A 144,179-nucleotide genomic window follows, 5' to 3' on the forward strand; every position below is an offset into this window, starting at 1 on the left:
ATGTATGCGGGAAAAGTGGGCTGATAAAACTCAAATATGTGAAAATATTGCTAAATGACTTGTCCACACACACACACAGGACTTCTTGGTGCAAGCTATGGAGTAATAATGTATTACTCAGCTTCCCAAGGAGGGTCCCATGGTTCTCTATCTCACAATGTCCCTCAAACCAATGTTTTTGCTCTCAGATCACTGAACAAAATGGTTTAGGGATGACAAATGTAAGAACGAGGGATGCATTGATAGTTTTTTTAGAATGAGATGTGTTACAAGCTAGGTATGATTTTAAAATGCAATAAACTAAATGATAAGATGACAAGATTAGTATAAATACTATCCTAACATGATATATTAGTCTATGATTGAGCTAAATGATAAAGAAATTATTCTAAGCATGCATTTTTAGACTAATTTCTATTCTAAAGAGAGGCTAAATGATGAGCATAAAATGATATGAGAAAGCTTGAAAGAATTTGAGCATAAGTGTAATGCTTCAAATTTGAAAGATGGTTGTTGAGAATGGAGGAATAAGAGCTCTATTTATAGCATAAATAGGGCAATGGATGGTCAAGATTGAAAGGTTTAATCAAGGGCCAGGTTTGAAAGTTGGGGATACATGTGCACAATTGGCACCAATGAAATGGTGACAAGTGTCAACATAGGGTTGGGTTAAGAGAAGATGTTGGAGGCATTAAAGGCCTGAGAAGACCTCATGGTTATCTAAAGGCTAAGGGTCAAGTCTAAGTTAGGCTTACCCACTGGATTAAGAGTTAATCTAAGGATAAACCTTTGTGCAAATGATTAAGAGATAATCATGGTCAAAGCATTAATGGCCTGATGAGACCCTTGGGTTGGATAGAGGTTGAGTCAAAACAAATGTTTTAACCATGTGGGAGGGTTTGAATTAACCATTAATGGTTATTGGAGACTTTGGGGATTAAGTGGTTGAAGGTTGGAAGCCTTCAATGGTTTTCAAAAACTTTAAGGGTTTTGGTGGTTGAAGGTTGAAAACCTTTAATGGTTATCAAAGGCTTTAAGGGTTTTGAGAAGTGACTTCCCTTTTGCTTAGGAATGTGACAAAGTTTAGAGAAGGGGTTAGGTTGATTAGAAGATTCTAGAAGGGATTAGAAAGGGGTTTGGGATTTTGCAAGTGGATGGAGGGATAATAGGATTTTAATTGAAATAAAGAATTTCATTCAATTTGGTTGTAATTTGGAGAAATTAAATAAATTAGATTTATTCAATTTTAGGATAACTATTTAATTAAATTTGAATTTAATTAAAAGTGGATAGGGGGATTTAATTGAATAGAATGATTTATTCATTAAATGGTATAGTGAATTTAATTTAAATAAATTGAATAATTTATTTAATTAAATAGAAGAATGTGGATAATTTAATTAAATTGGATTTAATCAAATAGAGAAATGAACATAAAATATTCATTTAGGAATATGGTCATTTTTATACGTCTACAATGATTACTGATGAAGTTGAATATTTCTCAAAGCACTCACTCTACTGTGAATTTCTAGAGATGAGGGTTTCTCTGCGATTTCTGGAGAATTGGGCTCAAAGGACTTGGGCGTCGAAAGGGGAAATGGATATTATATTGTTGGCAAACAATTACTTCATGGTTACATTCAATTGCATGGAGGATCACAATAGGGTCTTTGAGGGAGGCTCGTATTTTCATAACCAGGTGGAGTTGTTCATCAAATCATGGCATACATGATTTAACCCTTCAGAGGAGCTTCTGAACCTTGGGGAGAAAGGTAATGACTTTTGCTCGCATCTATGTTGAAATTGATCTTAGTAAACCTTTATTAGATGCTATAGATATGTGTGCGGGCTCTTATTCTTGGGTTCGACAACTTGATTATAAGACTTTACCCTTCCGGTGTCACCTTTGTCATGAGTATGGTCATTTGTAGCGCAAGTGCCCTAGGTCTAAACCGACAATGCATCAACCTCAATAGTTCTCCCGTAACCTTGATGGGGTTAATAAAGGAAAAGCCTCCTTGTCTAGTGAGGCTATTAGTACAGATGGTTTCGTCCCAGCTAAGACAAGGAACAAGAACCTGGTGGAATGTTGTCTAGAGGATGTGCTGCGAATGCTAGCTTCATTGCTTGGGAAGCCTGTTGGATCCTTAATGCAAACCTTGGGGAGAAAGGTAATGACTTTTGCTTGCATCTATGTTGAAATTGATCTTAGCAAACCTTTATCAGATGCTATAGATATGTGTGCGGGCTCTTATTCTTGGGTTCAATAACTTGATTATAAGACTTTACCCTTCCGGTGTCGCCTTTGTCATGAGTATGGTCATTTGCAGCGCAAGTGCCCTAGGTCTAAACTGACAATGCATCAGCCTCAATAGTTCTCCCGTAACCTTGATGGGGTTAATAAAGGAAAAGCCTTCTTGTCTAGTGAGGCTATTAGTACAGATGGTTTCGTCCCAGCTAAGACAAGGAACAAGAACCCGGGCCAAAAGAGGTCTTTGCAGGAGAGACAGGAGGAGGATACTTTTAACAGATTTGAAGCTTTGGATGATCTTGTCTAGCACGAGGTGAATCCAGGATTGCTTCTTTGGGATCAAAGTGTGGTGGGATTGGTTCCTGATAGTGTGAACTTGGTTACTTCCCAGGCCCAACATGAGGTTGGGAGTCAACTTATGGATACAGACCGACAACTAGTGGCTCAGGAGAGACCCATCTCTAGTAATGAAGAGAAGATGGTTGTTGGGGAAGTTTCTCTTATATCACAGAATTTGGGCTTTGCTGGGGTCAAAAGTAATAGGATCTCTTCGCATCTTGGCCTTCTTCAGAAGGACATAAAAAAAGGACCCACGAAGAAAATATCAAAGGCTAGTAGAAAGAAGGACTTAGATAAGATCAAATTGATGGGGGAGAATTTGGTTGAGTCGAGGGCAGTAAAGACTCTGGATTCTCATTTTTCTAATCCCCCAAAATGATTGTTCTATCATGGAATGTTAGGGGCTTGAGCAGTGGCCCTAGACAAAATTTTGTTCGAGAGTTGATAAGGAGTCATTCTCTTGATGTTATTTTCCTGCAAGAAACTAAATTATTTGTAGATAGTATGTTTGGTCTAGTGCCAAAGTTATGGGGGAGAGGCGAATGTCAGTGTATTGGGGCATATGGCTCCTCTGGAGGTGTGGCTTGCCTTTGGAACCCCCTGAGGATTCAGCCTATATGGTGGGTTTCTTCCAAACCATCCTTATCCCAGATTGCTTATAATCTTGAGACTAGGGAGTACGTCTTGCTTATTAATATTTATGCTCCCATTGATCTTCATGGTTTGCCTTTGGAACCCCTTGAGGATTCGGCCTATATAGCGCATTTCTTCCAAATCATCCTTATTTGGGATTGTTTCTAATCTTGAGACTGGGGATTACATCTTGCTTACTAATATTTATGCCCCCACCGATCTTCATGGTAAGAAGAAGTTGTGGTCTCATATTACCTTTGTGCATAGGTTAGGTCCTTTCCATGTTCGTGGATTATAGCAGGTGATTTCAATGCTATCTTAGAGCTGTGTGAGAAGAAGAGTGGTGTTAAGAGATTGGAGCCTTCTTCCATCCTTCTTTGGGATAGTATATCAAATTTGAATCTTGTTGACATCAAGCCCAATAATGGTTTCTTCACTTGGAACAACCAGAGGATAGGGGAGGATTGGATTGCAGAGAGACTGGATCACTTCCTGGTTCTAGTTTTTGGGTTGGTGGGGGGTGGTCCACATGCTCTGAGATCCTAGATTGGAGAGGATTGGACCATTGACCCATTAAATTAGTGTATTCTTCTGCTCGAGTGGCTCGTGCTCCTTCATTCAAATTCCATCTTATGTGGCTACACGACTCTTCTTTCCAGGAACTTGTTGCAGAGTGGTGGAGAAGAGGGAGGCCAGCCTATGGCACTGCTATGTACACTTTTGCTAAACAACTACAATTTGTTAAGTTTCAACTTAAACGGTGGAATCGTCAGAGCTTTGGTAATATTTTTCATGCTAAGGTTGTTGCTTAACTTGAGTTAGATGACATTACGAGAGAGATAAGAGAGCATGGATTTTCATACGCCTTGCTCGGGAAGGAAGACATGGCAGTTAAGGATCTAGAGGAGTGGGAGCTTAGGGAGGATACTGGAAACAAAGAGCTTGGATTGATTGGCTTCAAGAAGGAGATAAGAATACTACAATTCTTCTTCAATTCGGTGAAAGCAAGAAGACAAGGTAATGCCATCCCTAATTTGGTTAATGATAGAGGTGAGTAGTGTTTGTCCTTGTAGGAGATTTCTAGGGAGTCTATGCAATACTTTCAATCCTTATTCAGGGAGGACTCTTAGGGGGAGTCTAAAGAGGAAGCTCAGGTTATGGTGTGTATTCCTTCTCTAGTTACTCGGGAGATGAATGAGCATCTTATGGGACATTTTTTGTTGGATGAACTTGAGAGGATTGTTTTTCATATGAAGAAGGGGAAGGCTCCAGGATCGTATGGGTTTTCAATTGAATTCTATCAAGAATTTTGGGATATTATCAAATTGGATTTATTAGAGGTGTTCCAAGAGTCCTAGAGGAATAAATAGATGCTTCGGGCATTGAATGTGACTTTCATTACTCTCATCCTCAAGTGTGATGGGGTTGATCAGTTAATTTGATTCTGCCCTATATCTCTCTGTAATGTGATTTACAAGATAATCTCTAAGTTGACAGTGGAAAGGCTGAAGAAATGGCTTGGGGGTCTCATTTCTGAGGAGCAGAGTGGTTTTGTTGAGGGTCATCAAATCTTGGATGGAGTGGTCATTGCTACTGATACCATTCACTCTATGGCTACTTCTAAAGAAAAAACTATGTTTATCAAGCTGGAGATGGCAAAAGCTTATGATAGGGTCTGATGGTCCTTCCTTCAGAAGATCCTTAGGGCCTTTGGTTTTGCTGCTAAATGGATCCATTGGGTGACGAGTTGTGTTTCATCTACCTCATTCTTTGTGCTAATCAATGGAGATCATACTAAGTTGTTTGGTGCTTCCAGGGGTCTTCGACATGGGGACCCTCTTTCCTTGTACTTATTTATCCTTCTAGCTGAGGGTTTGGGCAGATCGATTAAGTATAATGTGGGGATGGGTATTATTCATGGTTGGAGCTGGGGTAATGACATTCCTCCTCAGTCTCACTTGCAATTTGTGGATGATATGACTCTAATGGGAGTGGCTAGGATTAGTGAAGCCATAAATTTGTGTAAAGTCTTAGATGTCTATCTTGCTGCTTCTGGCCAGTTGATCAATGAAGATAAATCTTCCATCTTCTTCTTCAACACGTCGGGGCCTATTTAGTTGAGGATTGCTCACATCTTGAGATCACAGGTTGGCTCTCTTCCTTTGACTTATCTGGGTATTCCTATCTCTATTGGCAATCTTCTCAATGAATCTTGGTAGTGTATTCTGGACAAAGGTTGAACATTGGATGCACAAATGGTTATCCTTTGCTAGATGGGTTCAATTGATCAAGTCGGTGGTTCATGCTCTCCCGATTTATAGGGGTATACTTCAAGTGGCACCAATGTGGTTTGTGAAGGAATTAGATTCCTTGGCAAGGCAATTTTATGGGCAGGCAACTTGTCCTCCTCTAATTGGTGTCTTGTCAAGTGGGACTTAGTGTGTAGCCCAAAACAGTTGGGTGGGCTTGGCTTAAGGCAATCTTCATTATTTGGGGTGGCTTTGGTGACTAAATTATACTGAAGGTGGTGCGTGGAACAAGTTTGATGCTGGGCTAGGATTTTGTCTTACAAGTATATGCAGAGAATTACGAAGGAGGAAATCCCAAGATATCTGCTTGTGGGAAAAGGTTCCATGATTTGGAGCGCACTTAAGAAAGTGGATGCACTAATAAAGGAAGGTTTATTTTGGATCTGTAAGAGGGGGGAAGAGGTGCTTTTTTGGTTAGATTCTTGGGATGGATACCCTTCCATTATTAATCAGTTTCTTAATTTAATGAATCTTTGCCAAAGGTTCCTTGAGGTAGGGTGGTCTAAAGTCAATGACTTTAAAATGGGTTATGGGTGTGGGCAATTGGAGATGGTGCAGTGGAAGGTGCCTGATGAATGGCCAACTATTGGTTTGGAGGAAGATTGCGTTGATCTTTATAGCATTTTGGCTAGTAGACACTGTAGCCCTCTCAAGGATAGGAATAGATTTGCGTGGTCCCCAAATCCTAAGGGTGTTTTTACTGTTGCTAGTGGATACCAGGAGCTGTTGACCCATAGATTGGAGGGGAGGGATGTTCACTGGTGAAAATATGTATGAAATAAATTCTCTTGGCCGAAGTGCAATTGTTTTGCTTGAAATTTAGCTTTAAATAGATGTCTTACCTAGGACAATATTCGCAAGCGGGGGTTTCATGGTCCCTCCATCTGTGTTTTGTGTGGTAATGGGGAGGAGGATTCTTCACACTTGTTCTTCAGATGCCCCTTTTCGATGCAGATATGGCATTACTGGTGGGGGGCTTGGAAACACCCTTGTATTCATGCAAATTCTTTGGTGGATTTTTGGAGCAGTATGGGTAAGCCTCCTACTTTGTCCTCTTTTCTCTAGACTATGTGGCACATAGGTCCCATTTTCATACTTTGGCAGATTTGGTTAGAGAGGAACTAGAGGATTTTTCAGGAAGTCCAACTGATAGTTCAACAAGTGTTATACAGAATAATATGAATGATCCAGGAGACGATGGAAGCTAAATGTGAGGTGAATCTTCCTCTGGAAAGAGGAGAGGCTGAAATTGTGAGTAGGATGGGGTTGCAGGAGTTGTCTACTATTTCTGCTTATGTCAGGAGAGGCAAACGCGCTATGAAGAAGGTTCAAAGGGTGGGAAGATGGTTGCCACCCCAGGATGATTTCTTAAAGATCAAGACTGATGGCTCCTCTCGAGGTAATCCAGGTCTTGCTGAGATTGGCGGTGTAGGTAGGGACCATTTGGGGGAAGTGATTTTCTTCTTTTTCAGTGCACAAAGGACAACAGGCTAATAATTGTATGTAGGGATTAGCAATTCTCTACGCTCTTGAGTGAGCTTATGCGTTGGGGTGGCGTAATGCTATATGCGAATTAGACTCGCATATTATTGTTAGTTTGCTAATTGAGCAGAAGGTGGTTGGGACTAATTGGTAGCTGGAAGGGATTGTTCACCAGATTTTGCAGGTCTGTGCCATGATGGATAAGGTGTCTTTCATCCACATTCCTCATGAATGGAATAGAGTGGCTAATTGTTTGGCTAAGTGGGCTTCAGAACATGGTGATGAATGGAAAGTTGAGGGTTGGGGGCATCTCTCCCAAGATTACTGTCAGGATTTGCATAGGATCCTTGCTGAGGATATGGATAGTTATGAAGTTGGATGACGAATTTATTTGCTTATGATTCTTCCCTGGATCCCGGGGACTCTAGGCTTCTTATGTAGTGCTCGTGTCTTATTATTAATAAAGTTTTTACCCCTTTATTAAAAAATAAAATAAAATTAGGGAAATGAAAGAATGAATTACATTTTTCATATGCTTGTCATAGATAAGGATACTTAATTTTTTTATTTGAATCAAATTCTACTATTATTTGAGTTTTAAATAAACATTTTTGAAGTACTTCTAAGTTTAAGTCTTAGGTCCGACATAATGATAAATAAGGATGCAAGTACACGAGAATAAAAAAATTGCTTGATTTATCTATTTCTCCAAGTATCAAATATTTTTTATAGAAATAAGTGAAGTTTAAGTCTACATTATTTTGGACCAACACCTCCCTATTAGTTGAACAAAAAAAGTTATAAACGAGGGTACTTAAAATCACAAAGGCTACAAATTTTGGTCTACAAGATCAAATGAATAGAATGCCAAATAAAAGTGCTAGAGCTGCAACTAATCCATTGATATTCAAAGCATCCATAAAAGTTAAACTTGACAATAAGGTACCTCATATATATGAAAGTGTTGATGAAATGTAGGCACCATAATGTTTGGAACTAGCAGTCAACTGTGATGAAAGTGGTATAGGCCAAGACATTGCATTAATGCCTATTACATGTGTCACATCACCATAACTAATATTTCATCATAATTACATTGACATATGTAATTATAATGACAACGCGAGATGAAATGTCATGTTGTGAGCATGTTAACAAAAAATATTGAAGACTTGACATACATTTTTTAAAAATAAAACTTAAAATAACTCTTAATAAATACATGCAAATGCGAGGTTCTTGTTGGTGGTCTGGTGCTTGCTAGTGGTTTGAAGATCTAATTAGTGGAGGGATATTTTATAAGAAATAAAGAGAAATAAAAAAAACTTTAATATTGCATGAAAATAGCTATAGTAAGATAGAGTTCATACAATTGAATGTCTAAAACGCTTTCTTTTATCGTTATAATTTTTTTTATAAATATTTCTCAAACCTAAAAAGTAGAGATGTCAATAAATTGAAGTGAACAAAATATTTGAAAAGTTTTTCATAGACTAAAGTATTGAAAATGTTCATTGATAAATTGAAATGGACAAAATTATTGAAAATATTCATTGACAAATTGAAATGGACAAAATAATTTAAAAGTGTTTCCTTATAGATAAAAGCAACTTTTAAATTAATTTATTTTGCCACCTCATAATATTATGACATCCATAATGATTCAAAACATTAATAAAGTTAAAAAAATTAACAATTTAATTTTTAATGCATTACACATTAAAAAATTAAATAACAATTTATTTTACAATCATTATTTCTAAAATCAACCAATACAAAATATATAAATAGCATTTTCAAAATGATTAAATAAAAATAATAATTAAAGATTATAAAATCCCTCAACATTTTTTTTTTAATTTTATATAATGATTGATAAATCAATAAAAAAATTACATCCATTTTCCTGCCCTGCAAGAACCAATAATAATTCTTAAAATAAATAAATATCTCCGAATGGTAACATTATGTCTTAGGCATGCATTTTGTATGCAGAACAGCCGCTGCCCAAGCTCACTTCCTCTCATAAAAGGCGCTTACTTGAATTTTAGTGTATTTTAAATTTGTTCCACTCAATATGCTTCCCTATGATATAACCGTTTCAAATTCTTTAATTCTTAAACCATTGCCGTTCCCTGTTCTTACCCATTCTGGTTTTGATGTCCGCAGTCATCATATAAGGACACACAATCAATAAAACCATAGGGAGTAGAAAGCATGTCGACAATGTCAGGTGCTCCAGCCATAAAAACATTTACATTGTCCAAAGAAAGCGAGCTGAGGATTGAAGTGAGTTTGGATGCACCCCTGCGCCTACAGCTTACCTCTGGCACAGCTGAAATATTCGGCACTGAGCTTCCCCCTCAGTATTGGGTCACTTTTCCTCCTACCCACAAATTTGCGGTATGAATCTTTAGTACCCATTTTATTTCCTTTCATTTTGAATATGTTTGTAGGCTTGGAAAGTACCATTTTTGTCTAGGGTTTCGAAACTATGTTTTGACTTGGCGAATTCATGTTTCATTTATTTCTTACTACTGGAACAGACGTACTTTCTCTAGCAAATTAGCAATACCGGACGATATTTGAATAAAGGAGAAATAGTTTGAGGAATTTAGCACAGAAGGAGTGGGGTTTGAGTTGTAGGGTTTATGGGCATTTGAAACTGTCGCGAAGTGGTTTAGGGTTTGAGGAAGTGGAAAAATGTTTTCAAAATGAGATTTATGTTTTCTTGCTACATTTTGGTTGAGAGGGTGGGTTGCCTTTAGCGCCACGGGGACTAATATTCCAAAGAGATAAAAACATTTATATTCTTCTCTTAGTAAATATTGGTTGAGCTTGTGGGCTGTTTTTAATGCCATGTGAAGTAAGCTTGAAACACATCCATAAGATTTGTAAACACAGGCCAAACTCAAACCTAGTGTAGTCCACAATCATTACGCCTTAGCTTTGCTGCTGGAGTTATGGTACACTTTACTGCAGCCGGAGGAATCGAACTTGGATGGACACTTTTACGAGTGTTCATGACACAACTAGCCCTTTGTTCCTTTCATAAATTTAATGATTTTGTGTGTGAAAAATTGTTTTATATCTTTTCATTGACCATAAGCCAACTATGGCACTATGGTCGTTGTTGGGACTTGACAAGCTGATTTTTTACTTGAGCTTGAACTTAGCACTTAGTCTCGACAAATTGAAAAGCCATGAAATATAGAGATTTTATAAGGATTTAGAGCTCTTACAATACACCCTTCAATGTATCAACTTTAAAGATAATATAAACTTATCAATTAGAAGCTAGTTTGATCAAATGAGTACAAAGGTAGATTTGAGTTGAAGATCAACATTTTTAAACATAAAATATTCTCAAGTGTTCAAGGTGTACAAAAGTCATGGATTATGATATCATGGGCATCTGAAACAAAAATCACAACATGGAGTAATGAAATATGGTAAGAGAGGAGCTTGTATCAGTTGAACCAACTTGACTGACTCTATTTGTGCTTATATCTTTGACAGGCTTATAATTTTTACTATAACCATAAGATCATTACTTAGGATAGGGATCGAGTCAATAAACCCAAAGTGTAAGTGTAAATTAATTACTTGGGATCGAATTGGGGAAAGGTCAAAAGAATTAAAAAACTTTGCTTTTCTATTTGGCTGTCCCAAAATGATGTATATTTTTTGCTTTTAAAAACTAGAATGGGGGACTAGGGGTGGCAGGGGTCTAGTGGTAGCATCTCTATTAGGGTTGAATGGGTGTCCTTAGCACGTTCCTTGTTATGATATAACTTAGGGTTGGGGGAGGGAGTGTCATGTCCCCTTGATTTCTGTTGTAGCAAGAATAAAATTTATTTCTAAAAACACTATTTCTTAATTAGTATTATTTTCTTTGATATGTAAGAGTAAATTGTATTAATCAAATGTAAAATATTACATGTTGATAAGAGTTGAGGCTTCAACTAGAAGCATTCCTGCCCATGCCCCACAACCCTAGGCATTGCCTAAAAAGCTAGGGCAGAGCCAAAACAGCAAAAACCTATCCTCCCCCTTATAGAGATATGCAAAGAAACCAGAGGGAGGAAATTCATCCACAAAGAACGAAATCATGCAGACAAAAGGAGGAAAGAATAGTTAACTGTCGCGCCCAAGTGCAGGAAGCACAATCATACCTAGCATTTGGATGAGAGAGCTAACCAAAACACCAAAGCCATCATGCATCTAAAAAAAGGGGGAGCTCAACTATGAATCGACCCATTTGGACTAACCTAATTGTGAAATTTTGCCAAGATCAAGAGCTCAATGAAATGTACAAAATAGAGACACAATATAGGACAAGAATAAACTGTATTCTTATCAATAGAAAATGATCCATAGTTCAATAGTTACAATGAATATGAGCCTGCTTATATAGGAAAGGCTATATGGATATGTGAGCACACAAACATGACATGTGGCTCAATAAGAAACAAGGGTAGGTAGGAAATAGGTGTGGGTAGGTAAAAGAAACAATATAATAGTCCACATTAGGTGGATCACCCACTGAATGTGGAGTGTAACAACAAGATCAACACCATAAAAGGTGGAAATTCTCCTACACACACTATCCCAATGTGGCACAAACACCCAAGTGTCTCATCCCAAACTACTATGAAATGCATTTCCTAAGTAAACTTAATTATAGTGTAATAATATCCAAGATGAATAATTATTTACACCAACACTAATGAAGTCGATGAATTCTTCTATCCAATTTTTGTTTTGGATTGGCTCCATATGGTATTGCTTCTTTAGAAAAGAACAACCCCACCTTGCCTTAAATCTATGCCACACCAAGTCATCACCAGCTAGGTCCATGAGGAAAAGCAGATGCTCCACCACCGCATTCGGCTCCAAGACCTTGTAGATGTCTTCAAGACGAGGAATCCCGACCCTTGGCATAATGCAAACCAAAACATCTTTGACTCCACGTAGGTACTCTACCCTGATCAACAATCCCGCTATTGTTAAGATCTTAGCCTTTGGTAGATTAATATCCAACAAACCAGCAATGAAACCACATTAGAATAAACTTTGTATCTCTTTGAGGAATATTAGAACTCCCACCTGAGGATTAACCTCACTGCTTGAGTCTCCAAGCCACCTGCAACATTGCAATTGAGTTGATTCTAGCATTCAAGATGTAGCCAATGAAGGTCATTTGTCTCTTGGATCGTAGCAGATGTATGGGAGTCTCCATGTGTAGGTAGACACAAGAACAAGATGAGTTGTCAATGTTTGCCCGCAACATGGCTTAAATAAATGTTGACGTCCCCATCTTGAATGCTTGGAGATAAAAATCTTGAGTATAATTAATGCTCCCGTATGAAGGCTCCAAGACATAATATGAAGATCTTGAGATCAAAGGCAACATAAGCTGGCATAATAAAAACATGTGTCTTTAAGCCCTCTTGACAAGGTTTGGACACAATTGGCCATAAAAAATGAAAACCAAACATCGGCGTAATCCCCGCTAAGCTCTAAACCAAAACCTAGAACCGACCGAAGGGGAAAGCATCAAATGTAACCTATTTTGCACCATTTATTTAATCTCCACTACATCTGCATCCAGATTGGCAAGGTGATCGGCCTGAGTATTGCCTTCATGGTAAATGTGGTCGGTTGTGAAAGAACCAAACCTTTGCATAATGGCGAAAGCTTCCTCCAAATGTGCTTGTAGAATGCAACTTAGAGTAGAACCCTTCCTAAGAGCATTGATAACAATAGCAGAGTCACCTTCGATCTCCACCATCCCTAACTTCAACTCCACACATCTTCGCAATCCTAAGGTTAGAGCCCAAAATTCTACTATGTTGTTTTTTCCTTCCAAAAGAGGGCAAGAAAGTCTACTCAACACGGAGCCATCACTATCCCTTATAATGCACCCTGCTCTAGAGTGACCGGGGTTTCCTTTAGAAGCCCCTTCGAAATTTAGTTTAACCCACCCACAATGTGGAGCCTTCCATCTTGCCTCAGCTCTCCTTTTTCGCATGTCAAGACCTCCCTTGCCTATCACTAGAGGATTTTTGAGACCAAGCCAATTTCTTTTCATCATAGCATCCCAGCCCCCAAATCTGGCCTTCAAATTAGGGAATATCTCCACCCGATTGATGATAGTCTCTACAATCACTGCTTTGATTTTGTTCAAAAGAAAATTAACCTTCATCTCCTTTGCCCAAAAAATGTGCCTATTCCGTTCTTTCCAAAGCTACCATATTAAGATAGATGGGTAAATCACCTAGAAGCACCTGAATACAATATTTATGTTTATGATGGGCCAAGAATCAAAGAGGGAAGAAATGCCTTTGGGCAATGCACTACGCCACCCAAGCCTAGCGCTCAACCATGATCAACACTGTTGAGCATAGGGACATTCCAAGAATAAGTGGTTTACTGTTTCTTCACTCTTCCTACATAACTCACATCTGGAAGGACCTTCAAAACCTATCTTCTTAAATCTATTAGCTGTTAGGGTTTTGTTTTGTAAGACAGCCCAAGTGAAGGTTCCAGCTTTTGGCAGACATAGCTTATGCCAACACAATCCGATCGGAATCTTTGCTTCCTCATTCTGTTGGTTCCTCTCAAGAAGAGAATACCCATCTTTGGCTGTATAGAGACCAGAGGCAGATCCATTCCACATAATTGTATCAAGCCCATCTCTCAATATGACTCTCCTCTCCTTAATAATATTTTCCTGACTCCCCACGTCCCTAGCTAGCATCCCAAAGTTAGAAAAATCTTCTATTTCCAAGTTTGCACCCCGTCTTTTTCTTCCATAGTGAAATAATGGCAAACAAGAGAGCCCCAATGCTGTTTTAGAAAGTCCTTAAAGGTGTCAATCTTCACAACATTATCTATAATAGGGAGCCTGGACCATGAATCTTCCCAAAACAATGCAGATTGCCCATTGTGGATATCCCAATTGAGATAATCCGAAACGATTGGCTTACGTTCTTGCATAAAGTTCCAAACCTTTGAGCCTTTCAGAGCACCATATGTATCAAGAATATTTAAATCTTCATTAGGTCCTATAGATATTTATGTTGAAGGATCCTTGCCCACTTACTGTTTGGTTCTTTCAACATTCACCAAATGATCCTATAGATATTTATGTTGAAGGATCCTTGCCCACTTACTGTTTGGTTCTTTCAACATTCACCAAATGAGCTTCTTTCCCAAAGCCTTGTTTTGTAACTTTTGCTATTTGATTTCGACACCCCCATTTTCCTTAGACTTAAAAACTTTGTCCCAAGTGATTGTCATCGATTTATGATTTCCAACGCTCCCTTGCCAGAAAAACTTCCTATAGGACTGATTCAGCTTATGACATGCCCCAGCTGAATGAGATACATGATAGCAGGTAGATTGGTATAGCAACAAGCATAGCCTTCACCATTAATATGTGTCCTACTCACGGCATCCAACTTGCTTTCCATGATGTAGCTTTGTCTGAAATTTTATCACAAAGAGTGTCCCAATGTTTATTTGTCCTTATGCCTTTGTCCAAGGGAAAGATATGTGCATGGGAGAGTGTCTTTCCTAAATCCCAATACTCGAATGATCTCCTATTCTTTCGTTGGAGCAGTAGCAAAGAATAGATTTCTGATTTATTTATTCCCACCTCCTGGCCAAGGCAGCTGAATATTGATTGAGGATATTCTTCAAGACTAGCTTCTTGTCTCCTAGCGGCCCTTGAAAGTAAGGTGTCATCAGAATATTGCTGATGAGAGATCGAAGGAAGACCACTTGTAACCTTTACCTCTTCAATGCTGCCCCTTTCCCTAGCTTTGTTTTGAGTTCTCCCAAGGGCCTCTGCCATGATGACGAACAGGAAGGGTGATAAAGGATCCCCTTGTCTTATACTCCTAGATCCACTGAAAAAGCCTTCTGGAGTGCCATTGACCAGCATTGAGAATTTGGGGCATGTTATTCATTCAAAAATCCAATCAAGCCAAGGCTTTGGAAAGCCAAAGGTCTCCATCACCTTGAGTGAGAACCTCCAGTCCACCTTGTCATAGGCCTTTTTGATATCTAGTTTTATCAGCATTGCTTATCTTTTTGTTGCGTGGATTGTATGTATCGCATCTTGTGTTATTATGACTCCATCCATGATAGACCTTCCCAAAACGAAGCCCGTTTGTTCCTTTGAGATAATGTCTAGCAAAATATTCTTAAGCCTATTTGCAACTACCTTTGTGACAATGTGTTGCATAAGGAAATAGGTCTATTATCGTCTAACGAAATAGCATTATCTTTTTTAGGAATGATTACTAAGAAAATATTGCTAAGTTCTTTCAGAGCCTTATCAGAACAAATCCAGTTTGAGATAATGTCTTGCAAAATCTTCTTAAGCCTATTTGCAACTGCCTTTGCGACAATGTGCTGCATAACGAAATAGGTCTATAATCGTTTATGAAATAGCATAATCTTTTTTAGGAATGATTACTAAGAAAGTATTGCTAAGTTCTTTCAGAGCCTTACGTAAAGCCCTCGGGTCTTCCAAAGCTTCGAAGATATCCTTGCCAACTATGTACCAAGAAAGAGGCTGGGAAGCCATCCAGCCCAAGGGCCTTGTCGGGATGAAGTTGGAACAATGCTGTTCTGATTTCTTCAAGGTGAAATTTTCTGTCAACAATTTATTTTGTTCTTCTGTGATCAAAGAGGGGATGTTTCTTAACATTCTGTTCTGAGCCAAAGTATTTGAACCATTCCAATCGTTAAGCAGCTCTTGATAGTATTTTACCATCCGTTGCTTGATTTCCTTGATGTCTTCTGTAATATGCCCGTCCCTTCTGGAGATTCTCAAGATCCTATTCATATTCCAACTAGCCTTGGTGCTGTTATGAAAAACTTTGCATTTTTGTCCCCATCCTTGATCCAAGTCTCCCTGGATTTTTGTCTCCAGAAGGTCTCCTCTCTTGCCAACGGGTCTCATATTTAGCCATCAATCGCTTTTCCTCAAGAAATTTCTGCTCAGCCATAACTTCGTTGTTTAATTGCTCCAAATCCTTCTCCACCTCTATCATTTTTTTGAAGATGTTCTTGAAATGTCATTGGTTCCATTCCTTTAATTGCTGCTTAACAAATTTGAGTTTAGTAACAATCTGAAACATTTTTGAAGCCTCAATCGTGCAACCCTTGCAACCCTTCCACCAGTGATCTATCAAGTCAAGGAAGTTGGGATGACCTGTCCACATATTTTTAAATTTAAAGGGACTTCTGGAAGGCTTCTTATCTCCCATGATACATAACTGAATTGGATAGTGATCAGAACCCAACCAAGGAAGAATAACACTCTCCAAGCAAAAAGGAAAAGCACCTAAATCCGCTTTCCACAAAAATCTGTCTAACTTTTTTGTTATATTGCTAAAGCCAAGATGTCTATTTGTCCAAGTGTAAACTCCATTTAAAAAGGGGATGTCTATCAAAGTATTCCTTTCAACCTAATCCCCAAAGTCAACCTGGGACTGCAGCTTTCTTTGAACCCCGCCTTTCTTATCCGAATTATGAAGTATTGCATTGAGGTTGCCTCCAATCACATGGAACTCTTCACGCCATGTTTGCAACAGCTGATCTATTTCCATTCATGTCTCTCTCTTTTGTGGATGTTGGAGGTCGGGCCATAGACATTAATCAACATAAACTGAAGATTCGAGGATAAACTTCTAATTTTGCAGCACATCCAATTTCTCCCTTCAGCACTCTTCTCAGAGACGATTGATCGGGGCCTCCATAGAGTGACCAGTCCACTTGATGCCCTGTCAGAGCAAACCACTTCTCCCTCCCTTCTTCTGATTTTTTTCTTCAAACTGTCCCACTTTACCCTACCTAATATTGTTTTCTGAAGCATCACCAAATCTACATCTACTTTCTCCAATAGGCGTTTCACTAATTGTTGTTTGTTAGGGGCGTTTAAGCCCCTAATGTTCCACAATAGTAGCTTCATGGCTCCTTGGGAAGGGGACCTCCCTTTCCTGATGATTGTAGTAGTTTAGTAATTTTAACCTGGCACTCAGCATCACCTTCTTCTTTGCGTTTCTCTTGAAGATTTTTCCTTCCTTGCTTCTTTTTGTCCCCACGATCAGGAAAACTTTTCTTTGCCTTCTTCTGATTAATTCCCAGCTTCTTTTTCACTTGATTCTGCTGGGTAGTCTTCTCTTCGTCCTCTTGGGGTGGTTGAGTCGAAAGATCAACTTCCTCCTCCTGCTTTTTTTCTACATGAAAGTCTAGCTCCAAATTGGTCCCTTTTTCTCTGAGTCGACTTAAATCAGGAGCACCAGAAAGATCTGCCTTCAAAGCCAACTCCTCCCTGACCACATCTGGAAGTTCTTTGTCCAGGGCCCCCTTACCCAACATCCTATCTTCTTTGTCACAATCTTTAAATTCATCCCACCAATCTCCTTCAGCCGAAACTCTCTTCACCCACCCCTGATCTTCCTTAAAGAACTCCCTCTCCTTTAAACAGAGCAGATCAAAGGGTAGTTTAGTGGTGGGATTTGCAATGTTATTTTTGAAGATTGCCCCAAAGTCCGTTCCCTTGCTTGCTGCCTTCCCTCCCTCTATTTCACCCTTCTCCTGAATTCCAACCTCTTGAAGATTGCTAAGGGTATCATCCACTTTTGGATCCATCCCATTATCTATTGCTTCTTCCTTGAAGGCCTTCTTTGGTGAGATAGGATTCTCTGTTCTTGGTTCATACACCATCAACTGTCTGCAGTCTTGAGGATCCTTGCTACTGCAGGCATTGACCTCAAGACTGACAATTCTTTGTTACCTTTGCGCAATTGTTAGATCTGCCAGATTCTTTAACCACCTTCTGGATCCGTGGTCTCGTTTCAGAACTGGATCTAACCTCATCACCTTTCCCAATTTTGCCCCAATGACTTTCAAGACATCCAAATCCCAATATTCAACTGGTAGATTGTATAGCCTTAGCCAAAATGGCACTTCATCCATTTTAAACTTGAAGGGATTAAATCATTAAAATTCAGAGACCAAGCTTTGATAGAGAAAGCATGATCGCCCATGAACAGAGGTTCTCCTTTCAGGATCTCATCTCTCAAAGCCTTTGAATCACATATTACAAGAAGATAACCTTTTGCCATAGATCTGATCTGGATCCTATCTTGCAATCTCTCAATCCACCAATTCCAAATCTTATTTGAATTTGCCTCTGGTCTGCTCTATTTGGCAAACAGGGCTCTGCCTCCCAAAACAATTCTGTTATTTTCCAAGAGGTTGAGCGGGAAGATCATCGTCTTCCTTTTCAGCATCTTCAATGGAGGAGGATTATGAAACTGACTCCTCTTTGTCTGGTCTTTATACCGGTTCCTCCAATGCCTGTTGTCATTTTTGTTTTGCCGCCAATCTCCTTCAATTCGTCCACCATCCCTGGTTGGGAAGCCCTCGTGATCAGGGTTTGCTTGTTCGCACTGGTCCCTCCTTTGGCCTAAGGTAATTCGGTTGGCTCCAGTAAGGAAGGGGGGAATCCTATCATTGCCTTCCCTGTGACCTGTTTCTGTGTCGTGAACGCTTCTCCATTCCTGCCTTCGCCTGCCTCCTTTGCAATCACGATGAATTGCATCTCTGCGTTGATGCACCATCATTTCTTCTTAGTTAGTATTATTATTATAATATTAAATATTTTAATAAAGATATAAAATAAAGTGCTAAATCTAAATAATGAAAACTATCAATAATTTAATATTAATAATAATAAATGTTTGAGGATTATGGTGGGAATGACTTGCAGGGCTGTTTTGATTTTCTTTGGGCCGACCTGAGTTTTCTTTTGGAGTAGATTGGTATTAATTTGAAGGACTAGTGTTTGAAAGATTATGTTGGATTTTGCAATTATTTGCTTATGCAATGTTGGGGCCTCTGAGATGGAAACCTCAGAGATCCATAGGTAGGACGGTTCCCCCTACCATGTCTAAACTCCTTTTTTGTGTGTCTAGTGACACCAGCAAAGCAGGTCCGATCACCAGGTAGGCACGAAGGGCAAGCACAATCTCTATGCATCACCTAGAGGGATTGATTCATCTGAGTCGAAGGTCTGTTCATGCATATAATTGTCTGAAACAAAGATCTGAGCCATTTCCTGAGTCTTTGGTGAACATGGGTATCACTGGCGTTCCTCTGAGTATCATTCCTGCATTTCATTGTTCCTGTGTATCTATGCACATGATTTCTGCCAACTGTTACAAACATTATTTTGTGATTACTGTATCTTAAGTGTGGCCAACAAGAAGAGCTGTTATATCTAATTTGGATTGAAATGGAACAAATATCACACTGTTATTAAGTTTCCTTGCAATCCGAATATAAAATTCTGGCACATTTTTATTGTGAGATATTTGGGAAGTTTTTCTTGTGTGGGACATTTCAGTGGTATCAGAGCAGAAATCCTGCCAGCCTGTGAATCATCAGATTAAAGAGGAAGTGATCATGGCATCCCCTAAGAGATATCTTGGAATGGATCTTTATGGCCAAGGTGGAGAAGAGACTGCAATGGTATTTTTCCATAAATCTCAGGTTGCAGAAACTGCTGAAGGTATGAAAAATATTTACATCAGTTGGAAAAGTTGAATCCAACTCTCTCTCCTTTGCAAAATATGAAAAACTAATAAGAAAGATTTCACAAAAGAGATGGCAAAGCAAGATTGAGAAAGACCTGTCATAATAGATCAAATGATTTCTTGTTATGACATATACAACAATCTTATTGAAAAGATTGAAGATATGCAAGAGAAAATATAATTTTCTCTGTTTGCAAATTTGATGGGGAGAACAGAGGAATACGGTGCTCCATTGTAGGAGACCATGCCACAATTGACAACTCAAGAGGAGGAGGAAGAGCAGTCAAAACACAAACAAAACAGTGATGAAGTTATGGTGTAGCAAATTTGGTTTATTGAACACAAAGAAGCCAAGATAGAAACAAATATTCCAATCCATGAATCATCAACTGATCTGTCAAAAGGTGAGAAATTGCAGCAGGTAATTAATTTGCAGAGTTACCATGTTAAGGAGGATGTCTTAGTTGATTCTAATGCTGAGATGAGATTATGTTGGAGTGCATCTCCCTAAACCATCTGGCACTAAAGGAAGACAGTACTCTTATCATTTCACCTCAAGATATGAGACAAATAGCAGAGATCTATTTCAGTTTTACCTTCATAATTTTGGATCCATACCTCTTGCAACCTCTTGCAAAATCAAAAGAGGACTTAGCATATGCTTTTGGTGAAAATTTGTTAGCTCATTGCTTTATATTTACTAATACTGAAAATCTGGCAACTAGCTTACCAAACAGAGTTTAAGGGTGTCATGAATGGGAAGTTATAAGAACACCTGCTTCAGCTAAAGCAAGTAAAACTGATGAGAGAAAATTGTATATAATGGTGAATCTACAAGAGTGGCACCCAGGATTGAGAAGCATCATTGGCATGAAGTGGGCAGTGATTCAGTGGTCATCATTGCTGAGGACAAGCAAAACCTGATAGGGGAGGACTGTCATGTCCCCTTGGTTTCTGTTGTAGCAAGAATAAAATGTTTTTCTAAAAATAATATTTTCTTAATTAGTAATATTATTATAATATTAAATAATAATATCTTACAAGTTCTGTTTATAATAATATTTTAAACACTGTTTATAACTTTATGTTTATTCCGAAGTTTTGTAGATTTAATCTTTTTATTTATTTAATTATTACATGTACAACTGTTTTTATATGAGACCATTGATGACTTAATCTTTTGCAATTTTGTTTTTCATGTTTTCTGTGTCTTTAGAGTCGCCATTAACTTACCTTATGTCAGGTTGATTATGAAGTTCAATGAGTTTATAACTGTTTTCTGTTAATAATCTTATTAGTTAGTTCATGAGCTGGCAAATAAATTGCCTTTGCTCATTTTCCTCCATGAAAATGTTAAAACTAAAAAGTCAAACCAATGAGATCTTGGCAACTTGGAGAGACTATTGTAATACTAATTATAAATCTACAATTATTTTTTGATCTTCTTACCATTACATCTTTGGGAAAACATATATTATCTGTGTTTTGGTTTACAATGGGTTTAAGGTGTTTTATGGTTTCCACTGAAAATTTGAGCTCTAGATGCAGCACTGACAATGCATCACCTAGATTTGAAAATACAGTGCTACTACGAACAATGCATAGTCCATATTTAAAAATATGTTACTAAAAATGGATACTATAGATTTAAAAAGTACAGGCATCTATATCTAACACATTTTTTACATTCCAGATTTTTACATGGAATGGTGCCACTGTGGAAATAGATGGTACTGCAGAAGTGTCATATGTTGCAGATGAGGTACTCTAATGCTCAATTCTTTTCTTGTATGTGCAGTTGATTATAGGATGTAACTTTTGTTTATTTTAATATTTAGTTAAAGTGTAACACTTTTGCTATTTTATTTTGTTTATTTATTATTTGATGTATTTTTGATAAATGGATATTACACAGACACCTATGGTGAGCTATGTTAACGTGCATGCTGTGCTGGACCGTCGTAGAGCTCGGGCTAAAGAACAATTGATGTCTAGTTCTTCAGACTCACAGGTTGTAAGAATGACTTGCTGAAATTGGAAAACATTTGATATGCTATAAGCTTTGTTTACCGCTACAACTGGTAAATTAAATATAGAAAATAATAATGTACATGACAATGCATACCAGACACAATAGTAAAATATATCTTTATTCGCACATGCAATTATTATAGAGAAGAAGACCAAAGATGGTCGGCCAAGGATTACAACAGATCCGACAATACCGTACTACCTTCCTTGGCGGTACACAATATATTTAAAGAACCCGACGGTTGCTGAGAGGTACGCAACTGTCAACCAACCAATACATAACTACCAAGAGTGACAACCACTTAATACAATTAATTAATACAATGTCGGTGACCAAAATTATCAAACATAACCATATGCATTTTATGCCAACTACATTATCCCCCCCCAAAGAAAAAGTCGTCTTCCAGACGACAAGTTAACATCAAGTAATATCTGGAAAGACTAGTGAGACTAATGACAAGAGTGTAGGCAAGGACTTGTATTGGACAACCCCAACTTGTAGTGTACTTGCCAAATCAAATGGGGGTTTGGGGGCAACGCCCCCAATGGGGTCAAGGGGTAGCGCCCCTTGCAGGGGTTTGGGGGCAGCGCCCCCAGCGGAGTCAAGAGGCAACGCCCCTCGCAGGGTCCTGGGGCAACACCGAATTACAACCTTCAAACCCACACGGAACTCCATGGCGCACATGATTTTCATGAATGTTTAAGATGCTAGAAACATTGTTGATGAAACCAAAATATGGAGATTCCACTCCTACTAGTTGCTTTTTCTGTCCTCTCCGTACAACTTGATAGACATCACGTACAAAAGATTGTTGTTGGTGCCGTACAGGAAGGACTAGTTGTCGCTGATTGTGTTGTTCATGATGCAAGAGGAACCATATGGGCAAGGCATGAGATCTTCGTACGGTGGAAAACTGCCGTACGGGGATGACATTTGAACGTCGTACGATATGACCTGGTTGCGAGGTTCATACGCTTATTCCACAATTATGCTGTACAGCTGGACGTACGGTTCTGAGGTGCTGTACATGGCAAGGAGATGGCCGTATGGTGGTGATTCCCTCTTGGCGGTTTGCTGTCCGTACAACGGTGATTCCCTCCTCACGGTTTGATGTCCATACGATGATTCCCTCCTGGCAGTTTGATGTCCGTACGATGGTAATTTCCTCCTCGCAGTTTGATGTGATGTTGTCTTGGTCACTGATGTACATAATGTCTCGTATCCGTACAATGACGTCTTGATCTTTACTTGCCTTCGTGTCTCCTTTCGTATGGATTCCTTCGTACGGGTTGAGCCTTATTCCCTTCGTCCAACCCCAGACCCTGCCAATGTACGATTTGTCTGTGTGGCTTTTCTGAATTCCACCTCTGTACGAATTTGTGGTACGAAACTCTTTTGACCCCAAATCTTTACTCCTTGTTCAAGTAGTATTCCGTAGGGTGTACGGATCCTTCTAAGGTAAATGGTGTGCTTCCAAATTCCGTACGGATTTGTTGTACGGACGATGTGCTTTCAACTTGTACAACCTTTTCTCATACAACCCCCCTATAGCATACAGATGACGTGCTTCATTGTTCCTGCAACTTTTTTTCTCCTTCTCATATGGCCTAACCCCATACAATTCCTTCGAGCTTGTTGGACTTTGCACTTCCTCAATTTCACTAATCTGTAGCATGTTATAGTCGGGTTGGAAGACTTAATAATCCTCCATCTGCCAGTGAAATAATCCATTAAGAGAACTCGTCTCATCCTCAGAGTAATCTTCCAGTTCGAGCACCCCTTCATTGTTGGGTTTCATGCCTTTCCTCCCTCCGTCCATACCTAACTCTCCACCCTCAGACTTAGAGTCGGAGGGTACCGGTTCTTCACTCACCGCCTGGTTCCTCAAGTCAATGACGTGCTTCCTCCCGTCACTCTCGATTGAGAGTGTGTTTCGCTTCCAGTTATGATTCGCCTTGGTAGTAACCAACCATCCCCTCCCGAGGAGTGTAACCGGATGACTACAAAGTCCTAGAAAAATTGTTTTGGCCCAATCATTACTTTTTGTGCCATCAATGTTCCCAATGGCTGGATGGTGTGTTGGTCGACACCTACCAAGTGGAAGGTTGGCAGCCAAAGATTCGGCTTCCCCAGACATTTCCACGTGTCTTCTGGCAGTACGTTTACTCTCGAGCCTCCATCGACAATGGTGTTTGTCAACTTCTTCCCATTATTTCCATCTCGACGATTGCCGGCTTCCTCCCGATGCTCGCTGTTAGCAACTTTGGATCACTGGACTCATTCCCTTCGGGTGATGGCTTTCCCGTCAATTCCTCCTTGTGTGGCTTTCATTGTTTCTGGATGACTCTGTTGTCACTGACTGTGTTGGCAATTGTCATTCTCAATTGCGGCATAGTTTGAAGAAGGTCTGCCACCTTGATGGGTACGGTTGTTTGTAGCACCTGCCGAACTATGTTCTTCTCTGATTCCCGCAATGACATACTTACAGTTCCATTGGAAGTTACTCTTTCTTTCGCCAACACTTGTTCTACTTCGGCCTGTTCCTTTTTCGTACCAGAGTTTGGATACATCGCCTTCTTTGTTTGTGCTCTCGTGATTGCCAAAACTGCGTCCTCTTGTTCCTCCACGTCCAGCATATTAATACCCTTTTGATTTGGGCAGTTGGTGTCTTCATGGTCATGAGGTCCACACTATTTGCACAATAATTGTACGTTGTCGTTCTTGTTATGGCAGTCTCTCGCAAAGTGTTCCTATTAACTACATTGTTGGCACTGTATGATAGGATGTCCTCTGGGGTCGCACTGTATTTGGTTTCGCCCTCGTTGATTTTCATAACCGTTAGGCGATACATTTTGTGATTTCAATGGGTTGGACTCTCCCTATGTGAAGAGTACTTGTGTACTTCTCATCTCAAATTGTACGGGCACTCCTTGATTGAATGCCCCAGCACTTGGCAAATCTCACAAAACATATTTCTAGGACAATTACCTTTCGTGTGCCCCTCACTTTTGCACTCAGTACACCATAGTTCATTACCTTCTTTGTTGGTTCCTTTCTTAGCCTTCAATTCTTTCATCATTCTCAACATATCCCGTCGAAGGGCTCGTACGGTTTTGGATTCTTTGTCACTGCTACTTTCAGTGCTCTCATCATTGTCGGTCTTCCTCTTCTCTCGAGAGGAGGTTTTGTTTTCACTCTCAATGTCCATTGCCCGATTGTAAGCATCGGCGTATGAGGATAGAGGCACTACTTTCATCTTCTTGTGCAGTGAGGGTATCAATCCCTCCATGAATCACCTTTTCTTCAACCCGTTGGCTGGTTGGTTCTCCATCTTGTTCAACAGTTCTTTGAGCCTACGGTTGTAAGCACATACACTCTCATTTTTGCCTTGCTTGGTATTGTAGATCTCAGCCACAATTTCGTTGTCATCCCTTAGGAGTTTGAATTACTCCTGAAAGGCCTTCTTCAGATTATTCCATGTTGTTTTGTGCTGGGCGTCGAGGTTCGTGTACCAATCAATTGCAATCCCCCGAAGGGTGGCCGAAAACACCTTCAACCAGTAATCCTGGTTATCTTGGCCATTTGCCTCCCAAATGGTTATGCATGTTTTGCAATGCCGTACAGGGTCCTCCGACCCATCTCCCGTGAACTTCGGCAATTTCTGCTTCTCCTGGGTGTTCAACATTATTTTCACTTGGAAGGTATGTTTGTATTCGCCTTGTGTGCCGGACTTGGGTGGACTGTTTCGACCGCTACGTTCTGGTGCTTTCCCTGCACTCTCTGCCACGTAGGCGTCCTCTACACATCCACCTCCAACGTCCCCAACACTCCGAGTACTTCCAGGTGTGTCAGACCTGAGTGAACTGTTCCGACTGCTACGTTCCGATGCTTATCTTGCACTCTCAGACATGCGTGCGTCCTCTACACGTCCACCTCCAGTGTCCCAACACTCTGAGTACTTCCAGGCTTCGACTCGTCTCTGTGCTCCCTCTGGCCGAGGGTCTATGGATCACCTAATCACTTGGTCTTGACCACCCTGTGGCCTCTTCTCACTTTTAATGGGATCTACGGACATGAATCACTCAAGGCTGACCCGATTTCTTTTAAGGCAACGACGCCAAAATGTTTACCGCTACAACTGGTAAATTAAATATAGAAAATAATAATGTACATGACAATGCATACCAGACACGGCAGTAAAATATATCTTTATTTGCACATGCAATTATTACAGAGAAGAAGACCAGAGATGGTCGGCCAAGGATTACAACAGATCCGACAAAACTGTACTACCTTCCTTGGCGGTACACAATATATTTAAAGAACCTGACGGTTGCCGAGAGGTACACAACTGTCAACCAACCGACACATAACTAAAGAGAGTGACAACCACTTAATACAATTAATAAATACAATGTCGGTGAACAAAATTATCAAACATAACCATATGCATTTTATGCCAACTACAAGCTTATTAGTATGTAAATGTTTACTAGACCTAAAATGTGGAAAGTTAAATGTCAATTGTCTGCTCGATTTTCTTGATGCAATGCATTTGCATTGTCAATAACTAAGAAACAACAAAACCTTTTTTGAATATCCATATCACAAGAAATAGAGACGGGGCAGACGTAGGCAAATTCCTTCCAGCCACACTTGAAGGAAAGATGATAGTTATGCCTAAATATCTTCCAAACTTTTTACTTTCTAACACACATACAGGGAATATTTAAAATAGGCAATTAATCTCGCTGACAATCTGGACAATCACTTATTCTCTCTTTTGTTTGACTTTATTGTCTAGTTAGGGCATGTTGCATATATTCTGATCTTTTGTTGCAGAGATTTTTCATATTTCTCTTTTCCCAATAATTTAAAATTTAGAAACAAGAAAAATTTCTTTGAATATCCATATCACAAGAAAGTCACATAGCTAACAGAGGTAATTTCTTTTAGTAATACCTACAGGCAAGATTATTTTCATGCCAAAATATCGTCATATTGTTGTTTATCAAATTATTAATTTTTCTAAATTTTTTTCTCTCTTCATACGAATATGGGAAATAATCCAAGATGGGCAACTGAACTATCTTATGATTTTGACAATTGTGTGTACTCTATTTGTTTCTTTCAGTCTCAGTCCATAATTTTGATTTAGCAAAGCAAAAATCACATGGATGCAGCTAAATGGGCTCAGTTCTAAACAACAATGTGAATTGTATAAAATTTTCCATTTATTAGACACTTCCTCAGAACTATAAAATTCCACAATTTTTCTTAATTATAGCCTTGAGGTAACTCTTGAAAATTCATTTCTGTTAATTAAGTTAGATGCTAATACAGGGACCAAGAGTTATTGTTGTTGGGCCCACTGATTCTGGAAAAAGTTCTTTGTCAAAGATGTTACTTAGCTGGGCGGCAAGGTTGAGCTGGAAACCAACATTTGTGGATCTTGACATTGGGCAAGGATCAATATCCATTCCTGGAACCATTTCTGCGACTCCCATTGAAATGCCAATTGATCCAGTTGAAGGAATACCTCTAGAGATGCCTATTGTCTACTTTTATGGGCACAATCAACCAGGGTAAGACATCTTTATTGTTCAAAACTTCTAATTGCATGCCAATTTATGGTTATCATGAATGGTGCAGTCATATGTCAAAAATATAGCTTGCCCAATTTAACTGTTGTACATGGTCTAACAATTATCATTTCTAAATGTTGATTTTAGTTGATGTTCTAGTTTCTACTGGAATTGGTTGGATGAAATTAAAGATATGCTAAGATATGGCACCTTCAGCGTGAACCCAGGTTTATACAAATTACTGGTGAAGGAACTTGCTAGAACTTTGGATTTGCGGTTTGCTGCCAATGCAGATGCTAGAGCAGCAGGTATGGTGATCAATACAATGGGCTGGGTGGAAGGCCTTGGTTATGAGGTGTGCATCAGAAGCGTCACTATTGGATTTTGAAATACTTGATATTGAGTGCTATCTTTAATTATCAAAATGTATGAATGCTACTAACATCTGGGCTGTACCTTTTGCATTGATGGTTGGTAGTTGATTCTACATGCTATTGATACGCTCAGGGCAGATGTGGTGCTGGTTATTGGACAGGTAACATTAGTACCAGACAATATGATTACAAAAATTGTTTGTTGATATGGTAGTAAATGTTTCCTTTCAAAAATATCAGACTTTCATGCATTTTCAAGCCACATATTCATCAAAACTAACCGTATTAAAATCCATCTCTTGTTTAGATCCCAGCTGCTTTTCCATCATGGTGGTGAAAGAATAGTGAACTTAATGATTAATGTGCTGCAAATTCCATTTTTATAAGAAGGATTTTTATATCTGAGATTATGCATGATCTCTATGTTAAATTTATTGCACAAGACAGAAGCTTTGAAATGGAGAATTACTACTTCTATTCTGGACATATATTGCAGGGTCATAAAGTATTATAAAGAGTTTGCTTGTTTGTTTGTTTTATGCATGTCATTATTCTAAAGTGTTATACATAGATTGACATCGTGCTTTTGCAATAATGCCTTGCTATATATTTGTACATTTCTCGTTTAGCCCATTTGATTATTTTTGCACACCTGCATTGGATACTTTTTTGTAAATGGTTTGTGTTGAAGTGATATCCTTCTTTATCTATAGAAAGAACTTTCAGTTTAATATTAATTTGTTCAATCCAACATTAATTGGCAGCTGATCCAAACTTGTTATTGTAGAGGTTTCTAGATTAATGGGTGGCACTGTTCTTACTGAAATCAAGTATAGTTTTATTGCATTAATCTTAATAGATTTTTCTGTCCCTACTACCACATTTATTAGACACAGTTCTTACTGAAATCAATTATAGTTTTATTGCATTAATCTTTGTATACACTAAAAATCGGTCTAGATAAAGAATTAATTAAATACGAAAATATTTAATTAATATGGCTTTTATTCCTCTACTTTATAAATAAATTTGATAATTTGTTTATATGGTTCATTAATTCCTATTCATCCCACTTCAATCATTTTCTCCCATTTTCCCAATTAAATATGCAAATTAATTAATTTGTGTATTTAGATTCCCCCTTCCATTAAATTTGAATTTAAAATTTGAATTTGAGCACATGGCTCCTACTCCTAACCACCTAGCCTAACCACATGCTAAACTAACCCACCCAATCCAACTAAGGGTTTAACAAATCCTATCCCCTCCAACCTCTTATACTAACTATCTCTTGAGTGTCTACCCTCTCTTGGAGACATGTGGCACTTATGCCACGTCTCTCATCTCCATGCCACTTGCCTCCTTTGTTGGCATATGATTGGAGATTCTTTGCCACTTGTCTCCTCAGGAATGACAAGTGTCCATCTCCTCAACCTCTTTCCAACTTCTTCGATCTTGACCGTCGATTTCTCCAGACTGAATCTGCATCGTTGATTCTTGCCACCTCACCTTTGGTCTAAGTCACCAGGTTCGAATTTGAATTCGAGTTCGGCAACCATAAAATTCAGATGAAGTTCAACAAGGGTAAAAAATTCGCCATTAAATTCACCCTATATAATTTATTTTTTAAAATATAAGATAATATATTCATAAAATTATAATTTATAAATACTAAAGTCTAAAATAATATTATATTTAAACTGGTAAGTTTAAATATTAAATTTAGATATTTAAATATGTTTAATTATTATTAAATATTAATATTAAAGAATAAAAAATAAAAAAGTAAAGTAAAATAATATTAAGTTTAAATATATTAAATGTTAATAAAATAATTTTACTTTTTTTAATGAATGTAAATTATTAAAATATATAATATATGTTTTAAAAATATTTAAACTATAGGAAATCTTTAAAACAACTATATATATATATATGAAAACTTAAAAATCTTGCTTACAACAGGGAGTGATTGATTGCTTTCGCGATAAGATTTATGAGCTTAGGTGCATATGAAGTCGCGACGGGAGAGAGTGAATGGGAACGAATGAAAGTTAAGTCGATATCGAAGGGAATTGAGTTGTTTCTCTATTGTCATTCCTTGGGTTTCCATTCGATGCCACTGTTTCTCTGTTGTCGTGTCTTGAAGAAAACATGATGTGCCCTAGCCGCATGCAGGAGGAATTCTGTTCTAAAAAAACTTAATAAAAAATGATCCGTACGAATTTAGTGACGAATTTTAACGAACTTAATATATTTTTTAAGTGTTCGCCGAATTTCAAACTTCAACCATGAAATTTGGTGAACCTAGTGACTAAGCCTCTGGTCATGTAAATCTTTTAAATAACTCCTCTTTTGGCTATGAGAGGATCCTTTAGCATCTCAGAATTTTTAGCATTTTCTTAAGCATTTTCCAGTAATCATAGCTTTATTAAAATTGCATCATAGAATAGAATAGCATAATAGCATAGTTTCATTTTCATTACATGGTTTTCATGATAGCTTAATAATAATGTAGAATTAGCATAGATCTTGCATTAGCTTTTGCATCATAGCTAGCATAATCAACTCCCATCTCTTGAGTTGTCACTTTGCCGAAATCATGCATCTGAGAGCCATCCATTAAATCAGCGAAGTCCTCAAGACTAGGGAGCGATGAGACGACATTGGGGAGTATTTTAATTGCTTGTTTTCTTTGTTTTACTTAATAAAATGTTTCATTGAGTATGTGTGTTTTTATATACTTAATAATGGATTAGAACACAATATTTTGCACACAATCTTAATGGATTTTTCTGTCCCTTCTATCTTATTTATTAGATTATCTATACATGAACAATACAATCAGTGGCTCTTAGGCCTAAACAAACTCGTGGAAGGGTTGTTAATTCAGATCATTTCGAGGACAACAATAGGGCTCCATTAAGAACTTCACCTTGAGTGATAAGGCCTACATTCTTACCAAGTGAGTTGCAATCACAAGAAGAAGAAGAACCCAATGCAACAGCAAATGTTGTTTATGAATGTGTGGGAGCATATTCAAGAATTGATCTTGACCTTAGAAGGCATATTCTATTTAAAGAATATTATAATGCAAGGTCCAAAATACCTCAAGAGGAGAATGAAGGCAGCCCAACAAAGATTTATGTCAAAGAGTAAGTAAGATGACTCTTCCCACTTTCGATGGGTTGGGGAAGGTCATTGCTCGAGCATGGACTCGAAAACTAGATACATATATTTCTTTTTGTCCCATGATGGAAAATGAAGGCCGAAGCCATTGAATTTGCCATTTTTCACTTAGAGACGTGCGCATCATGGACTAATTACACAAGGGCATCATCTCATTGTAACATACGACAACTTTACACAAAGACTTACAAAAATGTTTGATAGGAAGAACTTGGAGATACATTTTAAGGAATTAACATGCCTAAGATGACAAGATTTTGAGGAAGAATATTTAAAGGATCGTCATTATGGTGCCGGATGTTACCGAAAGTAGACTTGAGTTTTTATTTATTGAAAGACTCCGAATCACTTAGAGTTGGTTCAAGCTTTTGAACCATTATCATTACAAGATGCTATTTGAGGGGCCTTAACTTTGAAAGACTCAACATTTAAAAACAAGACCTAGCACAAGGGGTCACACAAGCACCCTTCACCAAGGATAATTGGAAAGCACAAGCATTACCTCCTCAGTCCAACGAGGAAGAATTGTTGAAAGAGCTTTGAAAGAAGAATTTTATGTCTCCATTGTAGAGAACCATGGAAGACGGGTCATCAATGCTCCAAGAAGGGATAAGTCTGCCATGTAGAAGCAATAATGGATGATGAATATGAGGAGAGAGAATTTGAATCCAGAAGGAAGAACAGGAAATATGATGACGAATAGTTTGTCATGCCCCTATATTACAGTAATTTATATTTGAATATATTTATCCATTACTTGTGAGTTATTCTTCATTCAAATTAAAGATATGAATGAACCTTGTGATTAATATATAAGTATATTAGATTCATTAAATAATAATAAGTCTATTATTATATTTTTTTTTTATTTTTTTATTTTTTTTAATATTAGACTTATTAAATAATAATAAGTCTATTATTATATTACTAGAAACTTATAAATATTAATATTTTTATATATATATTAATTAATAGAAAATAGCAAGTTATATGTGTTAGTAACTAGCCCTAATTGCTGGCTGCAATGAAGCGATTCCCTTTTAATATATCCTACTTCCCAAAAGGTGCGATCTTATCCCCAGCAGTTAGTTTGAAAGGTCAAAAGGGGGCATTGTTTATGATTTAGATACCTCTCTTCACTCACAGTGGGGAGGGGGTATTTATATAACCAAACTGCCACTCCACAAAAGGCATCAATCTAGGGGAATGATAAATATATTTGATACTGATCACAAGAAAGAGTCAGGAAGAAATAAAATATATATTATTGTGGGTAAGCATCATATAACAGAAAATAGGTATGCTGTGACTTACTTATTTACAGATTATTAAATATGAATGCTGCTAGGAACAAGGGGACCAATAAACGGTCTAGTGTGTATGCTGTAGTGTAAATAACAGTTTATAATGATGTAATCAGAATTTCTATATCAGTTATGCTGTATATATATATATATATTCCTAACTATTCATAATCTGTTGAAGTTAATATTTTCATAGACTATTCCTTAATCACTCGCTATAACTCTTAAGAGGAGAGGTTGGTGTTGTATAGGGAGAATCGGAGTAAAGCCTCACAAGGTAGGTAAGTTCCAAGATGGGTAAGGACTTGTATTTCCCATGCCTTGAGGGAGAGTCCCGAGATGGGTATGAACATGCATTCCCAATGCCTTGAGGGAGCCTTCTTGTAGATGGTTTCCAAGTGCCCTATGATAGGAGAGAAGTAAGGAATCAGGCTTTAAGTAAATGGTTTCCAAGTGATTCCCCATCCTCCTTCGGGTTGATGTTAGGAGACAAGTAAGGAATCATGGCTTAAGTAGGTTAACTGTCAAATGTATTATTAAACATTAATTGTTTCTTAATTTAATCTGATTTAAATGCATAGTGATGTATGATAATCATTGGGAGTTGACAGCCTCCCAATTGGAGACATTACAGAGTTTGCAAATGGTACATTGGCCACACTTTCAAGGGCACCCAAGTATCACCCCTTTAGAATTCATAGTGGTTTGTGAGGACAAAAAGTGATCGTTGTAGTGGATAGTGGGGCTACACATAACTTCATTGATGAAGGTCTAGTAATGGGGATGATGTTAAAAGATGAAAATTTTGAAGGTTTTAAAGTAGTCATCGTGGATGGCTTCACTACGCCTTGTACACAACGAATTCAACAACTAAACATTACCTTGGGAAGACATGAAATAAGTGAAGATTTCTACATATGAAACATGGGTGATATGGATGTTGTTTTGTGCTTTCAATGGCTACATTCCTTGGGTAGATATTATCAAGATTTTCAAAAGATGGAACTATGTTTCCAACACAATGGCAAGGAAGTAATTCTACAAGGTCTATTGGATGGGTCTCCATGGGTGGAGTCATAAAAAGGATTTTAAGAGCTTCTAGACATGGGCAAGTAGTGTGGGTGGAACAATGTATGATCCTTGATAGATCTTCGTCTCGAGGAGGGAAGAATATACATGTTGATACTCAATCTATCTTAGACAAGCATAAGAGTTTTTTTGACAGTTTTCCACCTAGAATACCTCCTAAGAGTGGTTTTTACTCTTGAGCATACCATTGAACTAGAAGGGACAAAACCTTTCATTACCACACCATATCACCAACATGATGATGTATTTTTTATGACATCATGCAACATAGAATAAAATACTAAGTATTCTTTCCTCTCTTGAACAAAGACCTCTTGGATGCTAAACTATGTAATCAAACAAGACGACTCCAAAGTTTTGATAGTCAAGTCTTGACTTTATATGTGGATAGACTTAGTGTGTTGATGTGATTTTGTTGCAATCACTAGGGGCTTATGTTTATACTTGAATTGTTGAATGCTGCTGAAATGTGGAAATTTACTTGATTTGAAAAAAGGCAAAAGGGATTGAGGGTTTAGAGAAATCTAGTCTAGTCCTAAGATCAATAATAACAATGGATCATGCATGGATGAACACATTCCTTAAACCAAGCTTTGCTTCGCCATGTTGCCAACAACTACACAAAATCGATGCAATCTACCAAAGGAATTGAAAGGTTTTCATATCATGAATCATTTATCCAAATGCCCAGTACACTAGCACAACTTGAACAAACATATCCACAATTGGACTTAGCACATTTTAATTTTCAGGCTAACTATGCACTGCGATTGAAAATCATCCAACCATTAATAGTATGAATCAAGGAATTGTCAATATCCACACATTACTTCTATCACAATCAATGAACTTTATCTAACATGAGGATATAACAAGGAACCATGCAATATGTAGAAGAAACACCACTATTCACCATAAATTCAATGAAAAGTATGTTTATTTACATGTCTTGGCAACAATTTCTGCCTTCTCCTACTCTACTCTACTTCAAACTGCCTTCTACTATCTTCTTACTAACTATTAACCTTTACAAACGAGGTGAGCAAGCCTTTTATAAACTCCCTTTACAAATGAATGGTCTAGATCAAATCCAAATCAATGGTCAAGATTGAAAGATAGAAACCCTAATTAGGGTTTGATACACCCATTACATAACATTTAATGCTTGACCAATGTTTTAATTACAATAAGTAGGACACATGTCTTTCCTTGAATTTTTGACCAATAAGAATTGAGGCTAGGTAAGATAAACAATATTTGAGGAAGTGACAAGTATCACTTGCTCCACCTTTGAATGAATCCAGCTCATTGAACTTGGACATGTTGACCTTGATTAATGAATGGAGATGAGTTGTCGCCATCTCAGCAATTGGCATGCCTTGTAACTCATCACAAGTGTTTACTCGTTCATGATGTTGATTTTGATCTTGCAATGATGAATCTTCATTCTTCCCTTGCAATGTTGGTGAGTGTTGGAGTGTTTGTCATGTAGAGCAATCTGCTTCCTTGCTTAGCTTGATCTCTCCCATTGTGAAGTCCTTTCTCTTGCATTGTTCAATTCTACTTGTGTAAGGCAGCCCCTATGTAGTGCTGTATAATGCTTAGAAGCCCTAGCCCTAATAATGATCTGCACTGGGATTGATCTCTTGACTTTTATCCTTGATGTTGCAATTTTTTCCTTTATGCCTCCTAGTCTTGCTGAAGTGTTGTGGAGAGCTTTCTTTCTTTGTTGCAATGCTTCCTTGAAATGCTTGCAGCTTGCTCCTTATAGATCATCACAATTGTTTATGATTGTAATTCTTCTCGATCATTTCACTTTTCATCTTCTTGTTTGGGAATTCACCTCCATGTGATGCATTTGATGTAGACCTTGTGATGCTTATGCTTGATGTACTTGACCTTCTCCTTGCATTGTTGATTGATCTTCTTTGCCTTTGGAATGAACCTTTGGTGTCACAGCTGCTTCCTTGAATGTACAGATGAACTTGCATTGTTGAATCTCTCTCTTCATGGTGAAGTCCTCTTTCAATCACCCTCTTGCTTTTAGAGCAATTCCCATGTAGTAATCTATCCTTGCCACCACCTTATATGACTTGAGCCTCAACTTTAAGCTTCCCCATATGGCTGATTCCTCATGCCACCTCACATCAAGCCTGAAAGGAAACATAATTTGAATCAAGACACCAGAAAGGAAATAATAATTCACAAATTTTATACCTCCTAAAACCTTTTCGAATTTGGAAATGAGCTTGAAAATTCTGGAAATTATTTGAAAATCAGACAGTTCTGGAAATGATGTTCCTTTTCAGATCTGGAAATGTCTAATTTATGGCTTCAAATCTGCCCAAGACATGTTCTACTTTGTATTCCTCTCCCAACTGGTATCTTCTTGCAGTTCTGGTCTTCAAGGCCTTCTCCTTAATGAATACTTGATTGGATTTTGGAACTCCTTGCTGAGAATGATGATTAAAATATATCCTTGTTTGCCGTAGGTCAAAATCCGGCTTCTCCTTGATATTCCAGACTTGGTGATAGCTGATTGAAGGAAGAATTTCGCTGTTCAATGGATGAAGTTCGCTACTGTTGGAAGGAAATTTGCTGCTGATGAAGAATTTCTGTGGCAAGACAAAATTCGCCTTAGATGGAAGAAGTTCACTGTTCAAATGTGAAGAAAATTGCTGCTTAAAGAAGGAAGAAATCGCTTTGATGGTTGAGCAAATGAAACGCTCAAACTATCATATATAGGTGCTACACCCTAAATACATGACCCTTGGCATCTCAACTTCCAAGAAAGGCCAACCTTTCCATTTACTTGTTTGCAACTTTTTATTTCTTATCTAAAGGCTGACTTGTCTTGCCTCTTGAAATTCAAATTAAAGCATCTATAATCAATGCTGACACATTCTTAAGCGCCAAAACATTATCCTTTCACCTTGGGTCATGGATTTTAGCAACCCAAGGAAAAATACCTCTCCTTGATCGCGGATTCCAGAATGTGAAGAAAGATTTCAGATGAAAGTCGCGGATTTTAGCAAGGGAAGATTTCTTCCTTGGTTGGGGATCTCAGCAAGTAAAGGATAAATACCACCTTGATCATGGATTTTGGCAACTAAGGGAAAAATTCCTTCCTTGATCACTAATTTTGACAAGTGGGGAGATTTCTTCCTTGATCGCTGATTTTGGCAAGTGAGGGAAGATTCTTGTTCATTGTTCAATCTTGCCAACTTCAGCATTTTGTATTTACTTAACCTTCAATATGATGTTGATCTTTATTTAACAAGCAAGGATTGAGTTCGCTTGTCATCATTCATGAAGGCATTACTTCCATTAATCGCTGCCTTTAAAGTTCTTCAATCTTTGAGCCTCCACAAGTTGTTGATGTTAGCAAGTCAGGGACAAAATCATCACTTCATGACCTAGGTCGAGGATTTGAGCAGAAAAATGTATCCAAGGTTGTGGATTTGAGCAAGTGAAGGAAAAAAACACGACTTGCACTTTGAGTTGACCACTTCACTGCTTGCCTTAGTTGATCACTTCAACACTTTCACCAAGTGTAGAATGATTTACACATAGGGTTGACGTGGTGTTTTCTTTCCTTTCAACATCACCTAGACCTTGATCGATCTTCATGAAGCACTTCATCTTATTCATTTGATCATCACTTCTTGATCATATCTTGCCTCCATGCTTCATCTTGAGAAAGTCTACTTGCTTGCTTGATTGCTCAACACACTTGAGACTTGTACCCTAACCTGACCTGGAGGTCACATTGTGAGGCATCACTTAATGATCATCTTGACTTCTGTTCCTTAGCATTGAGAGCTACAATGACTTCAATCTAACCTAAAGAGAGACCCAAATGCTGCTAGATTGCCTGACTTAATCACATCCTGATGACAAAGGCATTGCATCCCCCCACAAGCAAACGATTAAAGACTAAAGAAACTACTGCCAAGCTAGACGACTAAGCTAAAACAGCTATGCTACCAAGCAAAAAGAGAGGGGGTCCCCATTTGCAATGGGGCGATGTGTGAAAACGTCACAACACACCCAAAGAGATATAAGGAAGTAATTGAGAAAACAATTAAGGAGCTATGTGAGATGGGTCTTATACGACCTAGCTACAACCCTTTCGCTTCTTTCGTGGTATTGGTGAGGAAGTAAGATGGCACTATGAGGATGTGTGGATTATAGGGCTCTCAATAAAATACTATCAAGATTCAATATACCACCCCTAGGGTTGATGAATTAAGACATGAACTTAATGGCGTAATATACTTCTCTTAGATAGACTTACACTCTAGGTATCATCAAATAAGAATGAGGAGAGAGGATGTTCCTAAAACGGCCTTTAGGTGTCATTTTGGGCTTTTTGAATTTTTAGTCTTACCATTTGGACTAACTAGTGCCCAGCCACATTTCAATCATGTATGAACCACATATTCAACAAACAATTAAGGGAATTTCGTTTAGTGTTCTTTGGCAATATATTGATTTATAGTAAAACTTGGGAAGATCACTTAAGGCATATTGGTGAAGTATCGGGGATACTTGAGCAACAATCACTATTTACTAAAGCATCAATTGTGAATTTGGGATGGATGAAATATCGTATTTGGGGCACAAGATCAACTCCCAAGGAGTTAGTGTGGATGCATAAAAGATCGAGGCAATAGTAGATTGGCCATGACCAAAGACTTTAACTCATTAAGGGGATTTTTAGGACTGCATTTATTATAGAAGATTTGTCAAAGGATTTACAAAGTTAATTGCTCCATTGACAGGTTTGACTAAAAAAGTTTTTTTTTCATGGAGTCAGGAGGCTTGAAAAGCTTTTGACAAACTCAAAGAAAGAATGAGTTTTTGTCTAGTGTTAGCCATTCCAGATTTCTCTCTTCCATTTGAGTTAGAATGTGATACTTCAGGGGAAGGTATTGGAGCTATACTAATGCAAAATAAACACCCAATAGCTTTTGAGAGTCGCAAGCTTAAGGAGGCAGAAAGGCATTGTTCTCTTTATGACAAAGAAATGTTGGCTATTATGCATGCTCTAGCCAAGTCTAGACAATAACTAGTTTGTGGAAGATCTATTGTGAAAACCAACCATAATAGTCCAAGATTCTTTTTGAACCAAAAGGACTTAAATGATAGGCAAGAAATGTGGATTAGCAAGTTGTAAGCCTATGACCTCAATTGAGTATATGAAGGGAAAGAATTGTTGGCAATATGTGTTGTTATTGATGTCAACTTGATGTTTGACGATATATGTTGTCATTGAGGAGATGAATGGAATATGTATTGTGGTCATTGATGTATCAGATGATGTGTGTTGGTCATATTTGAGAGAAGTTGTGTCACTTTAGAATGTCCAGAGACATAGAAGACAATCTAGAGGTTCATTAAATGACAATATATCAGTCTAGATATATGGTATGTATTGATCATGTTTTGATTATAATATGCAGCCACTTTGGTTGGTGTCTACATGTTAAAGAAGTTAGTTGGATGATGTTTGAGATCAAAATAATACTTGATTGTTGGAGAAATTTGTCCAAGTGCTGAACAATGTATTTCCCTATGCCTGTGGACTAGTAATTTGGTCTGCATATTGCCGCATTGCATGCTTTGGGTATTGTTGACGTGTTTTTTGTACACATGCGAACACAGACTAAAATACCTAAAGGTACCTTATCCTCTCTTGAACAAAGTTCCCGACTGCTGAAGATCTCGTCGAAGGATCAATCGAGGCAACTCCAAGGTTCTTGTATGTAGGTTCTCTACGTGTGGATAAGCTCTTTGTGGTACGATGTGATTTTGCTGGAATCACAAGAGGACTTACATTCGACGACCTGAACGTCTGATTTGCTTTGGATATTGTTGGAACGTGAGATTTTACTGGTCCTAGATTTTGAAAAAAAAGGAAAAAGGAGAAGGGTTGAAACGGGATCTATTTCTAATACTAAGAATGTAAGAGAAATGAATGACCTTTGATGAAATTCTAACTAAGTCTTGCTTTGACATCCCAGGACCATCTCCACAAGGTTTGTGTGATCTTCTGAAGAAAGCTTTATGATGTTCAGATCACCGCTACAGGCATGGACACCATTAGGCTGATGCATATCAATAAAGAAGCGACAATTGAAGTTAAGCTTAAGCTGAATGATTCTAGTTGACTACACAAGGCAAGTCTGCAATCAACAAACTGCTAGTAGTATGGATATACAAATTTCACCATCGATCATACACATTTCTTCCATTCATCTAATAATATGAAATCAAATTTGAGAAGTATAGAGACCATGCAAATTGTTGAATCGACCCATAGAATTCACCATTTCTTCAATGAAGTTTACAAGTCCTTTACAACATCATCTTGGCAACAATCTTTGCCTTCTCTTTCTATTCTACTCTAACTATTTCCTACTCTCTGATTATTCACTACTATGTATTCTCTATTAACCAACTATTAACCTTTACAAATGAGGAGCCGGGGTTTTATATAGAGAGTCCCTTTACGAACAGACGACTCTGATTGACTTAGAATCAAAGGCTAGGATTACAAGATAGAAACCCTAATTAGGGTTTGTTACAACAAGCTTCCTCTAGCCAATGAGAAAATTACATTCCAAGAGTGAGGACCAATAGGAAGCAGGGGTAGGTGCCTCGAAGTTTGTGCCGCCTTCGGTAAATTAGGTACATTGAATCTGGTCATGCTGAGGTGGACCAATCTGATTGGAGTGATGACTGGGATGCCACCTTGTCTGACACTTGTAACTTGATTGATGTTCAATTTGATGATGTTGAGAAGCTAACTTTAATTAACTCTTCTGAAACTATCTGCTTCTTCAACAGACCCTTGCTTTGACCTCCTTTGTCTTTTATGTGCTGGATGGATGGTGTACCTTTCCTTGAAACGTTGGCATCACCTTTCTTTGTCATCTTGTGGTTCCTTAGTGTGGCGAAGTGAAGGTTCTGGAGGTAGCTGGCAATTCCTTGAACACATTGAGTCTTCCAACGCTTCAAAGCGCCTTGAGTCTTCCCTTTTGCCTGTGGAACGTCCTTGATGATGATGGACTAGAAGAGGTCGTCTTTGTCCTAGCCTAGTCTTCTTTCATCTGCAAAACAAACCAAAAGATGATTAAGGACACATATGACATATTCATTTCAACATAGCATTTTCCACCTTAAATCATTAATGAGAAGACATCAAAATGGAATTTCGCTGAAGATTTTCCCCAGGGACAGGCCCTATAAGAATTTCGCCCTGGACCCTTTGGAAGGGTCAGGAGCGAAATTTGCATTCTTGGCCAATTTAGACCTCATTTCATTATAATCTCACAACTAGCCCTTTGCTTGGCTCAAACAACGTGAAAAAATAGGAGTTTTAAAGGATTTTGTCTTGTGGACCCTTTGGAAGGGTCAGGAGCGAAATTTGACATTTTGGTCTCTCTGTCAGGATTCATATATGGAATATAACATTTAAGTATAAGAGTTATACTTTAAGTCATATTCCATATATACACTGTCAGGATGTTTGAGAGTGGTTTCGGACCTCCAAGAGTTATAATGCAAAATCTAGTTTTTGGAGGATTCTTCAATTTTCCAGACTCAGTCAAATTTCAGGATCAGGATGATGTTCTAGACTTAGCCAAATTTCAGGACATTTGAAGATCAGGATGACATTCCAGACTTCATCACTCACCAACTTGACCTAACTCAGACCTTCAAAGAGGATATTCACTCACCAAGCTTCATTGACCTCCTCAAACTCAAACAAGACACAATTAGCAACAAGAGAAAAACTAGGCCTAAGGGAGACTTTCAAAGAAACCCTAACCCGGAGCATCCACTGACTCACCTTTAGCTAAAACAGAGCCCTCTCTCTTAGTGATCCCTTTGGCAACACTCAACATGCAAAGGCTAATAGACAAAACCTTAAAAGACCCAGAAACAAACCCCAGAAAGCAAAAAAGTAAGGTTCCCCATTTGCAATGGGGCGATGTGTGAATACGTAACAACAGGTATGCAATTCATGAGCTAATCTAGGGAGTATGTAAGGTGTCTTCCTACTAGTTTTCATGACATTCACATATGTGCAGTAAAAGTTATGTGCATTTGTTTTCTGAATGATAAATTTAGTGTATTGTATCTTAGTTGAATCCCCAGAATGCTCTGCATTCTTCCGTGGTGATTGGTATGACCGTGTGGTTTTGGGGATATGTTAAGGGTGATATTTGGATTAGTGATGCGATTTCTAGGTGTGTTGGTACTCCAGTGCGTAATATTCAGTATGTTAATAACATAACTTGTTTGGTTTGCACTGTGATTACCAGTTCAGTGGATTGATTCTCTTGCACCAACACTTGATGAGTGATTACTTGAGGAGATGATTATAGAAAGGTTGTAGATGGTCTTCAGTGTCTTCATCATGGTCCACATGGTGATTTTAGTTTCTCCTCGGTGGTGTGAAGGCAAACAGTTATAAACAATTTTGGCAGTGGCGTTGATATTTGAGCCAATTGGTTATGTTCTTTTAATTACAGTTGATCTTGACCTATCTTATTGGCTTTGGAGGATGTGTTATGACATGTTTGGAGTTTAGTTAAGTGTTGAGTTGATCTGCAACCTATTTTTGCTGATGATGAATGCATTTGAGGCCGACCTATTCTTGGCCACACGCTTCATTTGTTAGATCCTATTTGAGCTGACCTAATTGATGTTTTGGGGTTTCGTGGAGAATATATATAGAAGGATAAATCATTTGTGAAGATGTTAGAGTTGATGTGAAGTGTTGTGATGTGCAAAATAATTCATTAATTTATTAGATGGTTATGAAGTGTGCAAAATTGTGTGATAGAGTAATTGGGCTACACAGAGGATTGCACCATCAACATATGTTAGATGTTTCTTTCATAGTAGTTCACATTTTCTTTTTGTAGTCTCATTGCATCTTGCCCTAGAGACGTGATCTTCAATTTGCAAGTCCATTGTATCTTGCCCTAAGGTTTACGTGCCTTAGCCTATAAGTCCATTTAGGGAGTAGTGAGCTTCCTTAGTAGTGAGCCTAAACAAACGTTGTAATATTTGTTTCATATATTGTGAGTTGATCCTCAGTATGGTTTTTCCCTCCTTGGGTTTTCCATGTAAAAATCTTCGTGTTCTTGTGTGGTGTATCAGTATGTTTTGTTTATGTTTTACTTTTACAAATCTTGGTTGTGTTTCTTAGCTTGTAAGTCCATTTAGGGAGCAGTGAGTTTCCTTGGTAGTGAGCCTAAAACAAACATTGTAATACTTGTTTCATATATTGTGACTTGATCCTCACCGTGGTTTTTCCCTCGGGTTTTCCATGTAAAAATCTTGGTGTTCTTGTGTCGTGTATGTTCTATTTCTGTTTTACTTCTACAGATTAATGGTTCAAAGGTTAATGAATGTTTAAGTTCTAATTAATGTTAGATTCAACCCCAACCCCCCCTCCCAACATTTGAGTGTGTTCAACAAGAATAATTTGTGGCCGATGCTTTATCACGAAGACCTCACCTATGTTCTATGATAGGATTTCAGTGGATTGGAAAAATTCATTACTTGCACAATATACCAAACGATGCATTGGAAAACGATATATTGGAAGGCAAATCACAACATGATAAATACAAGGTGGTGGAGGAGCTCATTCTCTAAAAAGATAGAATAAATCTTATCCCAAGATCGAAAATGAAAGAAAAGATTATTAGGGCATATCATGATTCTCCAATTGCGAGTCATCAAGGTTACTACAAATCACACAAGTGAGGGAAAGGCTGTCATGGAAAGGCTAGATTTTAAAGCATGTGAGGTAATGCATGGTTTGCCAAAGAAACAAGATAGTTCAAATATTTCCAGCCAGGTTGTTATAACCTTTGCCAACACCAAGTAAAAAATGGGAAAGCAAAATAATGGACTTCATTACAAGACTTCCAAAGGTACAAGGGAAGGATTGTATATTTGTGGTGGTGGATAGAAAAACTAATTATACTATTTTCATGCAATATTTATTGAACACATAGCACCACAAGTAGTTGATCAATCCATTCAAAACTCCAAAATGCAACATAGCGTCATCATGAAGTAATGGAGCAAATGATTATGTACTCAATACAAAAAGAACCAAACATGATCAACTGTCAATGTTCCAATCGCAAAATTAGGAACCTAGACATGGCATCATGATCTAACCGTCACCTAGTAGATCACATGCTCCATATGAACATACCAAACATCTGCATCATGCCAAAACTTAAATTGGTAACCAAGAGTAATCCATGGCATAAAAACAAACATCCTATCAAACAAGGATAACATGTCAAATGGCAAAGCATATACAACACCTCAACCGAAGACTCCATGACTCCTCCATGGCTCCAAGATGTCAACATCTACAATCACATGAAAATAACTATCTCCTCCCAATGAACTTGCAAATGTGAGACCCTTTTGCAGCAAATGGATCTAAAAGCTCCACCAAACATTTGCAACACTAAAGAAGATCATCGACCATCAAACGGTGAATCCACATCATTGCCAACACCTTCAATTGATTTGTGATATTGAGTCACACATGGCATCATGATAACCATATTCTAAATTAAGATCATCCAAGTCTACACACACAACTAAAATGTTGGTAACATCAAGTGAAACCAAGATCTCCAAGCGAAGAAGATACAACCGCCAACAAACCATCAAAAGTCAATCCTGCACCGCCAATCCATCACTGTCAAAAGCTCTCACTAAAAATTGTAACCATGCTATCATGACATGATGGTAAACCACATGCTACAAGTCCCAACAATTGACTAACCAGGTACTCTAATCATCCATCCTCTAATCTCGAAAAAACATACCAATACACAAATGACCACAAACAAGGCCAACTAACAAAGTCTGTATCAACACTGAATCAGTAATGTGGATATAGAAGTACACATCCAAGTCATCCCTTTGCAAGTAAATGGGTAGCTAATCCATAGCTTGCATAACACAAAGATCTAAGCAATGAAACATGCAAACTCATCATCACATTAGTAACTTGCAAATTGAGATATCGAATAGAACAATCTTGTGGACCAAATGCCTCAAACACGAAATTAATCTCAGATCTGATTTGCCAAAAATGTCGTCAAACAAGTACCAAAGTCAAGGAACCAATCAAGCATCAAGGAAATAAGAAACAACCTCCTAACATCAAGCCAAATCACCACCAAACCACCACAAACCTGATCATGTCATGTCAATACAAAAGTGTACCTACATAACCATGACATCATAATCACCACCAATGTTGTACCTGCACTCAACTATCACTCACACTAGACTTGAAGTCTCAAAGCATGTCCAATTGTGTCCTCAAATCGAAGACAACTTGTGTACACGTCACCATCAAAGCCCAACTAGGAAAAAAAACGCCTATAAATTTGTATTGGGAAGCACCAAATTTCATAATCAACTATACCATCATAAATGTCATATAAAAACATGTGTTCCCCCAATATTTCGCCTCTTGACTTGTCCGAATGTTCATAGAATCACACCCCAAATCTAAGGCACCTACTAGTGTTCAAACAAGTACACAACATTCCATACTCATCAAATTGAGAAAATAATAACACCATAGTGTAGTACATTGAACATGCTCTCCAACACCAATTCAAAATTGAAAAATTGATTTTGTATGCAAAAGTTGCGCTCAAAATTATGAAATAGAGAACATTTGATTTCCAAGCCCCCAAAACCAGTCCAGGTGGATAGATCAGGGAATACGCTTGTACCATTGCGTAGTGCTCAAAACAAACTTTTCAACTAGTATAAGAAGTCGAAAAACCGACTCCTCAGGTAAATGTTATGCGTGTTTGAAAAAAACAGCCAATTTGCCTATATAAGCAACTTCACGGTGGGCTCCACTCTAAGTTTTATTTTAATTTTCTAAAAGTTCCAAAACTTCCCAATATGGGACCCTACCACTTATTGCAAAATAAAGAAAAGGTGGGTGCTTAGGTGGTTTAAGTTAAAAGGTTTTTAATTTTTTTAAAAATTCCAAGTTTTAAAGAGAAGTTTGACACTTTTAGAAAGGTCAACATGTTTTATTAAACAAGGAAGTGGTTAAAATATTTCGAAGGGGCGGTTTGAAATGGACATGTTGGTGGGTCAACCACGTACCTCTGGCTATAGAGAAAGTACTAGTCATTGATTAATTTGTAGAGTACAACTTGACAAGGGTGGGGTTTGTGAACCCTTGTTAATATTTTAATTATTATTTTTTTCTTAATTGCAGGGTAAAAAGATCGATGAATTAAATTTTTGTGGGCTTTTTATTTTATTTATTTTTAAATTTTTGATGCCTCTGAGATTGTACAGCTGTATGATCGAGGGTCTAGGGGCTAATTTTTTTTTTGCTTGTTTTTTCAACTTTTTAGAACTGGGTCAAATTTTATGTCAAAATTTGTCTCTTAGCCATCTTGGATCCAATGATGAGATCCATTTTGTCCTAGGGGGTCATCTGGAAAACTTCCATCACAAACCCTCATATGAAAGCATATTTAATAAACACTTTTGGCCTAACATTTCTCAAACCCCAAATTTGCAAATAACCCATCATAAGAGAGAACCCAAAACCTTGGGATTTGCAATAATAAGAGAATTTGCAAATGTGTTCCTTACTTTGTAATGCCTGTGATCTTTATTGTGTACCCATGACTTCAACTTTGCATCTTGTCCACTCAAGTAAGGTTGTAACTTAAAATCCAACCATGAAAGCTCTAATACCTCTTATTAGGAAATAATGCATCAATATTGTTGTGACGTTTTCACACATGGCCCCATTGCAAATGGGGACCTCCATTTTTTTGCTTAGATTAGGTTTCTTAGTTTGCTTAGCTTGGCAATAATTTCTCTAGTTGCTAACCATTGTTAGTGAGTAAGAGGTGTCGAGTTGAGGTCACATTGCAAAATTGCTAGAAGTTGTAAGAAGTTGTCAATAATGTCAATATGTTGGAAGAATTACCAAGGTTGTCAGAAAGGAATCAAGGTGAACAAATTAGGAAATTTCCTTTTAGGGTTCCATTTTTTTTTTACCTTTGGAGAATAATGATTTTGAAAGAAATAAAATCTTCCTTGTATAATGAAGTACTCCTCTTGTGCATTTCAATTTTCATCTTTGGGAGAGAGCGAAATTCTAAGGCAATAGACTCGGACAATTTACTTCTACAAATGTGGAAGGGGGCTGCAAATTTACTTCCATAAACAAGGAAAATTTAAATTGCCTTGAATGATTTTTTGGAATGAAAATTAAGCTTTCATCCTGAGCGCTTTAAATAGCAATTTTAAGGGGCAATTTCAGGAAGCTAAGTTTGAATGGAGATATTGAAATCCTTGATTGAGAGGCTCAACAAAGAGGTCGAAAAATCAACCTCCATAAACACGGAAGGGGGTGCGCATTTACCTCCCCAAACAGGGAAGTCAATCAAATTCAAGAGAGGATAAGATACTTAGTATTTTATTATGTGTTTGAAGGTGTCATAGAAAACACATCAACAAATAACTAGTTCATTTAGTCCATTTTTGACATAACCCATGAGAGTAAAATATATACACAAGCTTACAAGATAACCATTATGCATAGATCAAATAGATAAGTCACAAGATATCACAAGATATACCCTGGGAAAATCCTCATGAGGGAAAAACCTTGCCTCCAAATGCATCCATAGTCCGTCATATTATTCAGCAATAAAAAAATACAAAGCATTGACATCGAATACTTTTGAAAGTCTCTCCAATGCATCCTCCATGTGTCCAACCATGAATACACACATCCCATGCCATGTTTCACATATGCACTCCTCAAAAAGACTCAATAATGACAACCTACTCACCAACCGACCTTTTTCACTAAACATGTGCTTGCTTTTATAGAATCGAACTCACACAAATACAACCAAGTGGTAAAGTAAAACCACATGTCTCAAAACCGCAAGTTTACAAAACCATTGACCCCTCATTTAATATTGGTTACGAAGTTTTCACTTTATTAATATTTTCCCAATATTAGATTAAATATATTTTCCCAATGTGAGACCCACATCAAATATATTTCTCAATGTTACATACAACACATAAAGTGGCCCTAAGATTTTTTGTAAGATTTTGCCAAGATCAAGAGCTCAATGAAAAGTACAAAATAGAGAGACAAAATATTTATAGGATTAAACTGTATTCTATCAAGATGAAAATACTGATCAACTGGATCATCAAAAGTTACATACAATGTAGATGAGCCTGCTTATAAAGGCAAGGCTAAGAGACGAGAACACACAATAATGACATGTGGCTCAATGAGATGAAAGGGTAGGTAGGAGAAATAGTAAAATATTCCACATGAGGTGGATCACCCATTGAAGGTGGAATTATCACTCCACAATAAGTGGATATGATAAGTAAAAACAAGATCACACCATAAAAGGTGGAAACTCTCCTACATACACACTCCCAATGTAGCACATCTCCGTAAGGGCCTCATATGCAAACTACTATGATATGCATGTACCTAAGTAAACTTAAGTAAAGTGTAATAATATCCAACATGAATAAATAATTACATCAACAGTCTCCCTTAAGTGCAACTTAGGGGAATGCACTTAAGTCTACAATGCAACTAAGCAATGCAAGATGGGTCCTGGCTACTAGGGCATGTTAGGTACCTATGTACAAATGCAAATGCACACAAACCAATGCAATCTCTCATAAAGCGGGGAAAGAGAGAAAAACCCAATGGGAAAAACCCTCCCCCAAAAGAGAGATGAAAACTATATACAAAAGAACTCTCAAAGAAATATGTGAGGAACAAAACCCCAAGTGAGGAAACCCCCCGCCCCCCATATGAGAGAAGAAGAGAGACTAGGTAGCCCCCCCCAATGTAGAATTTACACCAATGGTAGAAGCTCGATGCTGAATGAAGAAATTGCTCCACGAACGTCGAACAATATTTCTCCCCTTGGGAAGAAACAAAACCAAAGGTGTATCCATGAAGTCTCCCCAATCATGAAGGGAAGATGTAGTAGGAAAAAAACACATGATAGATGAAGTCTTTGAAAACTGCTCAAGTGTCCCCATGTCGATGCTGAAAGTTACCCCCTCCAAAGGTGGTGACTGCTCCACACTGCTGAAAAAGGCACTCCAAGATCTAGTGGAGATGAATGTAGAACAATATCCAAAGACTCACATGTCTCCTCTAAACATAAAGAGACCTCCTCCAACAACTGTACAAAAGAATCCACAATCATGTCAACCTCGAAAGAATGATCATGTAGAGAATGCACAAGAGGGTTAGAGTGTTCCCTTGCAACAATCAAAGAAGGATCATCTTCATCAAAGAGAGGATGAATATCATCAATGATGTCTCCCAAATCTCCAATGTAGGACTCCACAAACAAACCTGCAATGTTTGTCAAGTAGTCATCCCAATCAACTGAAGATGGAAGACAAGGGATATCTTGTTGCACTGAATCACAAGAAGGCAAAATTGTCGCACTAGCTGCATCATTGAGTGCAATAGGTGATGTGATATCAAGAGGAGGAGATGAAATGGAAGGCTCAAAAAGGGGTCACATGTGAGAATCCCCAAGTTCAAGTACCCAAAGTTCTCTTCAAAATTTGAATCATCATGTGAAGAATCAACCTCATCAATAGGACCAAAATGTGAAAAGGAGTACAACCGAGATGTATGATCAACCACCCCAGTCGCAATGATAGCTCTACTCTCCAAGTCTCTAATGATAACTGAATTAGGTGTGAATTCCACAGTTTTCCTAGTTGCCCTATGTGTGATTTGATAGATGGGAAGAAGATTGTTTGTCAAGTGGGGTACACACAACACATCATTGAAGGAGTTATCCCCAATGGCAATAGATCCTTTCCCAATCACATCCATGTATGTATGATTGCCCATCAAAATCTGCAGCATGTGGCAAGGCTCAAATGAAGAGAACATAGACTATGAAGATGCCATATGATGAGAAGCCCTTGAATCTAGAAGCCATCTCCCTGAATCATGACTTGTAGTAGCACAAAAAGCTTGTCCCTTTCCTTTATCTGTCCCAAAAGTGTGATCCTTTTCCTTTGGAAGAAGAAATAGACATTCTAGAAGGCAAACTGATTTTGTTCTTCTCAAGAAGATGTTTCAATTCATCAATATCCTTCTTGTAACAATGATGTTCATCATGTCCTGACTTCTAGCAATATGCACAAAAAAGATTGTCCTTATTTGATTTCCTCTTAGGTGAGGATGTAGAATCACCTTGTTGTGGAGAGGAGGATTGTGCTCCATCTTGTTGTGGTTTAGACTAACGTGGTTTTTGTTCTTTCCTTTTCCTTGATTGCCTTGATTCCCCTTATTAGCCACCAAAGCTTGTGACTTTGAAGATTTGAGAATCCCCATCTTGGTCAACTTAGATTGCTCAAGAATCAATATCTCCGTGAATGCATCAAAGGAGGGAGAAGTGTATGAGGAACCTTGAGCTAACCTATGGGTGTGAAAGCTAGATACAAAGGCTGCATACTCTGAAGGAAGCTTGTCCAACAAGTTACAAACCAATTGAGCATCCTTTTTGTCAATGCCACAATCCTTTAGCTTTGCTCTTAGCTCATTTGCTTTTGTGACATAATCTTGGATTGTATCAAAATCTTTGGGATCCAATGTTGTGAGTTCACTATCAAGCTTGTAGCCCTTAATCTCATCAACTTGGCCATACAATTTTTCATAAATATCCCAAGCCTCTTTAATTGTAGTACACTTATCAATGTGAAAAATGAGGTCATCTGATACATATTTTCTCAAAGTTCCAAGTGCCATAGCATTCTTAGTGAGCCATTCAATTTGAACATTGGGATTAGCCTTAGGATCAGGTGGTGCTGTTATAGTTCCATTTACATAATGAATGAGTCATTTTTCCATTAGTTTATTCCATGCCTTTATCTTCCATGATGCATAATTATGAGGAGTTAAAAGTGGAAATTTAGGAGAACCCACAACACCAAAATGAAAGAAAACACAAGATAGAGAGAGACACAATCACACAAGACACCTCCCCCAAATTACTCAATCAAGAAAGCCCCCCCCCAAAATGATGATTTGGCATTTTATACTTAGTGTGTGTATAATGGGCCATTTGCAAATCAAGGCAAGATGGACGTTTGATTTCAACTTTACAACTTCTCAAAATGCGATATAAGAGATTTCAACAAATACTGCAAGTGATCTAATTGAGATCCAAGCAAAAATACAAGTACCAAATAGGCCAAAAATGACCAAACACTGAAATTTCAATTTCTACTCAAAATCATTTCAAACTAATGGCAAATTATGAAAGTAGACGAAAAATTATGCACTTTAAAAAAAAAACAGCACCAAAAAAGGTCTTATGACTTCAAACGAAGCCTCTAAAGTTGCAAAATCTGGGATTAGACAGGTACATTCATGAAATTTTGCAAATTCTGAAAAATCCATGAATCTAAATCAGAAAATTCCTCCACCACTGCAAAGAGCACGAAAAATTAGCCCAAATAAAAAAAATTGCACCAAAAAAGGAGCCAAAATGAGCAAGTTATGGCCCTCCGAAGTCTGATTGCAAAACTGAAAAAGCTCAATGGTGAGGGACAAAAAATTTCAAAAATTGCTGACGTGTGCTGACGTCAGAACTTAAATGCATTAAAATTGATGGCCGTATTCCCATCAAAATGGCTGTCACACCCTTGTGATGATTGTACGGAAGATGACGTCATCGGTAAGGAAAGTGACACATGGTGACCTGCAAGTGGTTCCGTACTGTATGAAATGATGGCGTCTCCTGTGTGGCAGGAGTGACGTGGGTGTCCGTACACTGCCAACTGGGCGTATGATGTGGCAATAAATGCTGACTATGCAGAGGATTGTTTACCGCGGGCTGGTGGCCGCCTACAACGTAGCGGATGCGATTACCACCAAGGGAAACCAACGATGGTGCACAGTTGACCGGAAGCGATGCAAACCTGTCGGTGACGGTTGGTAGTCAGCCATGAAGCAGTGCAGACCGGCGGCAGGGGCAGCGGTGGAGGGTGCCGGAAGTCGAGCAACCGGTGAAGAGTTCGGGCCGGTCGGTGGATGGAGCACAGGAGGACGTTGGGTGTTTGAGCACAGGAGCAACTGACGATGAACTCACGGAAGGGCGGGAAAAGCATGGCACAGACGGAGCACGAAATACGACAACTGGCGGGTGGGGTGTACCCCCAAACTGCAAAAAAATAAATATATACGGTATGGGTCTGCGTGGGGGTTTCACCTCCTCGAAAAAAAATTGTTTGATTTACAATTTGATTTTTAATAAAAACTTTACAATTTAAATTAAAAAATTGCGAAATTCAAATATATGAAAATTGAAAATAATTTCGCAAAAAAATTTATTATAATTTTTTTGAAAATCCGTACCGCTAGCCTTATAGGCTAAAAAATTTCCTCCAATGCCCCGAAATCACTTTTCTCAAAAATAGGTTAAATTTATACTCTATTTTTATGGAAACGGCCTCCCGGACGCAACCGTGATGTCCAAATCGCAATAAGATGCCTCCAAAAATGCAGATCCCCAAATCCGAAAATTGAAGCCTCTAAAATGTCTCCAAAAGACTAATCAAAGAAGCCCTTTAGGCTCTGATACCATGTGAGATTTTGTCAAGATCAAGAGCTCAATGAAATGTACAAAATAGAGAGAAAATATTGATAGGAATAAACTGTATTCTATCAAGATGAAAATACTGATCAACTGGATCATCAAAAGTTACATACAATGTAGATGAGCCTGCTTATAAAGGCAAGGCTAAGAGACAAGAGAGCACACAATGATGACATGTGGCTCAATGAGATGCAAGGGTAGGTAGGGGTAGGTAGGAGAAATAGTAAAATATTCCACATGAGGTGGATCACCCATCGAAGGTGGAATTATCACTCCACAATAAGTGGATATGATAAGTAAAAACAAGATCACACCATAAAAGGTGGAAATTCTCCTACATACACACTCCCAATGTAGCACATCTCCCTAAGTGTCTCATATGCAAACTACTATGATATGTATGTACCTAAGTAAATTTAAGTAAGGTGTAATAATATCCAACATGAATAAATAATTACACCAACAATTTTAACTCCTAGTAATGCACATTCATCTAGGTCTCCCTAGGTGCATCACACACATAATAATAAAATAAACATTATAAACATTATGCAAGGTGTACAACACCTTATCCTAATATATTGTTATAATACTACTCATCATGTGTTAATAGAGATGAGCTCCTTCAACACACTATATGGGTATGAGGCAATATCATTTGGAGATTTTATTCTTACAGAAAGTAGAGTACCTAGAGCAAGAGACTTGGTGCAACAAAGTGTAGATATTTTAAACACGCTCAAAGATAACATGTATCACGACGAAAATCAACAAAAGATGTATGCTGATCATTGAAGATCTAAGAGAAGATTTGAAGTTGGAGACATAAACTTCCTAAGGTTGCAACCTTATAAACAATCCTCTATCAAGGGAAGTGGAGCTGAGAGACTTAAGCCACAATTCTATGGGTCTTGTAAGATTATAAGAAGGATTGGCAAAGCTGCTTATGAATTGGAGTTACCAACCAATAGTCAAATTCATAATGTTTTTCATGTATCTCCCATGTCTACAGTTGCCCTTTCTTGATGATGAAAGAAAATTAATTTTTGAACTTGAGGCTATCATTGACATGAGAGAAAATAAATTAATGAATAAGGTTATTTCGGAATATTTGGTTGAATGGAAGAATTTTCCTATGGAAGACTCCACTTGGGAAGGAGCAAATATTTTTGATCATCCTAATTGAAAATTGCTTGTGGACAAGCAATATTGGGAAGGGCAGACTGTCATGCCTCTGCCAGACTAAGGATCACAACCTTGATTAAAAAAGTCAGATTGCAACCTATAATCTATATCCTAGGCGAGGGAGTTAAAATTAACAAGAGGGTTGATTAATATTAGACAAAAAGAATGTCATGGGCGGCAACTCTACAAAGCATATAATTAACAATAAAAGGGTTCAAGGCAGCACTTGATTACGAAGTGATGTATCCCTTGCCAAGGTTATGATATTGACGAAAAGATGTGACTTTCCCCCACAATGGAAGATATAAAAGGGGAGATCAATTCATTTGAGAAAGCATCAATTTTAAGAGATCAACTCACAAGCAATTTGGCATATGAATTCAGAACTTCCTATTAGAAACAACTAGTCATTCAGCCATACATAATTGCAGAAATTTATTCAAGAATTCTTCATAAATCATTCAAGTATTATTCAAGGACTGCATTGTCAATCCATCAAGAGACAAAAATCAGCAATAGTCCAGTAAATACATAAAGCTATCAATTTTGAATTCTATGTAGTATTTGGAAATTGGTTGGGGTCTGGGATCTTGGGGTTGGGCTAAGCATTGGAAAGACGGGGTCTTTTCATTCCCTTGACAAGATAGTGATGGGGTCCTTGGTATTGTCACTGTTGAGTTAAGGATAGGGTCCTTTAATTTAACAGTTTTGCGATGTATTTCTGGAGAATTCACGATTTGATCCACTTTGGGTATTGTGCTATGATTTATTGACCTGAATATATATAAACATTTTGTAATCTTTGATAAAACTATTGTCATATCTTGAGTGAAAATTATTGTTTTAAAGAATATCCCAAAAGGAGACTTTACAGCTGATAATTTGTACAGTAGGTTGAGCCGCCATATTTTGGGGGCATGTAATAAATGCAAAAATCGTGAAAATTATATTTGATTTGAAGAATAAGATAGTGGCTATAATTTCTGGGCTGATCTCATTAATAAAGAAATTAAGGGTTTTAAATTGATATTTCATTGCATAAATCCTTACAAGCTGTACTAGGGTTTGGTATTGGTTGCAATCTCTTTGTGCGCACTATTATAATTTTGAGCTAGGGCTGGGGGTATTTTCCAAAAAGAAAGAAAATTTTTGAAGGGGATATTACAGTGTTCCCCTCTTACTTGGAGCACCTTGCACTCCTTAGTAGTTTGATTGCAATGCTTGTCATAGCTAGAAAATTGTCTTTTGCTACTAGTAGCAAGGAAGGAAGATTAATCTGGAGATTTTGATTGGCCGCTAGGGTTTATATAAGATTAGAGTTTCCTTGTTAAATCCCCCCTTTAAGGTCCAAATTAGTTTTTGTAGCCATTGCAAGCTTAAAAGCCCTATTTAGGGATTCAATGCCGAACATAGCCAACTCTTTATGAAGAACAGGGAGAAGACAAGATAAATTTAACAGTAAGTACCTCTTTTGCATTTGAAATATTGAACATGGCTTGGTGCTCGCTGAAGGCATCCATATATCATTGAATTGATTGACCTTAAGCTTGCTTGAGCTGCAGATTGAGCTAACATCTTCTGCATGTAGCCAGGGGGTAAAATCTTTGCTTCAGATCTGCCCAGAATGCTTCAACTTGATTGATCTCCTTGTCTATTGCTGCAAGCCTAATCTAATGATTTTGTCACTGGTTCATGACTTAGTTTGACATTTGACCTCAGCTACCTGAATATTTTGATGGTTGGACAAATTATGTTGAGTCTTGAAATATGCCTCAAAGGCTGTGCATCCAAGAGTCCAACTTCCTGGCATCAAAGGTGCCATTACATTTTGGAATTAATTTTGAGTTGGAAACTAGGGTCTTGAGTATCATGTGAATTGACTGTAGTGCGTTTGAGCACCACCTGAAAAACAGCCACCAAATCTTGCATGACATGATTCTGGGTCTCTACTTGACTTTGGAAAATATGTTGGAGTACTGAGTACTCATATTCAGCGACTCTTGAAAATTCTCTTCTTGCTGTGTATCCCTATTAGGAGCCTTTTCAAAATGATGAGAAGTTCAATTTGTTTTTTCTTTATCGAGGGTTTACAAGTAGAGCACAACTCTGATTTCAATGATTTAAAAAAAAAATGATGATCTTGACTAGCTGGATGTGTTGAATAGACTAAATATCAGTGCAACTTGTAAAACCCTCAAAAAATACTCAGAAGGCCTAAATAATAGAGCTGCGAAGTTTTGTAGTGTGATACCTGAGAAAAAAATAAATGAAGATGTGGTGAGTGTAATAGGTGGAAACCCCAACGAGACTAGATTTATGGGCTATATATGAAGAAAGAGAGAGGATAACTGAGAAAAATCCTCAAAGAGGTTAGATCTATGGCAACCCAAGATGTGGACTTTGGTAAAGGTAGCCAAAATCTTCTAGAAGACCAGCTCAAAGGTCTCAATCAAATGGCTATTAGATAATTGATATGAGTGCACAAAAGAAACTCACGATAGAAATTTTCTGTAGTAACCCCTACTATTTTTTTTGTATTTGCAAAGGTTTTGTTTGCAGGTTTAATTAATTGTCTCCTCTGGAACAATGCAAGTGAAATTGACAATATTGCATGCATATGTAGAACAATATATGACAGTCCAAACTATTGCCTAAATACTACAACTTTTCACAAATAATGTCTGCCATTTTTTAATATTGAACAATAAATATTGTAAATCAGAGGAAATTATCAAACTCTAACATCTTATCATATTTGGATTGCTGGCTGTTACAGAGAGGTATTGTTTCAGTAATAATTTAGGTCTGATAACTTGGGTGGAGCAGGACTGAACTCAGTGCCTCTTCAAGCACCCTCATGCCCCCCTTAATGTATCCTATGAATCTTCCTGTGGCTGGATAGCTTCATAAAATGAGCAATTAGCTTTCAGCGAAAATAACAGCAGGTCGACCCCTTTATTTCAATCCTGGGTGGCAAAAATGTTCTACAATGGTGGCAGTCAGGTTTGCTGTGCACTTCACTTCACATGATATGACTTTTCCTGGATTAGCGACTCTCTAAAATCCTCCTGGCGGCTGGTTCCGCAATTCCTATGCCACAAACACTAGAAATTTTGGTGCCACCCACACAAAGAGCTGCGACTGGTATTCAATATGCTTGAAATCTTATAACCTTCAAGTTGCTCCATAATCTTACAATGGTAGCTAGCAGATTTGGATTAATAAACTCAATAAGCTCAACCTTCACAAATTTGTTTTTGGCTTGCCAAAACATAATTTTTTTTGTACCTGCAAGTCTATGTCGCCTGGATAGATATTTCATGACAAACAATGTCCTGTTTTCCTGAACTTTTAGAACAAGCATAAACCCTGTCTAGATAAACCACAGTTGACTGGAAATAAATCTTTCATCTCCGAAGCCAAATCACCCTCAGGGTTTGGAGTTGAACACACAGTCCAAACTTCACAATAAGAGAAATAAAATGACCAAGATATTAAAATGAACTCCCTTCATTCCTCTTTTATAACTTCCGAGAGAACTTTTGAGAAGTTTTATTTTAAATTCACCTTTATTAAAATAATAATGTTTTTGGCCTACATAAAGTCAATTAATATTATTTATGCATTTTAACTTAAGTAACTTTATAAAAATTAATTAAATACAAGTCACTCACAACCTTAATTTAATTAAATAAATTATTTCCTTTTTAATTCTTCGAATTAGTTTTGGAATACTTCGGACCACTGAGAGGGGGTGGTGAATCAGTGGTCAATAAAACTTAAACAAATGCTCAAGAACAATAGCACTAAGGAACATAGCATTCTATAAAACAAACAGCAATAAGGCATATAACAATCCACTGATTATAAGAACCATAGAAGCACATCACATGACACAGATATTTGAGTGGAAAACCGTAAAAACCACTATGAAAGTAAATTATATTATGCCTCACTGGCCGAAACCTTTCTGGTTACAAAATGCCTCACTGGCAACCTCACTGGTTACGAAATGCCTCACTGGCAACCTCACTGGCTATATTCAGGGCACCAACCCTAGGAGCACCAACACCTTACAAGTTTAGAAGCACCAACTTCACTTGTTTGCAGGAGCACCCACTCCCTACACAATCTCAGAAGAAAAAAAAAAAACATTACAGAGAGTTGCTCTGTTTCAATTCAAATCACTCATCACAAACCGAACTTTGCAATTGTACACACAACAATGCAATACACTGATCACTTTGTCTGCAACATTATACATTTCCAATAATATGTTGCTTCAATCCTCCATTATGTGTCCGCTGAAAACAAACTCTGCCAAACTTCTAACCATTCGATTGAGAGTTTTTCTTTTGTCATATATAACAGAGAGTAAGAAATCCATCTTTAACTTTTCTATCACATCATCACTCGTCCAGCCAACTTCTTCATATTTAAGATCTTCAAAAGCTTCGAGTAGTTCTTGCCACAGGAATTATCCATTGAAGTTTGTAAACTGACCATTATCCCCGCGTATTCGAAAGAGTGATTAACGGCCACAAACGTAGGTTTTGAAGTCATTGTCATGTTATTAATATTATTAATTGGTGATATGCTGTTTAGTAAACTTATTAAAGTTCCTGTTGTTGTTAAGTGTTTTATTGAAGTTTTCTGTTACTGGTTCCTGTCAGCTGTCATTATCTTGTCACAGTAACTAAATACACACATAGTCACTGAACCCTTCTACTTTTTCAGCATCAGAACTTCAAGGAAACATATCACAGATACAAACAATGCACTTGGTCATTCATCGAATCTATTTGCAAACAATATACAAAGTTCCTGTTGCTGTTGTATACTCCCAACCATCTATTCCTGTTGCACATTGTTCTTCTCCTATCGCCATGATGATAGGAAGCAAAACTTTCACTGCAGACATCCAAAGCTTAGTGCTTGACATCAATGATAAACATAATGCACACAATTAGCCTATGGGAATAAAATAGGTTGATGAAACTCTCCCAAACGCCTAAGTCAAAGAAGGGGATATTACAATTTTTGACAACGAAAGCCATGCTGATACTTCATATCATGTCTTATGTTATATAGTTTTAAAAAGATGCTTCAAGAAGAAATGCATGTCTGGAAGGAAAACATTTGAAAGCTTCCAAAATCAGACAAGTACAAAACTAATAAACAATATTCTATTCTACTCTTTTTAGGAAATGTTATTCCAGATCTATAGACTAAGCCTTATCAGTGGTTAAGCTATGTTCTTTATTTGCAATAGTATTGTTATATATAATATATCATTAGATTACTCGTGTATTATAATTTTTAACTGTCAAATTTAGATAGTAGGTGGTTTTCTGTATCCAAATTGGTTACATCTTAGAGTAGTTTTCTGATCATGTTTATGGATTACTCATCAATTGATTCCAACAGTTAATAGCTATGTCTGAGTCCTTTTGCTAGTGGACATAAACTTAGAAAAACTAAAATAAATAATTAGGGTAAGCAAAATTGTATGGATCAATTTTTCTGTGTTCTAACAGACAAAATTAGGAGTATGCAAAAATATAAATATTTAAATTATCTCTATACCAACAGACGAACATTCTTTTTCAGTATATGTATTTTTTGTGTTCCTGTGACCATTTCAAATGGAGTTGCCTTTTTCATGTTTCTGTGAGTATTTTAACAGGAATTGCTTCACATGTACATAAATATCCTCAACTGTAATCATTTTCTAAGTTCTTATATGCTGAAATTCTTATCCATCTGTCATTGGTATATTCGTGATTGAAACGATCAATTGATTCAATTGTATTATATAACCTTGTTGGCTTTGAAATTCTCTATGGGGTTATCTATTTGATGATTGTAATTAGGGATGGCGGATTCCAATTGCCTTGGGCAACATTGGAATCTGCCCAAGGGGCCAGCCCCTTATCCAACGTGTAGGGCTGGGCCCTATACCTCACAGCACCTCATAAAAACCCCACGCTACTCCACGCCACATGCAAGTTAACGTGTCAAACATGAATAGGGCCAACCCTATCTATAAGGCAATTCGATAAAAGGGAAATTAATAAATAAAGGTTAATTATAAAAGCAAGGCCGACTTAACTAAAACAACCTTGCTCCACATATAAATGAATGTTAACTTCACATTCATTATTCACTTACATATCTCTCCATGCGAAATATACATCTGCAAAATGTGAAGGTTGAAGTAGCGATCACATCTATACATCGGTATCCTACAGCAAAGCATCTCTGTGTTCAGCAAATCATCATTAGAAGTCAGCAAACCTTAGTAGATGCACAGCGAATTCCCTTGAAGGCACAGCAAACTCACTTGAGGGACTGTGAACTGGTTTAAAGGTGCAGCGAACATCATCCAAGTGACAGCAAGCATCATCTATGTGACAGTGAGCTAATCTTGAAGACTGCAACCTCAAATCTGCCATACTTCTTGTGACAGCAACATCTGTACCCCAGATAAGTGTGTAATCATCATATGAATATAATCCATAATCAGATCAGAGGATCTTTTCTGGCTGGGTTTTTCTTCCTAGGAGGTTTTCCCAGGGTAATCATGTCTTGTTCTTATCTATTTCTCTTTCTTTGCTATGCCTAAATCTGGAAAACTATAAATCTCTCATCTAATTAATTTAGTTAGAAACAAAATTCTGGTTTTCTGAGTTTATATTAATCTGAAAGTGTTAAAATCAACACTATTTACCTGTATTCAGTAAATCTACTCCATATCTTGTTTGATATGTTATGATTCATTGTGTTTGGAATGACCAATAAGAAGGCAACAGTGTGCTTCTGCTACAAATGACTGAATAACTTCTCAGAAGTGTTGTATTTCTATGTTTTTCTTGGCTTCAAGTGCAAATGCTGTATTAAATTTTCTTTTCTTTCAATGTTAAAAGTATTTATTTATTTTTTTTCTGTATTTCTGGATGAAATTATTTCCGCAGGAAAAACTTTATAGCATGCTGAAAGATATGCTGAATGGAAAACCCAATATAGACATTGTCAAGCTCCACAAATCAGGGGGAGTAGTTTCAAGGAGTCCTAAGTATCGCAGTCGAATGCGGGAGTTCAGGACACGGGTAAGAGAATATGAGTGCATATAAATAAGAACTTTTAAAACTTAATTTTATAATTCTTTTATTCTGCATTGCTAGAATTTTCTCCGAGGGAAATTGGCCAGTGCCAAAGCTGTGTTCCATATACATGATAATATCAACTCATTGTTTTTATTACAACTATTTTTATTGCCATGTATTTTCACAAAAAATTGCAGGTATTATGTTGCTAATATATTGGGATATGTTCTATTAAATAATTGAAGATACTTTGCATTTAAGTGAACCTTGTCATATGCGCTTTTTTTACATGCTATCCCTCAGAATTGTTCAGGGTCTTTACCATAGAAACAATCATCTTTCTCAGGAATATCTTGGAAAACCAAAAGAGAGTTCAATTTCTTGGTATAATATTGTGAAAATGTCAAGAATCCAAAAGAAGCAGAAAAAAGAGAGAAATAACTAATTTTTTATATAATATAAAAATTTATAATAAATGCATTATTTAATAAATTTAAAAAAATATTTTTTGGTATGAAATTGTAAATAAAACAAAAAAATAAAAAATAAAAAATTATAATATAAAAATTAATTAGGGGAAGAGCACCTATTACTGCCCCGTTTCAATTACCATTCACCTAACCCAACCCCCTCAATTACCAACTTTAAAGAAGCCAAAAGATATTAAAATAATAACTAAAAGTCCATTAATAAATTTCACATGTACCAATAGCTGCCCACTTTACCTCTAGTAGTTAGATTTTTTGGACTTTGATTGGAGGAGTTGTGCAATTTTATTGGTACCCATAGTGCATGACTACTGGGACATATGTGCATAAGTATTGGCCCTTTTGAGGTGGTTGTAGTGCATGGTTATTTGGGCATCTTTAAGTAGGTATCAGGTGACACTTTGAAATGACCACTTTTTGACCCTTGCACACATAATGGATCCCACAGCGTGCATCATTACTACTTAGAAGCCAAAATAATAGCTATAAGCAGTTAAGTCACATACGGAGACAACCAAAAAATAATAATTGAAATCTGATGTACCGTTTAGGATTTGTGGGTGCATGAAGTTAGCTATAATGGCTACTGGTATGCTTCCCCTAGTCCACTAAAAAACAGGAAAACAAAAAAATTTAAAATAAATACATTATTTAATAAATTTTATTTATTTTTACATTTGTATATATAATTATAAAAATATATTTGATATTAAAATTTAAAATAAATACATTATTTAATAAATTTTATTTATTTTTACATTTGTATATATAATTATAAAAAATAAATTACAAATTAAAGATGACTTGGAAAACCTGAATAAAAAAAAAAATTGTGTTATAAATTTATAAACTGTAAAATTACAATGAAAAAATCATTTTTAAAATTAATATATTGTTATACGACAATTGTAAATAAAAAATAAAAAATTAGTTTACACAAAAACAACTCAATTTTTATTTTTCAAATAATGGAGGCACTTGGAGCAGATATCGTGTGAACAAGAAAAAAAGCCCCAACTAGAAACTAAATCAGAAATACTGGAAAATTTGATTGCCGTTAAAACTTTCATGTGCTTGTTAACAAAGGAGGCACCTGGAACAGATGTTGTTGGAACAGGGAAAAACACCCTAATCAGAAATCACAATCAGAAATGCTGTAGAAAATTTGATTGCTGTTCAAAATTTCACATGCTTGGTATAGGATAATTCATGGAAGTTCTTAAAGACTAGGTCGCTGAATCAGGTATGGGAGCAGGGACGGGTACGTGGGTATGAAACGCCAGTATGGCAGAATTTTTTTGGGGTTTGGGTACGTTTTCGGTACGGTCATACAAAAATGATATATATTTATATTTACACACATACATACACACATACATACATACATACAGACATGTATGTACATGTAGCTAAAAAATGGAATTTAGTTTGTCATATACCATTACATATGCTAAACAAAACCATTACAAATTTCAAATTTGGAAACATAACATACTAATTTAAATTCAGCTTTCAATATCAAAAAGTTCAAACTAGAATCTCATGATAGATAAGTTCTAAGTTTACTAATCAGCATTGTAGGTCTTAAGAATATCATAAAGATCAAACTAGAATCACTAAACGTTTCAGCATCTAAAAAGACGTACCCTGAACGTACCCACAGGAGATTCGTTTCAGAATCCAATTCTCGTACGTTTCGTACCCGGAATCGCCCAAAAAATCCCAAGATTCAGCAACTTAGCTTAAAGATGTTGAAATTGCAAAAAAAAAGCAAATGCAGAATAACCAGGCAGAAATTGCAAACTGCACAGAAAAATCAGTCAAAATTGCAAACTACGCAGAGAAAACCCTAAACAAAAATGGGATATTTAAAAAAATTGAAAAAAATAGTACAAATTTTAGCAAAATATCAGTTTTGAAAACAAATATTATGATTGGCAGGTTTCTGGTCCTAAATTCCTAATGATGCACAATTTAAAAAAAAAATCAGGCACAAGGGCAGGAAACGAGATAGCCTGATATATCATCAGATTTTTCCATGATATGGTTCTATGGTCTTTACAATTCATTTTCTGTATAGAGTATCCCTTCAAGCATTGTCAGGAGAGGCTATGCACTTTGGTGAATTGACATCAAAATATGAAATTTGGGCTAAAAACGTATGTTGACAGATTGTATTTGGGATTTAGATTTGCTGTACTAAAAATGACCAAGATGTGCACAAAATGAACAAAATTGAATATAGAATTGAGAACACAATTGATAATTCATAATGCAATGTCACTTGTCAAATCATAAATGTTAAACATAATTTAAAATGGTTTAGATCATAGTAGCACTCGGCAAGCCAAAAGTACAAATGAAATTCAATCACTTGGTATTAATTGAAAAAGCATAGGGAAAAATCACCGCTTTTTGTCTAGTACAAGCCCAATTCTTTTTTTTTTTTTTTTTTGGCTTTTTAAAACCAAAGTGGAGATTTACAAGCGATAGTCCCTGAACAAGGTCAAGGGAAATGGTCCTTGTGGGATTATTTTTGCCATATAAAATAATATGTAAAAATCATATTAAAATCATATTATATTACATTGATATTAAAATGATATTATATTATCAATTTACATTTTATATCTTGAATGATGTTATTTTATTAACAATGTATATTAATTTACATTCTTATATATAGAATAATGCTGTTGTATTAACAATGTAAATTAATTTGCATTTTTATATTGAATGATGTTAACAATATAATTTATATTAAAATAATGCCATTGCATTAAAATATATATTCTATTTGCTGACCGATTTCCCCAAGGCCCTATAACCATTCATATGAAATGGAGGTTTGCTATCAATTAATTACGTACTCCAAATAAGTTTATGGAGGGTCCCACCGGATGAGAGGGTAGTGACCCTTCAAAAAGAGGTGCTACCAAGAAGGAAGAATCGTGGCTTTTCACCACGATGGGGTAGGATAAATACCCCCGTGCCAATTTGGAGACAGCAGAAAAAGAGAAAATAAAATCTGGGAAAAGGATAAGGAGAATCAGGTCTGCCAGCCAATAAAGAAAAGAGTAATCAGAGCAGTGACAGGTAAGAATACTTTGACTCTCTGACTTAATATTAAACAGGTCAGCCAGTATTTTATATATATAAGAAAATCCAAACTGTGCATCAATAAATATGAATTAAAACGGATGTTCTTAACACAGATTAATGACAATTAATTTAATGAAAATTGATAGACAAATTATATATATTTTTATTCAAGTAGCATAAAAAGTCCAGTATGGTGAAACATAACATATATATACTTACATAATCGGAGGCACACATGATACAATCAAAGTCGTGTTGCATAATTTACTGAAATGCTGTCAATTCATATAATAATATGGGAAATAATAAATTATTTAATTGAACACTGTGAATAGATAATTTTGATGCAAAGTGATGCTCAGAAAATATGAATGGTAATCCAATAAAAGGCACTAATGTAATATTGTAACATGATAACCATGTCAGATATAATTGATTAGCATAATGAGATAAATTGAATAAATATAAGTTCACCGGAGAATCACAAATGATTCATTGAAAAGGAGGGGCTCTCTCTTAAGTACGTCACTCCATAGTGGATGCCTAACACCTGCCACATGGAGCCAAGAGGGGTGAAGCATCTGCTCTTGGGCTTAGGAGAGAGGATGGTTGTGATGAGGGGGAATGGCGATAGAACACCTCGATGGGTACGCCACTCCATGATGGATGCTTAACACCTGCCAAATGGATCCAAGGGGGATATGGTATTCTGCTCTTGGGCCTAGGAGGGATGGTTTCTTGGACACCCTATCCAAATAATGGACTAAAGGAATTGATTAGTAACTGATTTACAAACTGACTTTATATAATAATCCAATCTCATCTAGGAAATACAATAATCTGATTATATACCACAATTATAATTCTAACAGTCATTAACATAGCAGATTTGAATCAATTAATATAATTCATATTTCAATTTTAAGTATTATTTCATATATGTTCTCTAATTTTGTGATAGGAAAACAATTTACAAAGGTACACCTGTAAAACCCAATTACCGATTAATAGATTTGGCCAAATTTAGGTTAAATAATTGCAACTTATTTAATATTGTTGGTGTTGGAAATAATCCACACTCAGACCGATGATGGATTTGTCCAAGAGGGGTCAGTAGCTCAATGGTAGAGCACTCCAGCAGCGTATTGAAGGTCCTAGGTTCGATTCCTAGCTGGTCCATGTCTCAACATGGTATCAGAGCCAGGTCCAGGCTAGGAGCCCCAAGCACACGAGAGGTGTGGCTTAAGGGGGGGTGTTGGTGTTGGTGTTGGAAATAAGCCACACCCGGACCGATGATGGACTGGTCTAAGAGGGGCCAGTAGCTCAGTGGTAGAGCACTCTAGCAGCGTATGGAAGATCCTAGGTTCGAGTCCTAGCTGGTCCATGTCTCAACATGGTATCAGAGTGGGTTCCTTCTATAGAGCCTAACCGCTTGAAGGTAGATCCTGTGCTTTTGAAGGAGTTCAATCAAAGTAATTTGCAGACTGAGAAATCTAAGTGCAGACAAAAGTCAATTACCGAGCCTCTCAACTCAGTCATGAGCATCGCATATGCTCTGTAGCGAGTAATGACCGTTGAGGTGCCGATGATCGCCATAGATTTGTCGTTAGTGCTCAATGACAGATTCAGTCCGATGCCTTGGCGTTGAAAGTTGCCAAGCCTAGGATCGAAATGCTGACGGTAAGTGTAGTCGCTATGGACATCTTTGTCCGTTTTAACATTCTATATTCAAATTCTTCATCCTTGGCGTTGAAAGTTGCCAAGCCTAGTATCGAAATGCTGATGGTAAGTGGAGTCACTATGGACATATCTGTCCGTTTTAACATTCTATATTCGAATTCTTCATTCGGGGAGGAGAACATGTTGTGGAGGATTCTCTCCGGCGATCGTAACAATATATGATTGCAAAATGAAAGAACTACAACATAGTATCAAAGCGGGTACGAAACCTGGAAAAAAAGGCCCTGATAAAGTAGTCAACATAAATATGAAGGCAGGTCTGGATGTCGAGTTCCGCATTGTACGTCACAAGAAATACAAAACAGAATTAAGCGGTAACAAAATAAAATAAAAATTAAGATACTAATAGCACAGATAGTTATGAAAGAACCTTTGCACAGTAATCATCGGGTTGAATTGGAAAGAAATCAAAGTCACCACAGTAATATGAAGGAGTCGATGTCTATTAAGGTGAATGCCTAAATTAAATATGAGCAACGATTCTATACTACACTCAACAGATTTATTATGGCAGCGAATATATAAATGAAAGTAGAAATATTATCTTAAAGTCAATTTGCAGCAATAAATTTATAAGATAGAACAGTTTTGTTGGTATCAGAGCCAGGTCCAGGCTAGGAGCCCCAAGCACACGAGAGGTGTGGCTTAAGAGGGGGTGTTGGTGTTGGAAATAAGCCACACCTGGACCGACGATGGACTGGTCCAAGAGGGGTAAGTAGCTCAGTGGTAGAGCACTCCAGCAACGTATGGAAGGTCCTAAGTTTGATTCCTAGCTGGTCCATGTCTCAACAAATATTAGTGCAAAAACAGATCATTAACTATTAATTATCATTCAACAATCAATATTATCATAGAGTGATAATTAACACCTTGAAGGGAAGGTTAATTGAATCTTTAAAAGATGGTTATCACACTATAAGGAAGCATTGCCAAACAAGAGGTTGTCTATCGCTGTCCAAAGAAGATACCACATGGAACTAATGCAAAATATTGTCGATCGCTGTCCAAGGAGGGATCATCATGAGCAACCATTAGCTAAGCAACACACAATATAAGTTAATAGAGAAGAGGCACGATTCGGCAATTGGATGCAATGATGTTGAGACACAACTTCTCGTATCATGCCCACTTGAAAGGTATTAGAAGAGGTTCGTGGTTCATCCAAAAGGCATAAAAAAACTAGTATTTTCTTAATTATTCTATCCCAGATCTAAGCGCTCAAGGAACCCATGATCTGCCTAGCACGTGGGAGGTTCGCTACCACCAATTACACGGTTTTGGACTCCTGATAAAAGAGTTAATCAAACAAGAATAGTGTTAGGTGAATTGCTCGATTAGAAAGCAATAATACTGGAAGAACAATCAGTTTCAGGGCCCCATTCTTTATACACCATTCATATCCATACATTCGCATGATCACACGCAAGTGAATCAGAGACAATGATCAGATCATTACTAGGATCGGGTCCCCTATATTTCTTACATATTTAGCAAAATCTACAAACATTTCATTGTGTAATCACCCTGCAGATCAGATCTCAGACGTATTCATATTAAGTCATTATTACATTGGTACAATAATCCTTAGCAACTTATGCTTGATTAATAGTAGATAAGAACTTGTTCGCACATTCAAGAAGAATCATTGCTAAACTGAAGTTGTATGAATTGTTCTTACTCCTATCGTTCCAATCAAGGTCCTAGTATAATAACTACAATCACCTCTTGATAGCATTACTTAACCAATCATTGACAAAAATTATTAGGAAGCCTACTAGAGACATTACAAGTGGTATCAGAGCATGTTCCTGCCAGCTTGAGGATAGATAGCTAATGCAACCTAGTCAGTGAGTAGTTAGGGCTCTAGAAATGGAAAAAAGGAAAGGTGCAAATCAACACTAAGGACTCACAAATGGAGTATGAATTGAGAGATTACATGGAGAGGAATGAGGAAACAACCGGAGAATTATTTCAAGCCATCCAAAACATAAATAATACTCTTAACCAAAGGGATGAGAGAGAAGATGGCCACAACCAATCAGATGACAACCATGAAACTACAACAGGGTCAAAATCAAGCACAAACAGACCTATTTTTTTTAATCTAGGGACAGATCACCAAGAGGAAATAGGTAAGTTTGTAATCCTAACATGAGGGAACTTGCCATAGAGTATGCAGGACTTGACCCCAAAGTTAAAAGAAGCATTCCTTTTGCAGCCTATTGTGAAAATCAAAACCTACAACACAAATTAGGAAAATTAAGCATCCCTAGTTTTGATGGGACAGGTAAACTCTCAGCCCATGCTTGGATTAAAAAATTAGAGACATACTTGACCCTTAGCTCAATGTTAGAAGAAGAGGCTATCACATTTGACATTCTACACCTAGGAGGAGTCGCCCATGATTGGTGGCACCATGGATTGATCACTCAAGATCACAAGAACATAAAAACTTATGATGCATTTAAAAAAAGAATAATAGAAAGATATGAACAAAAGCACCCCCTAAGGCACTTTAGGGAGCTAATAAGGATAAGACAAAGAGGATCACTTTAAGAGTACATAGCAGAATTTCAAAGGTTAGCAGTGATGGTACCCAAGATATTCAAGGATAAGCTCATCTACCTATTTGTGGAAGGATTATCAGACATTACTCACGAAGTAGTAAGTGCCTTGGATCCTACTATACTACAAAAAGCGATTCTTAAGCCCACAAGGCTTGACTCTGCGCAAACAAAGGAAAGAAGTCACCATAAGAGAATACCACCAAAAGATAGTCATTTTATTGAGGATGAATGCAAGAAACCATATCTTTCTTATAATGATCAAGAAGAATTAAAATGGAAAGGCCTTTGCTTTGATTGCAAGAAGGAATGGAGAAAGGGACACATTTGTAAGCAAGATGAAATCAGCAAGGAAAAGGTGTGCTACAAATGCCAAAACGAATGGAGACATGGGAACATTTGTCATTCACAAAACCTTAAGCAAAACAACACCTAAAAAGAACACAAGGAAGAACTCCAAAACTGAACTTTCCAATCTACATAAACAAGCAAAATGCACATACAATCTTTCCTTCACAATGACAATAAAATGCAATATGCAAGGAAGGAATGCTACCAACCTTAATCCTCCAATGGAATGAAGAAAAGTTGAAAGCGAGCTGCCCAATCCACTATTCTTTTCTTTCTAAAGCTTAGAAATGCAACACCAAAACCAAAATTTCCAACAAGTATTCCAAGTCTCCAAAAATGGAGAGTGGGTGATCAAAATCCTAAGTTTGAATCCCTTCCCTAAGTTGAATTTCGTCCATCTTGGAAAACTCAACTTTTGAGGTGACTTGACAGTCACATGTGAGTGGTCACATGGTTAAAATTGACCTTTACCTATAGATATAACATATGGACTTAAAAAAAATACGCAACCTAACCTTAGGAGTTAGTTTGACCCTCTAGAAACTCACCTAAAGTTTACCTACGGGTCAAACTTGAGTTGATCTTTCTAATGACTCTCTATCCAAGACTCTTTTGGGACCACACTAAGATATTTTGAAAAAAGCATTGGTTATACAAATTCCCTCCAAGGGACATGTCACTGCCAATTCACTACACAACACAAATGTCAAGTGACATCATAAAAATACACAATACTTAAATAGTCATGGCAATGTCCCTTTTTGGAATTAACAAATTTAACATATTCAATTTAAACACACATTTACAAATAAAACACATTACACACGAGGTGTTGTCTCTCCAAATAGACAACCCTTGGCTTCACAAACGCACATAGGTTTAGCTTGATTCTCTGAATAGTTTCCAGGGGCACATGGATTAGTTTTCCTGCACAACTCACTTTCCACATTAATAATCTCAAATAATCACATGCAGTATTAATATATGAAAATGATACAATTCAGACACTTTGCATACAATTTTAATCATAACAGTCAAATTACCGAATATCCAATAAAATCCACATGAAATAATTTACTTAAATAAAGTACTGCAAATCAGATATAAATGACATACACCATCTCAATGTTATCCAATCACTGGATCATATAGAATCTATATCCATAATGTATCAAAATAAAGTATCAATAATAGGTCCAACATGAAAAATAACTGCGATGATTTGACGGCTCGGGGTAGGGCCTCACACCCTCCCCCTCTAGGCATGAACTTACTCTTTGAGTTCATAAAAAAGATGGGGGTACTGAGATCTCATCCGTGGTGCATCCTCCCGTGATGCCGTAACCTCGTCATAACAATCCCATTGGACCCTAACCTGGTCCGGCGAGCCAAAATGCGAATGGGCTCCAAAGTGAACTGCCCGTCCGACTCCACCTGCAAGGCATCCCAATCTAGAATATGAGACTCATCATAAATATATTTCCTCAGTACTGACACATGAAACACATCATGGATGCGTGACAGGCTAGGTGGCAAAGCTAGACGATATGCAGCTGGTCCTATCCTCTCAAGGATCTCAAATGGTCCAACAAAGCGAGGTGCGAGCTTAGATCCCTTTCCATAAAAGATTGGACTCTTATGCGGTTGCACTCTCAAGAAGACTCTGTCGCCAACCATGAAGCTACGATATATCCTTTTCGCATCTGCATACTTCTTCTGTCTATCATGTGCCTCTCTAAGGCGCTGTCTAATCAAATCCTCAATGCGGTCTCAACTCAAAGTTGTCCTACAAGGTCTGTCATACAAAGCCTGATAAGGTGGCATCCCTAAAGAAGTGTGATGCTCATTATTATAGACAAACTCTACCAAAGGAAGGTACTCTTCTCATCTGGTTTGATGATTCATGACGTACATACGGAGCATATCTTCTAACACCTGGCTCACCCTCTTTGTCTGTCCATCCGTTTTTCAGATGATGGGCTGTGCTAAAGTTGAGTTTGGTACCCATTGTTGCCTGCAATGCCTTGCAAAAGGAAGAAGTGAAGAGGGAATCTCTGTTTGGAATAATCTTGCATGGAACACCATGAAGTTTGACAATATCTCGCAAGAATACCTGTGCCATTGTTGGTGTTGTGAAGGTAGTCCGAACTGGTGAGTAGTGGGCCACTTTGGTCAACTTGTCAATTGTCACCATGATGGCATCATGACGATGTGATGACATAGGAAGACCAATGACGAAATCTATCGATAGAGTATCCCACTTCCACTCTAGTATCGTATGAGACTAGAGCAACCCACCTGGATGGCGGTGCTCCGCTTTGACTCTTTGGCACTCAAGGCATCGGGCTACTAGTACAGTAATGAGTTGCCGCATACTTGGCCAATGATATAATTGTCTGAAATCCGCATTCATCTTCTTAACTCCGGGATGTGCTGCATAAGGAGCTCTATGAGCCTCTATCACAATGAAACCACACAACCTTCCAGAAGAAGGTACATAGATGCGCCCTCTATGGCGTAGTAGTCCATCAGACTCCAATGAATAGTTTGCATACTTCCCTTCTAGGGTCTCCTGAGATTGCACTACCTAACATACCTCTAAATACCACTCATCCTTAGGCAAATGCTGCAATATGCGATCTCTCAAATCTGTGTCTATAGACATAGAGCATATCTCATGACATCTCCTACTCAAGGCATCGACAACTACGTTTTCTTTCCCTTTGATGTAGTGAACATCAAAACCATACTCACATAAAAACTCCATCCATCTTCTCTGACAAGCATTAAGATTAGGCTGAGTAAATATGTACTGGAAGCTCTGATGATTTGAATTAAGCCCAGAATGATGACCCAAAAGAAAGTGTCTTCACCTCACAAGTGCGTGCACCACTGCTGCAAGCTCAAGGTCATGAGTAGAGTAGTTAAGCTCGCGAGTCTTAAGTTTCCTAGACTCATATGCTATAGCTCGACCATCCTGCATAAGGACTGCTCCTAAACCATCCAAGGAAGCATCTGCACGTACTATGAAATTGGCTAAGGGATCTGACACAACAAGAATAGGTGCACTAGTAAGTGCGTTTTTGAATTCTTGAAAGGCCCTCTCACACTTTTGTGTGCACTTGAATTTCTTTCCCTTTCGCTGAAAAGATGTAATAGGATGTGCAACCCTAGAGAACCCCTCAACGAAGCGTCTGTAATAACCTATTGGACCCATGAAACTCTTGACTTCTGTCACACTAGTTGGCGCTGGCCAATCCATAATAGCTCTAATCTTCGATGGGTCAATTGAGATCCCATCACCGGATATGACATGTCCTAGATATCTGACCTCCGATCTAAAGAATGCACACATCGACAAACTGCCATACAACTAAATATCTCTCAAACACTACAATACTTGTCTCAAGTACTCCTTGTGCTCCTTATTCTAAGAATATATCAATATGTCGTCAAGGAACAAAATCACAAATCTGTCAAGGAAAGTGCAGAATACCCCATTCACGAGACTCGTGAACACAGCTGGAGCATTCGTAAGACCAAATGGAACCATGGTGAGCTCATAGTGGCCATACCTAGTACAGAAAGCGGTCTTGTGGATATTGTTCTCTACTATTCTCAACTGATGGTACCTTGACTTCAGATCTATCTTAGAAAATACTTTGGCACTCTGAAGGTGATCAAATAAGTTGTCGATCCTGGGCAAAGGGTATCGGTTCTTGATGGTCACTTTGTTCAACTGTCGGTAATCCATACATAACCGAAGGGATCCGTCCTCCTTTACGAAGGTGATTGGTGCGTCCCAAGGGGAGACGCTAGGACGAATGTGACCTTTCTCTAAAAGTTCCTCAAGCTGTATCTTGAGCTCATTAAGCTCATTAGTGGTCATCCTATATGGTGCTCTCGAAACTGGCTCAGCTCCTGGTACAAGATCTATGTGAACGTCAATCTCTCTACGAGGTGGCATACAAGGTAGCTCGGAAGGAAACACGTCTGCAAATCCCTGAAGGATAGGATGATTGTTAAGTGTGTTGGCATTTTTGGATTGTTGGTATTTTGCATGTAGATTGCATTAATGATATGTTGTCATTGATGTCAATTGAACCGGTGAATGGTATTCATGATATTGTTGATGTTATTGTTGTTATTGCTATTGTCTTGTAACCGATATGATAAACTTTGTGGAAGATGTTGTAAAGCGGTATATGGTAGTTTATAAGTTGAACCGGTGTAAAGGGTTAAACCTTTCTATGTGTTGTAAACCGATAAACCCTATCAGTTGTTTTTTGGTAAACCCTAACCGATCAAGTTTGTTGGTTTATGATCTGATGTTGAGCGGTAATGATGGAGACACGTGTGATCATTGTATGAGGATAAGTTCAAGTTATTTTGGTGCGTTTGGTTGTCTTGGAATGGAGCGAAGTAGATTGCATCAAATGCATAGCACGTGATGAGTTACAAGTCCGATGAAGCGGTGATCATGGAGCTTTCTTGAAAAATGTGAAGAGATTGTTACGATTTCTAATGGTCAAGATTGTACCGACTTGTTTGTAATATTGATGACGAGAATTAGGTTTTTGTTCTGTTACCGACCTAGTTGATTTGTATTTAAGGTCGATGAAGTTGTTTGTAAAAGAGTTGGAAAATTAGGCAAAAAACCAGTTGAGTGTGTGGTTGCCAAATCAGTGGATGGATCTGCAATTTGAGTAAAGGCAGATTGAAGCTTAAGAAGGATCTGATCAAGCAGATGTGCTATTCAGATAGATCAAGAAAACCTGTTGTTTTCTAACAATTACAATAGAATAGAAATCCCTTAACCGGGTAAGTTCTAACATGAGTGGGGAGGAAAAGGGGAGCGGTCAGGCCCAAAATTCAATTTTTTTGGGTGGGAGCACTGGTTCAGCAGCAAGACAGTATGCAGTAGGAGATTTAGGGAGTCCTTTAGAAGGGGAGAGTTCAGATGGTAAGGAACCCGATGTTCCTTTGGACTCGGGGGACCCAGGTGGGGGTCCCAGATCACGTGAGGAGTAGATAGCAGGAGGCAAGGGGAATGGTCAGGTTCAAAATTTAAATTTGGGAGGCGGTAAACCTGAAGCAGTTCTAGGACAGCAAGCGGCAAGCGGTTCAGAGGACATAGTGGAAGGAAAAGAATCTAACGGGAAGGATATCGAGAACCTGCCGAATTCAGGGGATCTAAAGGGGGGACCCAGATCGATTGGACACATTAGCAAAATGGTCCTCTTTGTTTGGGGTCAAACCTAAAGGTAAGTCGTCCTTGCCCCCGGTCAAAAATACCTTGAATGTGTCTCAGGGTAAGTTCGCCATTTCTGTTCCTGACCAAATTATAGATCATAACATTGCTCGAATGGAAAATACTTTGATTGGCAAATTTTCTGGGACGAGATCGAACATTGAGGTCGTTCGTGGGTTTGTTAAGAGGAAATGGAACTTGAAAGGCCAGGTGGATGTGGTTGCTATGAACAAAAGATGTCTGTCCTTTTCTTTCTCTTGTGAGGAGGATCGTAGAAACATCCTTTGCAACGGTACTTGGGTGATAAGCAAATATTTAATGTATATCCAGAAATGGTACCCTAATGCGGGAAGAGAAAAATTTTGTGGTGCAAGTTCCAGTTTGGATAAAGTTACCTGGACTCCCAATGGAATATTGGGAGGAAGATGTGTTTGCAGGAATAGCCAATGCCTTCGGGGAGCTTATCACCATTGATCCAATCACGACATCCAGAAGAAGACTTATTTATGCCAGAATCTGCGTAGGAGTTGGGCCCAAAACGGATATGCCAGAGGAAATAGAGATCCCTTTTGCATGCTTTCACTGTAAGAAAGTAGGGCGCTGGGCTAAAAAATGCCCAAGTAATGTGGTCAAATTTCAATCCCAAACTAAAGTATGGAAAAAGGTGGACAACTCTTTGAAAGCTTCGCATTCTGATGGTCTGGATCAGGAAAAATAGTTCCAGGTTGGAAGGACAGAGGAAGTGTTAGTCAGAGAGTTGGGAAATGAAACGAAGAAAGGAGATAATGAAAATACCACCCATCAGGAAAAGGAGCAGAATGGCAAGGATTCAGATGATGGAGAAAGAGAGTCACAAGTCAGTAGCCAAAAAGAGGAAAAGGAAAAGGATTAGATTGATCAAAACTCAGATAATAGTGAGAATAGAAATAATGGTCAAAAGAAAAAGGGAGATAATCAATCCAAAGACAATAAAGAGGAAGGAGACAATTTTAATTTAGTATCAAATTCATTTGAGTCAGATAAGGGAGCAGACTGGATCCAAGATGCACAACCTGATAACATCCTTGATCAAGAGTTGTCAGAGATCTCGTTAGCCTCTCCAGCTAAGGTAAAGTTGACTTTTCTGGAGGAAAATGAGCCAAAATGGGGAGATGAGGACGACATCAAAAAGGCATTGGGAAAGAGTGAGTCAAAGCAGGAAGAAGAAGAAGAAGAAGAAGTAATGGAGGATAAAAGAAAGATTAAGAACAAAAAAAAGAACAACAACAACAACAACAATAGTACATCAACCAGAAATACCAGAAGCAGACTTGGGGATGTGGGAGCTCAGCATACTTCTCCAGGAAGATATTCAAATGCAAAGAAGAGGACTATGGAAACAAGCAAGAACATAGCAGATGGGACTCAAAGAACCATCTTTGAGGTAGGTATTTCTAAAAAACCATGAAGATCATCTCTTGGAATATTCGAGAATTGAATAATCCTCACAAACATGATTTAATAAAAAGTGTGATTAGAGACAAAAACCCAGATATTTTTCTGATTCAAGAAACCAAAATGTCAAAGGAAAAGGTAGAAGGATTGAAAATGTTTAGTAATGGAAGAGTTAGCGGTGGTAGTTCAGAAGGAGCCTCAGGAGGTATTGTTACTTTCTGGAATAAAAACACTGTAGAGGGAGAAGTGCTGATTTAGGACAACAATCTTGCTTGTATTAGATATAAGCATTTGAAAGAAAGCACCTCATGGGTCTTCACTAGTGTGTATGCTCCTAACACTAAGATTGACAGAAGTGATTTTTGGAAAAAATTAACCTTGTTAAGAAGTAGGTTTGTTGAAGATAGGTGGATGATTATGGGGGACTTCAATACCCCTTTGAAAGAAAATGAGAAAAAGGGAGGGAGCCAAACCAATCTGGACAGTAGATTGGATTTAATGGACTTCATCAATAATAATGCTCTCCATGACTTGGATTTGCAAGGAGTTAAATACACCTGGACTAATAGAAGGAGCGGTGAGGACTTAATTCAGGCCAGACTTGATAGAGCTCTTATCTCTCTAGATTGGTTTAATCTTTACTTTTGTTCTTTATCTGCTCACATAAGGGTAGGATTGGATCACTATCCTATATCCTTCATAGCTGAGGCTAAGAATAGAAGAAGACACTTCCCTTATAGATTTGAAAGAATGTGGACTAAACACCCGGATATGGAAAGCAAAATCAAGGAACGGTGGCAGGTCAGAATTGAAGATAATGCTATGTATAAAGTGGTCAAAAAGTTGAAGTTTGTGAAAGAAAATGTTAAAAGGTGGAATAAGGAATGCTTCGGGAACATTTTTGCTTCGAAAGCCACTATTCTTTCAGATCTAAAAGATATTCAGGATGAGATTCAGAATAATGGATATACTAATACTTCAAAAGATGCTGAAGATGGAATTCTTATGAGATATCATGATATAATAGCAAAAGAAGAGACTTTCTGGAAACAAAGGTCAAGAAATGTTTGGTTGAAGGAAGGGGACAAAAACACTAAATACTTTCATATGTCCATTTTAAAACATAAGGCCATCAATAGGATATCACAGATTAAGGTTAATGGTAGAATTGTTGAAGAGGAAGAATCTATGAGAAAGGTTGCCATGGAGCAATTGCAAAAGAACCTTATGGACTATATTCCAACTATCCTGGAGGCTGATCAGAACTCTTACCTGACTGCTATCCCTTCCAATGATGAGATTCTAAAAGCTGTCAACTCCTTTGAAGGTAACAAGGCGCCGGGCCCGGATGGTTTTCCTATGCTTTTTTCTTCAAATGTATTGGCATATTGTTGGAGATGATGTTTCCAGAGCTATGAAAGAGTTTTTTGGTGCTAGAAGAATTTTGAAAGAGATAAATGGCACTTTTATTGCTCTTATCTCCAAAAAGATGGGAGCCAATGCCATGGATCTATTCAGACCTATAAGCCTTTGCAACTCTCTATACAAGATCATCTCTAAGGTTCTGACCTCTAGAATCCTGAAGCTGCTTCCTTCTATCATTTCTCCTCAGCAAAGTGGTTTTGTCCCTGGAAAACAAATCTTGGATTCGATAATTTCGGTCCATAAAAACATTCATTCTTTGTCTAGTGCTAAAAAAGAAGGCTTTCTTCTGAAGCTTGATTGATCCAAAGCCTATGATAGAGTGGACTGGGATTTAATGATGAAAGTTCTTTCGACTTTTGGTTTTTTTTCTAGAAGTATTAGTCTTATTAGGCAATTAGTCTCTTCGGCTTATTTTTCTGTCTTAATTAATGGGTCTCCTTCCCCTTTTTTCAAGTCCTCAAGGGGACTCAGACAGGGAGATCCTCTATCTTCGGTTATTTTTATTATCATGGTGGAATGTCTAGGGAGATGCATTGGAAAGCTGGTTGAGAAGGGGGAGTTTTGTGGATTGAAACCATCTTCAGCGGATCAAGTATGCTCCCATCAACAGTTTGTGGATGATTCTATAATTATGGGGAAGGCTTTAGTGCAGGATTCAAGGAGTTTAAAGAAAGCATTGGACAGTTATGGGTCAGCTACTGGGCAACTTATTAATTGGTCCAAAAGTTTTGTTTACTTCATCAATACTCCGGAGAGAAGAAAGATAAAAATAAGCGACATTTTGGGGTGTCAATTGGGGAGTCTTCCTGCTTCCTATTTGGGGCTCCCCTTATGCCAAGATCCTCCTGATACTTTCTGGGGAGCTTTGGTGGACAAATTCCATAAGAAGTTAGCAGGTTGGAAGGGTTTTCTTCTTAGCCAAGCTGGTAAGGTTCAGCTGTTGAAATCAACTCTTCAAAGTATCCCTCTTTATGCCATTAGCCTTTTCAGAATTCTTGCCAAGTTTGCGGAGGCTATTGAAAAAATTCAAAGAACTTTTTTGTTGACAGGGGTCGAGGAGGAGAAGAGAATGAATCTGATTGCGTGGGACAAGATTTGTAAGCCAATAAGAAAGGGAGGTCTGGGTCTAAGAAGAATAAGAGACATGAATGAATTTCTTATGGCCAAGCAGATTTAGAGAGGGTACAATAACCAGGGAGAATGGAAACTGATATGGGACAAGTATAAAAGGCAATATCCTACACTTCTAAGCTTCCTCAATGCGGAAGATATCCCAATTGGATCCAATATTTGGAAAAATGTGTCTAGAACAAGAGATTCAATTGCCAAAGGTGTGAAATGGAAGATGGGGAAAGGGAACCTTATCAAATTCTGGGAAGACTCTTGGTTGCTCGAGTCCCTTTTGAATGAAAGTCCTAATTGGAGTAGATTTCAGAACCAATGCAAGGAAAAATATGGCTCTATGGTGGGTGACTACTGGGAAGATGGACAGTGGAAGGATTTATCTCAAGTTGATCCTTCCTTGGGAAGTTTGAACAAAATAATGAACTCCATGTTGGTGGTGAAAGATGAAGATCAATTAATCTGGAAACTCACAGCAAATGATAAATTTACTGTGGCCTCACTTTATCATCAGCAGTTTTCTAAAATGGAGAGTCCTTGTTGGGCTAAGGCTTGGGTTAAAGGCCTAACCCCTAAAATTAATATTTTCTTTTGGACAGCCCTTCAAGATAAAATTCTAACTATTGATAACCTCAGAAAAAGAGGTATGTGTATGCCTAGTGTTTGTTTTCTTTGTATGCAGAATGAGGAGACCATCAACCACGTGCTCTTTCATTGTCCCTTCTCTGGTGCTGTCTGGGGAAGATGTTTGGATCACTTCAATATTAGTTGGAGTTTCCCGGAATCGGTTCAAGAGGTTTTTAATTCTTGGCAGCACCCATCAAGGAATAAGTCTACTATTTTGTTGTGGAAATTGGCTTTACCCCATATGTGCTGGGGTATATGGAAAGAGAGAAACGAAAGAGTGTTCAAAGAGAAGGTGTCTAAGGCTCAAATTGTGTTTGAGAAAATAAAAAGAAACATATTGGAAAATATTAATACTATAGGTGGTATTGCTAATCCTCAAGACAAGGATGATCAAATTATCTTTAAGAAGTGGAGATTAAAAGGAAGTGATCACTTTCAGACTAATCCTAGAGAGGGTGTGAAATGGGAATGTCCTCCCAATGGTTGGATGAAAATCAACTTTGATGGAGCTTCAAAGGGTAATCGTGGTATTGCAGGATGTGGTGTGGTCCTGAGGGACGAATGGGGAAAATGCAAAATTATTAAATGCATACCTATAGGAAATCAGACTAATCATGTTGCTGAGGCTATGGCAGCTTATCATGGGATGGTCCTGGCAAAGGAAGCCAACTACACCAGAGTTTGGCGTGAAGGAGACTCATTGAATATAATAAACTGTTTGAACAAGGTGTTCCTGCCATCTTGGTCAATAAACAATGCTATTAAAGCAGCAAAGAAAATAAGTGACACATTTGAAATGTGTGTTTTCACACACGTGTACAGGGAAGCAAACTCGTGTGCTGACTGGGCCGCCAACATGGCCTGTCAAACGGAGGAAATCATTACTATTAATGGTGAGAGCAAACTTGCATGTGAAGCGAAATCCTTGTTCGATCTGGACTGTATCCAGACAAGGCAATGTGGCACCATCAATCATAATTTCTAAATGCTTTCTTCCACTTATTTCGATGCAGGTTTACAACGGCGGTGATGAGCATTTATTTAAGTGTCTTTTCATAATTGCTTCGCATGGATTCAAGGCAGTTTTTCAGGGCAACTATAGAAACCAGAGAAGAAGAATCCGAGCCGAGAGAAGAAAATTCAGTGATTGCGAAGGAAAAATGGGAGGGAACAAAAAAAGGTACGAACTTACCTTATGTTCGGAATGGAGGAAGAACAGAGAGGTTTGGGAAATTCTTCAGGAGGGGGGTCTAAGTGTGTTTATGGAGAGGCTTAGTGGGAAAGATCCAACGGTCACTAAACACTTTATCAAGAATTGGAAGAATGGTAAAGTTTTGGTGGGGACCCAGATGATGATTGTGGATGAGGAGATTATTGCTGAAGCCAAGGGGATGACGACAGAGGGCATGAAATTCTACAGAGATCGTAGCATCTCTGATAAGGCAGCGGACAAATTTCCTGTCATGGAAGGTGAGAAGAAGAAAATGGTGAAGGTCGACAACTCGTATCACTCCCCAAAACGTATATGCAGGGCATGGAGGTTTGTTTTGTTCGCTACAATTACCTATATAATGTTGGATAGCAGGTTTACGAGAGCTTACGGGCACCACTTTGTATTGCTCAATCATTTTCGCCATGGGGAAAAGGTAAGCCTGCCATATTATCTTGCATGTTCTATGGACCATACTATCAAAGAGATACAGAAAGATCCCAAGGGCGACCATGCTCTTCATCAGGGTCTTATGGCTCTTGTGTATAAAGTGCTGAAAGGGAAATGCATTGAAAAACCTATTAAAGGTAAAAATGCAAGGAATGAGGACAGAAAGAGTGAGGTTAGTGGTTTTAACTTCGACTTAGAGACTGAAGGCGAGTCGGAGGAGCTAAGTAAAAAGGGGAGGAACAAGGGTAAGAGGAAGAGGATAGTGGTGGATTCAGATATTTCGGAGTTTGAGACCGAATCCTTCGAAGGTAAATTCATCAAAAACAAGAAAGAGAAAGGCACCAGAAAGCAAACCCAGAGGAAGAAGAACATCAACATGGGAGGTAACAAAGATATTAATCAAATTTTGATTGATTCTGATGAGGAGGCAGAGAAGGATAAAAATGATAATGTGCAGGATACAGAGGGGGATGATAATCTGGTTGTGGGCAACAATGAGGATTTGAATACCCAAGGTCTGCAGAAAGAGGATAAAGAGGACAAAAGGGGCAAATCTAGTGAATGTGTTGGAGAAAATGAGAGTATTAAGGGTTTCTGTGATACCGTCAACACTATTGTGAAAGACATAGGTAGCCTGAAGAAGGATATGAATGTTGTCAAAAGAGCCACGATAGGCGACAAACCCCTATCTAAAAATGTCAAAGAATTGGCGGTGGCAATTAATAATGCGGAAGCCATTGAAAACATGGTGAGAAATTATTGCAACTGAAAAAAGGTTAAGGAGATGGAAGAAAATAAGGAGGTGAAAGGGATGGAAATTGCTATGAACAATCTGGGTAGTAGAGTTGACATGATGGAACTCACAGTAAAGAAGATAGCCGAACAAAACTTCCAGATTCTCAAAGCCTCAATGGACAACATGAACATTTTGATTGCCGGATTTGATGACATCAAAGATAAAGAGGGCGACAAGGATCAGCTGGGCAAAAAAGGTAACGAGAAGAGGACCAGAGCCAATACCAGGAATAAGGGCGACATCAAGGGTTGAGAGTTGGATGACTTAAAGACCTCTTCGAACAACATGAAGCAGATGGTGGTCCACACTGAAGATATCATGAAAAATATCTAGCTGACTAGGTCTCGGTCCCTGTCTTTGTGCTGTCTTTTTGCTTTTCTTTCGCTCTTTTTTTGTGGTTCTTCATGTTATGTGTGTTAAGATCGCTTTTTGTTCGGATGGGATCCGTTTTTGTAAATGGAGTGATCAGGCACAATTCTTTCTAGCTCTTTTGCTCTCCTGATGTGTAAAAGGTTCGGGTTCCTTTCAAAACCTGTTTTTACTTAATCAAAACAAGCCTGGTTACTTATTAAGTCCTCTAGCAAGGTGGTCCATTAGTTTGGATTCTCAAATCCTCCAGCGAGGTTACTCCTAACAGGGTATTGTGCTTTTCATCAAGGCATATTTGTAAATCCCTTAACTGGGTGATTCCTAACCGGAATTAGTTCTTAACAAGACTTATTGTAAAGCTTTAACAAGCTTGGCTCCTAACAGGGCGAACTTCAGAAGAGTTCAGATAGCTATCCTTGTGAGTCTCATCCCACCGTGGTTTTTACCTATTTGGGTTTTCCACGTATAAATATTTGTGTCAAGTGGTGAATGCTTTTGTGGTTATGATCTTATTTGTTGATTTGATTAACTACTTAACTATTCTGATAAGGGATGATAATTGGAAGCATTGAGAGATGAATATGTTGATATTTGATTAAGCATTGCTGATGTTTACAAGTTTGAAGTTGTTTATTGTTAAGGTTGTCATAATAGTCAAATCGGTTGATGTTGAGTATTGATCTTGATAGTACTTTGTGAGTTTGAATTTGAGTTTGGGAGTTTGTATCAGTTTTTGAGTATACTGATTCACCCCCACCCTCTCAGTATTCTACCGAATACTTTTTCTTTCATCATACCATTAAAGTGATGGTTCCTTCTCATCCTCTTCTCTATCACTAATGGTGATGGCAAATAACTGGCATCCCTTTCGCATGCTTCGCTTAAGCTGCATAGCGGAAATTATACGAAGTGATACAAGTCTTTGAATCCCTGAAATTACTATGGAAGTACCGCGATCATCTACGCACTCCATCTTTTTCTGGCGACAGTCCATCTTGGCTTTGTGGGCGTATAGCCAATCCATGCCAAGAACAATGCCATAAGATCCTAGTGGTGTGACTCGAAGGTCTACTATGGTGGGAAGCTGACAATCTTTAACTTTTGATTCAACAAACAGTCTAGCCTCTGAAGCTAACTCCGCTTTCCAACTAACACCTTGCCTAGTTGCCACTAGCCCGCAATGCTCCACAACCAATGGAGATATAAAAAAATCTGTAGCTCCTGAATCAAATAGGATAGTAACACTGCTACCTTTGATCGTACTTGTGGCCTCTATGACTGTGGCCTGATGCTTAGCTTGCCGGTTGTCAACCGCTGCGAAGACTCTGTGAGACTTACCCATGTCCCCAACTATAGGTTCCGAACCTGCCATCCGCTGACTGCTTGCCATCTAACCTTGTGGGCACTCTCTTGCCATGTGTCGCATGGCCCTACAAGTGAAACAAGCACCACGTGCTTGAAACTGAACACCTTGTGGCCTAGAGTATGCTTGTCCTCCTATCCTTCTCGATCCACTGTAACCACGCCTGGAGGATTGCCGAGTCCACGTTGGAGGTGTGTATGGAACCCGTGGTTGCTGATCGTGCCTAGGACCTTGTGTCTGCCACTACTTGGGCCTAAAGCCCTTTTGACCTTGTGGAGGCCTTTGCCTCTGATTTTGCTGTGGCTGCTGCGAAGGAGGGGGTTTGAAGGACCCCGATGAATGTCTATGATTACCTTTCCAGTTGGGTTTTTGAAACCCAAAAGACTGAGGTATAGGGTTTCGGTTCTGACACCGATCCCACGTGCGTTGAGGTCTACCCTGAATCTCCTTTGATAGCAAGGCTTTTTTCATGACAACTCGAAGGCTTCCTGGATTTGCCATCCTAACTGGTCCTGATACATCGACATTCAATCCTCTAATAAACCGGTTGACGAGTAGCTTCTCGTCCTTTAGGTAGTCAACATAGGGTAAGAGCTCAAAGAACTTGCTCTCGTACTGAGACACTGGAAGACCCTTCTGCTAAAGGTCATGAAACTCATCAATTCTGCGCTACCTAATGTGCTTTGATAGGTATCTGTTTCTGAATCTCTCCATAAAGGTGTCCCAAGTGATGGTGTCTACAACTATGTCATTCTTATACTCCTCCTGCCACCACAATGTAGAAGCTGTCCCTCTCAAAAGGTGAATAGCAATTCGTGCCTTCAAAAAGCTCTCATAGGGATGCAACCCAAAGCACCTTTTTAGACTCAATAGCCAAGACTTACCCTCTACCCCATTGGTAGATCAACAGCTAGGGATCGGAGCAAGAGTCCAACTCCTGGCCATATAGAGGCTCAAGCTGAGCATGAGTCTGAGTTAGTCCATCTACCTGAACACCTCCAATTGTGGCACCAGTAGTTATAGAGAGAGCACCCCGTGATCCCGAGGATAAGATCAGAGAACTTTTACGTTTTCAACAACCATCATTTGCAAGATCTACCGATGGGGTAGAGGTTGAGTCTTGGCTATTGAGTTTAGAAAGGTGCTTCGGATTGCGTCCCTATGAGAGCAATTTGAAGGCATGGTTTGCTATTCACCTTTTCAGAGGGACGACTTCCACATGGTGGAGGCAAAAGGAGTATAAGAATGACATAGTTGTAGACACTGTCACTTGGGACACCTTTCTGGAGAGATTTAGAGACAGATACCTATCAGAGCACTTTAGGCAGTGCAAAATTGATGAGTTTCATGACCTTCAGCAGAAGGGTCTTTCAATGTCTCAGTATGAGAGCAAGTTCTTTGAGCTCTTACCCTATGTCGACTACTTGAAGGACGAGAAGCTACTCGTCAACCGGTTTATTAGAGGATTGAATGTCGGTATAGCAAGCTAGTTAGGATGGCAGCTCCAGAAAGCTTTCGAGTTGCCGTGGAGAAGGCCTTGGTATCAGAGGAGATTCAGAGTAAACCTCAGGACACGCGGGATCGGTGTCAAAACCGAAACCCTATACCTCAGTCTTTTGGGTTTCAGAAACCCCATTGGAAGGGTAATCACAGACATTCATCGGGGTCCTTCAAACCCCCTCCTCTACAATAGCCATAGTAGAATCAGAGGCAAAGGCTTCCACAGGGTCAGAAGGGCTTTAAGCCCAAGTAGTGGCAGATACAGGGTCCTAGGTGTGATCGACCATAGGTTCCATACACACCTTCGGCACGGACTCAATAGTCCTCCAGGGGTGGTTACAGTGGATCGAGCAGGACAGGAGGACATGCATACTCTAGGCCACAGGGTGTTCAGTTTCAGACACGTGGTGCTTGTTTCACTTGTGGGGCCATGAGACACATGGCGAGAGAGTGCCCACAGGGTCAGATGGCAGGCAGGCAGTCAGCGGATGGCAGTTTCGAAACCTACAGTTGGGGACATGGGTAAGTCCCATAGAGTTTTCGCAGCAGTTGGCAACTGCCAAGGTGAGCATTAACATAGTCATAGAGGCCACAGGTATGATTAGAGGTAGCATTCTTACTATTTTGTTTGATTCAGGAGCTACATATTGTTTTATATCTCCATTGGTTGTGGAGCGTTGCGGGCTAGTGGCAACTAGGCAAGTTGTTAGTTGCGAAGTGGAGTTAGCTTCAGGACCTAGAGTGCCCGTTGAATCAGAAGTTAGGGATTGTCAGCTTCAGATTAGAAGTACAACCACCATAGTAGACCTTCCAGTTACACCACTAGGATCTTATGACATTGTTTTTGGCATGGATTGGCTATACGCCCATAGAGCCAAGATGTAGTGTTTCCAAATAAAGATCGAGTGTGTGGATGATCATGGTATTTCCATAGTAATTTCAGGGATTCAGAGACTCATATCACTTCGTATGATTTCCACTATGCAGCTTAAGCGGAGCATGCAAAAGGGATGCCAATTATTTGCCATCATCATTAGTGATAAAGAAGAAGAGGATACAAAGGAACCATCACTTGACGATCATCCTATCCTTAAGGGATTTGTAAACGTGTTTCCTTCCGAGCTACCTTGTCTGCCACTTCGTAGAGAGATTGATTTTCACATTGATCTTGTACTAGGAGTTGAACCAGTTCGAGAGCACCATATAGGATATCCACTAATGAGTTAATTGAGCTCAAGATGTAGCTAGAGGAACTTTTAGAGAAAGGTGACATTCATCCTAGTGTCTCCCCTTGGGGCGCACTAGTCATCTGCATAAAGAAGGAGGACGGATCGCTTTGGTTATGTATGGATTACTGACAGTTGAACAAAGTGACCATCAAGAACCGATACCCTTTGCCTAGGATCGACGACTTATTTGATCGGCTTTAGGGTGCCAAAGTATTTTCTAAGATAGATTTGAAGTCAAGGTACCATCAGTTGAGGATAGTAGGGAGCGATATCCACAAGACTGCTTTTTGTACTAGGTATGGCCACTATGAGTTCAACGTGGTTCCATTTGGTCTTACGAATGCTCCAGCTGTATTCATTGGTCTCATGAATGGGTTATTCTGCACTTTCCTTGACGGATTTGTGATTGTGTTCTTTGACGACATATTGATATATTCTCGGAATGAGGAGCACGAGGAGCACTTGAGATAGGTATTGCAGTGCTTGAGAGATATTTAGTTGTATTGCAGCAGTTGCCTGAGGATGAGTGGTATTTAGAGGTATGTCAGGTAGTGCGATCTCAGGAGACCCTAGAAGGGAAGTATGCAGACTATTCATTAGAGTCCGATGGACTACTACGGCATAAAGGGCGCATCTATGTACCTTCTTTTGGAAGGTTGCGTGATTTCATTGTGATGGAGGCTCATTGAGCTTCTTATGCAGCACATCCCGAGTTAAAAAGATGCATATGTAGATTTGAGACAATTATATCATTGGCTAGGTATGCGGTAACTCATTGCTGTACTAGTAGCGTGATGCCTTGAGTGCCAGAGAGTCAAGGCGGAGCACCGCCATCTACGTGGATTACTCTAGTCTCATGCGATATCAGAGTGAAAGTGGGATACTATATCGATGGATTTCATCCTTGGTCTTCCTATGTCATCGTGTCGTCATGATGCCATCATGGTGACAGTTGACAAGTTGACCAAAGTAGCCTGCTTCTCACCAATTCAAACTACTTTCATAGCAACAGTAGTGGCATAGGTATTCTTACGGGATATTGTTAGACTTCATGGCGTTCCACGCAAGATTATTTTAGACAAAGATTCCCTCTTTACTTCTTCCTTTTGGAAGGCTTTGCAGGTAGCAATGGGTACCGAACTCAACTTTAGCAAAACCTATCATCCGGAAACGGATGGATAGATAGAGAGGGTGAACCAGGTATTAGAAGATATGCTCCATATGTACGTCATGGATGATCAGACCAGATGGGAAGAGTACCTTCCTTGGTAGAGTTTGCCTATAATAATGGGCATCACACTTCTTTAGGGATGCCACCTTATTAGGCTTTGTACGACAGACCTTGTAGGACACCTTTGAGTTGGGACCGCATTGAGAATAGAGTAGCCATTGGTTTTGAGATAATTTGAGATATGGAGCAGCAGGTGGATTTGATTAGACAACGCCTTAGAGAGGCACATGATAGACATAAGAGGTATGCAAATGCGATGATGATAGATCGTAGCTTCATGGTTGGGGACAAAATCTTCTTGAGAGTGCGACCGAATAAGAGTCTAATCCATTATGGAAAGGGATTTGAGCTCACACCTCGCTTTGTTGGACCATTTGAGATCCTTGAGAGGATATGACCAGTTGCATATCATCTAGCTTTGCCACCTAGCCTGTCATGCATCCATGATGTGTTTCATGTGTCAGTACTAAGGAAGTATATTTATGATGGGTCTCATATTCTAGATTGGGATGGCTTGCAGGTGGAGTCGGATGGGCAGTTGGCTTTGGAGCCCAGTGGGATTGTTAGGACGAGGTTACGACATCATGGGAGGATGCAACATGGATGAGATCTCAATACCCTCATCTTTTTGATAAACTTCAGGAGGAAGTACATGCCTAGAGGGGGAGGGTGTGAGGCCCTACCCCGATTCGTTATAGCATTGCAGTTATTTTTAATGTTGGATCTATTATTTATACTTTATTTTGATGCATTATGGATATAGATTCTATATGATCCTGTGATTGGATAATATTGAGATGATGTATGCCATTTATTTCTGATTTGCAGTACTTTATTTCATGTGGATTTTATTGGATAATTGGTAATTTGATTGTTATGATTAAAATTGTATGCAGTGTGTTTGAATTGTATCATTTTCATATATTAATATTGCATGTGATTATTTGGGATTACTAATGTGCAAAGTGAGTTGTGCAGGAAAACTAATCCATGTGCCCATGAAAATTATTCAGAGAATCAAGCTAAATATATGTGCGTTTGTGAAGCCAAGGGTTGTCTATTTGGAGAGACAACACCTCATGTGTAATGTGTTTTATTTGTAAATGTGAATGCTTGAATGTGTGTTTAAATTGAATTTGTTAAATTTGTTAATTCTGAAAAAGGACTTTGCCATGTGTATTTAAGTATTGTTTATTTTTATGGTGTCACTGACACTTGTGTTGTGAAGTGAGTTGGCAGTGACATGTCCCTTGGAGGGAATTTGTATAACCAATGCATTTTTCAAAATATCTTAGTGTGTTCTCAAAAGAATCTTGGATAGAGAGCTATTAGAAAGGTCAACTCAAGTTTGACCCATAGGTAAACTTTAGATGAGTTTGTAGAGGGTCAAACGAACTCCTAAGGTTAGGTTAGGGGTATATTTTAAAGGTCCATATGTAATATCTATGGGTAAAGGTCAATTTTAACCATGTGACCACTCACATGTGACTGTCAAGTCACATCAAAAGTTGAGTTTTCCAAGATGGACGAAATTCAACTTTTGAGGATTTCTCCTAGGTTAGACAACTTCCCAATTGAGTGATAGTTGCTCTTCCCCATTTTCTTTTACCCTTTTCAGTTGCCTTTTCTAGAAAACCTATAAGAGTTTGAGAAAACCAACCTATGAAATCTCACACCCTTTCGAAGAGGTTGGAAAGTGTGAGAAGAGTCTAACTAGGGAAGGGATTCAAACTTAGGATTTTGATCACCCACTCTCCATTTTTGGAGACTTAGAATTGTTGTTGGAAGTTTTGGTTTTTGAGTTGCATTTCTAAGCTTTGGAAAGAAAAGAATAGTGGATTGGGCAGCTCTCCTTCAACCTTTCCTCATTCAATTGCAGGATCAGGGTTAGTAGTATTCCTTCCTTGCATATTGCATTTGATTGTCATTGTGAAGGAAAGATTGTATGTGCATTTTGCTGGTTGTTTATGTAGATTGGGAAGTTTAGTTTTGAAGTTCTTCTTTGTGTTCTTTTTATGTGTTGTATGGTTTATGTATTTTGGTTGTTTCAAGGCCATATTCTCCTTTGAGAGGGTAGAGTAGCCTTAGAAGTGAAGGGCTGCTTGACAGCCTAAGAGTGTAGAGACTCTCTTCTTAGAAGAGAGAGATACACAAAGGTTATGAGACCCTTGCTGCAATATTTTTATGTTAATGCAAAGGGGGTCATAAGGGGAGATATGGGTTTGTATGCCATGGGGGACATAAGGGTATTTTGGGACAAGTATGTGACTTGCGATGGTCTTACTTTGGTAGCCTTGTAAAAGCATTGGTTTCTCCTTCTTGTAGATCTCCTCTAGGTACTTGATCCACCTTCACCCCACAAAAACAAATAGTCACTTGGTGACATTGTTTATCTTTGGGTTGGGAGTTCAAATGTTGTTGAGTTTCTTCTAGTTTTGTGTTTGAGATGTTTGTAACCTGTTTAACCTTGGTTCTCCTAACTTTGGGGTGGCTTCGTGTAAGCTTATGTTGGGAGGTGAGCCTCCATGATCACAACCTACAAACTTTATTTGCAGGTTTGCTTGGGAATAAAGGATGAAATAAATTCAAGCATGTGCAAGTTCCTATTTAATGCATGGGGCATTCAAAGAAAATGTATTTTAACAAGCCCCCATTTTTGTAGAAATGAAGAGGCTTGAGATTGTAACTTTGTTATTATTGTGCAAAAGATTCAAAAAACAAAAAGATGTATATTTACTTTGAGTATATTCATTGCAAAGAAATCAAAGAAGCATTTGAGTTTATTCTTATATAGTTATTTATTACTTTAAAATAGAGTAGGAATGGTAATCTTTTTTTCTGTTTTATTATCTATTGAAAATAAATGCATGTTAAAATGAAAAATTGTAGATAAACATTTAAATCAAATCATTTATTTAATCTTATCTTTTTCTGCAATGTAATATTGTAGCTGTATAACTGTTAATAGAAAAGAAATTTTTATTTCTGAATATAGATTAAAAAAATAAAATATATACTTCTTATAATTTAGACTTAAACTTATTCAATATTTGTATCTTGCTGTAATAATGGATAAATAAGAAATTAGAAAAGTAAATGCTGCTGTAAAATAAAACATTTATGTTAAATATGTTAATCTGGAAATGAAAGTTCAACATTTCATTTCTATAAAACTCTACATTTAGTAAATCTGGAAATACACATTGTAGAGGAAATGTTAAATGTATGCCTTCTTATTTGTAGAGGAAATGTTAAATCTTTACCTTTTACTAAGCTGCTGAAAATATATATATATATATATATATATATATATATATATATGCTGTTTTTTTTTTAAATACAGTGAAGTTAGAATTTACATGCTTATCAACATTATGGTTCATATAAAATATATATTCATAAATACACAGTCATATATTTATATATATATGATATAATTGTCTCAAATCTTCATGCATCTTCTTAACTCCGGGATGTGCTGCATAAGGAGCTCTATGAGCCTCCATCACAATGAAATTAGGCAACCTTCCGGAAGAAGGTACATAGATGCGCCCTCTATGGTGTAGTAGTCCATCAGAGTCTAATGAATAGTCTGCATATTTCCCTTCTAGGGTCTCCTGAGATCGCATTACTTGACATACCTCTAAATACCACTCATCCTCAAACAACTGCTGCAATATGCGATCTCTCAAATCCGTGTCTATAAACATGGAGTATATCTCATGACGTCTCCTACTCAAGGCATCTGCAACTATGCTTTCTTTCCCCTTGATGTAGTGAACATCAAAATCATACTCACATAAAAACTCCATCCATCTTCTTTGACGAGCATTAAGATTAGGCTAAGTAAATATGTACTGCAAGCTCTGATGATTTGAATGAAGCTCAAAACGATTAGGCTAAGTAAATATGTACTGCAAGTTCAAGGTCATGAGTAGGGTAGTTAAGCTCGTGAGTCTTAAGTTTCCTAGACTCATACGCTATAGCTCGACCATCCTGCATAAAGACTACTCCTAAACCATCCAAGGAAGCATATGCACATACCATGAAATCGACTGAAGGATCTGGTACAACAAGAATAAATGCACTAGTAAGTGGCTTTTTGAGTTCCTGAAAGACCCTCTCACACTTTTCTGTCCACTCGAATTTCTTTCCCTTTCATTGAAGAGATGTAATAGGATGTGCAATCCTAGAGAACTCTTCAACAAAGCGTCTATAATAACCTGCTATACCCATGAAACTCCTGACTTCTGTCACACTAGTTGGTGTTGGCCAATCCATAATAGCTGTGATCTTCGATGGGTCAACTGAGATCCTAGTGGTGTGACTCGAAGGTTTGCTATGGTGGTTGTACTTCCAATCTGAAGCTGACAATCCCTAACTTCTGATTCAATAGACACTCTAGCCCCTGAAGCTAACTTCACTTCCCAACTAACACCTTGCCTAGTTGCCACTAGCCCGCAACGCTCCACAACCAATGGAGATATAAAAGAATCTGTAGCTATTGAATCAAATAGGATAGTAACACTGCTACCTCTGATCATACTTGTGGCCTGCATTATTGTGGTTTGATGCTCAACTTGGTAATTTTCAACCGTTGCGAAGACTCTGTGGGACTTACTGTTGACGTGTATTTTGTACACAATCATACACAGAATAAAATACCGACAGGCATCTTATCCTCTCTTGAGAAAATAGTCTCTAACTGCTGAAGATCTGCAAAAAGGATCAGTTAGATAGACTCCAAGGTTCTTTTAGTGGGGTCTCCACGTGTGGACAAGCTTTTAGTGGTATGATGTGATTTGCTGTTTCCTTCAAGGCTTCTTACGGATTCAATAGTTCGAAGATTTCACTAATCTAAAAAGAACTTTCAAAAAATGGAAAAAGATAGGGCTTAAGAGGTCTAATCTAGCCTAACCCTATGAACGACTTAGCATGAATGAGATTTGGCAAGACTCAACCAACTTCAATTTTGCCATAAGATAACAACTTAATTGAAATTAGTGCGATCTTCTAAGGTAATAATGGTGTTCAATGCATCAAAGATCAAGGACACTACTACGAAGGTACATATCCTAGATGCGAAAATGCTTGAAGGTTAAGGACTCAAAATGTTTTCCAGTTGACCACGCAAGGCGTTCCTACAATCAGCAAGAAGCTAGTGGTTTGGATTGCGAATCCTACCAAATATCAAATCTCACACTTAGCCTTTCAAATTAACAAACTACTTTGATTGAGCGAGATTCAAGTACATCCAACAACCATGAAGATAACTTAAGAAATTTGCAACAAAACACCATAACTTCAATATTTTATTGATTTCCAAGTCATCATATACAACAATTGCTTGAACTTCTCTCTTCAAGACTCAATCTTGCTACAAAATAAAAATTGCTTACAACTCTAATTTCTCAACTCTATTCTCTATTTCTCTATTGACTATTCTGTTACAAATGAAATGAAAAATGGGGGTATAAATAGCATCCCCAGTTACAATGAAAGGTCCAGATTGAAAGTAAATCAATGGACAGGATCATGACACCTAAACCCTAATTAGGGTTTGTTACAAATGACCTCCCTTTTACTGAACAATATTAAATACATAGCCAAATATTAAATTTGGCACAAAAATCTAGGAGGTATCAGCCAATGAGAAATAAGATGTCATGTCATCTGTAACAACCTTTCATCTAGAATCTTATTCCCTTTCCAATTCTCTTTCTTAGCATATGCAATGAATTTTGTCACGATTCCTTCGATTTCTGTGCTTGGAATCTCGGGAAGATTCTTGATACTCTCTTCTAAGTGGATAACCTGATCAAATGCATCTAGAAGAGCTGTGTCCCAAGTAGGTTCAAGTTCCTTTGTTCTATCAATCAGGAGCATGGTGGCATACATTTGATCATACTGCTCATCTGTAACATCTGCGTCCTTGCGGAAGATGATCTTGATTCTATCTTCAAATTCTTGTAAATCCACATCTGTCTCGACCTCGATCCTTCTGCCAAGAATGGTACGAAGTACCTCAAATACTCTGTCCTGGATCGGATTGATCACCTCCTCAACTTGACCACATCTAATACTGATGTCCTCAAAGAGAACACTCTTTATATGGAGTAAGGTTGACCACTGAAACAAACTGTGAGAATCGCCTTCCAAGATCTTCTCTTGTGCTAAAATTCTTCTGGATGTATGTCTTATAACTTTCAAGACAGGAATGACAACGTCCTTGGTATGGGCAAATGCAGCTACTGTTGCCATCAATCTGTGGATTATCTCAAGAACTTGGATAGCCTGGTGGGTGATCTTCGACATCCTTGTAATAAACTCAATGGCCACCGTGTGAGATCTATCCATCCAATTACATGTACGCTGGACCATATTCCTGAATCTTTCTGCTTCATTGATTGATTGAAGGGGCAATGCCTGCAATGGTGATCTAACTGGATCCTGACGTCCCAAAGGTTCATTGATGTGACTGAAATATGTTCTCCATGCACCAACCTCTTTCTCAAGCTTTCTATTCTTCTCTACTTCTTCTCTAAATTTATCCTTCAATGCCTCAAATGTGTCGGTGGCATCATCTAAAGTCTGCTCTGCTGTGGATGGTCCTAACTCAATAGTCTGTATATGATAGTCTTCTGCTAGGATCTCACCCTCATATTTGTCTGCCGCCGGTGTAGCTATCTGCAGTTTTCTAGATCCAGTCTCATCTCGAATCATCTTGGACATCTTTGTAGCCTTCTTCTTCTCTGTTGTCATATGTGAGCGTCCAACAAGGCTCTCTAGATCGATTGCACTGTCCTCGTCCTCAATTACGATCACCTTAGTCAATCTTTCCTTCAACCAATCTGGGATATTTGATCTTGTCTCTTGAACTTGAATTTCTTTGTGTACTACTTCTTCTTGTCTGGGAGGAGATGTTACTTCATTATCATTATCTAAATCATAGTCTTGGAGAGATCCATCGGATGAAACATGCTGTGCCTGTTCTTCCTCCTGTCTATCATTCTGTACCATCGATTCCATGGATTCTTCCACTCGAACTGTTCTATCTTCTGGCCTGGAAGAAGTACCTGGTGTTTGATCTTTGTTAGCACCTTGCTTTTTCTTGGAAGGCTCTTTCTTTTCTGATCTTTCCTTTCTCTTTGAACCTCTCGGATGGAGATTGCCCTCACTGGCACATCGAAGGTTACCTTCTCTTGAATTCCTAGGATTAGGATTGCCTTCACTAACACTGGCTCCACCTTCGGCTGGCTTTTCTTCCAAAGTAAAAGACATGGCTATGCCTTGTTCTCTCAACTTCTGATGTTGAATGTCTACCCATCTGCGAGTACAAGACAAGACTGGTGCCATCAAATCATCTAAATCCACGGCTTCGGGCTCATTCCAATTCAAACTTATTGTTTTGCTCTCCCTATCATATGAAGATTGGATGTGCCTGCCGTTGTCCTGAGCTTGGTCGGCTACTCTGTAAATCTTACATTTCCTGATGAAATCCAAAGGCAATCTAGAATGTATCTTGCGTTTTACTTCAAGATCATCTAGGAGATTCATCATAAAATCTTCAATTTGGTACTCATGTCTAAATCTTCTACCGACTGTCTCCTCTAAATGTCCATGTGGATCAAAACTATTCCTCCAAGCAAAAGATGAAAAAGGATACGAGGCTAACTCCCTCTCTGCGTCATCCATGGCTGAGACATTGGGACATACCTCAACTGAATTACCCAAAATAATAGGTACCTGAACTCCATTCTGATGTCTGTGTCTGAATGCCTTCACATATGCTGCCAACTGCCTTGTTACTTCAAGTAACACAATCCTGTCTGTTGGGTATCTCGGCAACATATATGGAGGTAAAGGACATCCATACACTCTAATGTAAGTGAACTTGGGAAACTGAATGAACCAAGCACCGTACCTCTTGATTAACTCCTGGGCATCCTGAGATAATCTATTGTGAATCCCTCCTTGCAACGTCCTTGTGATGTTCATCGTGAAAGTATCATTGATTAACTTGTAGTTCTTCCCTGGTGGATGATGCAAGTGGGTATAGGATTCACAAACTCTGACCTCGCCGGGTCCTCTTCCAATCACTCCTCTGTGAGGTAGTCCTGCGTACTCAACGCTCCTGATTAAGGCATAGATGACATATGAACTCATGTGGAAGGACTTAGTAGCCCTGAGTCTTCTCAACTGTATGTCTAAGCAATGGCTAATTATCCTAGCCCAATGTATTGTACCCTTTCCTTGAACAATCACCTGGATGAAATAAAACATCCATCTCTCAAAATAGAAGGCATGAGGTGCTCCTGTAACTCTGTTGAGCATGGTAATCAAATCTCTGTACTCCTCTTGGAAATCGATCCGGTGTGGTGTGTTCGGTACTTTGCTCAGACGGGGACGACTCTTGAGTAGCCAGTTCTTGTTGATTATGCTTAGACAAGCATCTGGATCATCATCGTACACTGATCTGGCTCCTTCAATGCTCTTGTATATCATGTCCCTGTGCTCTGGAAGATGGAAGGCTTCACTTATGGCTTCCTCTGAAAGGTACGCCAAAATGTTTCCCTCATTGGACACAATTGTCCTGGACTGTGGATTGTAATGACGGGCACACTCGATCATCAACTCGTGGCACTGAATAGCTGGAGGAAAACCGGCCGCCTTGATAATGCCACTCTCTATTATTCTCCGGGCGACAGGTGATGGCTTGCCGATGTAAGGGACCTCTCGGAACTTCTTCATGCTAAAGTTCCCCAAGTTTGTATCTCCAATGTTGCTCCACTTGGACACGATCTTGGTCTCCACCTCTTCAGTCTTCTGATCTTCTTTCATGAGAGCCGAGCGACTGGTGGATGCTCCCGCCTTTGGGGTCGCCATACCTACACAACATTTCATTATAAGAAATAGATTTTGCAATAAATAACGTAGATAAGAGAGATAGATTTTAGGAAACCTCATGATAAGTCCCTAGAGTTATCATTTCCTAAAATACAACGATTGAGCTAAGAGATTTTAAAATTCAAAATTTGAAATATGACGATGAATGAATAAAACAATAATAATTAAATCGCCATACCTCGATAGAGAGCTAAATCTAGAATGCAAAAAACAAAATTTGCCTAAGCAAAATTGAGGTATAAAGATAATCTTCAATATGATCCCCTCAAATTTGATTTCGCCACCTCTGGAGAGAATGTGATCTTCAATTTCGCACAAATAAATCACCAAGTCCTTAGCAAATTCGCCTTAGGCGTGGTCTTGGATGGATCTTCAAATTCGCTCTACCTTTGATCTTCAATGCAATTCGCACCTCTTCCAACACACTTCGCACGCCTCACACCACCTTGGGAATGTCTACGCCACCTTTGGTTTGAAGTCGCACCACCTTTGGAATGTCTAAGCGCGCCACCCTTGGTCTTCAATGCAATTCGCACCACCTTTGGAGTGTCTTTGCCACCTTGGATAAATAAAACTCGCACTATATTCGCCTCTTGTCAACTCGCATAAAGGAAGGTAAAAATAATGATGTAGAAAATGATAATTCTACCCCCCTTATATAGCGCTTGCATCCTTTACCCCTTAGGCCGACTTAATAAAAACAAAACCATTTTTTAAATGATTTGCAATGAAATAACAAGGCCGACCTCCATATATGAGCGCTCAAATCGATTTTTTATTAATTAATTAATTAATTACTAATGCCTTGCGTTTTTTAATTGCAAATTTCGATTTTTAAATAAGGCAAAAATAATTAATAAATGTTAACGCCACATTAAATGCCAATAAAAATGGATTTTTTAATTTTTAAATTGATTTAGCATTTAAAGTAAATTCGAATTGTTTAATTTGGCGCCAAAAAATATGTAAATAGAGGGACGTACCTCATCGCTCTGGTCCCTTGATGAGGGACAGGAGCGATTCACCATCTTTGGCATGATTCTTGCGTTTTCGACGTTTAATTCCTTCATTTCCACGTCCCAAATCGATCATCTGGTGGTCTTTCGAACTTGAATTTCTTCCTTGTGCGAGCAAGTGCATCCTATGACCATTATCGCCCTGGTCCCTTGGAGAGGGACAGGAGCGATCTCCATGTTTTTATGTTCATCTTGTATCTTTGACCTTCGAAAAATCATTGCTTGTGTCCTTTGCGCTTATTCCCATTCGCTTCATTATGTGTTTGGACGTATTTAAAGGGACCATCGCCCTTGTCCCTTGGAGAGGGACAGGAGCGATCCATGTTTTCTCCTTGACCTTGGCAACTTTACACTTTGATCTCCTTTGCAATGTCCTCCAAATGTCGTCCTTCGCATTTCCTATCCTCATGTCGCCTTGATCTTTGAAGGAACGTGAGTGTTTTTAATGATATCGCCCTGGTCCTTGTCCAAAGGACAGGAGCGATGGGAGACTTTTACCTCGATTAGCAATGTTTGGACGTTAAAAACTCTTGCAAATTGTCTTCAAACGATGCCTTGGACCATATGCTATCTTAAGACGTCTTGACTTAGCTTGATCTTGAAGCAAAACAAGGAATCCAAAGCAAATCGCCCTGGTCCCTTGGAGAGGGACAGGAGCGATCTATTCTCCATGCTCAAAATGATGATCATTTCACGTTCAAAACTCTTGTTTATCATCTTTTTACCATACCATGGACCTTCCAAAACATTGCAATGTCTTGTCCTTACGTAAATTTTGCATGGATTAATCTAATATATCAATATCGCTCTAGTCCCTTCCTGAGGGACAGGAGCGAAGTTCATCATAACATGCTTGTTCTTGTTTGTACCGACTTGCAATCATCTTCATTGCGTGGAATGATGTCCTTTCGACCCTCTTGGTAGCTTGAAACTTGCTTGTCTTTTGAAATCGATGCTTTAATAGAAATATCGCTCTGGTCCCTTGGAGAGGGACAGGAGCGATCCAGGTCTTTATAGTGCAAATCCTTCCATGTGATGACCTTTGCAACGTTGCGCTTGATGGAAATGCCTTGAAATGTCCTCGCCACCCTTCGTCCTAACTTGGATCGGCCTTGAACCTTGGAGGGACGACCTTGAACCCTGGAGGGACGCATCATCACCATTGTATCGCCCTGGTCCCTTGGAGAGGGACAGGAGCGATCCTTCCTTTGTGGCCTTCATCTTACTTTGCCAGGTTCCAAGTTTATATTCAACGGAGTCGTCCTTCTTCACTCTATCCGCCCATGCCTTGACATTGTTTGTAATTTTGCAACAAAGGCAATTATATCAAAAATCGCTCTGGTCCCTTGGAGAGGGACAGGAGCGAACTAGGCATTTAATGCTGGTATGGACGTCCCAAAAATCTTCAATTTATATTCAATGCATTCATCTCATGTTCTCCTTCGTTTTTGAACGTAAACTTGCCTTGACCCTTGTCTGGATTTTGCAAAATGGAGGAAATCGCTCTGGTCCCTGGGAGAGGGACGAGAGCTACAAGGTACCTCGCCCTGGTCCCTTGGAGAGGGACAGGAGCGATTTAGTCAATATAGGTCATTTTCCTTCGTTTTTTGCATCTCAAATTATATTCATTTGGCAAAGTATCTTCCTTCGGACGTCCTCAAATCATTAAGTTTTCAAAATCTTGCAAGGACAAGGCGAAATTTGAATTGTAGCTCCGGTCCTTCACTGAGGGACAGGGGCGATTTTCCTCCTGGAGGCATTTCTGTGCTCATGAAAATCTTCAATTTATATTCAAATGAAAGATCTTGTCGTTCTCTATCATTTCAAACGTAAAATTTGTCTGGACTCTGTAGGGACGATGAGATATTTGAAATTGAGCTCCCGTCCTTCACTGAGGGACAGGAGCGATTTTGCTCCTACAGGCCAAAATAACAAGATTTTTCACATTTTAACACTTCACGAGGCAAAAACAAATCAATTCCGATGCCCAGGATCAAACTTCAAAAAAGTCAAAATTTGGTCAAAATATTCAGTCAGACAAAAATTCATATTGACGGTCAACACTTAGACAAGTTTAAGCTCTGCATGAACATTCCAATTGAAAATTAGACCATTTTGGCGAAATCATTGCATTCAAAATTTGCATTCTAGAAAAGAAGCTCAAAAAAAACTCTTAAAAGTGACTGGATTTTGGCTTGAAAAGGCAATATTTAAAACCCTAAGGCTTAGCCCTAAATCCAGACAACTAACGGACTAACAAAACCCTAAAAACGAAAGCGAAAACAAGCGAAAAACAAGCAAAAAGAGGGGGTCCCCATTTGCGATGGGGCGATGTGTGAAATGGTCACAACACTTACCCATGTCACCAATTGTAGGTTCTGAACCTGCCATCCGCTGACTGCCTGCCATCTTACCCTGTGGGCACTCTCTGTCCATGTGTCCCATGGCCCCACAAGTGAAAGTTGCACCACGTGTCTGAAACTGAACACACTGTGGCCTAAAGTATGCCTGTCCTATTGTCTTCCTCGATCCACTGTAACCAACCCTAGAGGACTACTGAGTCTGTGGCCTCTATGACTGTGGCCTGATGCTCAGTTTGGCGGTTGTCAACCGCTGCGAAGACTCTGTGAGACTTACCCATGTCCCCAACTATAGGTTCAGAACCTGCCATCCGCTGACTGCCTGCCATCTGACCTTGTGGGCACTCTTTTGCCATGTTTCCAACGGCCCCACAAGTGAAACAAGCACCGCGTGTCTGAAACTGAACACTCTGTGGCCTAGAGTATGTTTGTTCTCCTGTCTTGCTCGATCCACTATAACCACCCTTGGAGGACTGTTGAGTTCGTGCCGGAGGTGTGTATGGAACCTATGGTCGCTGATCGCGCTTAGGACCGTGTGTCTACCACTGCTTAGGCTTAAAACCTTTTTGACCTTGTGGAGGCCTTTGCCTCTGATTCTGTTGGGGCTGCTGCAGAGGAGGGGGTTTGAAGGACCTCGATGAATGTCTGTGATTACCCTTCTAGTGGGGTTTTTGAAACTCAAAAGATTGAGGTATAGGGTTTCAGTTCTGACATCGATCTCGCGTGTCCTGAGGTCTACCTTGAATCTCCTTTGATAGCAAGGCCTTCTCCACAGCAACCCAAAAGCTTTCTGGAGCTGCCATCCTAACTGGTCCTGCTATACCGACATTCAATCCTTGAATAAACCGGTTGACGAGTAACTTCTCGTCTTTCAAGTAGTTGACATAGGGTAAGAGCTCAAAGAACTTGCTCTCATACTGAGACACTGAAAGACCCTTCTGCTGAAGGTCATGAAACTCATCAATTATGCGCTGCCTAAAGTGCTTTGATAGTTATCTGTCTCTGAATCTCTCCATAAAGGTGTCCCAAGTGATGGTGTCTACAACTATGTCATTCTTATAGTCCTCTTGCCTCCACCATGAAGAAGTTGTCCCTCTCAAAAGGTGAATAGCAAACCGTGCCTTCAAATTGCTCTCATAGGGATGCAATCCGAAGCACTTTTCTAGACTCAATAGCTAAGACTCAGCCTCTACCCCATCGGCATATCCTGCAAATGATGGTGGCTGAAGACGTAAAAGTTCTCGGATTTGATCCCCGGGATCACGGGGTGCTCTCTTTATAGGGTTTACTTTAAAAGAAAGAGAAATAAAATAACAATAGAGCGAAAACCCCTATTTAAAATAAAATGAATTGTTTAAAGTAGTTTAAAAAAAAATAAAAAATATTGGGGATTTAGATTATATATATATATATTTATATCTATTTGTTAATTTTCTTAAACATTTAATAATGGTATTTTCATTGGTTTAATTTCTTTTTATTAAAATTTATTAATGGATATTATTAAAGTATAATGATTATTTTAAGGCTAAAGGGGTATTTTATTGTTGAATATTAAATATTAAATATTAAATATTTAATATTTAATTTTTAAGGGGTTTTATTTCGACATTAATGAGAAGTGATTTGTTAGGAAATTATTATTTTTTGATTTAGTTAACTTTTATAGACAAATTTAAAAAAGTTATTCGCATTGGCTCAATTAATTATTTATGATTTCAATGGAATATGTGTTATCATTTATTTTATCAGTATCGGAAGTAATTAATACTATTAGGGATGATTATTATCTCTTGATTAAAAATTTGAAGATTTATTTGGGTAAATTAATTAATTAACTATAGGAACCCATTCTTTTAACGCATGAGTTAACCTTTAGTGTAAACAAATTTAGTTATCACATCTTTTGATCATAGAACATCTAGTATTTTAGTGTTGTTGCGTTCTTGCCCAAAAGTTTGGGCACGACTGCTGAAAAGAAAAAAAAAATATAGATATCTATATGTATGCTGTTTTTAAAAAAAATAAAAAAATACAATGAAGTTAAAATCTACATGCTTATGAATATACATTTATTCAACATCCTGGTTCATATAAAATATATATTCGTAAAACATCAAAATAAAGTGTCAATAATAGGTCCAACATGAAAAATAACTGCAATGCTATGACGGCTTGGGGTAGGGCCTCACACAAGGTCTATGAATGTAGGGTCACTACGTGTGGATAAGCTCATTGGTTTGATGTGATTATGCTGGAATTAGAAGGAGAATTGCATTCGAATGTCTGAATGCTTGATTTGTTGGAACTCGATCATCTGATGTTGCTATATGGTGATGCTCTTTGTCCTAAACTAGCTTGATTTTAAAAAAATGGCAATAGGTAAAGGGTTGAGAAGGTCTATTTTAAGGCCTAGAATGTAAGAACATGGATGAATGACTATATGGAACCCTATCGAGCAAGGTCTCACCATCAACTTGAACAATTTGACACAAGCTCAATGCAATCTTTTAAGGGGATTCCAAAGATTTTCGAATCAATTCCATTAAACATTGATCACCATTCAAGTTAATGCACAAGTAATGAGTGTAGAACGATTCGAAGTTAAGCTCATATCATTCCAGTTGACCACACAAGGCACACTTACATTCAACAAGATGCTTGTGGTATGGACTAAACGGATTCCACACAAATACATTCAACACATTCCTCCATTCAATCTAAACATGAAAGTAAATTGACAAGCAAAGACCATGCGAGTTGTTGAAATAATGAATCAAATTCACCATAACTTCAATGAAATCAATTGTTCTTTACAACAAGGTTTGGCAACAATCTTTGCCTTCTCCTAATCTAATTTCTATTCTAATTGCTATTCTATTCTAATCACTATTAGCTAACTATTCGTTGTTGCTATTAACCTTTACAAATGAAGAGTTTGAGCTTTATACAAAGAGCTCATTTACAATGAACGACTAGGATTGAATCTCCATCAATGGCCAACATTTTACAATGAAACCCTAATTAGGGTTTTTTACAACAAACTCTCCTTAGCCAATGAGAAAATTTCATTAAGTGAGCACAGACCAATATATATCAAGGGTAGGTACATCGGAGTTTGTGCATCCATGGGTGAGCTTGGTTCATTGAATCAAGACACGTTGATGTGGACTTCATTGATTTTTGGAAGGGATGACTAGGATGCCACCTCAATCTTGCACTTTGTAGACTTGATTTGATTCATCATCATGAAAGAGTGTTGAGAGATATCTCTTGATACTCAACATTAGCCAGTTTGTTTAAAGTAATGATGATGATGAGAAACAAACTTTGATTAACTCTTCTAAAACTATCTTCTCCTTCAATCATGTTGGATATGTGCTTGGTGATGACCATGATTGTTCCTCCCTTGTTCTTGATACATTTGATGAATGGTGCTCTTGATTGAATGTAACTCTTCAATGTACTGACTTCAATTCTTGGATTCCCGAAGGAAATTCAAGATTGTAAAACATTCCTCCATCATGTAGGTTATCTTTCCGTTATATACCACGGCCTCAAGGTAGTTGAACGATCTTTCTTTACAGTCTGTGATATCCTCATGCTTCCATGATGTGGTGAGAGCCTTCAAACACTTTGAGATCTTCTCTTCCTTGATGTTCTTGTGTTTGCTGATGAAGTCTCTTCTTGATCTGCATAGTGGTGATAGGAAGTACGTGTCATGGTCAAGTCATCTTTTGATTGCTCATCTTGCCTCGAAGTAGTATCATCCTCCTTACATATCTGCAAAACAAAGCAAGTATAATATCAAACACATATGATTTATAATCTTTACATACTCCTATTTTGACTTGATCTCTTACTCTTATCTCAAAGGACTATGATGCTTTAGGGTAAAAGAGGCGTCTCTTCCCATAAAGCCGACTTGATTTAAAATAACAAATCACCTTTCCCATGCTGGCCGACTTCACCTCTTGCCAAAATGCTTGAATTTGCTCAAAACAGGGTGCAAGGTACATGATTTCAAAAATTTGCTCCATGTCCTTAGCAAGGTACATGCCTTCATGAAAAAATTCGCTCCATGTCCTTGGCAAGGTACATGATCTGAGTAAGAAATTCGCTCCATGTCCTTGGCAAGGACATAATTCAAAGTTCGCTCTAGGACCTTAGTGAGGATAGGACTTGAAATGAAATTCGCTCTAGGGCCTTTGGAAGGACAAAACTCAAAATTCGCTCTGGGACCTGTTGTGACCATTTCACACATCGCCCCATTAAAATGGGGACCCCCTCTTTTTTTTGCTTTTGTTTTGCCTGTTCTTCTCTCTGCTCTTAGGGTTTTGATTAAGTGAGTGAGTTGTCTGGACTAGGGTTAAGCCTTAGGGGTTTCTATTGGATATTTTCAAGCCGAGTCCAGTCAAATTTTGAAGGTTATTACGCATCCTCCTGAAGATTGATTACTGAAGTTAGGGTTGTCTTAGGTCCAGTCAGGATTTTTAGGGCAAATTCAAATTTTGTCTAAGTGTTAGCATTTTAATGATGGAATTGTGCATTTTTGTCCGGATAAATTTTGACCAAATTTTTGATGGCTTGATAACCGATTCTTGGCCTTGGAAATAACCTAATTATGCCTTGTGAAGTGATTGAAGACCTAAATTTTGGATATTTTGGCTTATAGAGGTAAAATCGCTCCTGTCCCTCTCCCAGGGACCAAGGCGAAATTGATATTTGGTGCATCTTGGTTACTGACTTGTTTTAATGGTTTTATGCAGGGTCGCCAGGGGATACAATTGGACGTAAATTGAAGATTTTGAAGATTTTGAAGACTCGAAGATGATGATTTTGAATGATTAAGACAAAATCACTCCTGTCCTTCACTAAAGGACCAGGGCGAAATGGCTTATCAGGATCATTCTTGGCCTTGATTCATCAAATTTGAGCGTCGAAGGCACAAGGAAGGATGAAGTGAGCGTAATTGAATATCCAGACTTAGTCAAAAAGCAATGAAAGGTTGATCTTTTGGCCTAGAAGGATAAAGGCGCTCCTGTCCCTCACTGAAGGACCGGAGCTTGAATCCCAAATTTACATTATCCTTGCAAGATTTAAGTGATTTCGCGATTTGAAGAGGACAAGGGAAGTATGTTTTATTCGTTGAATATAACTTGAGTGGCCGACGAAGGAGAAAATCAACCCAAGTTGCAATAGACGCTCCTGTCCCTCTCCAAGGGACCAGAGCGATTTTTAAAGGGCGCTCCTGTCCCTCTCCAAGGGACCAGAGCGATTTTCCCTCAAAACAAGTTTCTGGCAAAGGAAAAGCAAGTTTTACATTTGAGATGAGTGAAGGAGGGCGTAATCAATCCATTGAAGATAATTTTGAAGGTTAGCAAAACACAAGTGAACTCATGATGGCCAAGGCGCTCTTGTCCCTCACCCAGGGACCAGGGCGAAAAGCACATTATCAAGTCTTCCCCTCCAAACTTGGACGAATCTAGGCCAAGGCACAAGATGGCGATGATATTTGAAATGCTTCAAGGAAGAACGAAGTTGCAAAGACCACAAAACTTGATGAAAAATGGCTAGGGCGCTCCTGTCCCTCACCAAGGGACCAGAGTGAAATCTTCAAATTTGCCTAAAAGCCTAACATTTTGGGATGCTACTTTCATTTCAAAGACTCAAGATGGAAGGGGGAGTGATATTCTACGTTTAGAAAGTGATTTAAAGATGGTACGATCAAGGGTTTGTGCCAAGAACTAAATGGCGCTCTTGTCCTTCACTCAAGGACCAAGGCAATTTTCATAAAAACAATCATTCCCTTCCAAAACCACGTCAAGGCAAGATTATGCAAAGTGGGAAATGTCTTTCGAAGGACGATGAACAAAGAATTGACCCCAAAAATCGACAATCTTGGGCTCAAATGTAAAAATCGCTCCTGTCCTTCACTGGAGGACCAGGGCGAAAATCTTAAGAGGAACTCAGTTTGTCTTAAGAAAGCAAGATGAACATGCATAGAACGAACAAAGAAGATCATTGATTGCCCTGCAACATGAATTGGCAATTGGAAAAGACAAGGACCAAGGACAAAGGTAAGATCGCTCCTGTCCCTCACCAAGGGACCACGGCGAAAATTGTTTAAGGTACACTCCTTCCAAAGATGGAATAAATCAAACTCAAGATTCCAAACGAAAATGCCATTTTGGACGCCCAGGAAAAGACTTTGAACGTGAAAAGCAAGAAATACAAGGCCAAAAATGCATGGGCGCTCCTGTCCCTCTCCAAGGGACCAGAGCGATGTTGATATCCCTTATTCTTCCCATGCTTAGGCGCCAATATCCTTCAAATTGCATTAAAATGCCAAATTCGCTAAAAACTTGAAATATTTTAATTAAATTGGCATTTAATAAGAGCGCATGGGCATTTAATAATTAATTTAAGCCTTTAAAAAATCGAAATTTTTAATTATAAAGGCATTTAAAATTAATTATTATTAAATTAAATTCAAAAATGGAGCGCTTAAGGTATTTTTAATGTTTTTTTTTGCAAAGTCGGCCTCTTCTTTTATTTAATTTTTATTTATTTCTGGCCTATTTTCCAAGTCGGCCTATGGGCAATTGCAATAGTGAGCGCCTATATAAGAGAGGTATTTTGAAGCATTTTAATCCATCATTTAATCATCCATTCAAGTGCGATTTGAAGAAGCAATAAAGGTGCGAAATCTGGTCCAAGAAGGAGTGCGAAGTTTGATTTAAGAGGAGCGAATTTTATTGAAGGTTAGAGGTGGAGCGAATTTTCCTCAAGGCGTTGAAGACTAAAAGGTGGTGAAGTTGATAAAGGAGGCCCATTTTGCTAGAAGACTTCGATCTTCATTTTGCCTAGCGAATTTCCTAATTTTGCATCGTTTTTTATAGTTAGTTCTCAAGAAGAGGTATGGCGAGATCTCCCTTGTTCAAATTTTGAAATTTTGAATTTCAAATTGCATAGTTGTATTTAGGAAATGATAATTCAAAGATTTATCATGAAGTTTCCTAAATTTAAAACTTAAATCTAATCTATATTTCTACGTAGCAAGATGTATTACTCATTATGAAATGTTGTGTAGGTGTCAAGATGGCGACCCCAAAGGCAGGAGCATCCACTAGTCGTCCAGCCCTCATGAAGGAAGATCAAAAGAAAGAAGAATTGGAGACCAAGATCGTGTCAAAATGGAACAACATTGGAGATACCAACTTGGGAAACTTCAGTGTGAAGAAGTTTCGAGAGGTCCCTTACATTGGAAAGCCATCACCTATCGCAAGGAGAATAATTGAAAGTGGCATTATCAAGGCGGCCGGCTTCCCTCCAGCAGTCCAGTGTCGTGAGTTGATGATCGAGTGTGCCCGCCATTATGACCCACAATCAAGATCAATCGTGTCCAAGGAAGGAAACACTTTAGCTTACCTTTCAGAAGAGGCTATCAGTGAAGCTCTCCATCTGCCAGAACATAAAGATATGATTTACAAAAGCTTGGAAGGTGCTAGGTCCATGTACAAAGATGATCCAGACACTTGCTTGAGCATCATCAATAAGAATTGGTTACTCAAAAGTCGTCCTCGCCTGAGCAAGATTCCCAACACACCACATAGGATCAACTTCCAGGAGGATTACAGAGATTTGATAAAACTTTACTCAATCGAGTTACAGGAGCTCCTCAAGCCTTCCATTTTGAGAAGTGGATGTTCTACTTCATCCAAGTGATAGTTCAAGGGAAAGGAACAATTCATTGGGCTAGAATTATTAGCCATTGCTTGGACGTACAGTTGAGAAGACTGAAGGCTACCAAGTCCTTCCACATGAGTTCATACATCATATATGCCTTGATCAGGAGTTTTGAATATGCAGGACTACCTCACAGAGGAGCGATCGGAAGAGGACCGGGGGAAGTCAGAGTTTGTGAATCTTATGTTCATTTGCATCATCCACCTAGAAGTAACTACAAGTTAGTTAATGATACCTTCACGATGAACATCACCAGGACATTGCAAGGTGGGATTCACAATCGGATATCTCAAGATGCACAAGAGCTTGCAAAGAGGTATGGTGCTTGGTTTATCCAATTCCAGAAGTTTACATATATTAGAGTTCATGGGTGTCCTTCACCGCCATATATGTTGCCAAGATATCCGACAGACAGAATAGTGTTACTGGAGGTGACTAGGCAGTTGGCAGCTTATGCAAAGGCATTCAGACACAGGCATGGAAATGGAATTCCTGTGCCTATCATACTAGGGAATTCAGTTGAGGTATGTCCTAATGTTCTAGCCATGGATGATGCAGAGAAAGAGTTGGCCTTATATTCATTTTCATTCTTTGCCTTGAGAGAGAATTTTGATCCTTATGGATATATAGAAGAAACAGTTGGTAGAAAGTACAAGCACAAATTTCAGATAGAGGACTTTTTGATGAACCTCTCAAGTGATTTAGAGGTGAAAAGAAAGATGCATTCCAGATTACCTTTAGATCTCATCAGGAAATGCAAAGTTTACAGAGTAGCCGATCAAGCCCAGGACAGTGGTAGACATCTCCAATCATCTTATGACCGAGAGGACAAAACAGTGAAGATAGATTGGAACGAGCCTGAGATTACAGACTTGAGGACTTTGATGGCTCCGGTTTTGTCATGTACTCGCAGATGGGTGGATATACAACATCAAAAGTTGAGAGAACAGAACACACCGATGACTTCTACTTTGGAGGAAAGGCCAGGGGAAGGAGGAGCAAGCACAAGCGAAGGCAATCCTCATCCTAGGAGCACAAATGAAGACAATCCTCACCCTAGATGCGTAAGTGAAGGCAATCCTCATCCTAGAAGCGCGAAGAGGAAAGAAAGACCTGAAAAAAGGGAACCCTCCAAGAAAAAGCAAGAGGCCCATCAAGATCACTCATCTGGCACATCTTCTCGACATGAAAAAAGGACAAGTCAAGGACAAGAGAAGAGGGTACTTGAAGTTGAGGAATCTATGGAATCAATGGTCCAGAATGATAAACATGAAGAAAGGCAAGCACCTCAACGTTCATCAAGTCAATCTCCCCAAGTCAATGAGCTACATGAAGACAGGAATGATGACGAAGTGACATCTCCTCTCCGAGAAGAGGGATCAGTGCCAAAAGAAATACAAGTTAGAGAAACAAGGGGTCCGCCATTCCAGATTGGTTAAAGGAGAGGTTAACAAGGGTGATTGTGATCGAAGATGAAGATAATGTAATTGATTTAGAAAGCCTTGTTGGAAATTCTCAGGAAGTGACAGAGAGAAGGAAGGCTACCAAAATGTCCAAGATGATCAGAGATGAGACAGGGTCCAGGAAGTTGCAGATAGCTACACCCACAGTGGACAAATATGAAGGTGAAATCCTTGCAGAAGAGTATGATTTAGAAACATTTGAGCTTGGTCCACTCACAGCCGAGCAGACACTGGATGAGGCCACTGATTCATTTGAGGCACTTAAAGACAAGCTTAAAGAAGAAATGGAAAAGAATAGAAAGCTTGAGCGAGAGGTCGGTGCTTGGAGAGGCTACTTTAGCCATCTCAATCAGCCTTTGGGACGTCAGGATCCAACAGTATCTCCTGTGCAAGCACTTCCCCTTGAATCAGTTGGCGAGGCAGAAAGAGTTAAGAGCTTGGTCCAGCTTATGAGCTCTTGGATTGACAAATCCCATACCGTTGCCATTGAGTTCGCAACAAGAATGATGCAGACCACCCATCGAGCTATCCAGGTCCTTGAGATCATTCACAACCTAATGATAACAGTAGCCGCCTTTGCCCACACTAGAGATGTTATCATTCCTGTTCTGCAAGTAATCAGGCAAACACCAAGGAAGATCTTAGCACAAGAAAAGATAATGGATGGAGGAGCTCATAATTTACTCCAGTGGTCAACTCTACTTCAGATGAAGGAGGTTCTTTTCGAAGACATTAGTACCAAATGCAATCAAGTTGAGGAGGTCATGCACCCAATTCAGGACAAGGTGTTTGAGGTGTTATGTTCTATTCTTGGCAGGAGGATTGAAGATGAGACAGATGTGAATCTTCAAGAGTTGGAGGAGAAGGTCAAGGTCATCTTTTGCAAAGATGAGAATGTTATCACAGATGAGCAAAGAGATCAAATGTTCGCCACTATGCTCCTGATTGAGAAAATCAAAGAACTCGAGCCTGGATGGGATGCAGCTCTTCTCAAGGCTTTCGATTAGGTCATCCACTTGGAGGAACGAATGAGGAATCTTCCAGAGATTCCTATTGCTGAGATCGAAGGAATTGTGTCTAGATTCACTGCATATGCTAAGGAGCATTGGAAAGGGAACAAGGTTCTAGAAGAGAGGTTGTTATAGATGATGTGGCACCTTAATTATCATTGGTCTATGTTTCCTAGATTTTTGTGTCAATTAAATATTTGGCTATGCATTTAATATTGTTCAATAAAAGGGGAACTTTTTGTAGTAAAACCCTAATTAGGGTTTAGGTGTCAAAATCTCAGCCGTTGATCTTCTTTTGATCTGGGCCGTTCATTGTAATTGAGGATGCTATATATACCCTCATTCATTTTCATTTCATAATTAGAAAATTAGAAATAAGAGAGAGATAGAGAATAGCAGTTAGAAGATTAGAGCTTTTGAGAAGAAAGTTATTTTTTAGCAAGATTGAGCATTGAAGAAAGAATTTCAAGCAATTGTTGTCTATGTTGACTTTGAGATCAATAAAATATTGAAGTTATGGTGTTTTATTGCAATTCTCGTGGTTATCTTCATGGTTGTTTACTTTCTTGAATCATTCTCAGTCGAAGTAGTGTTTAAATTTGAAGGACTAAGTGTTGAGCTTGATCTTTGGTGAGATTCACATTCCAAACCACTAGCTTCTTAGTGATTGTAGGGATGCCTTGTGTGGTCAACTGGAAATATTTGGATTGCTTAAACCTTCAATCATTATTGAATTATTGATATGTACCTTCATGGTAGTGCCTATGATTCTTGATGATTTGAAAATCAATAATCACCTTAGAAGATCGCATCAATCTTAGTGGAGTTGTAATTCCTTGGCAACACTGAAATTGGTCGAATCTTGCCAAGTCTAGCCTATATTGAGTCATTCTTAGGATTAGATTATAATTCATCCCTTGCAAATCGTACCTTTTGATTTTTTTTTGAGAACTTGTTAGTTTTAGGGAAATCTATTCCTGAACGGAAACGTAAGGCCCCTTGATGAAACAACATTCACAACGACCACTGGTGCTTATCCACACCTAGAGACCCTACATCAAAGAACCTTGGAGTCATCCTGATTGATCCTTTTTCGCGACATCTTCAGCAATCAGAGGCTTTACTCAAGAGAGGATAAGGTACCCTTGGGTATTTTATTCTGTGTTTGATAGTGTACAAAATACACGTCAACAGGACCTTTGGAAGGACATGTCTTGAAATTCGCTCTATGTCCTTTGGAAGGACAAGGTCAAGGCGAAAAAGTTCACTCTATGTCCTTTGGAAGGACAAGGTCAAGGTGAAAAAGTTCGCTCTGTCCTTAGTACATCATTTGGAGAAGGATTCGCTCTAGACCCTTAGCATGGACAAGACGTAAAATTTGCTCTAGGACCTCTCCAAGGACATGGCTTGAAATTCGCCTTAGGACTTTTGGGAGGTACATGACCTTGTGAAGGAATTCGCTCTTGACCCTTGGCAAGGTACGGGAGCTAAATGCAAAAAATCGCTCTGGAATGTATTTGACTCCAAAATTCTCTTTCCTTAACAAGGTACGGGGTTAAGGTACTGGGCAAATTTTGCTCCAGCGAGGGAGCAAGGTACATATCCTTAGGAAAGACTCTTGACTTGGTCCTTTCACCTGACTTTGCTCAATTTGTTCAATCCTCAAGTCTTTCACCCATGAATCATTCTTGCAATATGCTTGATGACTTACTTCACTCCACTCAGGAGACCAACCTGACATGATGACCCTCTAGATACTTGAGAAACTCTATCCCTTCAATGCAAAGATTAATAGCAAAGACCCTAACACAACCCAAAACGCAAAAGTGGGGTTCCCCATTTGCAATGGGGCGATCTGTGAATACCTCACAACACTACCTTGCAATGTTCTTGTCAAATGCATGGTGAAAGCATTGTTCACTGTCATGTAATGTGCTTTGCCAGGGCAGTGTAACTGTGTATATGACTCACATGCTCTCATCTCTCCAACTCCCATGGCTACTGGACCTCTGTACATTAATCTTGCGTATTCATGAGCTTTGACAAGTGAGTATATGATGTATGAACTCATATAGAATGTCTTATCATGTGCAAGGCTCTTTAGCTGTAGATCAAGGTTATTGCTTATGATTCTTGCCCAGTTGATCTTCTCTTTTCTAGTTGATACTGCTTTCATAAAATAGTGTTGGCATTGTGTTGTCAATGATGTCAACCGGTATAAGAGATGTATGTGCAACACTGTCATTGATGCATACCGGATGTGATGTCTTTGATGTCACCTAGCTTAGCAGGTCTCCGGTAAAGGAGAGAATGTCACCCCGCATAATGGCCATTGGAGTCACTGGTACACAAGTTAGTGTTTGACTTGTGTTGAAGATATGGACATGAAACCGATATGATATAATAACCAGTAAATGATAACATCTGTAAGAGAGCACGATGAGGATGCTGGTCGGTTGATTGTTATGAAGAGGGGGAATGTTATCTAAATCACATCAACATCGAAGGTGAAGTATGTACAGGTCACCGGTACACTGTGTGGATGTCAATCGGCAGGACTCCCATCGGATAAAGATGCAATCACTATTTGAAGAGATGACTGATTGTTATGAAGAGGGTGAATGTTATCTAAATCACATCAACACCGAAGGTGAAGTATGTACAGGTCACCGGTACATTGTGTGGATGTCAATCGGCAGGACTCCCATTGGATAAAGATGAAATCACTACTTGAAGAGATGACTGACAGTGAATGTGCCCCAACCGGATCACATGTGCCTGTTTGAAGATATGCTGCTCAAATAGGGAAGCCACATTGGTGCATTGCAGAATGCAGATGACAAAGATCCACTCCCACCGGTAAGTGGAGCTTATCTCCTATTATGCATGGTGTGCATCATAGTCCTCTGAGATAAAAGAAAAGAGTTAAAGGCAGGTGATTGCCGGATCTATCGGTGAAACAAAAGGATGCCTCAAGTGCATGAAATCTGAGATGTGCACCAGATCAGAAAGAGTTGGCATGTTGTGCTACCAGGACAAAAAGAAAGAATTGAAAGATATGTATGTCAACTTGACAAACCGGCTGAGATGATGTTCGGGCTGATGATGAAGAAGGCAAGGTCGAGCAACTATAGATAGAGAGTGCAACCGGAATGCAGTTGCCTCTGATGGAAACAGTTAGAGGTTGATGACATGGTGTCATCAAGATGTTTATCGGTAATGCTGACAAAGTGCAGATGTAGAAGACTCCCATTTGATGAGGATGTGCATAAGTTAGGTTAGCAAGAGTGCTGACTGATTGAGTGTTCCACCGGAAGACGAGCGACAAAGTACAAACATGTTGGTTAACCGACAAAGTGTGAGATATCGACAGAAAAGATGGATCGGTTGTGTGTTGATTGTCGGTGACCAAGCCTAGTCGATACAGAGGTCTTTGTTGAGATGGATATCGACAAAGATGCTATGTGGAGTTGAGGTGGCATGCATGCGCAGGTCGGCAAAGTGCCTGTCCGCGAGGTAGATGGTGGCAGATCAACATTTATGTTGACTGTGTGATTCATGGGATGTGCAGCCGAGGTTTGTGGATCGAGGTCAAACTGACAATAGAGATCCAGGACAGATTGATTGAGCAGATCGAGGCAGGTGAAGGAAACCGTGAAACCATTCTTGGTGATCGACCAAGAAATCAGCTGACAGATTAAAAGCAGGCTGCTAAATATGGATGGCGTGTTTTGGAAGGCACGACAATGGCGAGGTTGATTGATGTGTTGTTGTTCATCAATTAAGGCGATCAGATCTAATGAGATTTGATTGGATTTAGTTTGCCTCAAGGTCCATGAAGAAACCCTAACCGCCCAAAGTTTGAATTGGTTTTTGGCAGGAAAACCATTTTATAAATATGCAAGCCAAAATCGATGAAGGGGTGTTGTTGTTGAATGAGAGGGTGTCGCTGCTGAAGAAGTGAATTCAGTCAAGTGCTCAAGAAGAAGAAGAAGAAGAAGAGACTGAGTGTGAGAAAGAACAAGGTTGAAGAGTTCAATCGGCAATAGTGAGGCAACCGACAGTCAGCCATTGAGTTTGACAGAGGAGTGAACCGACAGAGAAGAATTGCAGAAGATTGTAGAGAAGGCAAGCAAAGAACCGACAGTGTAGTACCGGCGAGAGCTGAACTGGAAAAGAAGAAGAAGAGATTGAACCGGTGAAGGTGAAGAAGAGAGTAAGTTGCATCAAGAGACAGAGTTGTAGCTGAGAGGTAAGCAAAGAACCGGGAGAGAATTGGAGAGAGGAGAACCGGTAGAGAGATTTGCAGAAGAGTTACAAAATTCATTTGTAACAAGATTATTACGTTTGTAATTGAATATACTCATAGTAGACCATTGATTTGGAGCTCGGTGCAGGGGTTGTAGCTCCTTGGGTTGGTGCCCTAAATCAAGGGTTGGTGCCCTAAACATTGTAATCAGAGTTTCATTGTGAGGTTGGTTTGGAGCAGTAGACCCCAACAACATTTCTCACTGAGGTTTTTCCCATCTTGGGTTTTCCTCATATACGCTGGTGTTATGTGATGTCCCTTTCATGTGTGATTGCATTTGTGATAGTCTCCCATCTAACCGGTAAGTCTGCTTTCTGTTAGATAAATAAAGGTAAAAGTTTGTAAACGATTGATTCACCCCCCCTCTCAGTGGCACATTGTGTCTAACAAATAGAACATCCAATTCTCAAATTGGGATGCTTGAGAGATTCCCATAACTCAGTTGGGAAAAATGATCAAATCACTAAACTCTTCCTTAAAATCAATCTTGTGAAGTTTGGTGGGTACCTTGGATATGCCGGACCTACTCTTCAATAACCAATAGTTGTCGATTATGCCAAGGCATTTGTCGAGGTCATCCTCATAGACTGCCTGTGCTCCTTCCCTGCTTTTGTAAACCATGCCTTTGGGATCGGGTATGTGGAAAGCTTTGCTGATAGCTGTCTCGAATAGGTAGGTAAGTACTCTACCATCGGGTACCACCATCGTACTTGTGCTGGCATCATAGTGTTTGGCACATTTGACAATCAGCTCATTGCATTGTATAGCCGGAGGGAAGCCTGCTGTTCTTACTATCCCACTCTCGATCATCATCCTTGAAAATCTGGAAGGTTTGATTGTATAGAAGGGGCATTGGAACTTCTTCATGTCCATTCCTCCTAGGTTGGTGTCACCTACGTTGCTCCAAAATGATGGTATTTTGGATTCCAAATCCTCTCCCTTTGAGTCTTCCTTGATGAGGGTCTGGCCTACACCTGCTCCAGTCTTTGGGGCTGCCATGTTCTACCTGAAAGAGGCGTCTAAGTTAGTTTGTTGATATGATGTCAATGCTCACAAGCTGAAATTAATCACCCAAGTTAGCAATTTTGTTGCTTGAGGCTGATAATTCATTAAAATCTTCAATATTGCTAAAACCCTAGGCTTTCAATCTAAAATCTTAGCTTGGAAAACCTGATCCTACTTGAACATAATCACCGAACAGCCATGAATTTTGCATTAAAACTTGTCAAATGATCAATTCAAGTGCTCTAAAGCATATTAAAAAATAATCTCAATGCCCGAAACTTCATCACAAACCCTAGCCATGAAGCTGTATCAGTGAATTAAGGTCTGATTTTTCAATGAAAATAATTAAAACAGCTTGTTTCAGACCTGGAACTGACTTTGTAATTGACTGGTGATCCCAATTTTGCCCTCAATCTAGCAGAATTGTCTTTGATTTCTTGTGAATTGACAAGGTTCATCAATTGACTAACAAAATTCACTGCTCTGGGATCAAAATCACTGTCTCCTTTGATGATGAATTTGCTGTTGCTGCATGAGAATTTGCTGTTATAGTTGGTAGATTTTCCTCCTCGGAAGGGAAATTCACTGTCTCTTGGACTCAAAAATCACTGATTTATAGCGATTGGGAGGGATGCATCTCTTCAATCCAAGCTGACTCGCCCTTTCATTTAATGTTTTGCAACATAACATCTTTCAATGTGCAAAAGCCGACTTGCTTTCTTTTGAAATTTTGAATCATAACGTATACCTTGTGTGGGTCCCTCCTCATATGTTGGCACTAAAACTTATGTTTCTCCCCTTTATTGTGGATGATGGGGGTCAATGACAATGAGCGATCGGGTTCTTGAAGCCTCAAAGGAAGTTTGTGGATTTGCATAGTCAATGACAATGCCTTGGTGTGAGGTCACAGATCTCACTAGGCAAAGGAAATACTAAATCGTGGCCTTGAGTGAGCATTTACAGTGCTCATGACTTGTTAATTGAATTGTCACTCAATTCGCTCCCTTCACTTGCCTTGTATCAGATTTTCATAGCCTATTAGGAACGTTCAAGCATGACCGGGATTCTCATTAGGCAAAGGAAATGCATGAGGGAAGGTTGTGGTTTTGGGGGGTCAAAGGAAGTGCATGGATTTGGCGCCCTAAAGGAAATGCCATCATTCTGATCGAAGATTTTGGGGGTCAAAGACAATGACACCAACCTTGTTTGTTTAAGCTCAAGATCTCTTAAATTGCTGAAAAAACATCAAATAATCAACCTCAATTAAAATTTCAAAGGTCTCCTACCTTGATTGAGCTTCAATGAGGTCAAGGAAGTGCTCAAAAGCTGATCGCACATTCAAGAGGGCAAAGAAAGTGCCCAAGCTAGATCGTGGATTTGACCAGGCAAAGGAAATGCTAGGTTGGGCCTTAAAGGGGTCAAAGGAAATGACCACAAGCTGGATAGGGCTTTTGAGGTGGCAAAGGAAATGCTCTCAAGCCTGATTGGACTTTTGAAGGGGCAAAGGAAATGACTTCAAATGTTCAACTTTGCTCATTTTATTACCCTGCCCTAAGCCGCTTCATGATTGTTTAGGCCTTAGCTTCTCCTCCCAAGCATTCACTCTCATTCAACAGAATTCAGCACTTCATCTCTGATTTTGCAAGCCAATGATGATCAAATGGAATGATCATCATGAATCTTTCATTTCAAAAGCATTGAGGACTAAGTCAACTCAACCTCATCAAATCTCAAGGATCATATTGCTGCCAATCTATCCTAAAACCTAAAACTAAAAGCAAAAGAGGGGTCTCCGTTTGTGATGGGGTGATGTATGAAATGGTCACAACAGGTATGATAACAATGTATGAAGTCCCTTTGATAACATTGTATTTTTAATGATGGGGAGGCTAGCAAAACAAAGACTTGGCATTAAATGCTATGACGCCTTGTCAAAAATTGGAGATCAAAAATTAAATGACTTTGTTGAAGCCTTTGGGTACAAATGCATGCTGAAATGAGTAATGATAACGTGTATTTGTAAAGTGCCTTGTAATGATGAATGTGATTTCGTTTCTGTCCCATGGGACTACAGTCAAAAGAGAGCTTTATTGAGAGTGAGTGGTCTGACCAGGCTTTATAAAATAAAAATCCTGTGAAGGAAGCATGCCTCCATAGGTGAACACAAAAAAATTTGCATACTGTTTACCACTGGCATCCAATACAGATAAAAGAAGGAAAGGGAATAGCATCAAAAGTGTGAGACGTCCATACTACTGGAGGATTTCAGGTGAACAGTGAAAAGAATTAATTAGAAAGCTTCTGACAGAAAACTATGTGAAAGTTTTTGAATCAACATTTCAGATTATTTTCTGTGATTCATATTTCTCCTCATCTTAAATGATAGATCATGGAGGATGATTCGAAATGTTGATTAAAAAATTTACACAGTTTTCTGCCAGAAGCTTTTTAAATTAAATATGGACTTTGGAAATATCACGTCTTTGAGTGAAGGAAAGTACAAATGAAGAATAAGGCAAGGGTTCAATTGACCCAACAACCTCTCCATTCAATTTCAAACGGTGGCTCACATACACTTAATGAAGGGAGTAACTTCCTATATACCAAATCACCTGATTTGAAACTTTATTTCTGAGATTCTTTGGTTTAACAATTTTTTAATTTTTTTGACCTCTAAACTATATAATGAACAGGACCTTTTCAGAAAGATGTTGAACCTGTTGGTTTACAGATGGGCGCTGTTATACAATTATAGTCACCGGGATACTCAGGCTGAAGGACAAAAACACATATTACAGGTTTTACTGTTATTCGTATTCTTCCATGCCATGTTTTGAAATGGCTTCCCTGACCCAGGGTCCGAACTCTCTTAGTCACTAGAAGGGCTGTAGACAAGAATTTTGTCACGTTGACAAACAAGCTGTCCTACGTTGTTCCTGCGACGATGTATTCAAACTTAAGTGATTGGAAGCACCAAAGAATTGATGACAATGAATTTCCTTCCTGACAGGCTATGAAATTCTGATTTTAGATTTTAATGAGTAATAAAAGAACCAATAAAATCTGAACATGTGGGTGACATGTTTAACTTTAAACATCTCAACCTTTGATATAAAGGAGGTCCACCAATGGTAAATGATTGTACTGCAATGGGAAGTAGGTGATAAGAGACAACCTTTTAAGTGACAAGAAGTAAGCAAATTTATGACCAAGTTAATAAAAAAGGTTAAGTGCTTTCTGTATGCCTTTGTAGTGTTTGCAGATATTATTCAACTTTTTGTCTAAGATGGTGAGTGGCCTACTCTTGTTTCAATTTTGTGTCGTTGAAATTAACAGTTAAAGAACCCAAGATACTCCTGAAGTTTGAAATATCAATCTGTTCATCTTGTAGGAGTACTTCTATGGCCCCAGTAATGACTTGTCCCCTCATTCCAGTGTTGCAAGTTTCAGTGATTTACATATATATCGAATTGGTGGAGGTCCTCAAGCACCACGTTCTGCCCTTCCAATTGGTGCAGAACCATCAGCAGATCCTAACCGTGTTGTTCAGATCACAATAAACAGTGATCTTCTGCATGTTGTACTTGCTGTTTCTTATGCCAAGGAGCCTGATCAGCTACTCAGTAGGTATGAGCTGTGTTGAGTTGTTTTTTATACTACTCACTGCAATTTCTTTTTTTGTAGGGCATATCTTAATGGTTTGGCCATTTTCTTACGTGTGTAGCTAATTATTTTTCCTTAAAATGCATTTGCAGCAATGTTGCTGGATTTATCCATATAACAGATGTTGATGTACAGAGGTGAGCTGAAAACATCTCTTGATTTAGTATCAGATTCAGTCAATTTTTAGAACTGTGATTTTTATTTTGGATTCCATATTTCAAACTGGTCTTCACAACAGAAATATTAATGCTTTTGCAGAATGAAGATTACTTATGTTGCTCCTTGTCCTGGGGAGCTTCCTAGTAGGCTACTTTTGGCAGGGTCTCTGACTTGGATGGATGAAGCTGCTTATCGTGCTGGATCATAGTTTGTCTGGATTAAAATTTGGCATCATATCCTTTTCAAGGGGCAGTATCTCCAAATTTGTCTTCAAACATGGTGTGCGCAAGCCAGCCTCATTTGATTTTCCATTTCTGAGATGCACAATATTTGGTGGATCTCAATTTTAGAGGAAAATGTTTTGGCCAAGGGTATGCTAAAAATGACCTAAAAAATGAGTTCTGCTTGTACAACTATAACATCATTAAAAGGTTCACCAGTCGTTCTATTGAGGCTGAGCTAAATATCAATATTTGTAATTTACAACTGGCCTGGGATGATTTTGAGGACCAAAGAGCTTCCGATTCAGTCTGATGGCTAAATGTTAGCAATACACTTTCTAATGATCTTTGGTGTAACATATGGCTGTTGTTGAAGATGAAAAGAGCATTGAGCTTGATTAGGTGTGTTATTTAGATTTTTTATGGTAATTCAATAGATAACTCATTAATTACTGGCATATATATATATAATACATTAATATTTCAGTGTTTTAGATCAAATCAGGACATTGCTTGCGTAATTTCTTATGGGGATGTTCATATCTGAGTTTAATTGATTATCATTTCCATATTTAGAGACATTGATTCATCTTTTATGTGCTTTGATTATCATTTCTTTAGTACACATCGCTTTAATAGGTGGTTAACCCTCAGTATCATACCATCACCCTGGATGACCAGTTTGATAGCAAATGGAACGAGGGACACCTGACCACCAAATCATTAATTAGGCTTACATGTTGGTCATGCAATTTTAGTACTAGTGTGCAGGTAGTTCAGATTCCTTCCACTCCTGACTTCATGCCTTAAAATCTTCGAATCTTCATGCCTTCCAAGTGGATCAGATTTGAAAATTAACTTCAAAACCCTTGATATTTAGTTTATTATCTTTTTTTGTCTTTGCTTTATCTCATTGTTCTTACAGGTGACCTTGAGGGTTCAAAATTGGGCCCTTTTGGTCTGGACTATGGTGCCTAGCACCCTAGTCCAGTCCATCAAGGCTGATTCAAGGTCTAAAAGTCAGAGCAGAGTATGAAGATCACAGATTTGGCATTGGTGTCATATTTTGTAGTTGTTTGTTGAGGCATCTGTGTCTTGTCCCATACATTAGCATTTAGCAGAACAAATTGAACTGTTTCATTCTCAACAGAAATTATAACAAGATTCTTCTTAATGGCTGCAATATTTTCTCCTCAACTGAACATTTTGTTTTCTTCAATAATTATAACCCTCGTTCCATATATATATATATATATAACCTTCCTTGACTATGAGAGCCAAATAAAGTGTCCAATGGTTGCAATTAGAACACAACCGTTAGCAACCACTTACAACCAATTCCTAGTATCTATCCACAATCTGACAAGTAATTCTCTCTCTCTCTCTCTCAAACACACACACACCCATATTTCATAAATGTTTTATTCCTTCATATTCAACTTAATTGAATAAATGATACATATATATGTTGAATTACGTAGGGCTTGGAATAGTCAAATGTTTGATCAGGTTCATGTTCAAGTAGTAGATTTATATAAATACCTCAAGGATTTGCAACACAAATGATACTACAGTTTGATTGGGTGGCTTCTGCCTTTGCAATCATCTTATCTTATTACAGCTAGAGTTGGGGAAAATTTAATTTGAAAATACACCGAAACTGGAAAATGTGCCCACCTTACTGGCCTTGAATTTCAAATTTTTATAAATTGCATTTAAAATAATTAACACCCTCTATAATATAAGCAATGCTCAAATGTCAAGCATATGGATTGTATTTTATTAGAGTACTGGAATTTCTCAGTTATAAGGTGCACATCTTATGATTTGAAAATCAATGGTCCGCTGGAAACAGCAGTTTCTTTGACTCTCTTGAAACTCTCTTTGTCTGAAGCCTCTGGTGTTCTCATTTAAACCAAGCTCGCAGGCTGTTAATCTATAGATGCTTAGCATGCGCACAAAGAAAATGCTTGCCTTAACCTTCGATAACTTTGAGTTGCAATGACGCATGATGGTAAGGATATACGCATTGACAAATGAGACGGTAGCCCTCAAATACGTTACAAGGATTTTAGTAGATGGACTACCAAGGTAACTATCAGGCATGCTTTTAGTTTAGGTACCCTCTATAAGATAAGCACATCTATTGAAGGAGGTCACAAAGTCGGAAAAAAAGCAGTCAACTCCAACAAAAGGCGCTAAAGAAGAGACCTTGCATCCTTCACATCACAATTAGTGAGGACATGAAAAGTAAGCCCCAACCTTCTATCTCATGTAGATTGCTAATGGGAAATTGGCCTATAAGTTCTAGGACTAAAGCAGCAATGCATTGATTGCCAATTGATGGTGGACACCTTTTGAATCATCTATGAACCAATAGTTTGTGAAATAACTCAATTGGATGGTACTAGTTAAAATTGTTGTAATCATTAAAGATTTTCCCTTAAATCTGGTAGGATATGTATGTAATGACCTCCTTGCATATTTTTGCGATGTCTCAAAAAATTTAGGAGTATGTTGCACTAGATTGAAAGCGTTTGTTAACCATAACTTAGCATGCTATGGGTTTAAATAGATCATGTATCTCTAGTGGCATATTAAAGCAAACACTCAACTCGATCCTACTTAATCTAAATATAAGAATAAGTTTGAAGTTAAATAATCGAAAAGTAATTGGAAAAAAAATTAATAATAGCATTAAATTTGTCAAGGAAGAATTTTTTTTTAAGAATAAATACTACAAAAATGCATAATCTAAAGGTATTTAGGAATAGAATAAAAAATAATAATATAGAATTTACTTTAGGAACCCTTAATAGGAAAAAAATTCTAGAAACAATACCACTATTTAGTTTGCATTGACAACAATAATAATTAGTCTTATCAGCTTTCCACAATCCATGCTAATATTCAATTATTTGTTTTTGGATTCGATTGTGTATACCGGTTTTTTATGATAAGAAACTGGTATACACAGTCAAATCCAAAAACAAATAATTTAATAACAATAATAATAATTTTACAATACAATAAGAACCAAGCCTATCCTATTCAGAAGACATTCAACATACAAGAGCTTATGGCAACTAGTAAGCTTTCCACAATCCATGCTAATATTCAATTATTTGTTTTTGGATTCGATTGTGTATACCGGTTTTTTATGATAAGAAATTGGTATACATAGTCGAATCCAAAAACAAATAATTGAATAACAATAATAATAATTTTACAATACAATAAGAACCAAGCCTATCCTATTCAGAAGACATTCAACATCCAAGAGCTTATGGCAACTAGTAAGCTTTCCACAATCCATGCTAATATTCAATTTTTTTTTTTTGGATTCGATTGTGTATACTCGTTTTTTATGATAAGAAATTGGTATACACAGTCGAATCCAAAAACAAATAATTGAATAACAATAATAATAATTTTACAATACAATAAGAACCAAGCCTATCCTATTCAGAAGACATTCAACATACAAGAGCTTATGGCAACTAGTACCGAGTTAATAATTTCAACAATAATTACCTAATTTGAAATCAATTCATCTTACATTTTTCAAATCAATCACTAGATTTTAAATCGAAATCTAATTTTCACTCATACAAAAAGATTCATGCAATTAAGTAGGACAAAACAAAAGCTATAGGGTCTACAGGGGTTTATGCCTTTATTATGCCTTTATTGTGTGATGCAATTTTTCTTTGTACACAACTATGCAATATTGTATTGTTTATGACCTATGATATTTATATTTGTATGTATGTTAAAATATTTGACATATTCATTCTTGAGATATATGTATGATCTTGTGATTAAATTCGTATGGTCGATTCAACTTTATATTTTAATCTAAAAATTATGCCAGTTAATTTAATTCTATGGATATGCATTAGTGTTTTGATAAATGATTAATTTGTATTTAATTAGATACTTTCATATTAACATGATGATGTCATAATTGAAATATTATTACAGAATAAATTATATGATGTTTGATTGTACTTAATGTTTCACCTATCACCATGTCATTGAGCAAATGTATGTAATGCTTGAATTGAGTGATATGCAAAGTTAAAATTTCAATGGTGATTTAATTAGGGAGACAATCTCAAGGGTATGTTTGATTGTGTTAACCTATTGTAACTTTATTAAAATGATTGACTTGCAATGTGTTTAAGTAGTTAGCCTTGTTTAAATTGCTTGTGATTTAAGATCCTTATCTCTATCAAATCAATGAATTGTCTATATTTCTTGCATGGCAATTTATTCTACATGCATTTGTTTTCCTTGAATGTGGGGGAAGTCTAATGGTTAAATTAAATTGATAAAATGCTATTTGAACTACTTGGGGGTCATTTTGATTCTTATTGTTGATTTTAACATGATAGAAAATGTCATTTTTAACTTATTCATGCAAACGGGGTCAACTCACAACTTGGTAAAAAAGAAGAAATCACTTGTTATAGAAAGTGGTCAATTTAGGTATTTTTCTTTGCAAATATTTTTATTGCCTTTCTTGACTTTTTTTTAATAATCACCTCAACCCCAGGGCAATTCACAACAATATCCAAATCCATGGAAAAATATAGACAATGAGGAAGCAACCTATGCTCAGATTGAGGGAAATTAAAAAGGCAATCGGATTGGAGGGCAAGATCTACTCTTCTTCTTTGAACCTTACCAAGTTCAAGAGGTATTTCTTGGCATGATTTGCATAACTGATACATATGAGGTGATGCAGTTGAAGTCTGAAGACTGAACCGATACAGGATAGAAGACTATTTGTGATGAAGAGATTGAGATTTTGTGATTAGATGACTTGAATAGTTATTTGTGTTGTCATTGATGGCAATTGATGTTAATGATGTTATCTGATGTTTGGTTTGTCATCTAAGTGATTTAGTCTACCGGAGACGGGGTTTACTGACAATATACAAAAGACTGTGAAATAGGACTTTAACCTGTATATGCATAGATGTTTTACTTGAAGCGGATGATTGGTGATGATTGGTGATTTGTGGTTTGGAATGTAAGTTTTTATCATGGTAATGAGTATTTGACCGAAACCGCATCTTATGATGACTATAGGAAGGCATGTTTCTAATTTCTGATGAAGTTTTGTCAGGGTTTAAAAAGGATTCTAGAACCGATGAAGAAATCATAAAACCGGTAATGATTTTTGGTATGGCGATGATCGACGTCAAGTCTACATGTTGATGATAACGCGACACAAACCGTGTGATGTGTTTGAAAGATGTTTTGGTGCATTTGGAGATTGAATTTCTTGGGAATATGCAAAGTGCTTAGCAGAATGAGCTAAGGGTTTGACTTTGTACCAAATCGACTTGCTGGGATGACTTATGATGATTCAACAACTGATATTGATTTGTAATTGATTATAATGATCCATATGATGATCTGTAATGAGTTGTAAAGATTTGTGATCTATGATGTAATTCAGGGTTTAGTGGCCGACCTAGTGGAAAGCTTTATTTATGTTGGCTTAGTTGATGTTCAATGTGTCGGTGGTCTTAGAGAAGAGTGTGAAGCCATACCAGAGAAGAGTGAGATTTGCCTGAGAGTTGCAAATAGTGGAGCATAACTGGATCTGATTTAGCAAGCTAAGAAGTGCAAGTAACATATCACTTTTTCACTGTTGTTTCCTAACAGTTGCAACAGATTAAATCCCTTAATCGGGTAGGTCCTGACAGATCTTAATCTTGTAAATCCCCTAACAGGGTAGCTCTAAAAAAGAGTGGTAAATCCTCTCACGAGGTTGATCCTAACAGGTCATTAAGCTCCTAACCAGGCTGCACATCCAAATCCCTTAACCGGGTGACTCCTAACAGGGTCTGCTCCTAACAGGACGTACTTCAAAAGAGTAAAAATCTTTGTGGGTACTAACTCCCATCGTGGTTTTTTCCCTATTTGGGTTTCCACATAAAAAATATGGTGTTCATGTGTGGAATGATTTTCATGTGATGCTATTGATTATCTTTAGTTTATTCATTATTTATGATTACATCGGTTATAGCAGTTTATCGGAGATTTTTCAGTGGTTACTGGTACTTTTTAATGAATTGGCATATATGTGGTAAATGAAGTTAGATTTGTTGCAAGTTTGAAATTGGTGTTAATACTGATTCACCCCCCTCTCAACATTAATCAAATCCTCATAGAATTAACAATTGGTATTAGAGCCTTGGTCCTTTGTGTGTAGAAAGCCTAACTGCTTGAGGGAAAGATTCTGAGGAAGTCAAGATGATGAAGAAAGAGGGTCCTAAGTTTAACAAGGATAACTACAAGATCTAGAAAGATAGAATGAAGATCTACATCAAAGGTCTTGATGTACAATATTGGAAGCAAGTTGAAACAAAATATGTTGCTTCTACTACTCTTCCCTTGACACCAGATGAATTCAAAGAGCAGTAAGAGAACATACAAGCCTTAGAAGCTATTGCCAGTACTTTATCTGATTCAGAATATATTGATGTTCAAGGATTGGAAACTGTAGGTGAGGTTTGGGAAAAGTTAAATATAATCTATGGAGAGGATGAGCATGTACAAAGCGCCAAAGAGGAAAGCTTGAGAGGAAAGTTTGATGACACGAGAATGCTTGAAGGAGAAAATATTGCACAATATGGTTAGAGAATCAAAGAAGTTGTTGGTGACATAAAGAGTGTCGGAGGTAAAATAGATGACGACACAATAGTAAGTAAAATGCTTAGAACTCTTCAACCTCAGTATGCTATAAGAGTATCTGCAATCCAAGAACTTAGATCTATTTCAAAGTATAAGGTAACTGTTGATTCATTGATTGGTAAGCTTACAACTTTTGAGTTGAATAGTTTTGACAATAGTGTGACAAAATCTACTAAATCTGCCTTTAAAGATTCACTTACTGGTTCATTTGCTAGAAAAGGAAATGATATATTTCAAAATCATGAGTGCAGGTCAAGTCATGGAAGTAACTGGGAAAATGAAGACAATGAAGATTAGGTGATGGAATTTGAGGCATTGTTAGCAAAACTATTTCCAAGAGGCATCAGTAAGTAGAAAGGAAAGGTACCTTTGAAGTGTTTTTCTTGTAGTAAAATTGGTCATATTGCCGCCAATTGTCCTAATGTTGATAAGAAAGAGAAGTTTAGGATGTTCAAAGGAAAATGCAAGAAACATTGTTATGTTGCAGTGGATGAAGGTGTGTCTGATGAGGAGTCTGAAGATGAAGATGACAATGAGGAAATTGTGTTTGTAGCCGTGAAGGAGGAATTGATAGATGAGAAGGCGCTGATATCTCATATGGAGAATAGTGATGAATGGATTATAGACAGTGGCTTCTCACACCACATGATCGGAGACAAAAGTAAGTTCACAACCCTTAGTGAATTTGATGGTGTTGTTGTTAGTTTTGGAAATAACTCTCTCTGCATGGTGAAAGGTAAAGGTTCAATTTCTCTAAATGGACAGAGCAATTTTGATGATGTGTTTTGGGTTGATGGTCTAAAGCATAATCTTTCAAGTGTTGGTCAACTCAATGATAAAGGTTATTTGCTTGAGTTTAAAAGTGGAGTCTGCAGAATTCTTAGAGGTAATGGTGAACTGATTGCTACCAGAAGCAAACTAGAGGTAACTTATTCCATTTGAATAGTAATGTTAATAATTGTATGGTTGCAAGAATGGAAGACAGTTGGTTGTGGCATAAAAGATGTTGTCATGTTAATTTTGATAATTTGGTTAAGGTAATAAAGTCAAGTGTTGTAAGAGGATTGCCCCAACTTGTTAAACTGGATAGTGTGATATGCAAAGATTGTCAAATTGGTAAGATGACCTCTATTTATTTCAAGAGCACGAATTGTACTTCTGAGAATATTTTAGATTTGGTACATACTAATCTTTGTGGCCCTATGAGAACAAAGAGTTATTATGGTGATAGGTATTTCATGATTTTCATCGATGACTGTTCAAAAATGATGTGGGTGAGATTTTTGAAGGAGAAATCAAAAGCATTTAGTAAATTTAAATCATTTAAAGATCTGGTTGAGAGTGAAACTGGTAAGAACTTGAAGTGTTTAAGATCAGACTGAGGAGGAGAATTCACATCTAATGAATTTGTTAAGTTTTGTGATGAATAGGGTATCAAGAGACAAATGTCAGCTCTGAGGACACCACAACAGAATGACATAGCAGATAGGATGAACATAACAATAGTTGAAGCTACTAGAACCATGCTATTATAGGGTAATCTACCTAAAATGTTTTGGAGAGAAGCAGTCAACACTGTTGTATACACTTTAAACCGAGTACTAGTAAAATGAGGTAACAACAAAACACCCTATGAGCTATGGTATGGAAAAACTCCTTGTGTAAGTTATTTCAAATTTTTTGGGAGTCAATGTTTTATTAAGAAAGATAATCACACTGAGAAATTTGATGAAAAATTTGATGACAAAATCTTTCTTGGTTACTCTAATAGAAGTAAGGCATATAAATGTTACAATAAGAAAACTAAGAAGATTATTGAAAGTGATAATGTGAAGGTAGATGATCTCTCTAGAAAGTCAGAAGGTACCAACAGATCTGAGCTTGAAAAAGATGATGAGAAACTTGTGATTATTGAACTAGAAGCACAAAACAATGAAGAACCGACAAATGGAGAGTTAGGTACTCAACTGGTAAGTGATGACAACGATGAAGAAAATGAAGAAAAAGAAGAAGAAGATGCAGAACCAGTACCAATATTGCCTAGGTATGTCAGATTAAACCATTCACAAGAGCAGATAATTGGTGATAAGAATGCTGGTGTGCAAACAAGGAGGAAAATTAGAGAAAAATTCTGCTTGATATCTACAATAGAACCCAAAATAGTAAAGGAATCACTAAACGATGATGATTGGGTTAATGCAATGAATGAAGAATTAGATCAAATTGAGAAAAATCAGACATGGTCACTTGTTCCTAGACCGGAGGATAAAAATGTAATTGGAACAAAATGGGTCTTTAGGAATAAGTTGGATGAAGAAAGGAAAATTGTAAGAAACAAGTGAGGTTAGTCTGCAAAGGGTATGCATAGGAAGAAGGTGAGGATTATGGAGAGACCTTTGCACCGTTTGCTAGATTAGGAGTGAGGATGTTGCTAGCATTTGCTGCATATAAAGGATTCAAAGTTTATCAAATGGATGTCAAATCAACCTTTCTGAATGGGATTCTAGAAGAAGAAGTCTACATTGAACAATTGGATGGATTTTCTCTATCTGATGATAAAGACATGGTATGTAAATTGCATAAAGCATTATGTGGTCTAAAACATGCACTGAGAGCATGGTATGAGTGATTACATGCACATCTGATCAAAATTGGATTCCAATGTACTAGTGAGGACATCAACATTTATTTGAAGACTGATGGAGACAAAATGCTGATAGCATAAATGTTTGTAGATGACATAAGTTTTGGTAGAAATGATGATATGTGTATGGATTTTGCTGATGTAATGTAAAAGGAATTTGAAATGTCTCTAATTGGTGAAATAACGTTCTTTATTGGGTTACAGGTCCAACAACTGGATGGTGGTATCTTTATTTATCAGAGCAAGTATGTCAAAGAGGTGTTGAAGACATTCAACATGGAAGACTGCAAATCGGTAGGAACACCGATGTTGACAAGCTGCAAGCTGTCTAAACAAGATGATTCTCCCGTTGTTTGTGAAAAAGAGTACAGGTCTATGATTGGTAAGTTGCACTACGTTGTTCATAGTAGGCCAGACATTGCTCATGTTGTTGGATTAGTTGCCAGATTTCAGAAAAAGCCTAAGGAGACACATTTGGTGGCAGTGAAGAGAATTTTCCGGTATCTCAAAGGCACAGTAGACTATGGTTTATGGTATCCCTATAAAGGATATTTTAATTTGGATGTCTTTACTGATGTAGATTGGGGAGGTAATGTGGATGACCGGAAAAGAACAACCGGTGAAGCCTTTCTTCTTGGTGGAAGATTATCGGCATGGACGAGCAAGAAACAAACACATGTTTCTCAATCTACAGCTGAAGCAGAGTATGTTGCCGCATGCATGAATTTCACACAGACAATATGGGTGAGACATGTGCTAGAAGGATTCAAAATAGATATATCTGAACCAGTGACTATCTATTGTGATAATACAAGCGCAATAAATATTTCTAAGAATCCTATACTTCATGCTAGAACCAAGCACATTGAATTGAAGTATCATTTTCTAAGGGAAAGAGTTCAAGAAAAATAGGTCAAGATGGAATATGTGAATAGTAAAGATCAGATAGTTGATATCTTTACTAAGCCCTTACCGAAGACTACCTTTGAGTTTCTTAGAGGTAAACTAGGGGTTAGACCCCTACATCGGAAGAAATAGAATGATGGAGATGCATCAATCCTATGGATCTAATGTTTATTATTCACTAAGGATTGATGAGGTGCAAGCTAATCTGTAGGGGGAACAACTCAGATATAAAGCTCTGATTTAATGATCTGATATAATGATTAGATATAATGTTCTGATTTGGTTAGCAGAGATGATGATGACAGAAGCAAGAGTAAAGAAGAGCGATGATGCACATACACCTTTGGCATTGCTGTCAAAGGGGGAGAAGAACAAGATCAGATTTGGGAGAAGAACAAGATTAGATTTGAGAGAAGAAAAAGATCAGAGAAGTTGGAGAAGTATTGGTTTAGGGGGAGAAGACAAAAGGAAGAGACCGACAGATGATATGATACCGACAACAAGTGACAATGATGGTATTGCAATCTGATTGGTAGATTTGATTAGTATTTCCATCAATGCCAAAGGGGGAGAATGTTGGCATGATTGGCATAACTGATACAAATGAGGTGATGCAGTTGAAGTCTGATGATTGAACTGGTAGAGGATAGAAGACTATTTGTGATGAAGAGATTGATAGTTTGTGATTAGATGACTTGATTAGTTATTTGTGTTGTCATTGATGGCAACTGATGATTAATGATGTTAGGTGATGTTTGGTTTGCCATCTAAGTGATTTAGTCTACTAGAGATAGGGTTTACCGACAATATATAGAAGATTGTGAAATAGGACTTTAACCTGTATATGCAGAGATGTTTTACTTGAAGCGGATGATTGACGATGATTGGTGATTTGCGGTTTGGAATGTAAGTTTTTATCATGGTAATGAGTATCTGACAGGAGCCACATCTTATAATGACTATCAGAAGGCATGTTTCTAATTTTTGATGAAGTTTTGCGAGGGTTTAAGAAGGGTTTTAGAATCGGTGAAGAAATCATAAAACCGGTAATGATTTTTGGTATGGCAGTGATCGACGTCAAGTCTACATGTTGATGATAACGTGACACAAACTGCGTGATGTGTTTGAAAGATGTTTTGGCGCATTTGGAGAGCGAATTTCTTGGGAATGTGCAAAGTGCTTAGCAGAATGAGCTAAAGGTTTGACTTTGTACTAGACCGACTTGCTGTGACGACTTATGATCATTGAATGGTTGATATTGGTTTGTAATTGATTGTAATGATCCATATGATGATTTGAAATGAGTTGTAAAGATATGTGATGATCTATGATGTAATTTTGGGTTTAGTGTCCGACCTAGTGGAAAGCATTATTTATGTTGGCTTAGTTGATGTTCATTGTGTCAGTGGTCTTAGAGAAGAGTGTGAAGCTGTACCAGAGAAAAGTGAGATCTTCCTAAAAGTTTCAGATAGTGGAGCATAACTGGATTTGATTTAGCAAGCTAGGAAGTGCAAGTAACAAATCACTTTTTCATTATTGTTTCCTAACAGTTGCAACAGATTAAATCCCTTAATTGGGTAGGTCCTGATAGGCCTTAATCTTGTAAATCCCCTAATAGAGTAGCTCTAAAAAAGAGTGGTAAATCCTCTCACAAGGTTGATCCTAACAGGTCATTAAGCTCCTAACCGGGTGACTCCTAACAGGGCGTATTGTAAGCTCCTAACAGGGCGTACTTCAAAAGAGTACAAATATTTGTGGGTAGTAACTCCCACCATGGTTTTTACCTATTTGGGTTTCCACCTCAAAAATATGGTGTTCATGTGTGGAATTATTTTCATGTGATGTTATTGATTATCTTTAGTTTATTCATTAGTTCTGAATACACCGGTTATAGCAGTTTATCAAAGATTTATCAGTGGTTACTAGTACTATTTAATGAATTGGCATATGTGGTAAATGAAGTTAGATTTGTTGCAAGTTTGATTTGGGTTTAAAGTTTGAAATTGGTGTTAATACTGATTCACCCTCCCCTTAGTATTAACATATCCTCATAAAATTAACAATATTTCCTAGAGATCTTGTAGATGGGAACGCAACCAATGATACAAGAGATCTTTAATTTGGATAGGCTAAATGATGCGAATCTAGATATAAAATGGTTATTCATTCCCGTCTATGCATGGATTGTGTTTTTCATAACAATCATTTGCCTAATAAACAACATCACACACAAATCCTCTATGGATATAACATCAAAAATTTCTCTAAAGCTTGAGAAAAACAACAACACTAAATTCATAAATGATAGGAGAAAACTAATCCACTATGATATAACATTGAAAATTTAATTTTTTGTTTGCTTTAAATGGGTAGATTGCCAACTTTCGACCATCAAAATTGGTGCCTAATCTTGCAATAGAAAGTTAAATTTGGATAAAACCCTAATGACAAAGAAAAACTAATATTGAAATAAGCTCAATCTACTTGTCTTTATCTTGCAAAGTTCAAGCCCTCGCATGACCTTTTATCCCAATGATGCTCCTCTAAATAGTAATCTGTAGCTAGTCCAAAAGCACCACATATCATTCTAGAAAGGTCTCCTACCTTGGCATAAATTGCAATGTAAGACAATTTACAACACCCATTGGAGTGGAATTAACAATGAACTGATATAAAGAATAAAAAAGGTAAACTTAGGAGTTCCTTAAATCCTCTAAAATTCTTGAACAACCATGGATGTATAATACACAATCAATATTAAAGATGTCTTATATTAATTCATTGAATAAAATTTATAAAATCACTAAAAACTTAATAAAAAATTACCATATATTACATTCGAGATGTTGGTGTTACATATAGTATTCCACGTAGCCCAAATGAGATTTGCTTAGATGAATCAAGATAAAACACTTTAAGAAACAATAAGAATCCTTATATAGATAGGCAACTAGGGAGTGAAAATTAAGTTGATGGAGCGAGATTGAAAATTTTGTGGATCCTTGCTATCAAATTTGTGCATATCCACCTTTGGTATCATGTTCCTAAATCCCATATGAGTAGTATAATTTGAATCAAGATTAGCTTACTTGATGATTCACCTCGTTTTCTTGAGATATCCATTCTTGATCCTTTTAGACAAGGATCCAACATGTTCTATATGTTTGATATATCTCCTCTTATACAATGTATATCTCCTATCAATTGATGCATATGGCCCCTCATCTCCACATTCATTGATGAAATTTCTTCCTTAACCTTGTTGATTTACTCATATATACTCAAATATTACCTCGTTCTTATAAAGAGTTTTTTTAGTCGTGGCAATATTCTTTTTGCAAACCCCATCATGATGGAAAACAATAATTTTGTAATAAATCACACAAATGAAATTTAAATGATCTAAATTTTTATTGTAACTTATCAAGGTGAAGATCTCACTTACCCCCAAAAAACCAAGAAATTAGCAAATTTGTAGCCTTGAGAAATAAATTTTTAGAAACCCTCATTTTGAAATAATTCACTTAATTTTGCTCCAATTCCTTTGAAAATTGGATTGTAAATCCCTCAATGAATTTTTGAAAAATAGTTTAAAAATCAAGAAATAATTGCCAAGATTAGAGATATATGCACTTCCCAAATTAATTTGGCAAAAATCCTAATTTTGAACAATAAACCATTTAGTAATTCTTATATTGCTCTAAAAATTGGGTTGTAGATGCTTCAATATGTTCTTGAAAATCCCTTTAAAATTCATATTTTTAGTACCAAATTTTGAAAGATATGTACTTTTGAAAATTACCTCCAAAATTGAAAAAGTATCTTGGCTTCATAATGCAAAGATCATGCTTTGATACCACTTGTAATGAAATAATTTACACAAGGGAAAATTATAGTATGAAATATGATGATAATACTTGATTATAGATAACAATAACAATGCACTTCAAAATAGGAAATCGCTCTCCTGATGGCTCTCCTGACCAATGGCTCTCTCACCCACGTGCGTTTGGACTCCTAGACTAGCCTTGCTGGGATTTCTCTCCCCTTGGCTACCCTCGTGGGAACTGCCGCTTCTGGCATTGCTATTGCGAATGGTTTGGAGGCTCCCATGTTGGTGCCCCCACCTCCATTGATGTTGCTAGTAATCTTATTGTGCATGCTCCCAAAACCTTTTCTGTTGGTTGTCACAACTTTTCTCGTGTGACTCATTTTGCGGTGCACCCCTCCAGGGGATGCATCCTTTGTGTGTTAAATCCTCCCTGATGGTGGTTTGTGGACATGATGTTGTGGATAACATCGACTTCCATTAATGTTGCGCCTTGGTGTGTAGATTTGTGGGTTTCTATCCTTCTCTTCCAGACCTTCATCGTTGGGTAAGTGACCCCTGTAAGCCTTTGGATGCTCATAGCATTGAGATTTTCCTTGTGCCAAGGGGGTTTTTATTGCTTCTTTTACCTCCTCTCATGATCGAGACATAATTTTGGGCATACTGTGGGCACGGGGGGACCACTCTCTCTCAATTAAACCTTGGACAACTTTGTTTAACCCTCTTACTGAACCTCTTAATATGCACCTTGTTTGGGTTTGCCTCCCTAACCTCCCCCTTCATTTCTGGGAACATTCTTGCTTTGAGGCCATTGGTAACTCCATTGGACATTTCTTGAAGGTTGACGATGCTACTTCTTCTATGGATCACTCCACTTTTTCTCACATCTTAGTGGATATTGACATTTATGTGCCTCTCCCTGGGGATGTGGTTTTAATGGTTGGGGATAGGCCCTGGACCCAACCGCTAGACTTTGAGGGCCTCCCCTTTCATTATAGGAGATGCTTTGCTATGGGTCATTTTGCTTCCGATTGCCTGTTGCCTCGACACAAAGGTGCTACTACTTGGTGGAAAGATGCTACTACTAAACACCTAACGATTAATGCTTTGGACTCTATCTCTATGGGCTCTTCTCAAGAGAATGATGTCCCCTCCTGGGATGATTTTGCTGCTAAAGATTCAGACCCTCTTGCCTATCCGACCATTGAATATGAATCCTCCAATTCTACAGTGTTGTTCTTTTCCATTCGTTTCTGCTCATGATGCCTCTCTTGTGCAACATCCTATTGTTGTCTCATCCCTTGCTGTTGCTGTTCAACTCCCAACAAATCTCTCCCTGTCGAACTCTCCTTTTGTTGAGCCTATTGATAGCACTGGCTGGAATATGGTCAATTGCAGACAAAAAGGGAAGCCTCTTTCCACCCCCCAAAACCCTCTTACTTGAGTTGGGTTTTGGGTTATTTATGCTTTGATGTGATCTTGTTTTCCTACTAGGCTTGTTGTTCTAGGGTTTGTACCCGTCTAGGTTTTCTTTAATACCTATGGGTTGTTGTATTAAGGGTCAAAACCCTTGTTTTTTGGTGCTTCTTTAATAAAAACAAGGCACTTCAAGGGGAAAACATCTAAATATATCCAATGAGAACACAATTCACAATTTGATGATCAAATGAGACTCACACCCTCTTATATATACAATACTTATGCCTAGGATATCACCTATACTAACTTAGATAACCACATATTAGCTCTAGGTTGACCTAAATAACTAAATAACACTATAATATTGATAACATGACTCAATTAAGAATCAAGGTAGCCACAAGCCAACAACTCATAACCTATGCATAGTCTAGGATTAAGGGCATAACATAAACATGTCCTTGATCTTTGAACATGTTTTATGATCAAAGAACATGTTAGTTATAACCAAAATCATGTCATGAAGGTCATATATGGATATATTTATTAATTATGTTTAAATCTATGTGAAGAATGATGAAAAATATACAAAACATGCTACAAGAATCATAAAAAAAGATGTGAAATATTGACCATTGCAAGAAAAGGATCACTCATAATAACTCCTGATGGCATTGAAGTTGTCATTGATTTCAACATATGTGTGTGTAGGGCTGATTTGGTGAAGTTGCAGAAGAGATAATTGTGTTGCCATTGATATCAACAAGCTCATGTTGCAGGTTGCATATGAGATGAGGAGTAGTGATTTGCAGAGATGATAAGTGCCACAAAGAGTAAGTGTAGCATAACAGGGAATATGCAGAGTGATTGCTCCACACCCATAGGTCTGTGATACAGTAGGACAATAGGATGGCTAAGTACAACAATGCAAGATGATGAGGTCTCAAAGGAAGATCAGATTGGTTGATATGGTGTTGCATTAGGATAGAAGAGTTGTGTAGGTCGAATCAATATGCATGAAGGTTGCATGGAGTCAATGTCCTCAAATAAGATAGAGGGCTCATAAGAATCTACTATTGGACTGGTAGGTGATTAGAAGACCAAGGTCATAGTGCTTAATGGCATGGGGCAAATAGGATTGATCAGGACAAAAAGTGTTTCTGCAACATCATATAACACACCATGTTAGTCACACTTAGGGATACAAAAGGAAAGCATGGAGTATGCAAAAATGGACAAAGGAGACATAGGTCAAAGTGTGGCAAATGCATTGGGCAGTTTGATCTGACTCAGAAAAAGTATGGTTGTTGTTTGAATAACATGTCATGTTAGTCACACTCTGTTGCAGTCAATATGCGCATAACACATTGTGTTATCACAACCGTTGTCTCACAGTCAACTCTTTGCATTCACAAAGTGCTTCTATGAAACAATGAATAGGAGTTAGGGGCTGCACATAACACACAAGGTTATCAGTTTCGCCATTTCCTTGAGCAACACTCCATCCAAAACTAGGCCATTACGAAACTGTGACAAGAGGACTGGATTGTGCATAACACACAAGGTTAATGTCATCACCACTTCATAGGGAAGAAGTTCAAGTAGACCAAGGCAGCTGCAAAATTGTGAAAAGTGCATAACGCGAAGGTTATTCATTTTCGCTATTTTGCTGGGAAACTTTCTGTGCTAATCTAATGAGTTGCAAAATTGTGAAATGAGCATAACACATGTTATTGACTGTTCAGACTTTTCTCCATTTTATGGGTCAATTTCTTGCTTTGAGCAAGGGCTTCATGAAAATGTGAAATGTACATAACATGCATTTATTGATAGCCCATCTTTTGCTATTTTGTAGTCAATATTTTTCGTTGACTTTGACTCTTTGCGAAGATGTGGAAGTGTGGAGCCCACCTCGTTCGCGTGAGTATCTGTATCTAGGTGGCTTGTTGTGATTGGTCTTTGTAGATGATGTGTTCATATGGGACCGCTTTTGGGTGACGTGGCAGATCTTGGTGTGAGAAGGCTTCTGCCAGTTCGTAGTCAAAACTTTCCATTGACCAAGACCGTTTGCAATATTGCAAAACAGGTAACCGCAAGGTGAAGGGTGATCGCCTGGCTTTGGTAAGATGCTTTCACCATTTCGTAAGGTTGACCATGTTGATTGCCAAAGGGTTTACGATACCGTGGAAGGGTATTAGGCTAGTATGGTGGTGCATAACATTCGTGTTAGTCGTATTGTGAAATTCAACAGTCCGATAGATGACTTGTCCATGTGGGCATTTGATGATCTTTGACTAGATGATTGGGACGAATGTTTGAAGGCTTTTAATGCTCCCATTGGTTGTCGATAGTCAAACTAATCCACGTGTTGGCCAACCAAGTTTGACCAAGTGATCTGGATGTCGAATATAAAGACATATATGGAGATTATGATGATATGATAGATGCATAACTATTGGTAGAGGACCCGAATGACAAATAGGTTACGTGCAAAAATGCAAACTTCATTTAATGGTGCCTATTGCAGATTGATGCGTGGCTCAAGAGGATCATGAGATGTGATTTCTTGGGAGGATGATAAGCTTAGAAAGTGTTGGGATCCAAGAACATTGAGAGGGGGGGGGGGGTGAATCAGTGTTTTGCCGGTAAGATAATATTCTATCCTTTTATACCATACACATATAAACTAGTAAACAAATAACCATATAAATTGAAGCAAATAAACCATCCACATGAATGAACACCATAATACATAAAATTTATATGTGGAAAACCTCAAAGAGGAAAAACCACGGTGGGATTTGTGACCCACAATATCAATTCACTAGCCATATGGAAGGATATTACATATAATGGGGTCTTGCACATGCAAGAAGGCACACTTCCTAGAGCACATTGCTCATCACTAAAGAGTCTCACTGACTACAAGCTTCTGCTGAAGTAAAACGATGCAAATGAACTCACAAAATACATCTACTATGCCAAATAGAGTTCCGGTTCTAGCTCTGCTCTGTACCGGTTCATAAACCCTAAACACTACTACCGATATCACCTCTCCTCCAAGAATGCTTTCAAAACTATCTACAAATCATTGCATGATATAATATTCACATACAAATGATCTACATACATATTCTTCGCATCAACAGTTCTGCTATTATTCTCCTATGTCACAATATACAAAATGACATAGCAGATTGACCTATATACCCATTACAAACAATATGCCTTATGTAGGCTTACAATACATTACAAAAGATATTCAATGTCGGCCTTGACAATAATTACAAAATGATTTTCTAAATAAATCTTCCTAAATGTCGGCTTCCTTGAAGTACTTGATGCTGGTGCCAGTGCCGGTGTAACCCTGGATACTCCAATGTTGGTGTATGTCAGTATATGACTTCCATATAATCTTGTTTCCATCAATGACAACAAAATGAATCCGATGAGTGTCAATTGCCAACAATCTCTCCCTTTGGCATTGATGGCAACACTCATGTGAAAAATGGATTCCCTGTTGGTTCAACTGAAATATGCCCCCCCTGAGCAATACATTCCTTCTGATATTCTGATGTCCTTCCCATATGTTCCCGTCTGATATTTTTATGATATTTTTCACATAGATACACCCCCCTTTGGCATCAATGCCAAAGACTGGTGAAAGAATTGAAAGAATTCAAAACAAAAGAATGAGTAAATACTGTTTGTTTTATCAGAGCTTGACTAACTTCAAAATTTTTGGGTAAGCCTTATCCAACAATTGTAGGTATGTATCCCAACCGGTTTTGAGAGTTTCAGATATGGATGCTAGTCCACTTAGTAAGTGTGCCAGTGTTTCCTTCTCTTTGACTTCTGCCGATGTGGGTTTAGCAATCATGTCCATACACTCTCTTTTATGTACACCCTGTGAATCCAATATGGGACTCACCAATCCTCTAAGACTCCTTGCTCTCCAAATGATTTTATCTCTCTCCTTCTCAAAAGAAAAAAAATGGTTCTCTAAGGACAAAATTTGTCCATCAATAGATGTTGTCAGTGAGGCTAATCCATCAAAAGAATTAGCAATATTTGCAACCTTAACATGTAATTCTTTTAATCTGCTATCTGCATTTGTTGTAAGAGTTTCTATGTTACAACAAACCCTGCAGATATTTGTACATTGTTTCAAGAAATTCTCAATAAGAATGAGTTTAGCCTCAATTTTCTTTTTCTATTTCAATGATCTGGTCAAAGGTGGCTTTGTTAGCCACAATAAATCTTTCTAATGCCTGTCGGTTTGATATTTGCTGCAGTGATTGAAAATTGTTAGATATGTGCTCAGTTAATGCCTTAAGATTGCTGGAAGGGCTTGCTTCATTCTCAATCTGACAATCAGGGATTAATTTATGCAACATTGTAATTGATTGATCTATTATTCCCTTATCTGCAGATCCCTCCTTTAATAGTTTCTGAGTATCCATAATCATCAACTCAGTTGGACTCATCTCAGTGACTGATTTCTTCTCAACTTGAGAAGTGTCAATTGCCAAAACCTTTGCCGAGGAATCGATATGAACTTCCGGTGTAGATTCAATTCCCTTTACCTTATCTTCTTTAGCCTTGGTGGCTTCGCCACTTGGTGCAGTGTCAATTACTGCCGGTGGAGTATTATCCATAGTATTCACAGTATCATGTATATTGCCTTGCTCAAAAATAGTTTGTGTAGGTACAGACTGTACACTTTCCTTTACTGTTGGTTGTGTCTGTATATCTATAGTTACTGCCGGTTTAGTCAAAATTGGAGTTGAACTTCCCAAAATACCTTTCCCTTTTGATTTATCTGGAATGGTAGAAGTTGTTTGCTTAACAAATTCTTCATGAGATGTAAGAAAGTCTGAATTCCTCTGGAAGAATTTTGTCCAACCCTCATTGGTCTCATTTATCACCTCATTAACTCTGCCCATCATTAGGCTTATTTTCTGGGGTTTGCTACTAAAAACTATCCTATTAGCAACATCAACACATCTCTTCATTTCATCATTACTAATAGCACCACATAAAGTCAAAAGTTCTACCTCTTTGATCTCCCTATCTCTCTTGATTGCGTCAAGTCTTCTGGCATCTAGTTTATTGTACAATGATAGAGGTATTTCCTTCAAAATTTCCACTAAGGCTTTCTTATAGATATCTACATGCAATAAAATTGCATCTTCTAACTCTTTCTGCTCACTTTCTTCTAAATCCTCATAATACATAGATACATTTTTCAAAATTCCATCCTTTGTAATTTCATCAATTAATTTAGCACAAATCATTTTGTTCTTACCAGACTCAGTATCATCACTCTTCTTCTTTTTGCTTGGGGTTGTCGAAGTAGATGTAACTAGTTTTCTCTTTTGTATAGGCTTCCTTGTTGGAAGTGGCGGTGCAATAGGTTTAGTTGCCTTTCTAACAAGTCTCCTCCTAGGCTCCACCTTCCTCTACTCTACCAGTGGCTAATCTACTTTCTTCCTTTGTACCCTTCTGAAAGCTAGAGGTTCATTGTCCTCAAGGTCAAAATCAAAAGTGATGGTAGAAATGTAAGCTTGAGGATTCTTTACTTCTGCAATACTAGCCACTGTCGGTTCTGCTGTCGGTTTGGATCTAGAACCCAGTTGAGTGTCTATCTTATGAATTACATCCTGTATATATGCAGACATCTTGTCTATTTTCTTCTCCCTTGATCTTTCCAAGGTTCGACATCAATTTACTCAACTATTCACATAAATCATATTTTGCACCATTCCTTAGCATCTGATATGCAACATGAATGCAAGAAATAGCAATAGAATTCAATCAACTAGATTGAATTACCTTATAACCTATTATCATGCTTGCAAATTTCACATCAGTGTCGGTGATTGTGCTGATCCTCATTGATCTGCTATCATGTTACACCAATGAGTTTCTCAACCTCTGTGTTGGAAATTTTCTTGCTAGGTTCTTGTTCGACTTTGGGTAAGCCAGTGACTGCTTGAATAGCCTCCTTGGTGATCATGTAAGGCCAATCCTGCTAGATGAACTTGTTGTGAACCCTGCTCAAAACGTATCTGATGATCTCATCTTTGAATTCTGATATTGTACAAAATACCAGTTAACCCTAGATCCTCAATTACTTTGTATTCTGACTTGATGGTTCTGAAGCTGCCTAGTATCATGGATTGATACATCCCTTTGATTTCCTCTATGCTTAGATCCTCTAGGGTGCAGTGAATATATGCCCTCACATCTTCAACATACATCATGTCGTCAGGAACCGTAAAAATGCTCCCGTAGAGTCTTTTTTCTTAGCAATCCGGGAACCTCTTTGAATATGGGCCTCAACCTATCCTTAACTCTGAAAAATGGTTGGATTTGCAATCAAACTAGGAGCTGAATATCCAGATGCCATTTTTGAAGAATACCTAAAAGTGAATGCTGGTGGAAGATTGAGTGCTTCTTAGATAACTGCTCGAAATCTTTTCAGAATGCCTTTGCTCGCTCTTAATTCGCCTGAAATTTGCCTTTACTTCTCTCTGAATGCTTGAATGTAGGGTGAGTGAAAATTAATCCACTTTCCCTTTTTATCAGCGAATAAACCCTAATCTTCCTCTGTCATAAATGCTTTGCGATGTACTCTACCAGATGCCAGTTTCACAGTCTTATGCCGGGTGAACCTTCAACAATGACGAACTCAACTTTCCAGATCTCGTTCGATCTCCTCTAGGGGAATATGCTGTTAGGGTTCCCACAGATACTGAGAGGGGGGGTGAATCAGTATCTGACTGGTAATGAGATTTTCTTAAAATAGAACATGCAGAACATAAAGTAACAGTATACCAGTATGCAAGAATTAATGTAAATAACAGAATAAAAAAAATCCACATGAAAAGAACACCATAACACAAGATGTTTAACAAGGAAACCCGGTGTGGGAAAAACCTCAGTGGGATTTGTGACCCACAATATTCACTTACTGGCCAATAAGAGAATATTACTTACAATAGGGGCCTGCACATGCAGGAAGGCCAACTGCCTAGAGCACACTGCTCAATAAGAAGTCACACTGACTTACAATGAGGATTATGCAAATCCAATGATCTGTACTACTTTACAATAGCATCTTCAATGCCAGATTTAGTACCGGTTCTTGCTCTATTCTTTACATATACCCTTGACCTACAATTCGCACATTAGGTCTTCCTTATAATTTTCTTTATGCTTTTTATCCATATCCTACAAATGACTACAATGATCTCTTTTATATAAAAGAGTCATTTTACAATTTTCCAAGTCGGCTTACAATAATAAACAAAATATTACATATCAAAAATCTTGTCGGCCTCTGTGTCGGTATACATGTTCTCTTCTGTGTTGGTGTACATCTTTTGTGTCGGTGCCGGTGTAAATTGATCTTGTTGATGCCGGTGCACTGTCTTGTTTGAATAATGCTTTGCCGGTATAATGTCTTGCCGGTGCCATAGGATTGCAAGGTTGCCTGTGTAATGCTTTTGCCAGTATAATGTCTTGCCGGTGCCATAGGATTGCAAGGTTGCCTGTGTAATGCTTTTGCCGGTATAATGTCTTGCCGGTGCCATAGGATTGCAAGGTTGCCATCAATGACAAAACCTTCAATCACATACAATGTCTCATTGGAGTGTCCATATGCCAACAATCTCCCCCTTTGGCATTGATGGCAACACTCATGAGAAATTTCAAAAGGATATCCAAAAAAATGTGTAGACCAAAAATGTTACCAAAAATGTGAGAACTCCCCTTGAGCATATGATCCCTGTGTTTTTAAATTTTCTCATTCTACTACTCCCCCTTTGGCATCAATGACAAAGGTTAGTAGAGTTTGTAGTTGTACCAATCCATAACCTCAACCTTGTAGTTGGGTAGTTATTATCTGAAGAAGATCTCCCAAAATTAAGTTTATGCCATCCATAAACTTCTTACTATCTTTTATTGCTGTCTCAGTTCTGTTTACTATACCGGTAAGATGCTGCAAGTGCTCTGCCAGTGTTTTGCTTCCCTGTGTTAATGCCTCTGAGATTTCCTTCTGCAGAGATGCTAAATAGTCCAATCTTGGACTTAGTTTAGATCTCAAGAGTTTTGCCTTGTTTATTATTTTCTCTTTTTCTCTTTCCAATTTGAGTACTTCTTCCTCAAAATTTGTTATCTTTTCCTCAAAAACTGATAATGTATCAGGTGAGTTAACAAAATTATCTACAAGTTTATTGATCTCTTCCTGTACCTTGCTCATCTTTTTGTCTACATCTATGGTCAAAAAGTTTGTCTTACATGTGTCTTTGTACAAAGTTTTGTACTCTTTCAAAAAATTGCACAGTTTTGGTAGTAGTGTGTCAAATTCCCTATTGCACTTCTTTATTCCTTCCTCAAAGAATTTCTGTTTCTCTTTTTCTACAATTTCCTTTACAGTTTCTACCTTTGTTTGCTCAAAATTTCCAAAAATATATTTACAAAGTGTATCCAACTGGCCTAAAGAATCTTTATTAGCTATATTACAATTAGGAGCTATTGATTTCAAAAATGGAATTGAATCATCTATTGCTTTATAAGCTTGTGAGCTATAATCAGTTATTTTCTTGATAGATTCAAGTAATACCTTAGTCACATTTGATGGTGACCCAACAAATTGAGTGCCGGTGGAAGTGACCATGCTAGTATTGACCTCTGGTAGGTTTGTTTGTGTCTCCATCTCTTTAAGAACTGGTTTTCTTGCATCATTTCTTACCGGTGGCATCTGTTCTGGAGCCTTTAGCTCTGTTGGTTGCTCTGTTTGTGTTTCAGATTCCATCTTTTTCTCTGTATCTGCTACCGGTTGCTCTGTGTTTCCTGTTACCAGAGGCTCTTTGGATATACCTGATTTATCTGTTGTATCCTTATCTACCACTATGTTGATCTTCTGAGTATCAACATTCACAGTATATAGGACTTCAGGATTAGGATTATTATCCTCTGTATCCATACTCTTAGCTACCGGTTGATCTTTAGTACTTGTTGTTTTTACCGGTGGAGTATTTAGAGGAGGTGGGGGTAAGCTGTCTCTAATCTTAATACTTGGTGGTCCACCAACTTTACCTTTCCCTTTGTCCTTCTGATATACTAGAATGGGCTTAGGATTCCTATATTCTTCTTGTTTTTCTTTTTCAACCAAGAATATATCCCAACCATTTTCTGTTTCCTCTGAAACCTCTGTAACTCTACCTGCCATTAGTGAAATTTTCCGGTGTGCAGTGGAAAAAACTGTCTGGTTGGCTTGAGCTATCAGATCATCAATTTCCTTAGGTGAGTTAATCGGGTATACTGCAAGTAGTTTTTCTATTTTAATTTTCTTATCCAATTCAATTATTCCTTGCCTTCTGGCCTCAAGTATTTTATATAGCTCATCAGGAATTTCATTTAAGACTTGCAACAAATTTTTTTTATACATGTCCATGTGTAATATAACACTCTCCTCAACTTGTCCTTTCTCATCATCTGATAGGGTGTCATAGATTTTCCCTATGTTTTTCAATTTACCTTCCTCTGTGATCTCATTCAGTAATATATCAAGAGGGGCCAAGTCAGTGTTTGTCTTTTTCTTCCTTTTGGGTGTCAACTTCTTCTTAGGTGTGACCTTTTTGACTGGAGATCTCACAGCTTGTTGCTTCTGTCTTGTCCTTCTAGGTGAAGGAGTGGTTACCGGTGAGGGGTCTCTTTTCCTAACAACTCTTTTAAAAATTGCTGGCATATCTCCTTCTGAGGAAGTACCTACCGGTGATAGATGAGTTTCAGGTTGTTGGACTGCCAACTCATCTTCAGTTATGTCGGTTTTCTTTAATACATCTTCCTTTATGGCTTTTGCTTGTCTGGATCCTTTTCTGACAAATGCCTCAACCTTTTTCACTCTCTTCTTAGATTGAATTTGACTTTCTATGGTCTCAGCACTACCAAATACTTCTTCCTTTGGTTCATTGGGGGCTTCCAGAAGTGCTTTGGCATAAGTTTCCACTATGTGGTCATCTGTTTCATACCCCATCTCTGTTACCCAGATTGTCCTTGGGATGACTGCTTCCATCTAGATCTCATCCTTTTTGATTACAAAACATATATCATCCTTGTATTTGTTGACAATTTCCTGTGATAGTCTGATTCTTTTGTTCATTCTGACCTTTAGTGCTTGAAAATACTCATTGATATTCTTTTCCTTGTTTTCACCCATGTTGTTGAATAAGTCTGATAATTGTTTTCCTACCGGTATGTCGAATCCAAAATCCTTGTTGCCTATACCAGGAGCTTGTTTGGTTATATG

The 144,179-nt window shown here is 38.1% G+C and overlaps 1 protein-coding gene across 3 annotated transcripts; it reads left to right on the forward strand.

Moving 5' to 3' along the window:
- Positions 1-8,957: 8,957 nt before the first annotated feature.
- Positions 8,958-118,853, forward strand: LOC131042645 (protein CLP1 homolog). 3 transcript variants are annotated; one of them, XM_057975963.2, is made up of 11 exons: positions 8,958-9,049; positions 9,187-9,420; positions 21,331-21,399; positions 21,553-21,648; positions 27,016-27,257; positions 27,474-27,612; positions 27,736-27,792; positions 60,107-60,241; positions 117,701-117,936; positions 118,065-118,109; positions 118,231-118,853. In XM_057975963.2, exons 2-11 carry the CDS (start codon positions 9,235-9,237, stop codon positions 118,337-118,339), a joined length of 1,314 nt encoding a protein of 437 aa, XP_057831946.1. In that variant the 5' UTR covers positions 8,958-9,049; positions 9,187-9,234; the 3' UTR covers positions 118,340-118,853. The 3 variants fall into 3 exon arrangements, with proteins under 3 accessions (XP_057831946.1, XP_057831944.1, XP_057831945.1); XM_057975962.2 differs by lacking the exon at positions 8,958-9,049 and adding an exon at positions 9,052-9,069; XM_057975961.2 differs by having other exon boundaries at positions 8,997-9,420.
- The last annotated feature ends 25,326 nt before the right edge of the window (positions 118,854-144,179 follow it).

Source organism: Cryptomeria japonica, chromosome 1 (genome assembly GCF_030272615.1).
Source record: "Cryptomeria japonica chromosome 1, Sugi_1.0, whole genome shotgun sequence".
NCBI lineage: Eukaryota > Viridiplantae > Streptophyta > Pinopsida > Cupressales > Cupressaceae > Cryptomeria > Cryptomeria japonica.

Bases quoted from the DNA above. Each gene is read 5' to 3' on its own strand.
- LOC131042645 (XM_057975963.2), top strand. From the start codon at position 9,235: ATGTCGACAATGTCAGGTGCTCCAGCCATAAAAACATTTACATTGTCC. The intron at 27,258-27,473 runs GTAAGACATCTT...TGGCACCTTCAG, and splicing joins TATGGGCACAATCAACCAGG to CGTGAACCCAGGTTTATACA. The intron at 118,110-118,230 runs GTGAGCTGAAAA...ATGCTTTTGCAG, and splicing joins ACAGATGTTGATGTACAGAG to AATGAAGATTACTTATGTTG.